Below are 142,802 nucleotides of genomic sequence, written 5' to 3' on the forward strand. Positions count from 1 at the left end.
TCTCAGGGACAAGGGACTTTTATTGGAGAAAGGCAGAACCTTGATGGAATTTTGATTGGCTCACAAATGTATTGACTCTATTCATCGAAACAAAGTAGAAGTCTTCCTTTTTTAGATCGATCTTGAGAAGGCTTATGATCCTATGGATTGGGAGTTCCTTTTTTTATTCTTAAAAAAGATATGGATTGGGAGTACCTAGATCACATCTTTTGGAAAATGGGATTCGACATGACTTGGAGATCCTTGTTCATGATACCTATCTCAACTTCATCCTTCTTGCTCATCAAGAACTCTCTGGTTGGTTACTAAGCAGTAGAGGCCTTGGACAAGGAGACCCACGTTCTATGTTTCTCGTCGTAATTGTGGGGGAAGTTTTAACTTTAATCCTCACCAAGGTGGAGTCAAAAGGATTTTTTGGAAGGGTGAAAATCAGTCCTAACCTTTCATCTATTTCTCATATTCAATATGTTGATGATGTGATTATTTTTGCTAACAAATTGCATGATCTCATTAATATTATAGCTATTTTTAGATGGTTTGAGGCTATTTTAGGGTTAAAGATCAACTATTCAAAAAGCTCTGTCATTGGCATTAATGTGAAAAAATCCAGATCGTCTGAAATGATTGAACCCTTTGGTTGCAAGATGAGGAATCTTTCTATTACTTACCTTGGTCTTCCTTTGGGGATTGACACTCCCTCAACTCATTATATCAATATGTTGATGATGTGATTATTTTTGCTAACAAATTGCATTATCTCATTAATATTATAGCTATTTTTAGATGGTTCGAGGTTATTTTAGAGTTAAAGATCAACTATTTGAAAAGCTCTCTCATAGGCATTAATGTGAAAAAATCCAGATCGTCTGAAATGATGGGGAATCTTTCTATTACTTCCCTTGGTCTTCCTTTGGGGATTGACACTCCCTCAAATCATTATAGTTGGTGGTTGTCGATAGAATTGAAAGGAAACTAGCTTCACGGAAGAAAAAATATTTGTATTTTGGCAGGGAGAATACCTTCCAGTTTATTATGTCTTTATTTAAGATCCCTTCATTGCAAAGAAGATAGAAAAACTTCAGTGCGACTTCCTTTGGCCTGGAAAGGAAATTATATAAGCATTTGATAATTGGGAAGAGGTTAGCAGACCAAAAAAAAGTATGGCGAGCATTGGCAATATTCCAGGAAGAAACTGCTCCCTTCTCGGCAAATGGTTTTGGAGATACAGAGAGGAATCTATATGCTCTGTGTCGTAAGGTTAAGATTTATGGCAGTCACACACCTCCCCATTTATGATCACTAAAAGACTAACTACTAGAATAGGATTTGTTGCATGGCGCTCTACCAGTTTGGATGCAAAAGATTTCTATTGAGTATTAGATTTTCTTTTGGCCAATGTAGTTCTTTTAACTTCAAAGAATTTTGTTGGTTGGGAAACACTCCTCTTTGCAACTAATAATCTAATAATACCTTTCTCTGTATCAGATCTGTAGGAAAAAAATATTGCAGTCTTTGAAATGTAAATGGGTCATTATAAGATTGAATGGAATTAGAATTTGAGCTGTTTCTTCAAGATCGGCAATTTCTCAAGGTTATCTCTAGATTGGATCAGATCTACATCTCGGCTTCTCAAACTGATAAGAGATGCTGGATATGGGAGTCAACAACGTAGCTTTTGCTACGAAGTCTTTCTGTAGATATGTCAACACAAAAGAGATCTAGCCCCCTGTCCTAAAAGAATGGCTTGGAGATCTGCTGCGCCACCTCGGGTGGCTGCTTTTGTTTGGACAATGGTTTCTGGTTTTACTTTATCAGTAGCTGGAAAATCAGTGAAGTTAGAAAGAAAGGTAGATTCATGTGGAACTTTCCTCTGCGGAGACTATGACTTCTGGCTTGGAGATCTGCTGCGCCACCTCGGGTGGCTGCTTTTGTTTGTAGGATGTTTCTGGTTTTACTTTATCAGTAGCTGGAAAATCAGTGAAGTTAAAGAGAAAGGTAGATTCATGTGGAACTTTCCTTTGCGGAGACTATGGAATGAATGTAATGGTTGCAGTTTCGAAGAAATTGAAACAAAGGTAGACAAGTTGTTTCCTAAATAAAATTGGATATTGTGAAGTGGGCGACATCGGAGCATCAAAGCTGGTCCATCTTTCTTTCTTTCATTTTGAATGGAAAAAGCTGTTCCATCTTGGTCACCGATACTCTTAGATGCTGGTATGAAGTTGTTAATGATAAAGGGTCTAAAAATAAATTTGGCCTGATTTGGTCTCCTCTGTTTAACACACTCAAATTTAATTTTGATGGGAGCTCAAAAAAGGGAATCCTGGACTGGCTGGTATCGGTGGTGTGGTTACAAGCCACAGGGTTGAGATCATTAAAACTTTCATTGGCTCCATTGTTGTCTGTGGATTCTAACAAAGCAAAGCTCAAGGTGCTCATAGAAGGTTTGAACATCCTCACAACAACTCAAGGAAACACTTCTCATGTGGAAGGTTTTTGGGTTTGCCTGCACCAATCCTCGAAACCTCAACCTTTCAGGTTTAATAAACATTCCAAACCATCGCGGCAAGGGAGAGAATTGGTTTACTTCTTTTTGCTTTTCATGTGAAAGGTGACTCACTTGTATTCATATCTTGGACCCTTAGCAATTCTATTGGCCAATGGAGATCTCCAACCTATCACGTGCATTTGAGACATCAAAAAGGAAATAATTGTTGATTTTTGCTCACATTTGTCGACCAGCAAATGGGCTTGCTCCAATAGTGATGCGGATGCTCTTGCCAAAGCAGGGATGGAAAGGCAACTCTTGAAAGTGTTTGATTATCTTCCCCCTTGAGTTGAAGCCTTATTTTCTATCTTGTTTTTTCTTTTGCCTCTTCTTGGCTTTCCAAACATCTCGGTCGTGGTTTCTGTATTTTTGTTGTCTTCAATTTAATTTGTTCTCTTTAATTTAATCTTTCTGCCATTAAAAAAAACGAATATGCTCACTGACGGGTTGGCTAAAGCTGGATCTGACTATAATGCTCAGTGCTCTTATGATTTCTGATTCTTATCTTCTTTAGTTTTAGCTTTCTTTTTTTCCTTTGTTCTGTGAGGATCATTTCAACCTTTGCTATAACTTTTGGTTGGATCCTTGGTCCATGTCTCAGTACATTTATTATTTAAACAAAAAGTGGTACCAATGCAACTAATAAAATATCAGAAATTCTTAGACTAAAAAGATATAGAATTACCTCTCTCTCTCTCTCTCTCTCTCTCTCTCTCTCTCTCTCTCTCTCTGTAGCTACAGGTTAATGCTCAGTCATGCAATTTACCATGACAATAATTACATAATTTGATGTTTAATATTTCAGTCGGCTATTTTTGTTTTTAATGATTATGAAGATGGATTCCTCATATCAATTTGGTTATAGCATATCTAGGAAGTGTGATCTTTCAAAATTAATAATGCATCGATGTGATGGATACTGTAGACACCCCATTTTGACCAGACCCAAATTCGTATTGATTGTGCAAAACCCTGTCCAATGAGTGAGTACGTGCCCCAAATTTAACCCCAGCGTAGATTAGGGTCCCGTCCAGATCCTCACAAAATTTCGTCGAGATTTGAACCCATTCACCTAGCCAACGAGCCGAGAGAATGTGCATAGTACAGATGTAGAAAGGGAGGGTGAATCATCTTAAAGGGGGTTGTCCACGGGTAGATTAGAGGGGTCAAATTTATCATTTCGTTTTTGATTAAAAAATAAAAATAAAAAATTTGAGAAGGAGAAATCTCAGATCTGAATCTGAGATTTTCAGGGATTAAGAAGAGGAGGAGAAGGATTTGCAGAAAAAGGGAGGGTGCTTCTCCTCCGGCAATGGTGCCGGAGATCCGATCGGCCGGCCACCTCCTCCGACGGCTAGCCACCACCCACTGCCCGTCTCCATTTTCACCCCCAAACCCATCTTCTTCTCCATCTACCCCATTCTCAAAGTCCGACCATCCTTCTTCCACCACCGACCCTCACCTCTGTAAACCTCTTTTATCTCCTCCACCGCCATCATCAGCACCACCACCACCATCGAAAACCCCCAATACCCATTTCAATTTCTCCTCTGCAAAACCCAAACCCCTCTTCGAACCCATCTCATTTTCTACCCAAAATCCCTATTCGAAACCCACCACCACCCATTTTCTTCTTCTTTTCCACCTCCGGTCATCTCCCTCATCTTCTCCGGTCGTGCCAACCTCCACCCTCCTCCTCCATCTCTCCATAACCCACCTCAACCACCTCCACAGCCACCTCCACTACCCCTCTATTTTCATCATCCATTTTCACTATCACCTCCCCCATTAAAACCCATCTTCCATTTTCTCCGGTAGCTCCCGCCGGAATCCGGCAAACCCTATTCCATCCAAACCCATCTCCAAATCCCATTATCCCCAACCCATATCTCATCTTCTCCGAGAAGCCCACCCAAATTCCGACCACCATCTTCAATCTCTAAACACCACTCCCATCATTTTCACCATTTTTCCCTTTTTCCAAACCCTCCTCCATTGCAATCTCCACCTCCAAGACCTCTCCATCATTTCTGCTGCCCCATCACCCATCTCATCCACATCTAGCAAGACCCAAACCCAACTCCGGTTACTTTCTCCGGTCGGATTCTCACCGGAATCCGACCATACACCATTGTCTTCACCAACAGCAGCCACACCCTCCATTTCTCCTTCTTGCAAACCCATTTCAATCGTGACCCCTCTGTTTTTCCAGCAAGCCATTCTTTCTTCAGAGATTTCCTGCAATTTTCAGGCATTAATTCCGATCATTGTTGACCTGTTAGAAAAAGAGTTCAGATCAGATTTTCATGTGCACGAGGTTTGGTGTTTTGACGACAATATGGTCTATTTGATTTTTATCTTTGAAGAGAATTCATGTTCTGATGGTGGTATGATCTATTTAATTTTCAGTGATAAATGAACAATTTGCTTGAGTTTTTTTTTAGTGTTGAAATGATCATATGCCTGTAAACTGTTTGGTTAAATGCCCATAGGAAGATTTCTGCATTCCTCCTTGCTTTCGCCTATAGGATTCATCCAATGCTCTTAGGAAATTGATTTCAGTACAGTTATGTCTCCATCACTATATGTATGCTCAGCTCTGTCTTTATGCTCACAGGTATATGTTTGGTTTTCATGTTCGTATGTGTGTTCAGCTCTTCCATTAGCAATCCAGTCCATGTTCTGTGTTATAAGTTCAGCTCATATATGTACAAGTCAGTCCCAGCTTCATCACAATTCTGTCAATCGTTTGGCCCCTGTTTGAGGCGCAAATCTGTCCCAGAGTTTAGCCCCGGTTTTATGCACATTACCCCATAACAGCCCCTGTTTTATCCCATAACAGCCCCTGTTATTACCCCAATTCAGTCCCATTTTTAAGCACGAATCGGCCCCCGTTTTGTGCAGATTCTGTCCACCAAATCTGCCCTTGTTTGTGCATGAGTTCAGCCCTCTAATCAGCCCCTATTTTGCATAATTGCTGTCCTACATGCATAACTGCTGTCCTACACTATATGTCTGCTGTCCAGCAATCCATAACTGCTGTCCCAGTTTCGCAAAAGTTCAGTTCAAGATTCAGCTCCCTGTTTTGCACATTCAGCCCATGATTCCGTCATATATTTTTACACATTTCAGCTCATGGTTTAGTCCTAGTTTCGGCAATTCAGTTTGATGTAATGCAAGGACGGTTCAATCTCTTGTTGTTTAGTCCATGTTCTCTGCTATGGAATCAGCCCGGTTACTTGTAATTCAGCCTATGAAATCAGTCTCTGTCTAGCACAAAAATTTACTCCATAGAGATTGTATGAGTACATCATGGATGAGTAATAGTATCACTAAGATGTATGTGGATGTGTACTTGTTTGCATGCATGTAAACGTGAGCTTGTGACTATGTGTTTGAATGAGAATGTATGTGAGAAGATATATATGCGCATGTCTATAAATAGATGTATGTGTTTGAATGTGTATGTGTGTTCTCATAGGTATAGTGATCTTTAGTTTTGAATTTTTCATTTTTCGATCTCAAATGCTCAAAACTTTTAAAAGCAAACATCATCAATCTTGTAGATCTCGTCAAGCCGGTCAGTTCGACATATGGCGGCCCAAATTTGGCCAAAAGACGAGAGAGTTATGCTCGTTTAAAGTTTAGTCCATAATGATATTTTTGTTCCAAGTGTTTTAGAAATTATCGTGTCGAGTAATTTTTGGGCTGCTTCTGATCGGAATTGTTCAAAACTGTCAACTGGAAAAATGTTTGTTATAATGTTTCCTAAAACTGTCTTATTGAGCAAATGTTTTCATAAATGCTTTTTAATATGTAAAAAACGACTTGCAAGCTTCAGTTTTTTCTGAAAAAAATGTCATTTCTGCAACAGCAGCTTGCTGGCCATTTTTAGGCTATTCCAGATCTGTTTCGTCCGAAGCCATACAAAGAAAAAATGTTCTTCACAAGATTTTCTAATACTTTGTCCTTGAGTGAATTTTTCCAGAAGCGATCTTTTAAGTGTCAAAACTGAGCCCTAACTTTCAGTTAAAACACTAATATGTCTTTTAATGGCGATGGATCGGAAGACCACTTCTGGCCAGATCCGAACGAACTGATCAACTGAGAGAATGTCATTCATGCTGAGATCTACAATTTTGATTGGTAGAGTTTTTGATGGTTCTGATGTTTGAGGGGTCCAAAAGTCAGTGCAAAGTTGCATTTTTCACACTATATGTCATAATTGTGCTATTTCTTGAAAATCATGGACAATATGAGCTCTATTCAATTTTAATGAGTGTTTGGGATGTTTTGAGCTTGCTAGCAAGTCACAAATCATATATTGAATCATTCCCATGATTTGTTTGGCATTTTTGACCATTTTTGGTGAAAATTACATGTTAGGTGAAAATTTTACCTTTTCTATTTTTTTAGATTGTTTTGAGCCTATATTGATTCTAATGCTTGTATCAGGGCGATGAAGGCGATAGCCCAAGCCCATCTTTAGGGGACTCGCTCAATCTAAGTAGCGCTCCCCTCTCTTGTTTAGTAGGCCTACTCAACCTTTTAGATATGCCCACTGTTACGCACTACAATTTGTATAAATTAGAATTATCATAATCTTTTGATTTCTTTTTTATATATATTCTTCTCTTGTACTAATCTTTGAGTTAGGTTTTGAAGATGATAATAAATGGACTGCTCAGGTGAGACTCTCTTAAGGTTCATACACTTGTCTTTTATTTAAATAAATTGTTTTAGGAAAGAAGGAGATCAGATGACTACTCTATTCGATATTATCGACATGAGTACTGTCTGATCTCAAGGCGGGCATAGAAATATTATCCTGTGTATTTGTGATATCAGATGATTACTTTAGCATCATCTGATTTCACCCCCATATTGGGGCAGTGGTACTTGTGGTTGGGCATAGAAGTGTTTAATGTTGTTTCTTGCTTTATTAGGCTATCCAGCGGCTGGTCTGGACTAATTAATATTGTTTATCATTTTATGATTGCTACATGTTATGCATTCTTTAGTTATAGATCTTACTTTACGGATATTTGATTTGTTTTTATAATAATTGAATGGAAATTTGAGTTTACTTGGTAACCTTTTTCTTCTCTCTTTGGATAGACTAGCGCAGTCTTTTAGACTTCTTTAGATAATAGAACCTGTACTAAGAGACATACTCCGTCTTGTTAGGTAATCCTCCTTTGAAGGCAGGCCTCATTTGTAGAATCCTCTCTGAGGTTGTACTTCAGTTTGTTCCTTTGTTAATTAGAGACCAATTTGGTCAATTAGTTGTCTTAGCCTTGCTTCCCCCTTTGCAAGGGCAATGATAAGGTTGCTTAGAGCCCATCTTTGTGTGTTTGGTAGACCCGTCCGGTCTCATTCTCTCGTTAATCCTCTTTGTGTGCTTTTTGATTTTGGGAGAACACCCTACTCGGCTTGGCTTCATACCCCTACCCTTATGGGTATTGGGTTGCACATTTGTTGCACCCTGAGGGCTAGGTAGCTGTCCGGCCCGGTTAGGTGTTTTACCTTTGCCAAATATACACAAAGTCTCTTATTTCCTTTTAGACCCTCCCGGTCTCATTCCCTTGCTAAACCTCCTCTTAGTGCGCCGTTTGGTTTTGGAAGAACACCCTACTCGGCTTGGCTTCATACCCCTACCCTTATGGGTATTGGGTTGCATATTTGTTGCACCCTGAGGGCTAGGTAGCTGTCCGGCCCGGCTGGATGTTTTTTACCTTTGCCAAATATGCACAAGGTCTCTTATTCCTTTTGCTTGTGAGCTTCTCCTTATTCGATAGTTCATTCGCATAGGAGTTAGCTCTTGATTAGAGAGTCTTTGACTCATTCATCCTTTAGATGGTGTTATTAGAGAGTCTTTGACTCATTTGCCTTTTAGGTGGTGTTATAGGAGAGTCTTTGACTCATTTGTCTTTAATGTAGTGTTATTAGAGAGTCTTTGACTCATTTATCCTTTAATTAGCATTAGTGGAGTCTTTGACTCATGTTTCTTTCTCTTTTAGAAAGTCTTTGAATCGTTTATCCTTTAGTTGGTGTTAGTGAAGTCTTTGACTCGTGTTCCTTTTCTCTTAGAGAGTCTTTGACTCATTTATCCTGTAGTCGGTGTTTTTGGAGTCTTTGACTCGTGTTTCCATCTCTTAGAGAGTCTTTGACTCGTATATCCTTTAGTTGTTGTCAGTGGAGTCTTTGACTCGTGTTTTCTTCTCTCTTAGAGAGTCTTTGAATCGTGTTTCCGTTTCTTTTAGAGAGTCTTTGACTCATTCGTCCTTTGGATGATTTTGCTGGAGAGTCTTTGACTCGCTCGTCCTTTAGATAGTGTTATTAGAGAGTCTTTGACTTTGTTGTCTTTATTGATCTTGCCAGGAGTCTTTGACTCATTTATCTTCTTTAGTAATTTTTATTAGAGAGTCTTTGACTCATTCGTCCTTTGAGTGGTATTATTAGAGAGTCTTTGACCTATTCGTCATTTTAGTAGTTTTTTTAGAAAGTCTTTGACTCTTTTGTCTTTCTTAGCGGTGTTATTAGAGAGTCTTTGACTCATTTGTCCTTTTAGGAATGTTATTAGAGAATCTTTGATTCGTTTACCTTTGCTTTTGATAGTGTTATTTGTTTAGGGGTTTCCCCTATTTGCCCTAGGGTTTGGCCCTAGGGTTTTGCTTTGTATATTCCCTTAGGTCTTTGACCAAAAGGGTGAAAACTCTTTAAACTTCAAAAACATTGGAAAAAGTTAGTTTTAAAATCCAAAGTTAGTTTTAAAATCCAAAAACATTTGAAAACTTTAAAAATGTCAAAAACATTTGAAAAGCATCAAAAACCTTAAATCTTTTGGATTGTTAGGTAGTATTACGAGAGTTCGTTTCGAACTACGTTGGCTTGATCCTTTTCCGAGGTACGTAGTGCAGCTTGGGATTTACATCCCAAGTCCAGCCAAACTTTTTTGTAAATAAACGTTTTAAACCTTCTTCAAAAACCTTTAAAATCTTGTTTTCAAAAGATCTTCCTCTAGAGTTAGGAGTTTCTCCTAGATAGAGAGTTTTAGAGTTAGGGTTTTTCTTTTGATAGGTTGTTTGTTTGTTTGTTTGATGTGTGCTTGTTTTAGAGTTAGGGGTCTGTCCTAGAGTTATAGGAGCGCCTCCGTCCGGTCAGTCGGCGATCCACATCGCCGAATGATGACTAGAATATGATACGCTAGTCCACCTTTGGTTTTCCTTAGGAAATACAGCCTAGTTACACATAGGTTGTAGGAATCACCTACATTAGCTTAGGGCTAATCTGCATTTAGTTAAGGCATATAGGGTGTCCTAAAATCCACAATTCACTGAAATCTAAATAATCGTACAAGAAACTTTAATAACTAGTCCGGTCTTTTAGATCGAGTCTAGGATAGAGGTCTAGATGTCTTAGGCATCCTAGCTTAGAATAGGCGCGAAGAACTACGTTGCCTTGATTCTCGTGGAGGCGGGGATACGTAGGCTTCTTTGGATGAATACCAGACCATCCGAGGACTCGGGCTAATAGTCTTAGGATTTTGTTTAATTATTGTATGTTTTGATGTGTTTTCTTACTTTCTAGTGTTGGTCATATACCTTTTAGCTATAACTTGCATGTGTTTGCACATCAGAACTTAGACACCCATTAGGCATGTCACTCATAACCTAGCTATGCTTAGGTGACACATTCTTTCATTTTATTTTATACGTGTTTATTATTTTTATCCTCAGGAAATGCATGCTTAGGTAGACGACTCCTGAGGATTGTTCCCATTTCACATGATTTTTACCCAAACTTCTTTGGAGTTAATAATAAATGGCATAAGAGACCAAGTGCTTGCACTCGGACGAATTGGGGGTGCTCTCAGACCTTCCCCATTCGTAACCAGGCACGAACCCATATATATTTCTGGTTATCCATTGCACAGAGGATTTGATTTTAGGGTTCCATGGCATATCCATGGATGGCGACTCTGAGTTTATTTCAGGTATGTCTTGGTTTCGGGCCTTGGCTCCGGATCGAGACATATCTCTTTCTTTTTATATCGCCACTCGTGCTATGCTATGAGGGTGGCATCCGTTTTGAGAGTTCCTTGGTAGAGCTCTCCACACACGTGGATGATCCAGATGGTGTTAGGGACCCGCGTCCCTCGGCACCATCCTCGGATCGGGGTCCACAGTACATCATACATAAATGTTGGAATGACTTTGCTCGGCTTCACAGGGTGTGGTCCGAGTTTGCTTTATACTGACTTGGGTATGTTCTACAAGTTGGGACTTGATGCAAATGTTACCCTACAATGGTTAAAAATTATCAAACAAAATATTAACTAATGCATAAAAGGCCATTTGCGTTGGCTTAAAAATCATACTAAATGGACCATTTTGAAAGTTGAAACCATCTGTCGTGTACCAAGTGCAAACTGATTTAGTGAATTAATTACCTAGTTTAGGCTATTTCACTACAATGTAATGGGTGTAGACCATGTTGGATCATACTGAGATGCTGATGCAGACCCTATAACTGCTTTTTAGATCCACACATTGTAGTTACCTCAATATATTTCATGAAACTGTTTATTATAAATAGATTATGCGTTGGAGATTTTACCCAACTACTCTTTGATTTTGATATATTTTTTTATCTTTTATATGAATTGAAATGTTAAAATTGTATGCTGTATTTTATTTAGTTCTTTTTTGTTGTTTTATTTATCATAGTGCACATGGATTTGGTAGCTCGTCCCAGTCCTATTCAGAAATCGTGAGGTCTTTTATATTTCTCCTTGCCACTGCATCTATCATATGTATAATGATTGATAGATCTTGGTGGAAAAGAAAGGCTTTTGAGCCATATTATAATATATCCTTGGTTTCATCTGATCCTCTTCTCTTTGATTTTGATTTTTTGATTGGTTACTGTCAATGTTCAGTTGTTTCAGTTGCCCTAGTGAAGTAGTTGAAATGAAAATCTCCATAACCTCTTAATATGTTTTATCTTACCCTATTATGCTTTTCCTTCTTGTTTCTGCTCTTCGCATCAAATATGCACTCATTGACGGGGAAATTGTTGCTGCAGATACGAGGATGAGCCTCCGGAACCAGAGATTGAGGTGTGATCTCTCTCTCTCTCTCTCTCTCTCTTAAATACCTTCTTGATGGGTTATCCTCTTATTGGATGTAACTGAAATGTTAAAATATCAATTGGATTATTTGTAGGAGGGAGCAGAAGAGGATGTGGAAAATAATAATGAAGAGATCCCTGACGCTTTTGTAGGCACCGAAGCTGAGGAACAAGAGGGTAAACAACCAGAAGAAAAGCCTCGAAAGAAAGACGTCAAAATACATGACTAAGTATGAGCGTGCAAGAATCTTGGGTACACGTGCTCTACATATCAGGTTGGCTCACGAGCTTGAAGTCATCTTAAAAGTTTGTTCTTAATGACTTAATTGGAGCAACCTGTTTATAACCCACTCCATACCTTGGTTGAGCACAGCATGAATGCTCCTGTGATGGTTGAATTGGAAGGCGAAACCGACCCACTTGAGGTAAGCTGTTTCCTAACTTCTAATGATGACAGAAACTTGCTTTTATCTTATTTCTTCTAGAGGGAGCTGCTATTGGCAACACCCTGTTGTTTCTAACGGGGTCCCATTTTCCCAATTTTAGACTACCGACCTCGTTCCATTCTTTTTGGCTGTGGATAGAATTTTTCATGAAAATGATGGCATGCTAATGGAAATAACCGGGGGGAGCCAATACCAACTCCCTTAAAATTGTTCGTAAACATCATTGGATTATAACTGCCTGGTTCGGTCAAAAAGTTAAGAGGACTGAAAAGGGAGTCAATCTCACACCACGCTTTATAAATAAGTCAGCATTTGTTCTCTTAGGCCCTGTTCGTCTTAGAATGTCCTAGTCCAATAATCGGTTTGGGGTCCACAATCAGTTGTCACAATCTGAAATGAACAGGGGGGCCTTAATATCATGAAATCTTGGAGTGAAAATGGCATGACACTTGCCCATTGCTGACTTTCCCTCGCAATTCTTTCATGGAAAGATTTTCAACTTTCTATTATCTCCTACATCAGTACAAACATATCATTTGCTGCAATGACTTTTGGATCATGTTTTCAAAGAAAGAAAGGCAAAATTTTGTTTCTCCAGAAATGACAAAGGGTTATGCATCATATTTCATGAATTATCTTGTGATTTTAGATTGCTATGAAAGATCTTCGTGAGCGCAAGATACCATTCACCATCCATCGGTTCCTTCCTGATAAAAGGTGAGATTGTTTCCAACTACGCTCATCTTTCCATTTCCATCCATGTCAGTGTTCGAAAACTGATAGCCTTCGAAATGTTACAGTTGGGAGGACTGGGGAGTTGATGAGCTGATAGTAGAGGACTCCTGGAAGAGGCAAGCGGGAGGTGACTGATGATGCTTCAATCTCTTTCTTTTCCTGACAAATTGGTATGAACAAGCTTGAACCTTTAAAAAACTTTGTTTATGGTCACGTTTCATAGAGTTGGGCTGGTAACTATTTGCATCTATAATGTCATCGTATAAGGTCTGTACAAAGATATCGAGTCTTGTTTCATACACTGTGTCATGCATTGTCGAAGTGACTAATGGAACAAAGGTCTTACAAACTATGGATATTTAAGTCAGTATGTGGACGATTTGAACAAGGCTTTTTTGTTTTCTAATCATCTGGGTGTATAGTGATTTACTGGGTTGATGTGGATTCTTCAACAGAGAGGCAATCGTGTGTTCCTAAGGTTGGGTTTTGAAAACTGATTGTGTATCCAAAACTGATTATTGGACTCAAAATCCAAAACAAACACAACGGAAGGGTTAGGTTAGAAGGGCTTCTTGGTCTCTTGTTGAATCTTGACATGGTCCATTTGCAAGCAATCGTGTGATCCTAACGTTGGGTTTTGAGAACTGATTGAGGACCCAAAACTGATTATTGGACTCAAAATCGAAAACAAACATGACAGAACTGATTGAGTTTTGATATATCGGTTAATATGTCAGATTTATGGCAGATATTGGCCGATAAGCCTTTTGCGAATAAAGAGATTTTTATATGGTGTGAGCACATGAAGTCCGTAGTCCGGTATTTTTTAAATAGTACTGTGGGTCCTGACTTCATAGGACGATCCAAACCGTTCACTTGTTGAGCCTCAACTTCTGTAGGCTGTATCCCATAAACCCTCTCCCTAGGATGATTCTGACCCTCGGATCTACAGATATAGGATCATCCTAGGGAGATGGTTTATGGAGTACAGCGTACTGAAGTTGTGGCCCAACAAGTGAAATGTTTGGATCGTCCTATTAAGTCGGGAGCCGCAGTACTTTTTGAAAACTACTGGACTTCACAGATGCACATTTCATATAAAACATCACCAGTAAAAATTTATACTTCACATTGGCCATGTCTAATCAACACCGAGATACTCCAAAAAATATCCGATATCTTATACAAATAGTCATTAGTCGTTAGAACTTGATTACTAGCATAATGGGGTTGATTTTATATGAAAAGCTCACCTTTTTCATTTAACCAAGGTTGGTGTCTTATTTTAAAGTAGGTTTTGCACTTAATCCAAAACTAATTTATTTAATGAAGCGAGAATGTGAGAATATGAATCACCTGAATCGATTCCTGTCAAAAAAATCATGCTTTCTATTGCTCAAAATGTAGGATTTGAAGAAAAGTCGGATTTGCCAAATGCGTCCCTTCTTTTCTTTTCTTTTTTTTATTCTTTTTTTTTTTTTGAAATGGTGATGATTTATTAATTATAAAAATGTAGGTACACAACTGAGTGCATAAGGAGAACAAGAAGGAAGGAATCAAATTACAAAGAAAAATTTCCGAACAATGGGTGGTCTACTCCAGCTCGGGCAAGCCTATCCGCCTCCTTATTAGCCGACCTTCCAGTATGCATGCTGAAATGGAACCAAGAGAAGACCGTCCACAGAATCGAAGATCTCGTCCAACAACTCTTAAAATCTACATGGGGGAGTGTGTTTCCCATCTAACCACTTAATTACGTTAAGGGCATCACCCTCTATAATAATGTTATCCGAGGCTCCTCTAGCCAAGAGTCTGAAGCCTTGGAGAGCAGCCCTCGCATCTGTTTCGTTGGAATCCTTGATGCCAATAGGTCCGAGTATACCCACTTGCGTCCCTTCTTACTTTTTTATAATTAATCTCAGCCCTTCATGTAAAGTGCAACAACCACTTCCCTCTCATCAATTGCGCCAACTCCAACCACAGTACTGTATCCTTCAAAAGGGAAGAAATTATATGGTGGCCGACCATGAAATCACAAGGGCAGAGAGAGAAAACCTGCTACATTGATTTTAGATCCATAAAAGTAAAAAAGGGGGGCTTTTGATGGATTTAAAATAAAGAGAGGGGGTGTTTTCTCTCTCCTACCTTAACATGTAATGGTCGGCCACCATATAATTTCTCTCAAAAAGGATTCTTTTTAAAGAGAAATTATATGCTGTGTGGGTGGACCCACTTCAGAGGATGATTGAAACAGTTCATTTGTTGAACGGGCAGGATCTTCCAATAGAAAGTTGTGACCCAACAAATTAACGGTTTGAATCATCCTTTGAAGTGGGCCCACTGTACTTTCGGAAAAATACTAGATTTCATGCGGACACACCATATAAAATCTCCTTTTTTTTTAAAGATATAATAGGTACAAGTACAAGGAGAAATGCGATAGTTTCTTAGAGAAATGAGTTCTTGATGCCTATTAACCTCATATGTTTTATCGCTTTTATGTGAGCTGATAAGCACAACAGCCTTCAGTATAAGGGACAACTCAATAGCCAACTTGACTTTGCGCTGTGTCGCAACCTTTAGCTTTGCTCCCACCTTTCCTTACCAAAAAGGAGAGGAAGGACCCACCATTGATGGCTCTATTAACTCCAAACATTGCATTTACATTGTGAAATACTAATATCCTTCGCCCAATCCGAACTCAAGATTAGATGTCTGCGGCGAGTATCCGTCCGAAAATCTACGCTAATCAAGAACGCGGGTGATGCTGATTTTGTTATTGGGAGAAAGATATTATCATTTGCTTTCTTAATTTCAATTAATTTTATAATCTCCACCAGTTTCTCGCTTGCTCTTTTAAATTTCTCGGTCTCCCCCATGATCACGGACTTCTGATTGTATGATGAACATTAATCGCGAACATAATCGTATTAGGAAAGTATATTATTATTAAGATCTGATTCATTATCAATTATAAACTTGTTAATTGAAATCCATCCAAATTGCTCTAATTAAAATCGTAATCGACCAACTAATGATTCAACCAACTCTTTCTCTCTCCTGCGGCGTGGTTGGATAGGCGAAATTAGGATATGTGGTGCTGACTTGGATCCACGTTTGGGGACGTGGATTTTTGGTGAGTATTATCATGTCGCTTCTAGTCCCACATTATTCCAAAAGTCTTCGATCCTATCCATGTGGGATGAAACCAAAAACAGCAATTTTTAATTGCCCAAGAATGAAGGTTTGGATATAGAGAAGAACCAAGAAAGAGCACATAGCCACCCCTCAAATGAATTAAATGAATAAGACAAAACTATGTTCAAAAGTGAAATTGCACTAACTTATCTTGTCTCTTACTATTTAATGAGCTGTTAAAGGTTGTTAGAATTCCAAAAAAGCTCTTGAAGAGCTGTCGAAGTTTGATAGAATTCCCAAAAAAAGCTCTTGGAAGCCGGTTAAAAAGGAAAAGACAAGGTGAGTCAGTGCTATTATTAAAATATGATAATGCCAACTAAGGAGCCTATATATACATTGTCTAGCAATTTTGCAGCCCCACTGTCTCATGGGAGAAGTGTCACCTCGTATGAACCCCATATGAATTAAATAGATAAGACGAATTAAGCTATATTAGATGGTTCTTGAGCTCTTCTCTCTTGAAAAGTGAAGCTGTGAAACCGTTTTTTATGAAATTTCCTAGGCATTGCCCTTTATAATGTAATGTTGGGAAAATTATTAAAAAAATGCAAAGTTTTAGTTATATTGTAAATGAAGGGTAGACATTTCAATTTTATAAAAAATGTTGTCAAGTGAGAGAATATGGCTTTTAGGACAAATATATCCCCCTGCTTTTTCCTACCGCTCTAATCCCTAAGCTATTTTCACCTACCTACTTCACCTTTTTATTTCTTCTTCCCCAACCCATCCAACGTGAAAAACAGCCATTGCAGTCATTGCCATCCTTTGCAAGCTCCAATCTCATTGTATTTTGAAAAAAAAATAACATTACTTGTCACAAATTTGAACTTGGGTGATAAACATAGCTCCAAGTAGGTCCATACTCCTCTACTTGAATAGGGTTTACATCTCCTTTTCATGTTTTCATGTTATTTGTGCTTTGGTTTATTTTCATAGTCTCTACCAACTTCTTTGTTTGGTTATTACCATGTTTATCTCTCTCTCTCTCTCTCTCTCTCTCTCTCTCTCTCTCTCTCTCTCTCTCTCTCTCTCTGTAGAGAGAAGTCTAAATGAACATCATATGTATACTTGGACTCTTGGAGCCATTACTTAGGCCTCGGAATAACAATTTAGTGGTTCCGATGAGGTTAAATAGTGGTTCCAAGACTGTAAATTATGGTTCCAAAGTGGTTGGTACATTGTAATACTACTTTATTGGTTGTCAAAGTGATCATGATTGTATCATTGGTGCTTTAAACATCTTGGAACCATTACGTAGGCCTCGGAACTCTAATTTAGTGATTCCTAGAGGTTACATAGTGGTTCCAAGAGTGTAAATTATGGTTCCAAGAGTCCAAGTAGTGGTTGTACATTATAATAGTATTTTAGTTGTTGTAAAAGTGATCGTGATTGTATCATTGGTGTTTTAAACATATTGAAACCATTATGTAGGCTTCGGAACCAAAATTTAGTGGTTCTGAGATGTTACATAGTAGTTCCAAGACTGTAAATTATGGTTCCAAGAGTCAAAATAGTGGTTGGTATATTGTAATAATATTTTAGTAGTTGTAAAAGTGATCAGTACTATATAATTGGTGTTTTAAACAGATTGGAACCATTACGTAGGCCTCAGAACCACAATTTAGTTGTTCCGAGAGGTTACATAGTGGTCCCAAGAGTGTAAATTATGGTTCCAAGAGTCCAATTAGTGTTTGGTACATTTTGATACTATTTTATTGGTTGTAAAAGTGATCATGATTGTTTAAACATATTGGAACCATTATGTAGGCCTCAGAACCACAATTTAGTGGTTCCGAGAGGTTACATAGTGGTTCCAAGAGTGTAAATTATGGTGCCAAGAGTCCAAGTAGTAGTTGGTACATTGTAATAGTATTTTAGTGGTTGTAAAAGTGATCATGATTGTATCATTGGTGTTTTAAACATATTAGAACCATTATGTAGGCCACAGAACCACAATTTAGTGGGTTCTGAGAGGTTACATAGTGGTTCCAAGACTGTAAATTATGGTTCCAAAGTGGTTGTTACATTGTAATACTATTTTATTGGTTGTTAAAGTGATCATGACTGTATAATTGGTGTTTTAAACGTCTTGAAACCATTATGTAGGCCTCGGAATCACAACATAGTGGTTCTGAGAGGTTACATAGTGGTTCGAAGAGTGTAAATTATGGTTCCAAGAGTGAATGTGGTGGTTCCTACATTGTAATAATGATAATGAGTGTATCATTGTTGTCTTAAACATCTTGGAACCATTATGTATGCTTTGGAACCATAATTTACTCATTCTGAGGGGTTAAATAGTGGTTCCATGAGTGTAAAGTATGGTTTCAAGAGTGCAAGTAGTGGTGCCTACATTATAATAGTATTGTATTGGTTGTAAAATTGATCGTGAGTGTATCATTGGTGTTTTAAATATCTTAGACCGATTACGTAGGCCTCGGAACCACAATTTAGTGGTTCCGAGAGGTTACACAGTAGTTCTAAGAGTGTACATATGGTTCCAAGAGTGAATGTGGTGGTTCTTACATTGTAATAGTGATCATGAGTGTATCATTGCTATCTTAAACATCTTGGAACCATTATGTATGCCTCGGAACCATAATTTAATGGTTCTAGGGCTTAAATAGTGGTTTCATGAGTGTAAAGTATGGTTTCAAGAGTGCAAGTAGTGGTTCCTACATCGTAATAGTATTGTATTCGTTGTAAAATTGATCATGAGTGTATCATTGGTGTTTTAAACATCTTAGAACCATTATGTAGGCCTCAGAACCACAATTTAGTGGTTCCGAGAGGTTCAATAGTGGTTCTAACATTCTAAAGTGGTTCTAACATTGTAAATGGTGGGCCCATCTTTGAACAACGTAAGCCCCGCCCATACCACACCATAGGATAATCCAAACCGTTCATTTGATGGGCCATAAACGTAAATAGATTGCGTCCGAAAATATAATTTTCATAGGCTGATCCTAGCCCTCCGATCTAAATAGAAACTACATCTTATGCAATCTCTATAGATTGTAGGGTTATGATCATCCTATGGAAATGATTTTTGGGGCGCAACCTATTTACATTGTGGCCCATCAAATGAATGGTTTGGATCATCCTATGGAGTTGGTCGTACAGTAACATTAAGGCCCGTCCACAACATAGGGTGATCCAAGCCGTCCATGGTTTGGATAATCCTATAGAGTTGGTCGTACAATAACATTAAGGCCCAATTTAGGCCCCACGCATATTTTTTTAAATGAAGTGTACCATCCAGACTATAGGATGATCCTAGCCGTCCATTTGATGGGCCATAACGTAAATGGCTTGTGCCCCAAAAATCATTTGCATATGATGATCACAGCCCTCCAATCTATATAGGTTTCCATAATAAGCAATTTCTCTTTATATCTGAGGGATAGGATCATCATATGGAAATAGTTTTTTGGGACACAACCTATTTACAGTGTGGCCTATGAAATGGACCGCTTGGATCATCCTATGGTTTGGACTGTACACTGTCATAGTGGGGGGTTGGATTTGGGCACCAATGGGGAGAATTTTAGGGGCCCATCAACTGTTCCTGTTGTGGAGAGAGAGAGAGAGAGAGAGAGAGAGAGGGCCTAAAGGTGGGAAACGTGCACTAACATGATTCAAGGGGGGTGGGGACACACTACGTCATCAACAGAGGGGGGAAGTAAAAGAAGGGTTTGAAGAGGGGTAAGAGGAAAGGGCTTTTTTTAATAATATAAAAGGGTGGTTTCATCCATTCCACTCTCTGACTGTACATGTAACATGACAGCCTCTTTTTCATGAATTTGAAATGTCACAATTTCACTAAAACTCTGCATTTTTTTTAATAATTTTCCCTATAATTTTTAATGGATGACAGTAATCGAAGCAGCTTTTTAATCTTTCTTGTGGCCGGTTATTTTTATTTTATTTTCTGGACGGGGACTCCGTAAAAAAAAAATTAAAAAAAATGGACAGTAGAAGAAAAGGGAAAAGTAAAGTGAAAGGCTGGCCCTTTCGAAAGTTAAAAATATTAAAGAGAAGCCAAACAGTGTGGATCTTTATACATTTATTTCGGTGGGAACACTTTAACGTGATTAAGAATCTTATGCTAAGGGTGATAGTCACAGTTGTAGAGCACCTTATCAGAGTTTACGGAAAGAAAAAATGATAGAATGAAGGGTGCCCTTGCAAAAATCAGCTTCTAGGAAGCCCTATTGGTTAATTTCTGCATAGTGTGGTACTGAAAAAAGTAGAAGGCGCCTAAAAAAGTGAAAACCGTGTTGAATTTGCAGAAATCAACCAATAGGGATGCTCTTGAAGCTGATTTTTGCAAGGTGCCCTTCATTCTATCATTCCTCCTATGGGCAATATGTTAATCTCACTCTAAATTGAGGAGAAATTGGATGAGAGAGCAGCCACGAGGGAAGAATTACATGAATAAGACAAAATATGTTGAAAAGTGAGCCTATGTGGCTGCTCTCCCATGCAACAGCCAGTCCTGAAATGCCTTCTGCTATGGTCCCAACAAATCGCTGTCTACTATTTCCAAAGTACTAACAAGATAAAATTTTGCAGAGTTGGTTACTTAAGAAAACTTTTATATATCGCCCACAGTGCTTGTGCAGCCCACAATGAAGCGGGCCCATATGAATAGATGATCTAATCCCTTCATGTTTTGATCTTTCATAGATAGGCTGAACCGCTGAGGCAAAAGTGAGGACCGTAGGATGATAATAAAACTTCGATTTTTAGGTCTTTTTTTAGAGCACGGCCATGAAAACTCCTCAAATCAAAAGGTTTATCATCATAACAGCCCTCATTTTTTTTTTTCAAGACGGGATACTTACGAAGGGGCCTAAAGATGAATGGTTTAGATCATCCATTCATATGGGCCCCTGAGGCCTTGTGGGGTGGATGCGGCGTGAATCGTATAAAAAAAAACTCTGCCCAAAAAATGACCTTCTAATTTAAGCTTAAATGTGAAACCTTGTATATGGAGATATTTAATTTAACCTTAGCTATTTAATTTAATCACAATATTGTCCCCTCTTTAGTAAGATAGCTGCAGAGTGGAGGCACGTGTAATGCATATGAGTGAGAGAGAGAGAGAAAGAGAGGCGCCGGGGTAAACTTAGTTGGCTGTTATAGTTCATTTGGTTCCACTCCATTTATTTTAGGATCAATTACCAATGGGGGACAAAAATTAGGTGGAATAATCAACAGACCCTTGCTTTTCAGAAATTATCAACGAGGGACAAAAGAGGTCTTGTCATTAAAAGCTGGACGAAAATGCCTTTTTCTTAAGCAACACGTTTTGCTTTTCCACTTTTCCCTCTTATCTCTTTTTTTTTTACTTTTTCATTTTCAACTTTGTTTTTTTTACCTTACCAGTCATCTTCTTTATCATTTAGCCACCATTGGAGGCGGGAAAACTTGAAAATTTGAAACATGAGTTCATTCTCTCATCTCTCTCTCTCAATATCTAGGTTTTGTTTTTCATTTGTTTTAGGGTTTTGCATTTCTCCTTCTCCCTTTCAATGGAGGATGAGGAAGATTGAATCGTATGGTAGAAAGAAAAAAACATGAAAATGAACGAGTGGAAAAAAACAGGAAGTAAAAACATGATCATAAGGAACTTGATAAGCCCATTCGAAATTTGGTAACCCCATTTTGATACTCGATAACCCCAACTCCAGAGACTTGAAAACCCCCTTCCAAAACTCCAGTACTCTTGAGCAATTTTAAGGGACTTGATAAGCCCATTCATAAATTGGTAACCCCATTTTGATACTAGATAACCCAAATCCCAAATACTTGAAAACCCTCTTCCAAAACTCTAGTACCCTCGGCCAATTTTTAGAGACCTGATAAGCCCATTCGGAAATTGGTAACCCCATTTTGATCCTTGATAACCCCAATCCTAAAGACTTGAAAACCCCCTTCCAAAACTCTAGTACCCTCGGCCAATTTTCAAGGACTTGATAAGTCCATTCAGAAATTAGTAACCCCATTTTTTATACTAGATAACCTTAATCCCAGAGACTTGAAAACCCCCTTCCAAAACTCTAGTACCGTTGGCCAATTTTTAGAGACTTGATCACCCCATTCGGAAATTGGTTGCCCCATTTTTTATACTAGATAACCCCAAGCCTAGAGACTTGAAAACCCTCTTCCAAAACTCCAGTACCCTCGGCCAATTTTCAAGTACTTGATAAATCCATTCGAAAATTGGTAACCCTACTTTTGAGAGTTACTAACCCCTTCCAGAGAGTTGATAAACCTCTTCTGCTACAAAACCCCCTACCTGTAGCAACTCTTCTAATGACATTATAATTATGCTCATGATAGAAATAACAAAAGAAATGGATGTTGTTTTCATTAAATGTGCTTCATGTATTACATCCCAATTTGTGTATTACAAAAAAAAAATTTAATTAAATCAAAAAATGTGTAGCCATTCATTCATGTATTACATCAACTTTTTGTTATACAACCACTTGTCTTCCAAAAAAGTGAGTGAAGCCATCCATGCATTATCTCCAGAACTCACCCTAACAAACAAATCGCTTAAACCCTAAATAAGATAAATCAGAAATAAATGAATGAAAAATAGTGCAAAACCCTAAAAACAAAACCTAAATACAAAGAGATAGATGGTAAGAACTCTACATTCAAGTTTTCAAGATTTACCAACAACAATTGTGGCTGAACAAGGAGGAAGATGACTAGTAGGGTAAAAAATCAAAAATGTGATAATGGATAAGTAAAAGAAGAGGGAAGAAGGAGAAAACAAGGTCAAAACGTGTTCTAAATGCCAACGAGTATTTTCGTCCAGCTCTTACTGACAAGACCTCTTTTGTCCCCCGTTGATAATTTTTAAAAAGAATGGGTTCCGTTGATAATTTTACCTAATGTTTGTCCCCCATCGGTAATTGGTCCTTTATTTCATGGAAAATGATATATTCGTCCCTTCTTTACACTCGGGAGTAGTAATAAATACAATGAGGGGCTGTCCCAAGTAAGAAGGGTCAAATGTATCACTGCCCTTTTGAGAATTATCAGAACCTTACACTAGAGGGGGCTGTCCCAAGTAAAACGACTATAATCAACTTGTCATGTCCCTTCATACTGTTGGACCCCAAAACAAATCATATTAGCATAGATCTGACAGAGGCTGTCTACCCAGTCACCTTACAATCTAACGGATGAGATGTCCCCCGACACTGTTATACAAGATCAGCCCTTGATTTTCTTAGTCCAATGCGATGTCCCTTCCTCATAGGATCAACTGAGTTAGGATCAAGAGTCAAGATCAACTCACTTGCACATGTACCTACATAGCTAGTTACTTTACTTCTTAAACTTACGGATGAGACACATCTTCATGCTGTTAATACAAGATCAACGGTCCGATAACTCACCCAGATGTCCCCATCATGGATTAGATTGATGTAACAGTCAATAGAAATATAGTCAATTTTTACAACCAAAGGGCAGTTCCTGATTATCCCCCTTTTGAAACCAATGGAGATACCAACATACAAAGAATTGTCAACGGGGGACACAATTTTGAAAAATTGTTAAAGAGGGTTGATAACCCCCTCTTGAATAACTCCCTTTTGGATGGTTCATAACCCTTATTTCGTCCCTCTCTAACAATTTTTTAAAAGTGTGCACCCCGTTGACAATTTTCGTATTTTGATTTACCCCATTGGCAATTTTTCCCATATCGTTTTTTAATGTTGGCTTGGATGCGAAACCAGGAATTTATTACACACTCCAGCTTTGAAACCTCTTGTATGTGTCTCTTTCTTCGTCTCTCATGAAGAAAATACAGCTTCAGCTTGGAGATCTGTGTCCGTTCACAAGAATGAAAAGGAGAAACCCTCTCCAACCAGCTTTTCTCTTCTGCTTTCAATGTCTCTTTCTCCCTTCAAAACCTTGAAATTTGAAAGGAATTAGTGTTAGGGTTCAGTAGTTTCAAGATCGCTAGGGTTAGGGTTTTTGTTTTCATGGGGGCTGGATTTTCTGGATTTGTTTCAGAAGAAGGAGATGTGGCTTCTCTTTTGAAACCTGGACTCGGAGACATACCTGAAGGTTGTATAGCTTCAGTTCTTCTTCATCTAGATCCGCCCGATATCTGCAAATTGGCGAGATTGAATCGAACTTTTCGAGGCGCGGCTTCGGCAGATTGTGTTTGGGAATCGAAACTTCCGGGGAATTATCAGTACCTTGTTGAGAAATTGTTCGATGAAATTCCTTCTGATTTCAGCAGGAAAGAGATTTATGCGTGGCTCTGTAGGCCGAATCCCTTTGATGGAGGCACCAAGGTCTGATCCCTCTCCTCTTCGATACATTGATTTTATAATCCTGGATTTTAGAAGCTAAAACCTAGATTTTTTGGGCTAAAATATTGATTTTACTAGACTGAGTGGTAACACAGCTTATTTACGCATTCAAAATAAATGTTTTAGGATTTACAATCTAGGTTTTAGCTTGTAAAATCAAGGATTTTAGAATATTGGATTGCAAAATCCTTGTAACCAAAAGGCCAGTTAGGGTTGGTAGGTTGGATAAAAATCCCTTCTTTCAATTTTATTGAAGAAACTGGAATAGGAAGAGGATTTATGTGGGTTTCTTAATCGTAAGTTGCTAAATTGGGCTTCTTCTTCTTCTTTTTTATATTTCTGTAGGAGGCTTGGCTGGAGAAGAGTACAGGTGGAATTTGCTTGTCAATGTCTTCAAAGGCGTTATCCATAACGGGGATTGATGACAGGAGATATTGGAATTACATTCCGACCGAGGAATCTAGGTACCTCTTTTTTTTTGGCTTCAAGTTATTGAATTATCCTTGGAGATGGAAAAAGACGGTTTTGAAATATATGATTATACATGCCTTTGTGATTATGAAATCCAAGTTTTTGCATGTTTAGTTGCCGAAAACCGCCAAGCCAGATTTAATTTGTATTGTGTTTTCTCTGCTCCTCTGGTTATCTGGTTGGACTCTTTGCACGATCATGAGCGATAACTTGAACTTTGTTATTAGTTGATTTTGATATGTTTGGGTTGGGTGTCTGTTTTTGCAAGTTTTTTACCTGGCTTATTATGTACCACTTTACAATATCATGAATCTGCTTTCAATTCCATTAATGGGTTTTGATCAGGAAATCACAGCTCGGTTTTATGGTCCTGTATCTTGATTGGGTTCCCTTTTGTCTTGACAAAGTGAAATGTTAAATCCAGGTTTCAGGAAGCCTTGCAAAATTTGAATCTTTTTTATGTGGGTCTTTGTTCCAGAAAATCCTGCGATAGCTAGAAGCCACATTGTTTGGCATGCATGTGGTTCTATCCCGAAAATTTTCTAGAGGGAGGAGGTTGGGTTTTCAGCCACCCTTCCTTTGGGTCGCACCAAATCTCTAATCTTCTAAAAGATTCAACAAAGCGCATTGCAAGGCCTTGTGTTCCAGGGTTGTATTTATTTTCTGCTCCATTTGTGGCTTTTGCATTATTGGTAGGTTGGCTTTCTAGAGGTGTATCCCTTTTCCGTATGTAATTCCTGTTCTGTTCAGTCTGTTAGAGCTTCTCTAGCATGGTAAAGTTGGGTTTTTAATCAATTCTTTGAAACCCTCTTCTTCTTCTTTTTTGAACTAGAAGTGCTTGAAAGTTTTGCACTTGGTAAGGGCAAATAGGCTATTTTTTTGTGAATGTAATAAAATTATCAACTTTTAAAAGGTTCGAGAGGTAAAGAAATTAGCCATGTTCTCTCGAAGGAATTTATTTTCCAGTGATTTACTTTCAAGTTTCAAAAGGATAAGGGTCGTTGAAGGCTGTGTTATCTAGTCTAGCATGCATTTGTAATGTGCTCTAACACCGATACAAAATGTCTTACACAGATTTTATAAACACTGGTTATAACATACACACTAGAAGCTTTAAAGATGAAATAGAAGTCGGTAACTATGGAACGCTAGGAATAAACGTTCCTAATTTTGGTTTACCATGTAATAAATACTATATAGCCGACCTCAACTAGTTTGGGACAAAGGCTTAGTTGAGTTGAGTTGATGTAATAGATACTAAATCATATACAGAAAATTTGACAATGCATAATGTTAGCCTTATTTGTTCTATGGTAATATGAAGTACATAGGCTATAACTCGTCACATTTAGAGTTTTCTATATGAGTACTAGACTCACACCCACCACGTCCAACCGGCTTTTACAGTATTTCAACAAAAAGGTTTATGATGATATTGTGATAATCACATGGTGTGTAATAAAGTACAGTGAATATATAATGCACATGTCAAATGGATTTTTGATGCGCAAGCATAGTAGTTGTAGAGTAATAGATCATACGATTTGGTTAGCTTATGCTCAAAATTGAATATGGACTGTCTTGTCTAAAGACCTGGGTTAACCTAGTTTGTAAGCTGTGGCATTATGGTCTAGTACGTTTCGTAGTGTATTATTCATTGAGGCTCCGTTTCTTTCGACGTAAAATAGGCATAAAACAAATTTTACACCCATTTTCCACTAAAAACGTGGGCATAAAATTTGTTTTACACCCATTTTACGTCGAAAGAAACAGAGCCTGAGCATATTATATTGTTTTAGACCTTCTAATTAGAAAAAAATAAAAGATACTTTAAGACATGCAGCTTTGCCGTGACTCTTTTTTTTGGAATAGTGAATACTTTATTAAACCAAAGAAAGCCCCAAGACCGAGGTGGTATAAAGGAGCAGTACAAAAGGAACATGACAGAAAAGTTAAAAAGAAAAATAAGAGAATGCAGAGAAGCCCAATGCTAGGACAACCACCACGGACACTACACTCTCAAGGTGGTAAGTGGTCTAAGAATAGTATCTCCTCTCTAGCGACTCCCGGTCTTGCTAAAGCATCAACATCCATGTTAGCTGATCGTCAGGCGTGTCAGATCTCTGTATCAAGTCCCTTAAAAGAATTCCAGATCTCCTCTATGGCATTAGCTAGTCGCTCAGGGTAGTTCCTCTCGTCTCTCAACCATCTTTCCACATTGAGGGTATCTCCCTCAATGATTATATATTGAATTTGATCCCGAATAGTGAATTAAACTCCCCTGAGGGGTGCCATAACCTCTGCCTCGATCGCTCCCTTTTCTCCAATTGGACCCGTAAAAGCTCATGGAACCTCTCTATCCACATTTCTCGACAGTTCCCTTATCCCTGTTGGGCCTGAATTACCAAAACTCGAACCATCGATGTTCGGCTTCAACCTCCCGGATCTAGGGTCAGAGCCCGTCAAGTGATCACTGCTCCACCTAATCTCCTCCCAAAACCTATGGAATGATGTCACCGAAATTCTCCTAAACATATGGAGAATCAATGTCCATCGAACATGATTGAGAAGATTCGTCTCTGAATACTTCGCACGCCTTTAGATGTGCATTTGAAAACGCTCATGTTCCTTTTCATCCATAAGAGCCACAATGTTCCTTTTCATCATTTGAAAATGCTCGCGTTCATGAAAGTCATGTCGCTTTCTTTGTGCTATTTTTCTCACATGTCTTAACATGTAGCTATTGATAAGATCAAGGTTACTATTGCTCAAAAACAAATAAAGTTGAAGTAAGGGTTATTTATGTAAAGTTTCAACTGTCTTGCCTGTAGATTCCGTACAGTTGCCTATCTCCAACAAATTTGGTGGTTTGAGGTGGGTGGAGAGCTTGAGTTTCACTTTCCGGTTGGGACTTATAGCCTCTTCTTCAGGCTTCAGCTAGGCCGGGCTTCCAAGAGACTCGGCCGTCGGATCTGTAATCCCGAACACATCCATGGATGGGACATAAAGCCCGTGCGCTTTCAGCTATCAACTTCAGATGGTCAGCATGCTTTGTCCCAGTGTTATTTGGACGAACCCGGAAACTGGATCAATTACCATGTTGGCGACTTCGTTGTCGAGAACTCCAATACATCAACGAAGGTCAAGTTCTCAATGACCCAGATTGATTGCACTCACACCAAAGGAGGTCTTTGTGTGGATTCTGTGTTTATATATCCCAGTGAATTTAGAGAGAAGAGGAAGGGTTTTTGAGTTGCAGCCAAGGGTTTTTTATTGCACTCACACCAAAGGAGGTCTTTGTGTGGATTCTGTATTTATATACCCCAGTGGATTTAGAGGGAAGAGGAAGGGTTTTTGAATTGCAGCTAAGGGTTTGCATTGCACTCCACGCCAAAGGAGGTCTTTGCGTGGATTCTGTATTTATATATCCAGTGGATTTAGAGAGAAGAGGAAGAGTTTTTGAGTTGCAGCCAAGGGCATTGTATACATAGAGATATCTATATATTTTCCCTTTTGTATTATTTTGAAAAACAGGTGTGTAAAATGTAAATACTGGTATGCTCTCTATGGCATTGCCAAAGAAGGTCTTTGTGTGGATTCTGTGCTTATATATCCCAGTGAATTTAGAGAGAAGAGGAGGGTTTTTGAGTTGCAGCCAAAGGCATTGCATGCATAGAGATATCTCTATATATCCTCCCTTTTGTGTTCTTTTGAAAACATGAGGTGTGTAAAATGTTAGTACAGGTGTGCTTTAAGTGGCATTGCCAAAGGCCTTTTGAAGCCAAAGGGGACTGTATGCAAGGTGAGTGTAAAATTTAAATACAGGTATGCTTTCCACAGTATTGTCAAAGGCCATTTGAATGATTCATCCTTATGGTGTGATATTACTGAAATTTTGTTCATTTTCTTTTCAAAAGCATTGGGTTTACCTTAAGATTTTCAATTTGTAAACAAAACAAAGCTAATTTACAGCTATAAACTAGCCTACACCTCTTTCTTCTTCAAGTGCTCGTCGTGGTTCCTGTGAAATCTCAACTATTGATCACAAAGCTCCCAGATTTGTAACCCTCTTCTCTAAGACTCCTAGGGTCCTACCCGTACCAAACAAAGACGATAATACTATTTTTAACATGGATTTGTTTTGTACACCATTTATTTGTAGATCTTATTTTCTGGGATATTTAATCTTTTTTTTTAGCTTGAGACATTTTCTACCCTTCATTTTTGCTTGACATTTTCTTGGTGGGCAGTGATAAATGACTCCCAAATATCTTAAATCGACTCCCTATGCGTCTGTTCTCTCCTCTGGGTTAGAGAGAGAAAGAGGAGAGAGATAGACACATGGGGGTCGATTTAAGATATATGGGAGTCGATTTATCACTCCCCTTCTTGGCGTCAAACACATTTTCTTAACTAAGAATTTCACAAAATGGTATGGGTGCCAATATAAAAAGTAGGGGTTACAAATATCATCTAATAGATGAGAGCATGAAAATTTTGGGCGAAATCATATGTTGTGGCGCCCTTTCTCCCAAAAGGATGATGAGCAGGAGAATTTGGGGAGATATTATATGTTGTGCGCCCCTTGTGTTCTAAAGAAAAATAAGGATGGTCCAAAGTAGAGGTCAGTAATACTTGTTCAATTACCCAAACCATTTATTGATCAGTCTCCATTATCCACTTTATTGATTAGTCTCCATTGTGGATAAGCAATGCCTGAAAAAGCCTTTTCATTGGAGGAGGCTTTAAAGTTGGGATATCTAAAATGAGAGAATTTATATGATGGTGGCCGTGAAAACACGTGAAGCCTTAAAAAAAAAAAAAGTAGGTACGGCCCACTTTTTTCAATGATCCAAACCGTTCATCTGTTTGGGCACAATGTAAACATCATATAAATTCTCTCTAAAATGATTGCCACTTCTGTATTTCCGTTTCCAATAAAGAGTGTGGTACCCCTACGGTCAAGGTGGCAATTAGGGCGTGTCGGCCCGCGGCACGGCACGATTGCTACAGTGATGTGGGCTGTGCCGGGCTAGGTTTGCCGGCCCGCCGGCACGAACCGGCACGGCCCGCGGCACGGCACGGCACGGCATGGCCCACTGGCGATTTTGCCTTTGTGTTTTTTTGTGTTTTTTTTTTAAAATTTTGTGTTTTCTCAAAAAAAACCCCTTAAAGTTAGAAAAAACAGCTAGTGAGGGCGGGATTTTCGGAAATTACATTGGGTAATTTCTTGTGTTCCAAAAATAACATTCTCAACAACTATATTTGGGGGGATACTTTAGGGATTACACATGTTTTTACTAAAATAAACCCCAACAACTATATTTGGGAATACTTTAGGGATTACACATGTTTTTACTAAAATAACCCCCCCAACAACTATATTTGGGGGGTACATTAGTGATTTTACTTGTTTTTACCAAAATAACCCCCCTAACAACTATATTTGAAGGTACTTTAGGGATTACACATGTTTTTACCAAAATAACCCCTCAACAACTATATTTTGGGGGTATTTTAGTAACTCATTATATTACAAGTCTTATAAATATCACTCTCCCTCAATTCATTTCTCACCCTCAATTACTCTCTTATTACTTTCTTATTACTCTTCCTTTCATATTACTCTCTCTAATCTTCTCTCTAATTACATCAAATTCTCTTATTACATCCAATTCTCTTATTACATCCAATTCTCTAATCGAGGTGCTTAACAACTTGCGGTAATTAGTATTCAAGAAGGCGCTTAACAACTCCGTGGGCGATTCAAGCAAAGTTGAGGTATTTAGAATTTATTTTTTAAAATTTACTTATAGCCCATCTTTGTAATTTTTTTTAAATGGCCGGTTCAAGTGACCACTATTTTCAACCAAATGAAATTATGGGAAATGATGAATTACTGGAGGCTTGTGTAGAACCTTGGAATGATGATACATATACTCCAGAATACGAATATCAAATTGCTCATGAACCTACCAAAGGACCTTGTAGTACTAGTGGGAGTCAAGCTCCTAATACTAAAACGTCTAGAGGTACGATTTCACAAGTATGAAAGTTTTTTACCATTGAAGAAAAAAAGGATTCTAAGGGAGCTTTAGAACAAAGGGCTATTTGTTAATTATGTTTAAAAGATTTTAGTTGTAAAAGTAAAGGTGAAACAGGGCACTTGGCAAGGCACTCCACTGTTTGTAGTACAAAGCAAGGGTCATTAGACCCTAAACAAACCCAATTAAGCCTCACTTCTAGTTCATTAGGAACTTTTTCTTATTCTCAAGATAGGAATAGGAGAGAACTGGCATCATACATCATACAAGATGAGCAACTATTTATTATGGCCGAAAGTAAAAGATTTGAAAAATATATTCAAAAAGCTCTAAATCCTGCTTTTAAAAAAGTGACTAGAAATACTATAAAACCAGATTCTTTTAAATTATTTATTGAAAGCAAATAACAATTGATTTCAAGTTTTGAAAATTTTAATGGAAAAATTGCACTTACTTCCGATATTTGGACTAGTAAACAAAATCAAGGCTATATTTGTGTAACATGACATTATATTAATTCGAACTGGATGTTAGAAAAAAGAATACTTAGTTTTACTCAATTAGAATTCCTACATAATGGTCATTCTATATCAAAATCTATATTCTCTACTGTTCACTATTTTAAAATTCAAAATAATTTTTTTTTCTATTAGCTTCGATAATGCTAGTAATAATACTGCATCAATAGGGTTATTAAAATCTCAATTGAAACCTATTTTAAATTGACAACTATTTCATATTAGATGTGCATGCCATATTTTAAATTTAACTGTACAAGATGGTTTATCGGAAATTGCACCACAGATAGAGATTATTAAGAATTGTCTTCAATTTATTCAGTCTTCAGGGCATAGAAGACAAGAATTTAAAGCTTTATGTAAAATTTTAGGAAAAAACTACAAAAAATCCCCTTAGATATTAAAAGTAGGTGGAATTCAACTTATAAAATGTTAAAAGCATCATTTGAGTTCAAAACTATAATTACAACATTTTGCCAAGAACATATGCCTCCACCTTGCAATCATACTATATCTCTAGAATATTGGAATAGTTGTGAAATTATTGCAGATTTATTAGAAGTATTTTTAAATGCAACTAATCTTCTTTCCGGTGTTTACTATCCAACCTCACAATTAATTTTGGGTCAAATATATAAAATTACTATTTGTTTTAAAAACAATAGATCAAGATTGGAAAATGAAAGTCTACTTCATAGAATGAAGGATAAATTTAGAAAATATTTTTAAGAAATTCCTCCTCTATATTTTTTAAGTACAATAATAGACCCAAGGATCAAGTTACAAGGTTTAAAAGTCATTTTAGATGCATGCAATGAAAACGCAGGTATTGGATCTGAGCATAGTATAGATGAGATTATAAATTTATTACATTCTATGTATGCATTTGTGGACCCCGATCTCGAGGACGAATGAGCGAGGGACACTGTGGACCCCGATCCGAGAGGCGAGGCGGGGAGGGACGTGCCCCCACGCGAGTCAGTCTCAGGATCATCCACGTGAATGGAGAGCTCTACCAAGGAACTCTCGAAAGAAGTGCCTCTCACAGCATGAGTGGCGATATAAAAGGTGAGATACCTCTCGATTCGGGGACTAGCCCAGATTCGAGGCGTACCTTAAACAAAGAAGAGTCGCCATCCAAGGAAGTGGGCCAAGGATCCCATACTATGCTCTGTTGCAACGGATAACCAGAGATTATAAAAAGAGGGTTCGTGCCTGGTTACGAATTCGGAAGGTCTGAAGAGTACCTCATCCGCCCAAGTGCAAGCACCTGGTCTCTTATGCCATTTGTTATTGATTTTGAAGAGTTTTGAGCGAAAGTCATATGAAATGGGAACATATATCTCTGAGAAGGCCTGTGGACCCCGATCCGAGAGGCGAGGCGGGGAGGGACGTGCCCCCACGCGAGTCAGTCTCAGGATCATCCACGTGAATGGAGAGCTCTACCAAGGAACTCTCGAAAGAAGTGCCTCTCACAGCATGAGTGGCGATATAAAAGGTGAGATACCTCTCGATTCGGGGACTAGCCCAGATTCGAGGCGTACCTTAAACAAAGAAGAGTCGCCATCCAAGGAAGTGGGCCAAGGATCCCATACTATGCTCTGTTGCAACGGATAACCAGAGATTATAAAAAGAGGGTTCGTGCCTGGTTACGAATTCGGAAGGTCTGAAGAGCACCTCATCCGCCCAAGTGCAAGCACCTGGTCTCTTATGCCATTTGTTATTGATTTTGAAGAGTTTTGAGCGAAAGTCATATGAAATGGGAACATATATCTCTGAGAAGACGTCTACCTAATCATGCATGTCTCAGAGATGAAAATTAAACACATACACAAAATTAATGAAAGATGTGTCACCTAAGCAAAACTAGGTTATAAGTGACATGCCTAATGGGTGTCTAAGTTCTGGTGTGCAAACACATGCATGTTACAGCTAAATGTATAGGATCTGTACATGAAAGTAAGAAAACACAACAAAAACATACAACACAAATCAACTCTATACCTGACTGGACAAAATGAGTCCTAACTCTAATGCGACCTGACTCGGACCAAGATGGCCGTCCATCCCAGCTGCTCTACGTATCCCGGCCTCGGGAAGAATCGGAGTCAACGTAGTTCGATGCCCTATTCTAAACTATTATGCCTAACCATCTAAAACCGCTATCCTAGACTCGATTCCACTAGACTCGACTGATTTTTAAAGCTTTTTTGTACAATTGCTTAAATTCATGTGAGTTGTGAGTTTTAGGACTCTATATGCCCTAATTAATGCAAGTTGGTTAGCCTTAAGCTAATGCAAGTGGGCCCTATATCCTACGTGTAACTAGGCTGTGCAACCTAAGGAAAACCATGGGCTGACTATATGCTTCCTAGTGTAGCCATCGGTTCGACTAAATGTCTAACCGATCGACTCGAGGCCTCCTAACTCTAGGGACACTCACACGACAGGACACACCATATCAACAAATCAGGACAGACTCCTAACTCTAAAACACCCTAAATAGCTAAGACAGACTCCTAACTCTAGGGAAAGATCTTTTTCAAAAAGGTTTTGAAGAATTTTTATATTTTTGGAAAGGTTTGAAATGTTTATTTTTTTTTTTTAAGGTTTGGCTGGACTTGGGATGTGGATCCCAAGCTGCACTACGTACCCTATGGGAAGGGATCAAGCCAACGTAGTTCGGAAACGATTTTCCTAACTACTCCTAAATGACTCAAGATTTTTGAGATTTTTGGATTTTCAGATGTTTTTTATGTTTTCAAATGTTTTTGAAATGTTTTTGACTCAAGGGGGACAAATTCTATCATCATAAGGGGAGGACAGACTCCCGATATCCCGCAAAGGTTGGACAGCATCCTATGCTTTACGGGGGAAAAGAACAGAAACACAGCTCTGCAAGGGTTGGACAGCATCCTATACCTTGCAGGAGCGGATAGAAAAACATGATACGATGAGAGGTAGAATAGAATCCTAACCCCTATGATGATAGGACTGACTCCCTAGACTAAGGACAGATTCCTATGCTAGTGGACTATCAAACTAAGATAAAGCTCACAAATAATAAGGAAAAAGAGACCTTGTGCATATTTGGCAAAGGTAAAACACCCAGCCGGGCCGGACAGCTACCTAGCCCTAGGGTGCAACAAATGTGCAACCCAATACCCATAAGGGTCGGGGTATGATGCCAAGCCGAGTAAGGTGTTCTCCCAAAACCAAAAGACGCACAAAGAGGAGGTCTAGCAAGAAAATGAGACTGGATAAGTCTCTTAGACACAGAGGTAGGATAGAGAAAATTGCTAACGAGACTAGGCAAGTCTCCTAGGCACAGAGATGAGATAGAGAAAAATACTAGCAAGACTGGGCAAGTCTCCTAGGATGGGCTTGGGCTATCACCTTCATCGCCCTCGGCAATGAATGGGTTTTTATAATCTAAGATATCTGAAAGGATGAGAGGTCTCTACCTAAAGAAAGAGGGAATAAGAGGGAAGAGGGTATTACCACTACTGGGTAAGTCCCTCCAATGATGGGCTTGGGCTAACGCCTTCATCGCCCTTTGCAAAGAAAGGGTTACCTAAAGTGTAAAGGCATCTAAAAGATGAGAACTCTCTACCTAAAGAAGACGAGAAAAGAACAGAGAGTACTACCATATCCGGTAAGTCCCTCTAAGAAACTTCATCTTAACATATCCTTGCAAACCCACCAAAGGTAGTAGGACCAAAATTATAAGCGCCAATCTCCAGTTAGCTACCATGGCTATCACAAGTCCTGATGTGATTGTTGCTATATTCTATACCATAAGAGTCAAAGCATCTCCTACAAGGCTTCGCATGGTTGAAGCATCGGCCGATAACCTTGCACTAATTGCCCCACTTGAATTTTCAGGCTCATCGAACCAACTGATTTCTTGGTGCACCACCCTCTCAAATGACAAAGAGTGGATACATTGAATGAGCTTAGCCCCAGCAACTCAAAATAGAAAATGTTGCATTGGCAGTGCAGCCAGAGAAATGGCCCCTACACCCACAAATGTCACTGCCCAAAACCTAGCATCTTTCCGAAGCTCGTGCGGTGGCTCGACTTCTGCATCGCCCAATAAGTTTCAGAACCTCATCGATTAGGATCACGGGTAATGCAACAGCCAACACTAAGAGCCATTCATTCAAGCTGAGAGGAACGATATCAAACACTTGAGCAAGGAATGGAACATAGAGGATCAAGAAATGAAGGCTGAAGGATATAGACATGGCGAGGAGGAGCGCCATGGGCTGACCCAAGGTGGCATCACGAAGAGGCTTGTATCCTCGGAGAGGGCATTGAGGGAGTTGAACATTTCGATGGCGACCAAAACGGAGAGGGAGAGGTTATGGCCTTCACTTTGCCTAAATGGAAATAATCACAGGCATTGCTGTCAAAGGAGAACACTTGAGCCCCAGCAGTGAAGGTAGACACTGTGAAGTTTTCCCAGGTTGGGCATTGTCTCCAATTAGAGAGCTGGGAATATAAGAGACGAGTGTGTGGCCGTCGCTGCTCAAGTCGAAACCCAAGAAGGAACTTTGGGTGTACCATATGATGAAAACTCCCACAGTGACTAGACCTATGTAGATCCCAATAACCAAATAGCGAAATAAAATCCATGGTTCTGATCAAAGAATCATCACTTCTTCGAGGGGGGTCTTCACTATATCATTGTCTGGAGGGTTGAATCCCAAAGCTGTTGCAGGTAGGCCGTTGGTAACCAGATTGACCCACAGAAGCTGAACGGGTATCACCCCTTCAAGAATACCTACAGCTGCTGTTAGAAATATACAGGCAACTTCACCAATATTTGGGGAGATCATGTTGGATTTGTTAGACCAAACAAATTTTACTATCAACAGTGATTATAAACAAACCAAATGTAGATCCAAACTAACCAAATCAGCAAGAACTACACATTAAGCATGAATTAGAGAGGAGGAAAAAGAAGTACCTGAGTTGTTAGTGATATTGCGAAAGAACTGAATCAATCGAGAGTTGCAGGTACTCACTAGATCATTAGGCTGGCCTTCAGATGTATATCGCAAAGTTGATAGTAGTGAACGGATATTTCCTTCTTTTCCATTTGACCATTGTCGTATCTTAGCTTCTGAAATTTGAATTTCTTCTTGATGTTGATCAATTCGTGGGAGTTCTCTCTGGTCCACAGATATATGTTCCACCATGCAGTTCTCTAGGGGATCTTCACAGTTAGGTTCCTCTTGATGCTTTTTCCACCAAATTGCTGATTACTTCTCCTTTTAAATACTACCGGATATGAAATGAAGGATGGATCAACATCTGGCAATGAAACAATTACATCTCTGTTTTTGTCATAGGACCCGTCAGTGCAATTATAAGTAGTGTGATGTAATATATTCCAGGCATCTTGCATTGCTGGAACAGAACTTCCATAACGTCTCGTTGGGTATTGATCTATCCACATCTTCACATCAATTTTGTTGTGCTGAAATGCCATTTCAGACATTAGATCATAAACAACAGGATTCTGCTCAATTCCTTCCATAGACATCCCCACACCAACCATGGTTGAATTTTCACTTGTACGGGCTTCGATAGGTCCAGATGCAATTGAATCTAAAATCCCATACATCTCAATGTTTCCAGCAAAATTGTGCAGCATACACCAGATGTAAGGAACACCATAGAACTGCTCAGAACTCCACCAGATAGGTTTCACTTCTGCAAATAGATCGAGGACAACCAGCCTCCCTCTGGGAACAGAATGCAAAAGTGCCTTCATCTGTGGTGGCCTCCAAAACGGATCATACGAGAACAACCACCCCTGCATTAGCCAGACAGCATCATCATCACCACTTTGCATTGCCCTATATACTGCTGCACCTAATGAGTTGATGTAGTCCGGGTTGTCTACAGGGGGAGTATTCTCATCAAAAGTATCGCAATTGTATATGTGAGCACTCCTTCCATATTCTTTCATTTGTTGCTCAATAAATGCTTCCCCAATTTCAACAAACAAGGGATCAGTTGCATCCAAAAGATAAGTGCAGCGCCACCTTGAGTCGCCACCAACAGTAAACCAATTTCCTAAGCGTGTTAGTTTTGCTGATGGAAATCTAGAATGTAGTGCTGCAGGTACATTTCCAGAAAACGCACTGGAGACATTCCAAATTCATACATTCTAGCAAGAATTTTCTTCTGTAAAATTAGTTGTTGATCAAACCAACTTTGTGGCAGTGGACCACCCCATCCATGCAAATTTTCCATACGTGACCATGCAAGAAATGCAGGACCTCCAAAGAAATCATCCAAATCTGAACCGCTAACATTATACATCTGGAAAACCTTTTGCCATATTGCCTCTTGAGTAGTAAATGCTAGAGGCAAATTGATACCTTGAAGAGCCATCCAATCGATTTCCTTCTCCCATCTTTCCCAATCCCACCATGCAAATGAATAGCTAGATGTGACAGCATTCTGGTAGTAGTTCCAAGGAACAGGTCTTTGAATCAAAACTCCATCAGCTTGAATACGGGAAAGGGATCCAGGGTTAGGAACTGAAGAGAGTTGTACACCACCAGTTCGATCCCATGATATATGTGCCTGACTCCAATACTTCAAATACCAGTGAAGACCAGTAGAAAGCTCTACACCGCTCACCTCTTCGATTAAAATCTCTGGAGCCCCTTGTATACCAATAGAGGGATGGTTGTTAATCATAAAGCAAGATTTTCCACCACAGGTCTCACTAGAGATGATCTTGAAGTCGAAGCACGACAAATGAGAGGGAAGGAGCCTGCGGAGAAAGCCTCGAGCAGCGGCTTCTTGGACCGATGGAGAAGCTCTTTCTCGATCCTGGATCTCGATAAGACGAGACAAGTGAGAAAATTCGATTGCAGAGGAATGAGGAATAAAAGAGACATAGCAGAGGAGGAAAAGGAAGAAGAAGAAGGACGATGTGCGAAATGCAGAGAACATGGCTGCTGAAAGGAGAGGTGAGGTGTGAGGGAAATCCTCTGCACCAAAGATTAGAGATAGGGTCTAAGGACGAAATTGTTCAAATTAGTGTAGAAACAGTTGAGAAATGTCGTGATTTCCACAGATTTGAAGAGGTTGAGCATTTGAAATCCGAATCGGGAGGTTGAAACCTTCCAAAAGCTCAAAATCTAACGAAAATGGGGGAATTTCTTGTCTCTAGAACCCTAATTTTCTTCTTTTCTGCAACTCCTCCATCAGCGTCTGAAATCAAAACTCCCTCTCTCTCTCTCTCTCTCTCTCTCTCTCTCTCTCTCTCTCTCTCTCTCTCTCTCCCTCTACAGATTTGAGAAACTTAAACTTCTGATCGATCGGAGCTCCGACAATCCTGCCGGAGGAGTCGATCGGAGAAGAAGAAGAAAGGAAAGTAACCAAAATTAATCAGAATCCAGTTGAAATTCGATCGGAGATGACACCGATTTCACCGGAAAGATAGGGTTTGGGCGCAGATCTACTCTCTCTCTCTCTCAAATCCCCAGAGCTTCTCTCTCTAGAATTTGGGGAACGAGATCTCCTCGCTCTCTCCCTCTGAAACGAAATTTTTTTCTTTTTTTTTTAGCCTTCGATCCTTTATAAAGGGAAATGAGATATTAATGCTCCCCCCTCTTTGACTTGGGACAACCCCCTCTAATGCATTTCATAGTCAATTTTGCTCTTAAGGTAGTCCAAGCAAAAACAGGGGTTCCAAAAAGAAATGACATATAATCTGCCCCTTATATCTTCCATGGACAGCCCATTTTGAGGTGATTCATCCCCCTCCTACGGTTTACGCTATGGTCTTCTCGCGGCTCGTTCGCTAAGCAAACGCACTCCGATTTCGACGAAATTTTATGGGGACCCAGCTGGGACCTTAAACTAGCCTAGGGTGAAGTTTGGAGCCCTACCCCGTTGATTTGATGGGATTTTTCATGAAAATGGGAGGTTTAGGGCACGGTCAAAATGGGGTGTCTACAGACACGAGGTCCCCCGTCAATCCTCTAAGATCTCCACAATGTGAAGGAGAGCTCTACCAAGGAACTCTCGAAATGATGCCACTCACAGCATGGGTGGCGATGTAAATGAGATACCTCTCGATTCAAGGACCAGCTCGGAACCAAGATGTACCTATAACAAAGAAGAGTCGTCATCCAAGGAAGTAGGCCCTGGATCCCGGCGAAGATGGTGGCTCCCCTTTCCTCTTCTCCCTCTCTCTCTCTCTCTCTCTCTCTCTCTCTCTCTCTGTCTGTTATGCTCTTGGTGGCTGCCCCTATGCGGCTCCCCTGTTGGGAGAAGCCAACATCAAGAAGCCCATCTCTTCCTCCCTCCTTTTTTTACAAATCCTAATTCGGTCACTCTTTTATGAAAGAGAAATGATATATTTTGCCCCATTTTCCTCCTGGACAGCCCCCCTGGTATGTAATTTTCCATTCTTGTTTGTTGTATAGAGGGTGGTTTGAGGTGAGAAAGGGCCCTAAAGACACAAGCTATATATTTGCTCCCATTTTTCTTTCCTTGAACAACACCCTTCTAGTATAATTTACACCACTTTCTCTTTCACTTAAACAAATGACACTAGCACAATCCAGTTTTGATTTTTTTTGCACAAACTCAGCTTGTCTGCTTGTCCATTTTTTGCCCATTTCTTATGTAATTTTGCGAGAGGATTCTGGAGAACACTAACAATATTTTGGGTAACATTCTGCGCTCAAGCAGACAAGGTGGGTTAGTGAAAATATCAAAATAAGGTTGTACAAATTAAGCCTCAGGACTCGGGAACTCAAACAAGGGGGTCAACGCCAAAACTTTGGGATATTTTATAAATTTTGGAAAACAAAGATTGGAGGGACTGGGGTTCGGAATTATGGCTCAATCTTGGGATGTTCAGGGTTCAACTTTAGGTTTTTCAATCTAAGAGTCAGGCTTCGGACATTAGGAATTGGCTTCGGGACCTCACTTGATTTCGGAATTTTACTCGACCTTTGGGATTGGTTCGAATTTGGGGGAAATTGGAGGTCAGGTCAAAATGGGGTGTCTACAGCATTGTATGAGACAGAACATGGACATAGAAGACCGAGTTCTTCACAAAACTCCAACCTAGAAATAACCCACTTTGGTCACTAATAAATCAAAAAAGACCTAGAAATAGTGCTAGTACATCTTCTGATGAGCTATCATTATATCTAGAAAATGATTATTCAAGCTACCTTAATCCTGATGAATGAGAGAGTTTTGATGTTTTGACATGGTGAAAAGAACATGAAAAAAGTTATACAGTACTATCCGCCATGGCACGTGATCTACTAACCGTCACGGTGTCCACAGTAGCATCGGAGTATGCTTTTAGTGCAAGTAACAGGGTTTTAGATGACACACGGAACAGAATGTCACCAAAAATAGTAGAGGTATGCGTGTGTCTCAAGGACTGGTTGGATGCAGATGATAGAGCACAAGACAGAAGAGAAGATGACTCAACCGACTCACCTGAAGAAATATGAGGATTCAAATTTTTAAGTCGTTAATTTCTACTTGTACTTCACAATGTATTTGTACTTCATTTTTTTTCTTTTTTTTTCTTGTATGGTGGTGGGTTAGAGGCAAGGTTCTATGTCCTCCTCTAATAATTTTCTATATTAATAAAATTTTAAGGTGCCGCCCGGGTTCCTGGATAAATATTCCGGGCACAATCGATCTTTGTTTTTAAATTACTTTCATAAATGACATGCAAATTTTTCTAATTTTTTCAACAAGTGCATTCTCGGAAGTCCGAGAACACACTTGTTTGAAAAAAAAATAACCGTTACGTACCGAAACGTGCCGGCACGGCACGACCCGTGACGAAATTGTGCCGTGCCGGCACGGCCCAAGGGCCACGCTGGGCCAACAATTTTCGCGACCCGTTTGCCACCCTGACCCTACGGTATCAAGGGTGGTACCCCTACGGTATTGTTGTGAGGCCTTACACCATATAAAAACTCAAACAGAAAATGGACACTGGGTTCACTTATTTGGATGATCTAATCAATCATTCATTAGTCCTCATATATGGCTCATGCCCAAAAACTCTTTTTCCTTTCGGGATTTGCTAGCGTAATTCGCAGAAGGCATTTTGCAGATGGGCTGTTGCATGTGAGAGCAGCCACATTGGCTCACTTTTCAACAGATTTTGTCTTTATTCATGAGGTGGGTGCTCTCACATGCAACAGCCCATCCGTGAAATGCCCTTTGTGATGGACGCTAACAAATCCCTTTTCATAGACTGTCATTATTTTAATTTTCTGAGCGGTCCATTTCACACTAGGTAAGGTTAAAATGAGAAGATTTTGGGGCTATGGCTTATCTACATCAGGAAGAAACAAATGAACGGTTTAGATAATTTAAATAGGTGGGTCCCACAAATTTTCCGTACAAAATACACACATAGCCACCTTATAATTTCTAATGTAAAATGATGGTTAAAAAATGTAAGAAAACAATTGTACAAAAGTCTCAACAAATCAAAGGTTAGGATTGCCTTGTGGATGAGATTTTCAATATGTAACCCATGAATTATGGGGCCTAGGACATAAATGGCTAGGATCACCAGACACCTATGGACCCACCTCTACTTTTGCTTCCTCATCATTTTGGAAAGAAACTGAGGGTATTTGTGTCATTTTAACTTTGAGGGTATGTTCAGTTGCGCCCTTGAAACGGAAAAGAAACGGAAAAGGGAGGCCTTTTCCGTGGAAACGAGCTTAAATGGTCGTTTTGTTGGCGAGAGACGGAAAGCGCTAGGATTTTGCACGTCTCACGTGGAGAATCCCACTTATCTCGCGTGGCAAGGCCATTTCCGCCGTTTCAAATCCGTGAAATTTAGTCGGATTTCATTTTCCTTTCCGAGACTTCCGTCTAAGTTGCGCCCAAATCTAACGAAGCTGTGACTAGATAAGTCCAAGGCTTGTGCAAGTGTAACTGCTTAGCTTAGCTTAGATAAGTCCAAAGCTGTGAGTATAGATAGGTCCAAAGTGCGTAGCTTTCATGGCCATTAAATGAATGTTGCCATCTATTTTTGTCTTTTCTGATCCCATCCCTCATCTCCAAACAGTTTCTGTGAGTAGATAAGTCCACGGCTTGTGCATGTGTAACTTGGGGATTTGGTTAGCAACCTGGCAATTGCATGTCTCTGATGGCTGCCACTTGTATAATTGTATAAAGTTGAATCGAATGCAATAAAGAGCCTCAAGTGTCTCTTTTGATGTTAACAAATTAAATGAGTTCCACTAATATCTTGAATAACAAGAACCGACTCCAAATAGATAGATGCCCAGAGATGAACATTAGAGTGGAAATCAGGATTGTGCTCAAACGACCAACATAGCCTCTTTAATTGCATTAGCATGGTTTGTTAAACAATTTGGATACAAGGTTCACAACTCCATAGCTATAGTATTTGGAATCCACAGTTCTACATACTTGCTATAGAGAATGATTTCGAGTACTCCAAGCACAGGCAAACTTTTGGATTTGGGAATTATTTTTACCAAGCCATGTGTAGAAGACCAGCTGCCACTTACATTTTGTTGAAGACCAGTTGTCACTTGTGAAGCTTGTGAACATATTCCCATAACAAGCTCCTTTTGCATACTGTTGAGGTTGGAAATCCTTCAAGGAGGTAGAGGAAATCCATAACAAGATCGACTTCTTTAGGAGGTAGAGGAAATCTGCTTCCTTAGTTTTTTTGAGTATTTATTTCTGTTAGTGGACTATTTGGTAGGGCTTAGGGGACGTAACTTGCTTTATATTTGGTAAAGAACATATTCTGTGCTATTTCTTTTCCGTTTCCTGGCAACTGAATGCACATTCCTGCTGTTTCTTTTCTGTTTCCTGGTAAGTGAATGCGCACTCATACTGCTTTCTTAGCAGTTTCTTTTCCTTTCCATTTCTTTCTACCATGTCATTTTCTTTTCTTTTCCGTTTCCTTCACGCAACTGAACAGGCCCTGAGAGATTTTTATTCGGAAGAAAGCAACCACAGGCATGTGGTGTCGTGGCAACTCGCCAACGAATGCACAATTACAACAGAAGGAAGCAAAACGACAAAATAAGGGGGTGTCTTATGTCAATACTCTCTTCTTAATCTTCTTTCTTCATTTCTTGTACTTCTCTCCGAATGTAATGTCGCCTGTCGGTGCTACTCATAATCGATTTATCGATCGATCGATAGCTTCCTTCGCCCAATTGTTTTTCTTGTCTTAGGGTTCTTCGACGTTTCCAGATATTTTCTCTTTTTGCCCTCACGAGGTACCTTTTTTCTTCCATTTTATCGATTTTTGGGGCTTTTTCTCATTCGCTCGGATCTTATTGTGCAAAAGCTTCCTTTTTTTTTTATGTGGATATAATCATGTGGATATTTTTCTTACAACAAGAATTTTCTTCTGTCTTTCTTCAGATTCTTTCTTTCTTTTTTCTTTTCTTTTTTCAAATTCAGTCTGTTAATGATGTTGTGATGCGATAGGGCTTAGGAAGAAACATCGATCTCGTTGTACTGGATTTGTTTACTTATTTACCATATTTTTCTTTTCTGAAGTTAGCAGTTTTTGTTTGGGAGATGATTTTTTAACCTCCCTGTAGGATTATGCGCCCCCCTCTTCACGTGAATTGTGGCAGACTTTAACGCTTTTTGACGTCAAATTACGTGAAAAGGGGGCGCATAATCCTCGGGGGGGGGGGGGAGTGAAAAAATCATCGAACCTTTTGTTTTTGTTGATATTGATTTGGGAAGAAATGGCCATTAGTTTTTGAGTGGCAAGAAATGGAGGGTGATTTATTGGAGTGGCTTGGATGTGACATGTCGATCAAAGTTCTTATGTATTTGGACCATCCTTCTGATATAGGGCGTGTTAGTTGCCTCTCGCGCTCCTGGCGCCAATTTGGTGAGATTCTTTTTCCTTTTCCCCCTTTGAAGATATGTTTAATCCCATGATGATAGTTTGGTTGAGCATAAATTTGCATTTGTCTTTCCTTATAAAAATGTTAGTCTATGGGACTTGAAAGCGCTTACTTTGTATTGGATCATGTTATCTCTCTTTGCCTTTGGGGGAATTCTTACTTGTTGGATGATTTCAGTGATAAGCTTTTTAAGTGGGGTTTAGTCGTGCAGGATTTTAAAGGTCTTGTGAACTCTCACAAATTGTATGTGACAGTCATGGACTAGGATTTCTGATGTGCAGAGTCTAGGATGTCAGGAATTTTTGCAAACTTTAACAGGAAATGAAATACCACCAACATAATTAAAAGAAGTTCCCGAAAAAGAATGAAAAAGCACAAGAAATCACTAAAATGAACCCAACAAAATAAAAGCACCATCCAGATATCAGCAGAAAAGAAAACCCCACCAGCACCTACGGATCTCCTACAGGTAATATTTTTCTCTCTGCAATTTTTCTTAATCCTTCTGTTGCTGATTCGTGTTAGAAAATCACAATAAAATCAAAACTCAGAGAAGAACCCAACTCACGCCACCCCTTAGAAATCCAAGAACTGAAACCCTAGCCTCACCGGACAAAAGAACCTGACGGCCCTCACATATGAAGAAACAAGAACTGAAGGAAAGAAAATGCTTGGAGAAGGTATGTGTTTAATAAACCCTATCCATGGAGAGAGAGAGAGAGAGAGAGAGAGAGAGAGAGAGAGAGAGAGAGAGAGAGAGACCTTTTTGGTTGTTCGTGACTGTGAGGAGAAATGCCCAACGACCTAGATGGGAAGACGAGGGCTGCGATTTGAGAGAGGCAGATTGGGTCGGGGGCTGGATTTAGAGTTCCATAATATTGGGTCCATGGCATTCTCTACGTTAAATAACACCCATAGCATGTGACTATGTCTTAAGGCATCATTGGATGCATATTTGTTCCTCCTCCTGACTGTACCTGAGCTTAATTTTAGAACACTCTCTAAATAGTTATGATAGTGTTTTTTTTTTTATTGACATTGACATTCCATACATTTAAGCGCTAACCCAACCCTCCCTTCCATCATCATGCCCATAACTTATTCATCGTGAAAAAATTGTTTACCGAGTCTTTCTTTTGCCATCTCTGAAAGGTTCTTTCCAGCAAGTTGGCTTTTGTCATCCGCTTGCAAAAGTAAATTTGTCTCTTTAAACTAAATGAGTTTACTTTTAAGCTGTTGATATGATATCTAAAGCGTGTTGTGAATCTCAATCTTGCTTTGCTGATGTTTGATGAGAGTTGTTTTTAATTCTCATTTAGGATAAGGTGGTTTAATCATTCCACTGACCTGTGACCATAAATTGGAATGGAGATACTGTCAGATATGTGCTTATAGAGTCCACTATGATTCTCAAGTGTTTGTATAACCTCAAAGTATGCAATTATGATATGCATGATCCTTCGCGACGTTGCTATTTTTTTTTTCCTTTCTTTTTTTCTTTTTTTGGATGAAGGGGGTGTTCTAGTTGTTCATTTTAAATGTTCTTATGTCTACTTGATAATTTATTAATGAGAAAAAGTTAGAGACATATTTTAGGTAGTATTTTTCAGGTTCATGTTTAGCATTTATTGATGCCGGTGACCATTTTGGGGCCCTTCTTTTGGCTTTTTTAAAACCTTGTTTCACATTTCAAAAATGAATCAAGATGGATAAAAGAACTCCTTTTATCTTCTGAAAACCTTATTACTAATTTATCATCATTGATATGAGTATGTGCTACTGTCTTGCATAATCTTTATGTAAATGATGAATTTACTTTTAGTGCGGGACTGTGGGAGTTATGTGCTGTGTTCCTAGATGAGATACTGAAATTCTTTTTTTTTTGGGAATGGCGAGATTCTGAAATTGGTTTAAAATGTTTTGCAGTGATTGCAAATGGTTTTTGTAAGAAGCTGTGCATCAAAAAGTTTCCGGAAACAGAGTGTTTCACACATGTTACTGAACCAAGTAATTCTATGGAGCCTGTAGAAGTTGGAACTAGTAATTATTTAGAATGGGAAATTCTGGAAAGAGAACACAGAGTGTATGCCCATTTAGCTCGAGCTCTCACATCCCCTGTGAAAATGAAGGATTGTATTGAATATTCCATGGGTGCCTCCAGCACCGATAATTATCCAGACGAGGATATTGACAACACACTGGATCCAAGTGATAGGGTGGGTAGAACACCTTCTTATTGGTCAAGTAAAGGAGAAGAGGATCCTGAGGTGCCTGAGGCACTATATTATAGATTGACTTCAACGTTATGTATTGTTGATGAAATCAAAATACAGCCATTCCAAGGTTATATTTTCAGTATACACGTTTACCTGATTCTATTATTTCCTTGGTGGTTTTGCTATTCCTTGGTATTTTATATATTACAATTAGAAAAATTATATGTTCTTTTTTTCCAGCATTTTTTCAGGATGGGAATCCTATATATTCAGCACAGGCTGTGCGATTTAAGATGGGTCATGTAGTGGACATGGCAAGCAACACCATGAATGAGGTCATGGCAGGTCAGAGATCTGTTGATGACACCTTCATCTGGACATATGTCTCACCTAAATTCCCAATGGCACAGGTAAAGTTGCAGTATTGCAACTGGTTTTTTTTTTTTTTGGGGGTATTCATCCCTTTAGCTTATTGAACAACCTTCACAAAACTCCATATCGAGAAAGTAGATCCTTTAAATGAAGGATGTGTTCTGCGTACATAGTCACATGTTATGGATGTTATTTATCTTAGAGCATAGTTTTAAAACTCCCCTGCGTCCGCGTCGACTCCCTTTTACCTTGGCCACGTTGCGCATTGCGTCGATCCTCCTTCCGCGTTTTGCCCTACTGAGTCAATAAAAACTCCTTTGGCTCTCCCGAATTATGACCACGTCCAGGGGTGAAGCCACATATAGCGTGGGGGTGGCCATGCCCACCACGACCACGACCACGACCACCTACACCCACACCCACACCCACACCCACATACACAATGACTTGCAAAATCCCTTTTATACACTGCAACAAAAAGGGTTTTAATGGCGTCCACTAACGCCGCTAAAAAGCAGAAATACATTTACCGGCGTTCATTAATATCTGTAATAGTAAGTGGCCCCGCAATGACCAATCCAAGCAAAGTGTAAATTAGTCCCCCCAGTGTAAATTCCTGGCTCCGCCCCTGGCCATGTCAACTGAGTACTCGACCGCACCGTGCTGAATCGACTAGGATTTTCTTCGGCCACGTTCCACATTGCATCCGTGTTTTTAAACACTGATTTATACAATAAAAGGGTAAAAAGGAAATAACTTGTAGACTCGTTATCTTTATTTCGTGTTAGAAAAACAGCTGTTCTCAGTTAATGAGCAAACTGCAAAATGACATAAATCAATTCAGAACCTTATGGTATTTGTTTCATTCCATTGGGACTGGGGAAAAATCCATTTCTACCAAAAAGCTTTCAAGATGCCCTTTCAACATAAATATTAAACTATTAAGGCTAAAGGTGGGCATTTTCTGACTCATTCACTGGTATATTTTGATAGTGTTATCCTCCATTTTCATTCTTCACATTATAACGTTACATGAAGACACACATAGACATTCGTTGCTCCATGAATTAGGTTTAAAAAAGAGATGTTGTGCATGTTAATTAATAGTCAAAAAGCCTGTGTGTTGTATTGTTTTTTTTTTCCAAATATTTCAAGATTTTGCAGTCTCTTTTGAATGTTTGTGAAGTATGATCATGCGAATATAATCTAAGTATATTTTTTAACTGAGGATAACAGATCAATAGTTACAAGAAGCATACATGGGAGAGAATGGAGATTGGGATGAGTGCTTGTTTGTACAAATCATTAGTGTATGTTTTTATTGTAGACTATCCTATGGGGACATTGGCCCTAGATAAGATTGTAGAGAATATTTATGGATAGATCATAGTTTCACATGGGTGGGATGAGTACTGAAATTCAAGGTCGTGGGCCTCGTATCTTTACTTGTGTCATCTTTATTATTGTTTTTTTTTAAGGGTAAAATATTTGTAGTAGCTGTAACATATGTTACATTGTAGCTAATTTGTTGAATTATTATGAGCTTAGTGTTTCCTATATTATTATCAAAGGTGGTCATGCCTCTCCAATTGTTGGTAACAAAACTAGGAAATTTCTCCACAAAAGGTATGAAGCTGAAGCTGTAGGTAAAATATGGTTTATTTTGCTTTTGTGGCCTTTATTAGTTATTGTATCATGAATATTTCAAGATGTTTGATGTCTCATGCATGACCTAAAGAGATGTAGATAAACTCTACCTGAGATTTTGGAAGTCTGACTGTCAATTACGTATTGTGAAGAAGTCTTTGAAGTTCCTTATGGGAGCAGTTTCTCCTAGATGACCACTAAGGGAGGTCAGGTCATGGATCAGAAGAATTTACAAGATGGTAATTTCAGCTCTCATGAGAATGCTACAAGGTGATCAGTCCTTTATTCTTACTGTCGCAAGTAGAGGTGGGAGATGTCCTCAAAATCAAGCAAGTTTCTTTACGGAGGCCTTTCACGAGGATGATAAGTGGTTTGCATGTGTACTAATAAAAAAAAGTGGTTTGCATATTAGAGGATCTTGTTTAAAGTATATTGTCGACGTTTCTACAACATTCCCCTGCATGCATGAAGCATAAAACTTTGTCTTGTTTGGGAAGTGTTTGAGGTTAGTGATAGAGATCGACCAGAGTTCCCTTGGTGTTGATGATTTAAAGTTTATGAGTTTGAAAGTTGAATCTAGATTATTGTTTCGGACTCCAACTTTGATTGAGTGTGTTGGCCTGGTCAAGCCAGTTTGCCGGCCATTTAGCTACACAAGCATGGTGGGGATGGGTGTGCCAAGTTGGAGTTGAAGATTAGGCAGCATCGAGCAAGCCAATTAGCATTGGGAGCAGTTGGGGTTACTGGCTATGACCATAGAAGCACGAAGCGGGTGCAGCGGCGGCCGGGAGGGGGTTGGTTTTGGGGGGGTTCATATAAATCTTTCAAAATTTAAGTACATAAAAAAGTAGTAATGTCTAGCCGTCTTCATTTTTTTTTTGGAGAAGGTAACTTTCATTTCATCAGTAAAAACTTACATATTGACACACGGGACAAGCTGTCCCTGTGACTGTACGAAAAGAAGAAAGCATGTAATCTTATGTAATCCCCGTGTTATTGTTGAAAGCTATTTCCGTATCTGGTCGTCTTGCGCAGGTATCCGCCATTGAATTTGTTGTTCGTCTCCTATGCCTTAATGATGGGAGGAAATCTCGGATAAGGTCTCTAATCTCTTCCATGGTACTTGCTAGTCGCCATGGCCCAGCCCGTTTGCCCCCAGCCCACGCAATAATGTTTGTGGAATCCCCTTCTACTATCAGAGGACCCATGTTATGAGACTTATACCACCTCAGCCCGAAGAGTAAGGATTTTGTCTCAGCCTCATTTGCGTCACACATCCCAACCAGCCCTGAGTAAGTCATGATAATTAACCCATTTGCATCACACAACGCGCCCCCAATTCCGCCCAAGCCTGGATTTCCCAATGAACTTCCATCAAAATTTAACTTATAAAATCCGTCGGGAGGTGCGATCCATCTTGGGGTTATAATATTTGCTACTTTTCTTTCCCGGAATACAACTTGAGCCTTCCGTAAGGTCTGATCTACCGAATAAGGGAGATCCCCCTTGCATTTCGCCCACTGAATAATGGCAATCTTAATGGTAAGGGAGATATATGGAGCTGCCCTAGATTTACCATTGAAAATTCTATTATTTCGTTCCAACCAGATGAACCAAATAACGGCATAGGGTACAGAAAGCCACAACGTTTCTCCTATACATCCGTTGTATGCACATCCCCAACTCTTCACAGTTTCTGATATGCTATTAAATGATACCCAAGTCATTCCACAGAATCTCATTATGTCCATCCAAACTGATGAGGAGTAGGGGCATAATAGTAGCACGTGATCCAGATTCTCCACATACTTTTCACACAAAATGCACCAGCTGGCAAGTTGGACATTCTTGGACTGTAATCTCTCACAAGTATTAATACAGCGATGCGATACTGCCCATGCAAAAGCTGCGACACGAGGTGGAATATATGATTTCCAACAATTCCACAGCGAGTATTTTGGGAAGTTCCTTATCCAGCATCTCAAAAAACGATTTCACAGAGAAAAGCACCTTCCGAATCCGAGGTCCAAATCCAGGCGTCCTTCATATAAGCAGACATATAAATAGAATTCAACGATTCTAGAAGAACCGTGAAACTATCAATCTCATTATGCTTGAGATTTCTTCTCATCCTTATGTCCCAGAAAATCCCGTCTGTTTCAGTGTTACGAATTAGGTAGTTTGATATCTTGGCATTATGATCAAAAGCAATGCTATATAAGATCGGAAAGGAGTCGCACAGGGGCGATTCACCAAGCCATAAATCACACCAGAACCGCACAGAGTCACCGACTCCCACCTTGAATTTGATGTGCTTGCTAAAATGATCCCACACCGAGTGTATCGAACGCCAAGCCCTCGACCCTTTTCGCCCTGATGGTGCCCCGCATACCCAGTCACCCCATCCTCATCCATATTTGTCCCCAATGATAGCATGCCATAAAGCATCCTTCTCTATCCCAAATCTCCATAACCATTTCCCCATTAGCGATTTATTGCGTAATCTGATCTTTCCTATCCCAAGGCCCCCCTTCTTTTTGGAGTGACAGACCGTTTCCCACTTTAGCAGATGTTTCAATCGACTATTCACCTCCTCAGATCCTTCCCAAAGGAAATTACGTTGTAATTTCTCTATCCGAGCCGCCACCTTTGCCGGGATTCTGAACATGGACATATAGTAGACCGGCATGTTAGCCAAAGCTGCTTTAATAAGCGTGATTCTCCCTCCGAACGACAAGTACTTCTTCTTCTTCCAGGTAGCCAATTTTCTCTCAATTCTTTGAATGATAGGATCCCACATTCCTGCTCTTGGAACTCCAAACCCCAGAGGCAACCCCAAATAAGTTATAGGAAAAGAACTTCCAGCGCAGCCCAGAGTCTTTGCGTGTTCCATCGCTGTCTCAGGTGCCATATTTCTTCATGCCTTCTGAAGATTTACCTCTGTGCTTGCTCCAATGAAGTACTTTGAACAATTGGAGGAGCTTGATGCAAGTAAGTTGGTGATGGGGTTACTAATAGAGTAATAGGAGTAGGTTTGGGGCGCCATGAGAGCGGTTTCCATCTCTTCGGGATCGCTCTCCCTAGAAGCTCCTTCCTAAAGAGCGCCGAATCATGGTTCGGAGTCTAGAACGGCACCCTGAGGGAAGATTCCATGCTTCTAAGGGTGTGACACAATGTTGCAATGTAGTGCCAAGCGGGATTGGGTGTGTAGATTAGCATTAGGCATAGTTATCTCTAGTATGATTCTAGAGAACCTTTGGAGGGCAAAGCTGTATGGATGCCCCTACCCGTACCTAGGTGGTTGGGTGGGGGCGGTTATTCAAGTGAGGCAGAGGCTAAAGCCCTCCTCACGGGCCCGAAATTTTTCTCGAATGGACTGGAAGGAAGCCTAATGGTTGAGGGAGATTCATCTTAATTCATCTATTGGGCGCAGGGGCAATCTCCAGGCAGGTGGATATTAGCAAGCATTATCGATGGAATTCTGATTTCACCTATTCCTTCTCCTTTTCTTTCTCTCTTATCTCTCAAAGTGCGACTGAAATCGCGGAATTGTTTGCTTAGTGTGGAGTGAGTAGAGGTGCTCTATGTGGGGAAATCTCTACCTCGTCTTTTTTTAAAACTTAATCTCTACCTCCTTTGTAATCTGTACTCTGCTCTCTCAGCATTCCTTTTCTCTCTGTTTTAATAAACTTTTCCATTCATTAGTGTGTGTGTGTGTGTGTGTGTGTGTGTGTGTGAGAGAGAGAGAGAGAGAGAGAGAGAGAGAGAGAGAGAGAGAGACCACCTCGATTGTTGCAGTCTAATCTTGGTGCGGAGTCTACCATGTGGGACAGCTTTTAGCATCTTGGTATGATTCATGGCAAGGATGACTTGGTGGATTGGAGCATGGCACGATTGAGCCTCGCAGTCTAGGTAGGTTTTTGAGCTGAGCAAAACTTGCAGCCTTGCACATTGGCTCGTGGTATAGTCTAGTGCTCAAGCAACCAAGTCAGAGGATTTGATTTATTAGAGTGCCACTGTAGTGCCTCACATTAAGTGGGCTTTCGATTTGGGTAAGGCCATAGCACTTTGTGGTGGCTTGCTTGTGATGTAAGTGGGTCATGAGGTATAGGCTTAGCGTGGGTATGACAAGGCAATCTATTAGCATGGCAGTTCTCGAGGCTTTGCAGCTCGTAAGAAATTGATTTGGGACATCAAGAGGTGCGACTTGCAGGGCCTTATTGGGCCTTACATCTAATTTGGTTGGCCTTGGCATAAAGTATGCTGGGGTACTGCATGGGGCTATTCTTGAGGAAGAAGTGAAACCGTCACTAAGAATGAAGAGGTGCAAATGGTGCATAGATTCATGATTCCATGTGAGTTGGTGTTGAGCGTACTTGTGGTGGTAGATGTGACTATGGTTGGTTCATCCCTTGGGAGTCTGACACTACCTGAAATTTGAAATTTGGTAGACAGATTTGGAATTCAGTCCACGAGTGGTTTGGAGCGTGTTGCTTTTTGTGATTCCTGCCTCCATCTTGTGGATGAGTACATATCTTGGGGAGAGAAAGATATCATTGAAGGAAGATGGTCAAAGACTGAAAGGAAAAGAAAGCTTCAAGATCGAAACTTCATCACTTCAGTACATAAGATCCTCAATGTATATGTAGGATAATATATGTCATTTGCTTGTGTTTTTAGATAGGCAAATGATCTTCGAGAGGGATCAGTGTGGCATACTGTTTTCCCTTCTTTCCATAAATTTGCCTCCGGAAACTCCTAGCCAGATGCTGCACCTATATGGAAGTACCATTCCACCTGAACAAACAGAAGCTTTTGAGCCTATTACTTCGGTTGTTGAGAACTGGAAGCTGTTTTTTGCCAATAAATATAGGCAAAAAACATATGTATATATATATATATATATATATATATATATATATATATATATATATAGCTACACATATGAGTTAAGTGAAGCTACACATACGTGTAGCTAACTTAGCTACACCGACGGCTTAAAATACAGTGGGCCCACATTATTTGGGTGATCCAAACCATTCATTTGATAGGCCGTCACATTGATAGGGTGTGCCCAAAAAATCAGCTCCATAGGATCATCCCAACCCTTCAAACTGTGAAGGAAAAAATTGATAGATTTTTGAAGGTTTTTACACGTCCAATTTTGCCTCCACAAATCGTAGGGTTGGGATGATCCTATAGAGCTGATTTTTTGGGCACACCTTATCTATGTGAGGGCCCATCAAATGAATGGTTTGCATCACCCAAACAATGTGGGGCCCACTGTATTTTAAGCCGTTGGTGTAGCTAAGTTAGCTACACGTATACACTTTTCTCACACACACACATATATATATATATATATATATATATATATATATATATATATTTTTTTTTTTTTTTTTTTTTTTTTTTTTTTTTTCAGTGGAATGTTGATAATATTTACATAATTTTAATTTCCACTTTATCCAGTTCTTAACTTGATGAATGATTTGCCATCCAACAGAAGAATTGTTTGCAAACATTCAAGCTACCACAGCCAGTTCTCTGCATCGGTGGGGTTGTGCAGATTGAGCTGTTGGGTAGGGTTCAGAGACAAGAAATGGATGGGTTATACTATATATGGTCAGTCCCTCCAGAAACAACAACTTTTGCTTTCATTTTTAAACTTTTATGCTGCTATATTCCTAGAACAAGTATTGCCTTTTCTTGCAATTTGACAGCATCCAATACAGTAGAACTGATCTTTGTTTTTTGCATACAGCATGTGCTATGTTCAAGTCCTCGGGCGGCCACTTTCAGTTGCATTTGATGTACACACAATCAACTTCCCTAGAAAATGTGTCTTGACGTACTCTGCCGATGTCAAAGATTGCAGTTTATCATCTAGAATGGCATCCGAAGAGGAGTGTTCTGGAACCCCTGGTGGATGGCTTGGCTTTGCAGCTAGATTCAGGCAAATCCGACAGATAAGAGCTGGATGGATCTGGGACCGTGCATTTCAAAATACGTGGTTTGGTAATGTAGCTGGTGGTGAAAATAGCGAAGCGGATGACGAGTGAGTTTGTTGTGCCTGAAGCTTTTCGGTTCTTCATTTTTACCACGGCTTCTTATCAATTTTTGGCTGCAGTTTCTGATCAAGTCTAAAACAGTTTGTAATTAGAGGGCAGAACACAGGCAGGAGTTTCTTGATAGAGAATTGCGACTCCCTTTGTTGTTTCTCCTTCCCTCTCTGATAGTCAGGGATTTCAAGTAACAATATGAACTAGACAATTTTAACGAAATAATAGTGTACTAGCATATAGCTTTCCCAATAACATTGGGTGATTTTGGTGTTCTTTAACCTTCAGTCCCTGTTTGGATTGCAGGAATTATTTGGTAAAGTTTGGAAAGGAAAATATTTCTAAAATTTTCAAACTTTTTAAACCCAAGAGAAAAAGATGAGTTGAACCAATCCTATTCAGTTTTTATTTAGAACATTCAATTATGATGATATTCCTCTAAATTAACCATATATATATTGGTGCCCTGAAAAAGTTGTAAATGTTTTTCTTGCAAGCCAAACAGTGCCCAATAAAACTCTATATTTAGCCTCTAGGTTTTTTTCCTCATTAAAACTCTAATCATAAAAGCAGTTCACGTTCGAATGTGCCACCGTGTTCTTGTAAAATTATTTGTATGTAAATAGAGGAGTGGGGCAATAAATTCACGGCATTATCCCCTTTGTTTTTACGAGTAAACACTGGAAACACAATTCCAATGTTCTGAAACGATTAATCCATGTCTCCTATTAATGGTTTTCTGAGAAAAGGCAGGAAAAATAAGTTTGTTGTTGGGTAAATAAGTTCAATCAATGAAAGCCCACTCCATCCACTTCTTATTAACACTGCCCGTCTCCCCTCATTAATGGTCCAACCACCTTCACTGTTGTTATAACACACAATATGCTGGACCCACTTTTGCTCAAGCCACCAAAAGCTTTACACTGAAGAATTTGCACACGATGAATGCTAAGAACTAAGAAGAGATGGCTATTGCAAAAGCTAATACTGAAATTACTATTACTTTTAACTGTCCAACTTGATTGTCTAATAATATAGAGAATACAGTGAGAAATGGCAAACCTCAAAACTGCCAACTCCAATGTCTTGGGCAAAAGCTAAGTATCAGAATATCACAAACAAAGACCAACGGTGGTTTCAAAGCTTCTGTACAGATTACTATTTTAAATATAACCAATTAACAATCCAATCAAGATTTCCAGCCAGATCCCAACTCACCGGCCTCATCGTTGAACATTCCATTTTCTGCAAATTCTTGAGGGAAATCCCGGGCCAGTTCCCCTAAATGAAGATTTTGTGGAATATCTGACCTTGAGTTAAATCCATTGCCATCTGATGAAGCAGAAGTGGTAGGAGCAGCCTTGAAACTGTTGTTCCTGCTAGGGTTCATCATAACTGCACGGGTCCTTGCCGCCAAATACCCCATTCCAGTGGCCCCACCAAAGACATCCTCAGAGGCCTTGGCGTTTGCATTTTGTCCATCAACAGGCTGTTGTTGTAGTCCTCCATTACTATTCATCATCTCTTGCAGAAGCTGCTGAATCACATGCTGTTGTAAATGTTGATTTGCTTGAGATGATTGTTGACTCTGCTTGATTAAGTGCTGCTGCTGATGGAGGGCCGTTAAGCCGTTAATGGATGAATTCTGATGGGGGCTCGTTAGGCCGTTAACGGATGCATTTTGTAGGGATCCTGTAACTGAAGAAACTGGGCCTTGAAATGGCAGAGACTGTGCCTGGTTTGAACCATTAAAGGAACACGAGGCATCCGGGTTTGAATTCTGACGCAGCAAATTCTGGTAATTGCTCAATGATATACTTGTTTGCGTCGTGTTATTTAGGGTTCCACTATTTATGGAGTTACTGTTCATATGGCTTCCTAGACCAGGGTGCATCACCATCATTTTGTTCAGGGTGTTCGGGTCAGCAGGCAGACTGTCAGCATTTACCATCTGCTCCATTTTTGGGATTTGAAGTTTGCCCGCAGCAGCCCGTCGAGGATAATTCTTCAAACTCTCTGCAAATCAGAGAGGCTCAAACATTAATACAAAAACCTGAGATGGGCGTAAACGTGAGCTCATATGTTTTCAGAAATAATGAAGAGATTATTAAGAAATGATACAGGAAACAGGAGTAACTGAGACAGCCTCAATAGGACAATAAAAACGGCGAGGAGAAAAAGCAAAAACAGTATGAGTGGAGGGGTTGGGAAGATTTTTATTAGAGGGGGTGTAGGGTAAGTGGTGGGCTCAAGGAAAGTGATAGGTAGTGGGCTTGGGTATTGGGTCCATGGGAAATGGGTCATAGATTGAGGTGGACATCCCCCGAATCTGGTACCGATGGGATCAGGTAATAAAAGCAGTGATGATCTATGATACACATCAAGTGAAACTAAAAAAAATAAGTCACTCATAACCTAAATTTCACATAAGCCGTCAAAGTCATGCAGTAACATAATAATAACAGTCCATTAAGAAAACAACATACTATCAGTAAGACACTTACCGATTGGTCCAATATTGTGCTCCCGGCTTAAATCAATCAAGTCTTTCATGCTGTTTACAACCTCAGATATCTGTCAATAAACGTAGATCGAAGCTAAAATGTGCAAGGTAACATGAAAATGTAATATTGAGAATGGGTATATTGTGCCACAAAATAATTGGAGAAGGAGAAGGCCTTTGAAGAAAGAAATTTCTATGAATTTTGATAATTTTATTTCAATACTTGGAATATTTTTGTTGGGTTTTAGAAGCTCGTGATTTGGAAGAAGGTGGAGTCGTTTGAAGCTTCCAGCGTTTTTATTTTAAATTGACGAGGTTTAAGTTAGAGTACGAAGGTAGGTTGAACTGGGACCTGTTTATAATTAAAAGCAGTTTAGAGGATACTTTTAGAGGAGAATTGGTTTATTTTAATTGGAAACTCCTCCAACAATTGTTTAAGAATTCTAACTTGTTTAGGACAGTTCTGGAAGAGTTTCAAAATTAGAAAGCATATAGGAAAGGTCTAGGATGTTTGCTTAGAATGAAGAAAAGATGTCTTCTTATATGATATAAGAATCTTTTTTGGGAAGTTCTTGATTGAAATTGAACTTTATCCACGGAGTTTTGTGCTTTTCTTTGTTGTTTTCTCTTTAGGACACCACCCTATCTAACTATTTTTGTCTTTTATAGAGATACATGCTCGATTTGTTTTGTGTTTGAATTTAATTTGAAGTCTGTGATTGTTATTTTATTTCAGCTGCACCATAATTGGTATCGAAGTAAGTTCGATCTTAGGACTTGAATTTAGTGACATGGCTAAAAAAATTTGTGGTTGGGGAAATTTTGATATTGGGCGAGGGAATATCAATCAATATTTTAAAATTGTTAATGCGCAAGATTCAACTCTTGCGACAATGATTGGTTGGGGCCACACCAATGGACGTCGACTGTCATTAAGAGAATTCCACCAATCAATAGGAAGGTATACAACGAGGAACTCAATCCCCAATCCAATTGGGAGGCAATAACTGTATTCAGTTTGTTAGAAATCAGCATGGAGGAATTATCGGTAACCAAAATGAAGATGCAGAAATGGAGGTTGAAGTCTTCAACAGAGAAGAGGTGTTCAACTTCATCTAACATACTAGTACTGAATATCAAGAAAGTTATGAAGAATTGCCAGAAGGCATTCATAACCAGAACCACAATGAGTGTCTAGAAGATAAGGCAACTATTCAAAGTTGTATGGAGAATTTAATTTCGGAGAATATTACAATGGACGTGAGGATCTTCAAGAAAATTTCAACGAGCCAATTTATAAAGAAGACATTGATGAATTCATAGAAGCAGATGAAGACTAGGCCAATAATGGAGGAGTCGCATCATTAATTTTGCACGTCACACTCAATTTAAATAATTATGAACTGCAAGAATCAGAGTTTTGAATGGATTTCTGAAAGAAGATGAGGCTTCTAAAGAATCCTTGAACAAGAATTTCTGAAGTATACATATCGAGAATTTGTGAAGAAAGGTATTGACTTACAATGAACAAAAATTCAATGGGAGGGGTTTCCATAAAATATATATTTGTTCGAATTTTGAAGACAGACTCACAGGGTTTCCAATTCGTTGGAGTGAATTTTATCTACTCTGGAGGAAATTATGCAACGCAAATGCATAGGTCCTTCAAACCAGAAATTGGAGAATGGGATGGATTTTTAAAAAAATTTGTGATTTTGGGTGACAATATTTAAATGTGACATATTTTTATTGAGTTTCAGACGTCCATGTTTTGAAAGAAGACGAGTTTGCTTGAAGCTTCCAGAATCCCTACTACGAATTGAGTAGGATTAAGTTGAAGTTGGAAGGTTGAGAATTATGACTGGTTTATAATTAGAAGCAACTTAATAAAAAAGGTAATAATTTTTTAGGAGATTTATGTTTGTTTTATTTGGAAACTATTTATAATTGCTATCTATTTATAACTGTTTTAGAAATGTACTAAAGTGAGAAAATGTGTAGAAAAGGTCTGAGATGTTAGTTCTCTCTTTGAGACGGCTCCTACCTCACTCTCCTCATCTTTTATTGAGGTACGTGCTTGGTTTGGGTTTGGGTTTGAATTTAAGTTGAAACTTGTGTTTGTTATTCTATTTCTATAGCACCAACAACTAGTATAAAATAATAATGACATACCTGTAAGCACCGGACATATCTTTTGGAAAATCCCAAGTCATTCAACAGTTGTAGATCCAAGCTCCTTGCCAGCTGACGTCCAGCTGTTCCAAACCTAGAGGACCAGGACCAGGACCAGGACCATATCATACAAATCAGGACCATATCACACACACACACACACACACACAGATATATATATATATATATATATATATATATATATATATAGAGAGAGAGAGAGAGAGAGAGAGAGAGAGAGAGAGAGAGAGAGAGAGAGAGAGAGAGCACAAATCCAGTTCATCAATTATTAAGAAAGATTCATACCTGAATGCGAAGAAAATTTCTAAATTATAAATGATCCACACAATTCAAATATGTTATTAAATGAGCCTGACAAGAATTCATGCTGCAAGCAGGAGTTGAATGGGACTGAGGGGTACAACTTGCAGGGAATCAGAATTGGAATTCAACATGGCCTCTTAAAAATAAATGTAACTGTATGTCCAGTGACATAATACAAAAATAAGAAAGGATGCATATACCAATCCATTATTGGAAACAATCCAATTTGATAAAATCATAAAAGCATTGATGGCATATAACACTTTACGGTTCAGCCAATTATACACACCATTATATGTTCTAATATAACTACAACGTGAAGATCCATGTTATATAATCCATGTCAATCAACCAATAATACATCTTCGTGTATATGTGTGGGAGCCGGTTTTTTCCATGTCTACAATATGGAAGAGAATTTTGAATTATTTGTTAATGGCTGAATCGACAGAAGATGTAAAAAAGCTACGACTTCTTTGTGTATATAATATAGAATTTTTAATTATTTGTGAATGGCCGAGTTTTAACTGCAAAAAACATAACGCTAGAACGGAACAACATTTAAAAAGCAAGCCAAAATGCATTCACACGACAAACAACTTTTTTTCACATCAATAATGAAACACATGATAATGGAAATAAATTTGATGTTTAATGACAGCTCCTCCATCCAACACCTTAGGTGAGATTACAATGGATCATTCAGAAATAACAGTGTTTGCTCACTGCAGGATGATACGAGCACCCAACATTTGTGTGAACTCACATATTGCAAATTGTTAAAATGCCTTTCTAGGACACCCTGAATCCACATCAATTATACAGAACACAGTAACAATGCTATACTTGAGACTTATATCATAGCTTTACCAGAAACAATGAGGGGGAATTTCATGGCCTTATGGAAAATAAGCATGTGGGACAGATGTAGTCCATGAGATCATTTGGTTGACTCACATGTTGCAATTTGTTTGTAAATCCTGAGGGGAAACTCCAGTAGATCCACTTTCAGTCACAGCATTGTGGTATTTCTGGGCAACCTGCACCAATTGGCTTACCTGCCAAGGGAAAATAGATTTCTTAGTTACAGTTCTACACTCTAAATAACTAAGACAAGGATGAATCATTCAAGCAGATAGTTATAGTGTTTGAGCTATGCTCAAATAAAAACCAAGCCTAGTTTAGAAGTGTAAAAAACAGAAATTCCATTAGTGTCTTGACTCTCATTGCTTTTGATCTCTGATACGTTACTGATAGCTCGACCAGCAAGTGCGTCGTGCAAATTAGTCCATCAGAGTCATGTATAAATGCCAGAATACAAGACATCTGCACAACAATCCATCTATACTATGCATGAGTTTTTGCCTTTGTTTTTTTTGTGTTTTTTTAAAAAAATCTTGTGTTTTCTCAAAACAAACCCCTTAAAGTTAGAAAAAAGGGCTAGTGAGGGCGGGATTTTCGGAAATTACATTGCGTAATTTCTTGTGTTCCAAAAATACCATTCTCAACAACTATATTTGGGGGGTTACTTTAGGGATTACACATGTTTTTACTAAAATAACCCCCCAACAACTATATTTGGGAGTACTTTAGGGATTACACTTGTTTCTACTAAAATAACCCCCCCAACAACTATATTTGGGGGGTACATTAGTGATTTTACTTGTTTTTACCCAAATAACCCCCCTAACAACTATATTTGAAGGTACTTTAGGGATTACACATGTTTTTACTAAAATAACCCCCCCAACAACTATATTTTGGGGGTATTTTGGTAATTCATTATATTACAAGTCTTATAAATATCACTCCCCCTCACTTCATTTCTCACCCTTAATTACTCTCTTATTACTTTCTTATTACTCTCTCTTTCATATTACTCTCTCTAATCTTCTCTGTAATTACATCAAATTCTCTTATTACATCCAATTCTCTAATCCTTCTCTCTTATTATTCTCTCTAATCCTTCTCTCTATTACGCACTTCGATTAACAATTAAGAAGAAGGAATTAAGGAGGTGCTTAACAACTTGCTGTAATTAGTATTCAAGAAGGGGCTTAACAACTCCGTGGGCGATTCAAGCAAAGTTGAGGTATTTAGAATTTATTTTTTAAAATTTACTTATAGCCCATCTTTGTAATTTTTTTTAAATGGCCGGTTCAAGTGACCACTATTTTCAACCAAATGAAATTATGGGAAATGATGAATTACTGGAGGCTTGTATAGAACCTTGGAATGATGATACATATACTCTAGAATACGAATATCCAATTGCTCATGAACCTATCAAAGGACCTTGTAGTACTAGTGGGAGTCAAGCTCCTAGTACTAAAACGTCTAGAGGTAGGATTTCACAAGTATGGAAGTTCTTTACCATTGAAGAAAAAAAGGATTCTAAGGGAGTTTAGAACAAAGGGCTATTTGTAAATTATGTAAAAAAGATTTTAGTTGTAAGAGTAAAGGTGGAACAGGGCACTTGGCAAGGCACTCCACTGTTTGTAGTGCAAAGCAAGGGTCATTAGACCCTAAACAAACCCAATTTAGCCTCACTTCTAGTTCTTTAGGAACTTTTTCTTATTCTCAAGATAGGAATAGGAGAGAACTGGCATCATACATCATACAAGATGAGCAACCATTTATTATGACCGAAAGTAAAAGATTTGAAAAATATATTCAAAAAGCTCTAAATCCTGCTTTTAAAAAAGTAACTAGAAATACTATAAAATCAAATTCTTTTAAATTATTTATTGAAAGCAAAGAACAATTGATTTCAAGTTTTGAAAATTTTAATGGGAAAATTGCACTTACTTCCGATATTTGGACTAGTAAACAAAATGAAGGCTATATTTGTGTAACATGACATTATATTAATTCGAACTGGATGTTAGAAAAAAGAATACTTAGTTTTACTCAATTAGAATTCCTGCATAATGGTCATTCTATATCAAAATCTATATTCTCTACTGTTCACGATTTTAAAATTCAAAATAAAAATTTTTCTATTAGCTTCGATAATGCTAGTAATAATACTGCATCAATAGGGTTATTAAAATCTCAATTGAAACCTATTTTAAATTGACAACTATTTCATATTAGATGTGCATGCCATATTTTAAATTTAACTGTACAAGATGGTTTATCGAAAATTGCACCACAGATAGAGATTATTAAGAATTGTCTTCAATTTATTCAGTCTTCAGGGCATAGAAGACAAGAATTTAAAGCTTTATGTAAAAATTTTGGAAAAAACTACAAAAAATCCCCTTAGATATTAAAAGTAGGTGGAATTCAACTTATAAAATGTTAAAAGCATCATTTGAGTTCAAAACTATAATTACAACATTTTGCCAAGAACATATGCATCCACCTTGCAATCATACTATATCTCTAGAATATTGGAATAGTGGTGAAATTATTGCAGATTTATTAGAAGTATGTTTAAATGCAACTAATCTTCTTTCCGGTATTTACTATCCAACCTCACAATTAATTTTGGGTCAAATATATAAAATTACTATTTGTTTTAAAAACAATAGATCGAGATTGGGAAATGGAAGTCTACTTCATAGAATGGAGGATAAATTTAGAAAATATTTTTAAGAAATTCCTCCTCTATATTTTTTAAGTACAATAGTAGACCCAGGGATCAAGTTACAAGGTTTAAAGGTCATTTTAGATGCATGCAATGAAAACACATGTATTGGATCTGAGCATAGTATAGATGAGATTACAAATTTATTACATTCTATGTATACATTGTATGAGACAGAACATAGACATAGAAAACCGAGTTCTTTACAAAACTACCAACCTAGAAATAACCCACTTTGGCCACTAATAAATCAAAAAAGACCTAGAAATAGTGCTAGTACATCTTCTGATGAGCTATCATTATATCTGGGAAATGATTATTCAAGCTACCTTAATCCTGATGAATGAGAGAGTTTTGATATTTTGACATGTTGAAAAGAAAATGAAAAAAGTTATCCAGTATTATCCGTCATGGCACGTGATCTACTAACCCCCACGGTGTCTACAGTAGCATCGGTGTCTGCTTTTAGTGCAAGTAACAGGGTTTTAGATGACACACAGAACAAAATGTCACCAAAAACAGTAGAGGTATGCGTGTGCCTCAAGGACTGGTTGGATGCAGATGATACAGCACAAGACAGAAGAGAAGATGACTCAACCGACTCACCTGAAGAAATATGAGGATTCAAATTTTTAAGTCATTAATTTTTACTTGCACTTCACAATGTATTTGTATTTCATTTTTTTTCTTATATGTTGGTGGGTTAGAGGCAAGGTTCTATGTCCTCCTCTAATAATTTTCTATATTAATAAAATTTTAAGGTGCCGCCCGAGTTCCTGGAAAAATATTCCAGACACAATCGATCTTTGTTTTTAAATTACTTTCATAAATGACATGCAAATTTTTCTAATTTTTTCAACAAGTGCATTCTCGGAAGTCCGAGAACTCACTTGTTTGAAAAAAAATAATCCTTGTGGATGAGATTTTCAATATGTAACCCATGAATTATGGGGCCTAGGACATAAATGGCTAGGATCACCAGACACCTATGGACCCACCTCTACTTTTGCTTCCTCATCATTTTGGAAAGAAACTGAGGGTATTTGTGTCATTTTAACTTTGAGAGATTTTTATTCGGAAGAAAGCAACCACAGGCATGTGGTGTCGTGGCAACTCGCCAACGAATGCACAATTACAACAAAAGGAAGCAAAACGACAAAATAAGGGGGTGTCTTATGTCAATACTCTCTTCTTAATCTTCTTTCTTGTACTTCTCTCCGAATGTAATGTCGCCTGTCGGTGCTACTTATAATCGATTTATCGATCGATCGATAGCTTCCTTCTCCCAATTGTTTTTCTTGTCTTAGGGTTCTTCGACGTTTCCAGATATTTTCTCTTTTTGCCCTCACCAGGTACCTTTTTTCTTCCATTTTATCGATTTTTGGGGCTTTTTCTCATTCGCTCGGATCTTATTGTGGAAAAGTTTCCTCTTTTTTTTATGTGGATATAATCATGTGGATATTTTTCTTACAACAAGAATTTTCTTCTGTCTTTCTTCAGATTCTTTTTTTTTTCTTCTTTTTTTTTCAAATTCAGTCTGTTAATGATGTTGTGATGCGATAGAGCTTAGGAAGAAACATCGATCTCGTTTTACTGGATTTGTTTACTTATTTACCATATTTTTCTTTTGTGAAGTTAGCAGTTTTTGTTTGGGAGATGATTTTTTAACCTCCCTGTAGGATTATGCGCCCCCCTTTTCACGTGAATTGTGGCAGACTTTAACGCTTTTTGACCTCAAATTACGTGAAAAGGGGGCGCATAATCCTCGGGGTGGGGAGTGAAAAAATCATCCCCCTTTTTGTTTTTGTTGATATTGATTTGGGAAGAAATGGCCATTAGTTTTTGAGTGGCAAGAAATGGAGGGTGATTTATTGGAGTGGCTTGGATGTGACATGTCGATCAAAGTTCTTATGTATTTGGACCATCCTTCTGATATAGGGCGTGTTAGTTGCCTCTCGCGCTCCTGGCGCCAATTTGGTGAGATTCTTTTTCCTTTTCCCCCTTTGAAGATATGTTTAATCCCATGATGATAGTTTGGTTGAGCATAAATTTGCATTTGTCTTTCCTTATAAAAATGTTAGTCTATGGGACTTGATAGCGCTTACTTTGTATTGGATCATGTTATCTCTCTTTGCCTTTGAGGGAATTCCTACTTGTTGGATGATTTCAGTGATAAGCTTTTTAAGTGGGGTTTAGTCGTGCAGGATTTTTAAGGTCTTGTGAACTCTCACAAATTGTATGTGACAGTCATGGACTAGGATTTCTGATGTGCAGAGTCTAGGATGTCAGGAATTTTTGCAAACTTTAACAGGAACTGAAATACCACCAACATAATTAAAAGAAGTTCCAGAAAAAGAATGAAAAAGCACAAGAAATCACTAAAATGAACCCAACAAAATAAAAGCACCATCCAGAAATCAGCAGAAAAGAAAAGTAGAAAACCCCACCAGCACCTCCGGATCTCCTACAGGTAATATTTTTCTCTCTGCAATTTTTCTTAATCCCTCTGTTGCTGATTCGTGTTAGAAAATCACAATAAAATCAAAACTCAGAGAAGAACCCAACTCACGCCACCCCTTAGAAATCCAAGAACTGAAACCCTAGCCTCACCGGACAAAAGAACCTGACGGCCCTCACATATGAAGAAACAAGAACTGAAGGAAAGAAAATGCTTGGAGAAGGTATGTGTTTAATAAACCCTAACCATGGAGAGAGAGAGAGAGAGAGAGAGAGAGAGAGAGAGACCTTTTTGGTTGTTCGTGACTGTCAGGAGAAATGCCAAACGACCTAGATGGGAAGACGAGGGCTGCGATTTGAGAGAGGCGAGATTGGGTAGGGGGCTGGATTTAGAGTTCCATAATATTGGGTCCATGGCATTCTCTACGTTAAATAACACCCATAGCATGTGACTATGTCTTAATGCATCATTGGATGCATATTTGTTCCTCCTCCTGACCGTACCTGAGCTTAATTTTAGAACACACTCTAAATATTTATGATAGTGTTTTTTTTTATTGACATTGACATTCCATACATTTAAGCGCAAACCCAACCCTCCCTTCCATCATCATGCCCATAACTTATTCATCGTGAAAAAATTGTTTACCGAGTCTTTCTTTTGCCATCTCTGGAAGGTTCTTTCCAGCAAGTTGGCTTTTGTCATCTGCTTGCAAAAGTAAATTGGTCTCTTTAACTAAATGAGTTTACTTCTAAGCTGTTGATATGATATCTAAAGCGTGTTGTGAATCTCAATCTTGCTTTGCTGATGTTTGATGAGAGTTGTTTTTAATTCTCATTTAGGATAAGGTGGTTTAAGCATTCCACTGACCTGTGACCATAAATTGGAATGAAGATACTGTCAGATATGTGCTTAGAGAGTCCACTATGATTCTCAAGTGTTTGTATAACCTCAAAGTATGCAATTATGATATGCATGATCCTTCACGACGTTGCTGTTTTTTTTTTTCCTTTCTTTTTTTTTTTTGGATGAGGGGTGTTCTAGTCGTTCATTTTAAATGTTCTTATGTCTACTTGATAATTTATTAATGAGAAAAAGTTAGAGACCTATTTTAGGTAGTATTTATCAGGTTCAAGTTTAGCATTTATTGATTCCGGTGACCATTTTGGGGCCCTTCTTTTGGCTTTTTTTAAACCTTGTTTTACATTTAAAAAATGAATCAAGATGGATAAAAGAACTCCTTTTATCTTCTGAAAACCTTATTACTAATTTATGATCATTGATATGAGTATGTGCTACTGTCTTGCATGATATTTATGTGACTGATGAATTTACTTAGTGCGGGACTGTGTGAGTTATGTGCTGTGTTCGAGATACTGAAATTTTTTTTTTTTTTTTTTTTTTTGGGAATGGCGAGATTCTGAAATTGGTTTAAAATGTTTTGCAGTGATTGCAAATGGTTTCTGTAAGAAGCTGTGCATCAAAAAGTTTCCGGAAGCAGAGTGTTTCACACATGTTACTGAACCAAGTAATTCTATGGAGCCTGTAGAAGTTGGAACTAGTAATTATTTAGAATGGGAAATTCTGGAAAGAGAACACAGAGTCTATGCCCATTTAGCTCGAGCTCTCACATCCCCTGTGAAAATGAAGGATTGTATTGAATATTCCATGGGTGCCTCCAGCACCGATAATTATCCAGACGAGGGTATTGACAACACACTGGATCCAAGTGATAGGGTGGGTGGAACGCCTTCTTATTGGTCAAGTAAAGGAGAAGAGGATCCTGAGGTGCCTGAGGCACTATATTACAGATTGACTTCAACATTATGTATTGTTGATGAAATCAAAATACAGCCATTCCAAGGTTATTGTCCATATATTTTCAGTATACACGTTTACCTGATTCTATTATTTCCTTGGTGGTTTTGCTATTCCTTGGTATTTTATATATTACAATTAGTAAAATTATATGTTCTTTTTTTCCAGTATTTTTTCAGGATGGGAATCTTATATATTCAGCACAGGCTGTGCGATTTAAGATGGGTCATGTAGTGGACATGGCAAGCAACACCATGAATGAGGTCATGGCAGGTCAGAGATCTGTTGATGACGCCTTCATCTGGACATATGTCTCACCTAAATTCCCAATGGCACAGGTAAAGTTGCAGTATTGCAACTGGTTTTTTTTTTTTGGGTATTCATCCCTTTAGCTTATTGAACAACCTTCACAAAACTCCATATCGAGAATTAGTTCCTTTAAATGAAGGATGTGTTCTGCGTACATAGTCACATGTTATGGATGTTATTTATTGTAGAGCATAGTTTTAAAACTCCCCTGCGTCCGCGTCAACTCCCTTTTACTTTGGCCACGTTGCGCATTGCGTCGATCCTCCTGCCGCGTTTTGCCCTACTGAGTCAATAAAAACTCCTTTGGCTCTCCTGAATTATGACCACGTCCAGGGTCGAAGCCACATATAGCGTGGAGGTGGCCATGACCACCACGACCACGACCACCTACACCCACACCCACACCCACATACACAATGACTTGCAAAATCCCCTTTATACACTGCAACAAAAAGGGTTTTAGGACGTCCACGAGCGCCGCTAAAAAGCAGAAATACATTTACCGGCGTTCATGAATGTCTGTAATAGTAAGTGGCCCCGCAATGACCAATGCAGGCAAAGTGTAAATTAGTCCCCCCAATGTAAATTCTTGGCTCCGCCCCTGGCCATGTCAACTGAGTACTCGACCGAATCGACTAGGATTTTCTTCGGCCACGTTCCACATTGCATCCGTGTTTTTAAACACTGATTTATACAATAAAAGGGTAAAAAGGAAATGGCTTGTAGACTCGTTATCTTTAATTCCTGTTAGAAAAACAGCTGTTCTCAGTTAATGAGCAAACTGCAAAATGACATAAATCAATTCAGAACCATATGGTATTTGTTTCATTCCATTGGGACTGTGGAAAAATCCATTTCTACCAAAAAGCTTTGAAGATGCCCTTTCAACATAAATATTAAACTATTAAGGCTAAATGTAGGCATTTTCTGACTCATTCACTGGTATATTTTGATAGTGTTATCCTCCATTTTCATTCTTCACATTATAACGTTACATGAAGACACACATAGACATTCGTTGCTCCGTGAATTAGGTTTAAAAAAGAGATATTGTGCATGCGAATATAATCTAAGTATATGTTTTAACTGAGGATAACAGATCAATAGTTACGAGAAGCATGCATGGGAGAGAATGGAGATTGGGATGAGTGCTTGTTTGTACAAATCATTAGTGTATGTTTTTATTGTAGACTATCCTATGGGGACATTGGGCCTAGATAAGATTGTAGAGAATAGTTATGGATAGATCATAGTTTCACATGGGTGGGATGAGTACTGAAATTCAAGGTCGTGGGCCTCGTGGCTTTACTTGTGTCATCTTTATTATTGTTTTTTTTAAAGGGTAAAATATTTGTAGTAGCTGTAACATATGTTACATTGTAGCTAATTTGTTGAATTATTATGAGCTTAGTGTTTCCTATATTATTATCAAAGGTGGTCATGCCTCTCCAATTGTTGGTAACAAAACTAGGAAATTTCTCCAACAAAAGGTATGAAGCTGAAGCTGTAGGTAAAATATGGTTTATTTTGCTTTTGTGGCCTTTATTAGTTATTGTATCATGAATATTTCAAGATGTTTGATGTCTCATGCATGACCTAAAGAGATGTAGATAAACTCTACCTGAGATTTTGGAAGTCTGACTGTCAATTACGTATTGTGAAGAAGTCTTTGAAGTTCCTTATGGGAGCAGTTTCTCCTAGATGACCACTATGGGAGGTCAGGTCATGGATCAGAAGAATTTGCAAGATGGTAATTTCAGCTCTCATGAGAATGCTACAAGGTGATCAGTGCTTTATTCTTACTGTCGCAAGTAGAGGTGGGAGATGTCCTCAAAATCAAGCAAGTTTCTTCACGGAGGCCCTTCACGAGGATAATAAGTGGTTTGCGTGTGTGCTAATAAAAAAAAGTGGTTTGCAAATTAGAGGATCTTGTTTAAAGTATATTGTCGATGTTTCTACAACATTCCCCTGCAGGCATGAAGCATAAAACTTTGTCTTGTGTGGGAAGTGTTTGAGGTCAGTGATAGAGATCGACCAGAGTTCCCTTGGTGTTGATGATTTAAAGTTTATGAGTTTGAAAGTTGAATCTGGATTATTGTTTCCGACTCCAACTTTGATTGAGTGTGTTGGCCTGGTCAAGCCAGTTTGCCGGCCATTTAGCTACACAAGCATGGTGGGGATGGGTGTGCCAAGTTGGAGTTGAAGATTAGGCAGCATCAAGCAAGCCAATTAGCATTGGGGGCAGTTGGGGTTATTGGTTGTGACCATAGAAGCACGAAGCGGGTGCAGTGGCGCCCGGGGGGGAGGGTCATATAAATCTTTCAAAATTTAAGTACATAAAAAAGTAGTAATGTCTAACGTCTTCATTTTTTATTTTTTTTGAAAAGGTAACTATTTCATTTCATCAGTAAAATTTACATATTGACACACGGGACAAGCTGTCCCTGTGATTGTACAAAAAGAAGAAAGCATGTAATCTTATGTAATCCCCGTGTTATTGTTGAAAGCTATTTCCGTATCTGGTCGTCTTGCGCCCGCCTTAGCTAAGGTATCCGCCATTGAATTTGTTGTTCGTCTCCTATGCCTTAATGATGGGCGGATATCTCGGATAAGGTCTCTAATCTCTTCCATGGTACTTGCTAGTCGCCATGGCCTAGCCCGTTTGCCCCCAGCCCACGCAATAACGTTTGTGGAATCCCCTTCTACTATCAGAGGACCCATGTTATGAGACTTATACCACATCGGCCCGAAGAGTAAGGATTTTGTCTCAGCCTCATTTGCGTCACACATCCCAACCGGCCCTGAGTAAGTCATGATAATTAACCCATTTGCATCACGCAACGCGCCCCCAATTCCGCCTAAGCCTGGATTTCCCAATGAACTTCCATCAAAATTTAACTTATAAAATCCGTTGGGAGGTGCGATCCATCTTGGGGTTATAATATTTGCTACTTTTCTTTCCCGGAATACAACTTGAGCCTTTCGTAAGGTCTGATCTACCGAATAAGGGAGATCCCCCTTGCATTTCGCCCAGTGAATAATGGCAATCTTAATGGTAAGGGAGATATATGGAGCTGCCCTAGATTTACCATTGAAAATTCTATTATTTCGTTCCAACCAGATGAACCAAATAACGGCATAGGGTACAGAAAGCCACAACGTTTCTCCTATACATTCGTTGTATGCACATCCCCAACTCTTCATAGTTTCTTATATGCTATTAAATGATACCCAAGTCATTCCACAGAATCTCATTATGACCATCCAAACTGATGAGGAGTAGGGGCATAATAGTAGCACGTGATCCAGAGTCTCCACATTCTTTTCAAACAAAATGCACCAGCTGGCAAGTTGGACATTCTTGAACTGTAATCTCTCACAAGTATTAATACAGCGATGCGATACTGCCCATGCAAAAGCTGCGACACGAGGTGGAATATATGATTTCCAACAATTCCACAGCGAGTATTTTGGGAAGTTTCCTCATCCAGCTTCTCAAAAAACGATTGCACAGAGAAAAGCACCTTCCGAATCCGGGGTCCAAATCCAGGCGTCCTTCATATAAGTAGACATATAAATAGAATTCAACGATTCTAGAAGAGCCGTGAAACTATCAATCTCATTATCCTTCGAGATTTCTTCTCATCCTTATGTCCCAGAAAATCCCGTCTGTTTCAGTGTTACGAATTACGTAGTTTGATATCTTGGCATTATGATCAGAAGCAATGCTATATAAGATTGGAAAGGAGTCGCACATGGGCAATTCACCAAGCCATAAATCACACCAGAACCGCACAGAGTCACGGACTCCCACCTTGAATATGATGTGCTTACTAAAATGATCCCACATCGAGTGTATCGAACGCCAAGCCCTCGACCCTTTTCACCCCGATGGTGCCCCACATACCCAGTCACCCCATCCTCATCCATATTTGTCCCCAATGATAGCATGCCATAAAGCATCCTTCTCGGTCCCAAATCTCCATAACCATTTCCCCATTAGCGATTTATTGCGTAATCTGATCTTTCCTATCCCAAGGCCCCCCTTCTTTTTGGAGTGACATACCATTTCCCACTTTAGCAGATGTTTCAATCGACTATTCACCTCCTCAGATCCTTCCCAAAGGAAATCACGTTGTAATTTCTCTATCCGAGCCGCCATCTTTGCCGGGATTCTGAACATGGACATATAGTAGACCGGCATGTTAGCCAAAGTTGCTTTAATAAGCGTGATTCTCCCTCCGAGCGACAAGTACTTCTTCTTCTTCCAGGTAGCCAATTTTCTCTCAATTCTTTGAATGATACGATCCCACATTCCTGCTCTTGGAACTCCAAACCCCAGAGGCAACCCCAAATAAGTTATAGGAAAAGAACTTACAGCGCAGCCGAAAGTCTTTGTGTGTTCCATCGCTGTCTCAGGTGCCATATTTCTTCATGCCTTCTGAAGATTTACCTTTGTGCTTGCTCCAATGAAATACTTTGAACAATTGGAGGAGCTTGATGCGAGTAAGTTGGTGATGGGGTTACTAATAGAGCAATAGGAGTAGGTTTGGGGTGCCATGAGAGCGGTTTCCATCTCTTCGGGATCGCTCTCCCTGGAAGCTCCTTCCTAAGGAACGCCGAATCATGGTTCCGAGTCTGGAACGGCACCCACCCTGAGGGAAGATTCTTGCTTCTAAGGGTGTGACACAATGTTGCAAAGTGCCAATCAGGATTGGGTGTGTAGATTAGCATTAGGCATAGTTATCTCTAGTATGATTCTAGAGAACCTTTGGAGGGCAAAGCTGTATGGATGCCCCTACCCGTACCTAGGTGGTTGGGTGGGGGCGGTTATTCAAGTGAGGCAGAGGCTAAAGCCCTCCTCACGGGCTCGAAATTTTTCTCGAATGGACTGGAAGGAAGCCTAATGGTTGAGGGAGATTCATCTTAATTCATCTATTGGGCGCAGGGGCAATCTCTAGGCAGGTGGATATTAGCAAGCATTATCGATGGAATTCTGATTTCACCTATTCCTTCTCCTTTTCTTTCTCTCATATCTCTCAAAGTGAGAATGAAATCACGGAATTGTTTGCTTAGTGTGGAGTGAGTAGAGAGGTGTTCTATGTGGGGAAATCTCTACCCCCTCTTTTTTTTAAACTTAATCTCTACCTCCTTTGTAATCTGTACTCTGCTCTCTCAGCATTCTTTTTCTCTCTTTTTTAATAAGCTTTTCCATTCATGAGAGAGAGAGATAGAGAGAGAGAGAGAGAGAGAGAGAGAGAGATGAGAGACGAGGACCACCTCGATTGTTGGAGTCTAATCTTGGTGCCGAGTCTACCATGTGGGACAGCTTTGAGCATCTTGGTATGATTCATGGCAAGGTTGACTTGGTGGATTGGAGCATGGCACGATTGAGCCTCGCAGTCTAGGTAGGTTTTTGAGCTGAGCAAAACTTGCAGCCTTGCACATTGGCTCGTGGTATAGTCTAGTGCTCAAGCAACCAAGTCGGAGGATTTGATTTATTAGAGTGCCACTGTAGTGCCTCACATTAAGTGGGCTTTCGATTTGGGTAAGGCCATAGCACTTTGCGTTGGCTTGCTTGTGATGGAAGTGGGTCATGAGGTATAGGCTTAGCGTGGGTATGACAAGGCAATCTATTAGCATGGCAGTTCTCGAGGCTTTGCAGCTCGTAAGAAATTGATTTGGGACATCAAGAGGTGCGACTTGAAGGGCCTTATTGGGCCTTACATCTAATATGGTTGGCCTTGGCATAAAGTATGATGGGGTACTGCATGGGGCTATTGTTGAGGAAGAAGTGAAACCCTCACTAAGAATGAAGTGGTGCAAATGGTGCATAGATTCATGATTCCATGTGAGTTGGTGTTGAGCGTACTTGTGGTGGTAGATGTGACTATGGTTGGTTCATCCCTTGGGAGTCTGACACTACCTGAAATTTGAAGTTTGGTAGACAGATGTGGAATTCAGTCCACGAGTGGTTTGGAGCATGTTGCTTTTTGTGATTCCTGCTTCCATCTTGTGGATGAGTACATATCTTTGGGAGAGAAGTTGAATCTTATGAATAATGACTCTTATGGCATGGCCTCATTAGGAGAAGGAGGGACCAAAAGTTCTTTGAGGATCTACATTACAGGGAAAATCATTTGCGATATCAAAAGCTTAATTGTCAGTTCGGAAGCCTGGAATGAGACAGTTTTGGAGAACTTCAGGTCGAAATCTCTTCAGAAAATGGAAAGATATCATTGAGGGAAGATGGTCAAAGACTGAAAGGAAAAGAAAGCTTCAAGATCGAAACTTCATCACTTCAGTACATAAGATCCTCAATGTATATGTAGGATAATATATGTCATTTGCTTGTGTTTTAGATAGGCAAATGATCTTCGACAGGGATCAGTGTGGGCATACTGTTTTCCCTTCTTTCCATAAATTTGCCTCTGGAAACTCCTAGCCAGATGCTGCACCTATATGGAAGTACCATTCCACCTGAACAAATAGAAGCTTTTGAGCCTATTACTTCCGTTGTTGAGAACTGGAAGCTGTTTTTGCCCTATATATATAGGCAAAAAACATATATATATATATATATATATATATATATAGAGAGAGAGAGAGAGAGAGAGAGAGAGAGAACGGTTCCTACACATATGTGTAGATAAGTTATCTACACACTAGCTTAAAATACAGTGGGGGCCACATTATTTGGGTGATCCAAACCATTCATTTTTAAGGCCCTCACATAGATAGGGTGTCCACAAAAAATCAGATCCATAGGATCATCCTAACCATTCGAACTGTGGAGGCAAAAAATGGACTAATTCGTGAAGGTTTAAAGACATCCATTTTACCTCCACAAATCGTAGGGTTGGGATGATCCTATGGATCTGATTTTTTGTAGACACCCTATCTATGTGAGGGCCTTTAAAATGGATGGCTTGGATCACCCAAACAATGTGGGCCCCCACTGTATTTTAAGCTAGTGTGTAGAGAACTCTCTACACATATGTGTATGAACCGTTTTCTCTCTCTCTCTCTCTCTCTCTCTATATATATATATATATATATATATGAGGAAAATGATTGTGAGCTTGAAGCTCATATAGCTTATATGAGCTTGAGGGCCCAAACACATGTGGGCCCACATTGTTAGGATGATCCAAAGCATTCATTTGAAAGGCCCTTACATAGATAGGGTGGGTACAAAAAATCAGCTCCATAGGATCATCCTAACCCATCCAAAAGTAGAGGGCAAAATAGACAGACACTGTTTGCCACAAATCTGCCCATTTTTGCCCTCCGCTTTTGGAGGGGTTAAGATGATCCAATGGAGCTGATTTTTGGTACACACCCTATCTATGACGGGGCCTTGCAAATGAATGGTTTGGATCACCACAAAAAAAGTGAGACCCATGTGTTTGGGCCCTCAAGCTCATATAAGCTATATGACCTTCAAGCTCACAATCATTTTCCTCATATATATATATATATATATGAGGAAAGTGTTGGTGAGCTTAAGCTCACCAAACTTATGGTAAGCTTAAGCTCACCAAACTTATGGTAAGCTTAAGCGCCCCAATCACATGGGTCCCACATTTTCTGTGGTGATCCAAACCATTCATTTGCAAGGCCCCATCATAGATAGGGTGTGTACCAAAAATCAGCTCCATTGGATCATCTTAACCCCTCCAAAAGCGGAGGGCAAAAATGGGCAGATTTGTGGCAAACGGTGTCTGTCTATTTTGCCCTCTACTTTTGCATGGGTTAGGATGATCCTATGGAGCTGATTTTTTGTACACACCCCATCTATGTAAGGGCCTTTCAAATGAATGCTTTGGATCATCCTAACAAAGTAGGCCCCAATGTGATTGGGCGCTTAAGCTCACCATAAGTTTTATTTATTTTTATTTTTTTTTTTTTTTTTTTCAGTGGAATGTTGATAATATTTACATAATTTTAATTTCCACTTTATCCAGTTCTTAACTTGATGAATGATTTGCCATCCAACAGAAGAATTGTTTGCAAACATTCAAGCTACCACAGCCAGTTCTCTGCATTGGTGGGGTTGTGCAGATTGAGCTGTTGGGTAGGGTTCAGAGACACGAATTGGATGGGTTATACTATATATGGTCAGTCGCTCCAGAAACAACAACTTTTGCTTTCATTTTTAAACTTTTATGCTACTATATTCCTAGAACAAGTATTGCCTTTTCTTGCAATTTGACAGCATCCAATACAGTAGAACTGATCTTTGTTTTTTGCATTCAGCATGTGCCATGTTCAAGTCCTCGGGCGGCCACTTTCAGTTGCATTTGATGTACACACAATCAACTTCCCTAGAAAATGTGTCTTGACGTACTCTGCCGATGTCAAAGATTGCAGTTTATCATCTAGAATGGCATCCGAAGAGGAGTGTTCTGGAACCCCTGGTGGATTGCTTGGCTTTGCAGCTAGATTCAGGCAAATCCGACAGATAAGAGCTGGATGGATCTGGGACCGTGCATTTCAAAATACGTGGTTTGGTAATGTAGCTGGTGGTGAAAATAGCGAATCGGATGACGAGTGAGTTTGTTGTGCCTGAAGCTTTTCGGTTCTTCATTTTTACCACGGCTTCTTATCAATTTTTGCTGCAGTTTCTAATCAAGTCTAAAACAGTTTGTAATTAGAGGACAGAACACAGGCAGGAGTTTCTTGATAGAGAATTGCGACTCGCTTTGTTGTTTCTCCTTCCCTCTCTGATAGTCAGGGATTTCAAGTAACAATATGAACTAGACAATTTTAACGAAATAATAGTGTACTAGCATATAGCTTTCCCAATAACATTGGGTGATTTTGGTGTTCTTTAACCTTCAGTCCCTGTTTGGATTGCAGGAATCATTTGGTAAAGTTTGGAAAAGAAAATATTTCTAAAATTTTCTAACTTTTTAAACCCAAGAAAAAAAGCTATTTGAACCAATCCTATTCAGTTTTTATTTAGAACCTTCAAATTTATGATGATATTCCTCTAAATTAACCATAAATATACGTAGTTGTCGCAGAAAAAGTTGTAAATGTTTTTCTTGCAATCCAAACAGGGCCTAATAAAACTCTATATTTAGCCTCTAGGTTTTTTTCCTCATTAAAACTCTAATCATAAAAGCAGTTCACGTTCGAATGTGCCACCATGTTCTTGTAAAATTATTTGTATGTAAATAGAGGAGTGGGGCAATAAATTCACGGCATTATCCCCTTTGTTTTTACGAGTAAACACTGGAAACACAATTCCAATGTTCTGAAACGATTAATCCATGTCTCCTATTAATGGTTTTCTGAGAAAAGGCAGGAAAAATAAGTTTGTTGTTGGGTAAACAAGTTCAATCAATGAAAGCCCACTCCATCCACTTCTTATTAACACTGCCCGTCTCCCCTCATTGATGGTCCAACCAGCTTCACTATTGTTATAACACACAATATGCTGGACCCACTTTTGCTCAAGCCACCAAAAGCTTTACACTGAAGAATTTGCACACGATGAATGCTAAGAAGTAAGAAGAGATGGCTATTGCAAAAGCTAATACTGAAATTACTATTACTTTTAACTGTCCAACTTGATTGTCTAATAATATAGAGAATACAGTGAGAAATGGCAAACCTCAAAACTGCCAACTCCAATGTCTTGGGCAAAAGCTAAGTATCAGAATATCACAAACAAAGACCAACGGTGGTTTCAAAGCTTCTGTACAGATTACTATTTTAAATATAACCAATTAACAATCCAATCAAGATTTCCAGCCAGATCCCAACTCACCGGCCTCATCGTTGAACATTCCATTTTCTGCAAATTCTTGAGGGAAATCCCGGGCCAGTTCCCCTAAATGAAGATTTTGTGGAATATCTGACCTTGAGTTAAAACCATTGCCATCTGATGAAGCAGAAGTGGTAGGAGCAGCCTTGAAACTGTTGTTCCTGCTAGGGTTCATCATAACTGCACGGGTCCTTGCCGCCAAATACCCCATTCCAGTGGCCCCACCAAAGACATCCTCAGAGGCCTTGGCGTTTGCATTTTGTCCATCAACAGGCTGTTGTTGTAGTCCTCCATTACTATTCATCATCTCTTGCAGAAGCTGCTGAATCACATGCTGTTGTAAATGTTGATTTGCTTGAGATGATTGTTGACTCTGCTTGATTAAGTGCTGCTGCTGATGGGGGGCCGTTAAGCCGTTAATGGATGAATTCTGATGGGGGCTCGTTAGGCCGTTAACGGATGCATTTTGTAGGGATCCTGGTACTGAAGAAACTGGGCCTTGAAATGGCAGAGACTGTGCCTGGTTTGAACCATTAAAGGAACACGAGGCATCCGGGTTTGAATTCTGACGCAGCAAATTCTGGTAATTGCTCAATGATATACTTGTTTGCGTCGTGTTATTTAGGGTTCCACTATTTATGGAGTTACTGTTCATATGGCTTCCTAGACCAGGGTGCATCACCATCATTTTGTTCAGGGTGTTCGGGTCAGCAGGCAGACTGTCAGCATTTACCATCTGCTCCATTTTTGGGATTTGAAGTTTGCCCGCAGCAGCCCGTCGAGGATAATTCTTCAAACTCTCTGCAAATCAGAGAGGCTCAAACATTAATACAAAAACCTGAGATGGGCGTAAACGTGAGCTCATATGTTTTCAGAAATAATGAAGAGATTATTAAGAAATGATACAGGAAACAGGAGTAACTGAGACAGCCTCAATAGGACAATAAAAACGGCGAGGAGAAAAAGCAAAAACAGTATGAGTGGAGGGGTTGGGAAGATTTTTATTAGAGGGGGTGTAGGGTAAGTGGTGGGCTCAAGGAAAGTGATAGGTAGTGGGCTTGGGTATTGGGTCCATGGGAAATGGGTCATAGATTGAGGTGGACATCCCCCGAATCTGGTACCGATGGGATCAGGTAATAAAAGCAGTGATGATCTATGATACACATCAAGTGAAAGTAAAAAAAATAAGTCACTCATAACCTAAATTTCACATAAGCCGTCAAAGTCATGCAGTAACATAATAATAACAGTCCATTAAGAAAACAACATACTATCAGTAAGACACTTACCGATTGGTCCAATATTTTGCTCCCGGCTTAAATCAATCAAGTCTTTCATGCTGTTTACAACCTCAGATATCTGTCAATAAACGTAGATCGAAGCTAAAATGTGCAAGGTAACATGAAAATGTAATATTGAGAATGGGAATATTGTGCCACAAAATAATTGGAGAAGGAGAAGGCCTTTGAAGAAAGAAATTTCTATGAATTTTGATAATTTTATTTCAATACTTGGAATATTTTTGTTGGGTTTTAGAAGCTCGTGATTTGGAAGAAGGTGGAGTCGTTTGAAGCTTCCAGCGTTTTTATTTTAAATTGACGAGGTTTAAGTTAGAGTACGAAGGTAGGTTGAACTGGGACCTGTTTATAATTAAAAGCAGTTTAGAGGATACTTTTAGAGGAGAATTGGTTTATTTTAATTGGAAACTCCTCCAACAATTGTTTCAGAATTCTAACTTGTTTAGGACAGTTCTGGAAGAGTTTCAAAATTAGAAAGCATATAGGAAAGGTCTAGGATGTTTGCTTAGAATGAAGAAAAGAAGTCTTCTTATATGATATAAGAATCTTTTTTGGGAAGTTCTTGATTGAAATTGAACTTTATCCACGGAGATTTGTGCTTTTCTTTGTTGTTTTCTCTTTAGGACACCACCCTATCTAACTATTTTTGTCTTTTATAGAGATACCTGCTTGATTTTTTTCGTGTTTGAATTTAATTTGAAGTCTTTGATTGTCATTTTATTTCAGCTGCACCATAATTGGTATCGAAGTAAGTTCGATCTTAGGACTTGAATTTAGTGACATGGCTAAAAAAAATTGTGGTTGGGGAAATTTTGATATTGCGCGAGGGAATATCAATCAATATTTTAAAATTGTTAATGCGCAAGATTCAACTCTTGCGACAATGATTGCTTGGGGCCACACCAATGGACGTCGACTATCATTAAGAGAATTCCACCAATCAATAGGAAGGTATACAACGTGGAACTCAATCCCCAATCCAATTGGGAGCAATAACTGTATTCAGTTTGTTAGAAATCAGCATGGAGGAATTTTCGGTAACCAAAATGAAGATGCAGAAATGGAGGTTGAAGTCTTCAACAGAGAAGAGGTGTTCAACTTCATCTAACATACTAGTACTGAATATCAAGAAAGTTATGAAGAATTGCCAGAAGGCATTCATAACCAGAACCACAATGAGTGTCTAGAAGATAAGGCAACTATTCAAAGTTGTATGGAGAATTTAATTTCGGAGAATATTACAATGGACGTGAGGATCTTCAAGAAAATTTCAACGAGCCAATTTATAAAGAAGACATTGATGAATCCATAGAAGCAGATGAAGGCTAGGCCAATAATGGAGGAGTCGCATCATTAATTTTGCACGTCACACTCAATTTAAATAATTATGAACTGCAAGAATCAGAGTTTTGAATGGATTTCTGAAAGAAGATGAGGCTTCTAAAGAATCCTTGAACAAGAATTTCTGAAGTATATCGAGAATTTGTGAAGAAAGGTATTGACTTACAATGAACAAAAATTCAATGGGAGGGGTTTCCATAAAATATATATTTGCTCGAATTTTGAAGACAGACTCGCAGGGTTTCCAATTCGTTGGAGTGAATTTTATCTACTCTGGAGGAAATTATGCAACGCAAATGCATAGGTCCTTCAAACCAGAAATTGGAGAATGGGATGGATTTTTAAGAAATTTTGTGATTTTGGGTGACAATATTTAAATGTGACATATTTTTATTGAGTTTCAGACGTCCATGTTTTGAAAGAAGACGAGTTTGTTTGAAGCTTCCAGAATTCCTACTACGAATTGAGTAGGATTAAGTTGAAGTTGGAAGGTTGAGAATTATGACTGGTTTATAATTAGAAGCAACTTAATAAAAAAGGTAATAATTTTTTAGGAGATTTATGTTTGTTTTATTTGGAAACTATTTATAATTGTTATCTATTTATAACTGTTTTAGAAATGTACTAAAGTGAGAAAATGTGTAGAAAAGGTCAGAGATGTTAGTTCTCTCTTTGAGACGGCTCCTACCTCACTCTCCTCATCTTTTATTGAGGTACGTGCTTGGTTTGGGTTTGGGTTTGAATTTAAGTTGAAACTTGTGTTTGTTATTCTATTTCTATAGCACCAACAACTAGTATAAAATAATAATGACGTACCTGTAAGCACCGGACATATCTTTTGGAAAATCCCAAGTCATTCAACAGTTGTAGATCCAAGCTCCTTGCCAGCTGACGTCCAGCTGTTACAAACCTAGAGGACCAGGACCAGGACCATATCATACAAATCAGGACCATATCACACACACACACACACACACACAGTTATATATATATATATATATATATATATATATATATATATATATAGAGAGAGAGAGAGAGAGAGAGAGAGAGAGAGCACAAATCCAGTTCATCAATTATTAAGAAAGATTCATACCTGAATGCGAAGAAAATTTCTAAATTATAAATGATCCACACAATTCAAATATGTTATTAAATGAGCCTGACAAGAATTCATGCTGCAAGCAGGAGTTGAATGGGACTGAGGGGTACAACTTGCAGGGAATCAGAATTGGAATTCAACATGGCCTCTTAAAAATAAATGTAACTGTATGTCCAGTGACATAATACAAAAATAAGAAAGGATGCATATACCAATCCATTATTGGAAACAATCCAATTTGATAAAATCATAAAAGCATTGATGGCATATAACACTTTACGGTTCAGCCAATTATACACACCATTATATGTTCTAATATAACTACAACGTGAAGATCCATGTTATATAATCCATGTCAATCAACCAATAATACATCTTCGTGTATATGTGTGGGAGCCGGTTTTTTCCATGTCTACAATATGGAAGAGAATTTTGAATTATTTGTTAATGGCTGAGTCGACAGAAGATGTAAAAAAGCATCTTTGTGTATATAATATAGAATTTTTAATTATTTGTGAATGGCCGAGTTTTAACTGCAAAAAACATAACGCTAGAGCGGAACAACATTTAAAAAGCAAGCCAAAATGCATTCACACGACAAACAACTTTTTTCCACATCAATAATGAAACACATGATAATGGAAATAAATTTGATGTTTAATGACAGCTCCTCCATCCAACACCTTAGGTGAGATTACAATGGATCATTCAGAAATAACAGTGTTTGCTCACTGCAGGATGATACGAGCACCCAACATTTGTGTGAACTCACATATTGCAAATTGTAAAAATGTTTTTCTAGGACACCATGAATCCACATCAATTACACAGGACACAGTAACAATGCTATACTTGAGACTTATATCATAGCTTTACCAGAAACAATGAGGGGGAATTTCATGGCCTTACGGAAAATAAGCATGTGGGACAGATGTAGTCCATGAGATCATTTGGTTGACTCACATGTTGCAATTTGTTTGTAAATCCTGAGGGGAAACTCCAGTAGATCCACTTTCAGTCACAGCATTGTGGTATTTCTGGGCAACCTGCACCAATTGGCTTACCTGCCAAGAGAAAATAGATTTCTTAGTTACAGTTCTACACTCTAAATAACTAAGACAAGGATGAATCATTCAAGCAGATAGTTATAGTGTTTGAGCTACGCTCAAATAAAAACCAAGCCTAGTTTAGAAGTGTAAAAAACAGAAATTCCATTAGTGTCTTGACTCTCATTGCTTTTGATCTCTGATACGTTACTGATAGCTCGACCAGCGAGTGCGTCGTGCACATTAGTCCATCAGAGTCATGTATAAATGCCAGAATACAAGACATCTGCACAACAATCCATCTATACTATGCATGAGTTTTTATATAGTGTAACTCGTGTAAATGTGAGTGTAAAAAAAATAATAAGCCCCACATTCTTGGGAGATCTAAGCCATTCAAAAGTTGGGCCCCAACATAGATAGCCCGCGCCGAAAAAATATTTTTTTTGAAAGATGAGAGAATTGTATTATAGATCATACGAAACTTGCATAAGATAGGGACCAGGAGTCCCCCTTTGTATTACAACGTATGGGGTCCTAGGAGCTAACCTCCGGGCCCTAGAGTAAAAAGGACAAAAATCAAAAAGGTATTCCTTTTATCATTCCCCTATACATCGAACTTTCGAGAAAATAATAAATATTCTCTATAGTTATTATATACATGCAAATTTTTCTGTAGTTATTATAAATTTATTTATAGCTATTAATACCTTACATTTTCTATTTTAAACTAATAAAAAATATTTCATAAAGCACAGATTTTCGCATGAATAAGTTCATGCATAGCATGTGCTGTTTTCTTCTGTAGATAAATGTAAATGTTCATGCATGCAAAGCATGTGCCGTTTTCTTCCGTAGATAAGGGTACATTTTAATATTTTGGTACATATGCAAAGACGAAGGCACAAAATATTGTACCTGAGGTGCTACTAATCTGCGAGGCAAAAGCTCTTCATGGCGTCGTGCACAGAATTCCCATGACAATATCTGAAGCAAAAAAGAAATGAAAAATTGACAGTGTTACATATTAAACCTACAAAAGTACGAAGAAACAAGGGCATAGCAAATTCACAAGTGACTATAGAAAACTATTTACCTTCAAATCATGGGTGAATATAATACGAAGTTGACCTTCACGAACAACACGAAGTTGCTCATATACGCTCTCTTGAATAGCTTTTCCATACTCCAACATCATTATTCCTGAAGGGAACCTACATTCATGGGGCAAGTCGACAAACAGAAGCTCATCGATGACCCCACTGTCAAATTTGATTTTACTAAGCCTGGGGAGTACTTCAAAAGTAGTCTCTGTCCCCAAAGAAAAGAGGCAAAAAAAAAAAAGATAAACCCATCAGTAAAAATGATCAGTAAAAACTACCATCAAGTGAAATTTTTAACCATTCCAGTACTGATATAGACGGAGAAAGAAAGTTGAAGTTGGACTAGAAGCTAAACATCAATTTGAAAAAGTGACAAGCAGTGAACATCTAACACTGATTTGGGATTTATAAATTCAAAAATGAGAAAAATGAAAATGAAGATAATTCTGAAGCATCAATTTGAAAGAGACAAGCATTGAACATCTAACACTGATTTGGGATTTATAAATTCAAAAAATGAGAAAATGAAAATTAAGACCATTCTATTATTCAAAATAAAGTAAAATTAAGAACATTCTTAAATACATGCCATTCGAAGAAAAAAAAAGAAAAAAAAGACCATTGTGAAATACAAAAAATGGACGGCACGACAACAAAAGCATGGGCACAAGAAAAGCAATCCAACTCAATGTCACAGGCTTGATAGTCAGTCTATGCATGTGCGAAAAACCTTGGATGAGAGATGATGAGGAAGCATCCCTAACCACTACAAAATGTGTGGGTGTCTATATCCTTTAGGGGCCATATTAGCATTAGGTTGTCAATATCAATAGTGGGTATCATTATCAAATTTAGGCCATATTTTCACAAGGGTGTCATTATCAAGTTCAAGTGCTAATATCACATTGGGGCATTACCTTAGATGCACGGAGCGAGGGAGGAGGGGGGGTGTCTAGAAGAGCCTAAGGTTGGGAGTGCCATGGGAGCGCTTTTGTAATATTATTTTATGTCATTCAAAATTCAAGTACATCAAAAGATAGTAATTTCTAACTATCTACATATATTTATCTTTCAAAATTTAAGTACATCAAAAAGTAATAATTTCTAACTATCTTCATTTCCGTCCACTCTTTCCCCGTGCCTTTTGAAGAAGACTTAAAGGGCCTGCTCCAATGAAGTACTTTGAAGAGCTGGAGCAATTTGATGCAAGGAAGTTGGTAACGGTGGGAATTGCTAGAGTAATAGGAGCAGGTGGTGTGTGGATAATGGCGTCATTACTAGGGTTTGACAAGCTCTTTGGTCTCTCCTTCCTAAGAAATGCATAATCGCGGTTTGAGAGCGGGAGCGGCACCCGTGAGGCACGAATCCCGCTTCTAAGGGCATTACTATTGTGGGAGTGCCATTATCAATAATGGTTAGGTCACATAAAAGACGAATGAAATAAGGTGACATCACTTAAGTGAAGGATGGCCCACAAGTAGTTTTCATAATGAGTTTAGAGTAGGTATGAACAGTCCTAATTTACTTATAGTAGGAAGAGTCTATATAACATGAGTTTTATTTCAATGAGTTAATAGTTTAAGTATAATAGGAGTCTTAATTCGACTAGGAGTTGCTTAAAAACAAGAATGATGTCTCTTTTTTTTTTCAATATTTGTATGACATGCATAGCCTATAAATATAAAACGCCCATTGACCCTGAAAATAGTTGAAAATGCAAAAAAAATGATATTTTCTTATGTTGATTTAGTGTGATTCTTTTCCAAAGTGTGATGCTTCATAACCTAAGCTGTGATGCCTACGAGAACCTTGGTACGAATCCACTCACTTTTCTATCCCGATACTTTTTATTTTCCTTATTCTCTCCTTCACTTTCTCCCTCTTTCTTTATTTCTTTTCTCTTATCAATTGTACTGAGCCTTTGCAACCATCGACCATCATTACCAACCCCTTTGTCCCTTACCTCACTCCAACGACCATCTTTCAATATATTGTTAACCTTAGGCTAAAGTTAACCCTTAAATTTTCCTTAGCTTTAAAATATTCAAAACCCTTGCCCATACTGCCATTTGCCATTTACCTTAACTATCATAATCTGGTTGCAAATTTACACAAAGATCGGTTACAGATTTCTTTTGCTGATTTTACCAAGATCTTCTACAGATTTCTAATACATCTTAACCCCATAACTGTTATAAGATTGTTAGCGAAGTTTATTTCAGATCTGTCATAAATTCTGTAGTACATCATTACAAGTTTGTACAAACTTCTAGAACTTTGTAAAACCTGCACCTTAACCAATAACATCACCCTAATTGATCCCATTACCTTTAAATATCATATGACGTGCCTTCCATTACTTACAGTCCAATACCCGATCTGTTACAGTTCATTACGGCTTATCCAGTCCACACCGAAACCTGCAGTTAATTCCCAAGCATCATCTCAAATTACAGACCTTCCTAACATTAAATCAGACCCAAATAGCTCACTTTTTTTTTACCCTATTAACAAATCTGTCCAGACCTGTATCTCCCTTTTATACCTTGCTAAACAGTCCTGAAACCCTATCCTTAAATTTATTTTAGTTTGTTCCCATAAATCCAGCTTATTTTTACCCATCACATCCTGATCAGAAACTAAACCTAGAGGGAGTTGTTTCCAGTTGGTTGCCATGCATCAAATTAGTATTAGAGCTACATATCCAGTCGTCTTCCCTTATCTATCCTACAACTCTACCATCTAAAGGAATAAAAGATTACTTCCATATAAAGATGAACTGCAAAATCGAATTATTAGAATGAAGGGGTTAGAACTATGATCTCAAATAACCTAGCAAGAAATGGAGAACGATACAGAGAAGTAAATTCGGCCGTTTATAGAGTTTAATAATAATGAACTCTGAATCTACTAACCAAATCCCCTTCCAGATTTGGAGCCACAAATATCGCATTGCCATGCATCCTGCAACGAACAAGCAAAAAATAAGTCAGCTATTAATTCCAAAGAACAACATACAAAAATTAAAAAGTGAAAGATTACACACACACATAATGAAATATATACATATACACATATTCAAATGCGTATGTTTTATGTGCCAATAAATCAATTTGTTTACGAATAAAATTGCAAGAACAACTCTAGATGTAAAAGAATGAGCATTAGTAACTCCATGATAGATATGTAATCAATAAACTAACCATAGCTGCCTGAGGGAAAACACCAAGGGCATGATGTCCAACATTATCATATAGCGACAAACACCACCTTTTCTTAGCACGAGGAGAGAAATACTCTGCCACGAACTTCCTCCAGTAGAGAATATTATTGTCCTGGAAAAAGGAAACACAGTTATAGCCATGGTTTTGAATTTCGACCGGGACAAAAATTTAAAACCGAAACCGAAATTTTAACATTTTCAAAGAAATTTCCTCTGAATCCGAATTTTCGACGTGGAAATTTCATTTTCGACTGAGGCCGAAACCGAAACCAAAATTTCAAATCATGGTTATAGCTACTAGAAATAAATCACAAGATGAGATTGCACTCAAACATATAAAATCAGCATAAGTAACCTCATCAAATAAACGGAGCAAAGGACACAACCAAATTTTCTAGAAAAAAAATTGAGCTAAGAAATTAACTCACAGCTGGGCGATTACGCTGATGATATATGTACTGCATAAGCCGTCGAGCACATATGCCACTATCATATGGCCGCTTCATAGAAGATGCCGGTTGCATATTTTGTTGCAGTTGTTGCCTCAGTTGTTGCTGTTGTTGTTGTTGTTGTAACTGTGCCCTCTGAATTTGTGGCATAGACTGCAACATTTGCTGCTGATGCTGATGCCGCTGCATGAGTCTTTGCTGTTGAAGTATGGCTTGTAATTGCGGATTGTGCCCTTGTAGTTGGATAGAGTCCTGTCTCTGCAACAGTTGTTGAATAACCTGTTGCGGCAAAGTATCATCATTTCTTATATCTAGCCTTGGTTTTTTCTGCATTGGGAGTAGTCCATTTGGTTCCTGACTTAACGGGGTAAGGATTTGTGGACTTGTAGTCGAAACATTGCCAGAGAAAGCCCCTTGTTGCTGCTGCCTCTGCTGGATTTGTTGGGAATTCTGGTCTTGATGGGAGCTCTGCTGCACTATAGAAGAACCATCGAAGGCGGGAGAGCCTGAAATGCCCATGTTGTTAGATGAAAACGACATGGGTGATGCTGGTACCCGCCTGTATGATTCAGTATTAATACTAGCGCTCCTCTGCAAACGGGGTTCTCCTGTAAGTGCTGAGTTAGCGTCTGTGACCAATGAGCTGGCACCGACACTAGGCCCTGAGTTTACTGCGCTATTCAAGACCCGGTTCATGTCCCCAGACGCAGGTCCCAGAATTGAGAGCGGGATTCCGTTAACAGAATTAGAAGAGTTTCCAAAAGATGAATTCAATTGGGATTTTACCAGTGCTTGAGCCTGCTCATCTCCTTGGAAAAATATACCAGAAGTAGAAGAAGATTGCACTGGACAATCAGCCACCCGAGGCGGTACCACAGAGGGCACCACCGACTGGTGGCTGGAATCCAAGTAACTCTCTAACGCCAGCCCTAAAAACCCTCTTGATCAAACTCTAAGTTCAGAGAGCAAAACAAAATTCACACGAAAAAACCCAAAAATGAAACCCTAATGATGCCAAATCTGAATTTCCCATACCACCCACAAAAAGAACACCCCTCCCTGCTATTCCAACTACTAAACGAATATATAAGGCCTAATCCATGCATCTCAACAGAAAGACACTCATCCTACAGTGAGAAAAACCAGAATCTCTGAATTCTAGAGTGACAATTTCACTTCAACCATCTATGATCTGTAAAAGAAACTCCTTGTAAGAAATAATGCAGTTTATACTGACAAAAAAATAGCATCTCAACACTCTTAAGTAGCGAAGAAAAGAAAAAGGAAATCAAAACAAAAGCATAGATTGACGGTATCTTGCCTACAATAAAAAAAAACAGAAACCCTAATCTCCCAAAACGGATGGATCACTTTCTTCTACAAGAAGAAAAAACTAAAAACCCTAAAAAATGGATCAAAAGAAACAACAAAGCTTATAACATTAGGGAGCAAAAAAGAAAAGGTAACTTCGAACAAACTACCAAAACCTCATAATCAAACACAGATTACATAAACTAATTTAATAACAAACCCTAAAATCAATCAATTTATACGAACTCGAGATCAAAAAACAGAAAAACAGAGAAAAATCAAACACACAAAAAAGAAGCATTCATATCTTTCAGCTCCTGATTCGATTAAAAAAAAATTGAACCAAAACAGAAGGAACAAAAAAATGGGAATTTATTTTGGATTTAAATACTAACCCTCAAAAGCGACGAACTCTCCCTTTCTCTGAAGCCGCCACAGTTTCTAAGTTTCGACAATCGTTTTTTTTTTTTTTTGTCTTTAATACCTCCCGGGAAATGCAGCGGGAGAGAGAAAGACAGTGACCGTCTATAGCCGGTAAACTTAATTTAAAGGTTACGTGCCGGTGATGTATCCGTACGTGGACACGTGGTTGTGATCACACGGAGGGTAGTACAGCAGCATGTTTCTTGGATTCCGACACGTGGTGAAATTAGATTGGTAAAGGTTGGGGTGTTACGAATGAGAAGATATTGTGCAGGTGACGTTGCCAAATCTGGGCAACGTGAGAGGGAAAGGGAGTGGAAGCGTCGGATTTGCCACGTGGAAGGAGTGAGAACACGGAAAAGGACCACTGCCCGAATGTTTGTTTTTTCTTTTTTTTTCCTCATTTTATCTGGACTGAATTTTGTACAAAATTTCGCTTTGTCCACCCTCACTTGGATTTGTTTATTAAATTCTACATCATCTTATATTTGTGATCCAGACCGTTAATTTCCTGGCTAACATTAGTGGATCTTAACGGGACATCATTTTTTTTCTATGCCCACTGGATTTGGGCTTGTAACATTACATTAGAAACAATTAGATGGCATGATTTCGTTTTCATAAGAGGATTTCTGACCGTTGGATCAGAGGACTTAAGGCGAATTGCTGCTGTAAGGGCCGCCAGTCGAATGTAGGGGTGCAACTCGGGTTGGGTTGGGTTGAGGCCAACTGTAGACCAACCCAAGATAGCATACCCTCAATCCTAATCCAACCTGAGGATGGTCAAACCTAACCCAACCTGCCTCTATCTCTCAACCCTAACCCAACCCATCCTCCCGAAATCGGGTCGTATTAGGTTCAGGCCAAATAGAAAATATTATAATCTGATTGACTGCGCGAACTAGCTTGGCAGAACCTGGAATCCTGCGCTCACAGAAAAAGCGTCAGTGGGTCCGGAGTTGTGGCTCCGAACGGCCACTTCGATACTTAAGTCAGAAATAGGCAATCACAAACAATGGGCGATGAATGGAGGCAGGCCAAATCAAGTTACCATACCAAAGGGGGAGAAGGAGAAGTGACTGAATGCCCTTGCTTGGGTGTGTAGACCCTTTTTTATAGGGAATGAGATCCACGATCTTGGAGATATCAATTAAGCCTTTAATTTAGTCCACGCGGAGCGTGATGGGCGGAGAATAAAATCATGGAGATATGATTTCCGATGATTCTGGGCGGGATGTTTAAATTTTGCATATCACGCCTGGCGTACAACGGTAGTCCGGATTGGTCGCACTATAACGAGATTCTCGTGATTGTGTTTGACTTCTTTTGAGGTTCGTCAAAGAGTGCTGCTTGTGAAGGTCGACGGGATTTAGTCGAATAACGAAGGATGGATTTGAGGGTTGGTACCCTGTGTACCGATTTTGCCCTAACATAACCGAAAGAAAATCAAGATGAAATTAGAGGATACAGGTCGGGTTGCCAAGGCCTCAACCCTAGGCCAATCCGAAATTAAATCCGGTTGGCTTTTCCCAACCCAACATAAACCGACTCTCGAGGATGTGCCAGCCCAACCAAGCGAAAATTAGGTTGAGCCCGACCCAAGTTGCACCCCTAAATGGCTCGGATGGTCCAATTTGGCACACTTGGTAGTTAGTACATAACGTTCACATGGTGGGCCCACCACGAAGGGTAAAGATCAAGCTACCAATAATATGAGGGCCCTCTTGATAATACGAATTCGATCGACTTCAATCATAGATCATAGAGAGAGAGAGAGATGGCGTTAAACCAGTTACCCCTGCTATAGAGAGAGAGAGAGAGAGAGAGAGAGAGATGGCGTTAAACCAGTTACCCCTGCTAGAGAGAGAGAGAGAGAGAGAGATGGCGTTAAACCAGTTACCCCTGCTATAGAGAGAGAGAGAGATGGCGTTAAACCAGTTACCCCTGCTCCTCCATTTCAGCCCCAGCAGAATCAAATCCCCTTCCAATTTACCCTTTTCTATTCCAACTACGAAATCAAACTCTTTCTACATTTTCCATAGCCGTTGCAGAGTAAGAATGAAAAGTATAAGTCTAATATCCATCTCATTGGCTCGTCTCGACGACTCCCAAGAATCCAAAGAGCTCAACCTCTCCGTTCTCCGTTTTACCCTCGGTCAGTTCCGAATAATTACGCTTCTCCCATATCTCCAATAATCTCTCCAACATATTCTTTCTATTTCTGGGTTCAGGAATTCCAGGGTTAGACGAATCTTACTTGCCCAGATGGATTGGCCTCGCTTTTGGATCCTTGTTGCTCGTTAACCATTTTCTGGGTTCGAATTCTGTCACCCCAACTCAGCTCGTGAGTATAGCATTGAGTTCTTGTTGTGTTTGTTTCTGATAATTGATACTTTTTATTGGAATTCTGATAATTAATATAGATATGGGTGTTCTTTGATTTCTTGTTGGTGTTGGTTTTTGGTTAGAGATCGGAGGTTTTGGGTCTTTTTCTGGCGGGTTTTTCTATTAGTCTTCCTTATCTTGGAAAGTTTTTAAAGGTAATGAATTCATTCTCTGTTTTTTTTTTTCCCACTTAACCTTATGTTGAACTCATGCTCTCCATGTGTTTGACAAATTGCCATGTGTTATTACCAACACTTATCCAAACATCATTGTAAGCTGCTTTGTTCTTCCAGTTGCATTGAGTGAGAAGCTAAAAAAGGGCAATTCCATTTTTTATGGAATTTGAAGCCATGTTAATTGGGCTATATATGACCCTGATAGTCCCTTGGTTTGATATTGATATTCCTCTATTTTACACTTATCTCATTGCTGGTGCAATTTCCAACAAGCTATCATCCAACCACAAACTTTTACAATTAAAAAAAAGGGTGACAATATCGAAAGAAGGGGGTATGTATATCACTATATCGTCGATTCAAAAGACAAGATGGGTTGGATTTATGAAGTATTTGGGATTTCAAACTAGCTTATGCCAAGTTTGGTTTGAGAATCTTATCGAGAGAGGTATATCCAGGAAGTGCCACTCAAAGATCCTGCTTGTTTAAATTTAGTACATTCTTTGGTGTGGATTTGGATTTTATTATTGTTACTTTAGGCTTGAGGATCTATGAGTGCAAATTTTGTGAGAGCTTTGGGTCATTTACATTTTTATTTGGAATTTTTTTCAAAGCGCTTTCGCTCGGAATTTAAGTATAGTTTGCCCATTTAGAAACTTCTCTAAGGATGGATACTCACTTGGATTGGTTGGAAAATTTATATCTTCTTTTGAAATAGTAGAATTTTTTTTGTATGTTTTCTTTATAGTTTTCCTCTCTATCTACATTGCAGTGCTCTGATTTTTTACACCATTGTTCTTATGGACCTGTCATTCATATGCCATTAAAGTGCCTTTCCTTTATGGTTATCTTTTGGTGAACTTTACATAGGTATGCCACCTGGTTTTGCCTACTCGAAAAATTGTGAACGGGTCTGTTGCCTCAAGAAGACCATCTATGATTAAGCAGGCCATAGGGCATGGTTTTCAAGATTAAGCAGTGGAGTCTATGGTCATACAAAGGAAGAGTCTTGCTCTTATGCATACCGATTGCATAATTGTCAGTGGTAGCGATCCAAATGGAATCTCAAAGTCAAAGCTTATTTCGAGTCAAAGATTGACATCAAGGATTTTGGAACTTTTAATTATTTCTTGGGGATTGTAACTGCCATGATGAAGAACGGAATAGCTACGAAGCTGAGGACGTATGTATTTGGTTTAAATGAGGTGAAATGTTCAAGAGCACATCATGCTTATTTCCGTAAAATAAGGTGAAGAAATCGAAGCCAAAACCATGGCGAGAAGCTTGTGGGTCAACTGTTATACCTCACTATTATAAGGCTTAACGTTTTCTTGGTTGTTGATATTGCCAGTCAATCAATGCAGTCCCCAAAGAAGCAGCATCTTGAAGGAACAGATATGTCCCTCCATTATATCAAGCTCTGTTGGGAAAGGGGATCTTTTCCGTCCAACACAAAGAAATTAAATATTATGCATTTAGGGGTGTTGATTGGTTCGGGTGTCTTGATGATAGTAAATCAACAACTGAGTTTTGTGTCTACATTGGGTTCATGGAAAAACAAGAGACCATAGTCATCGTCATCACTAATGCAGAGACCAAAAATTGTGAAATAGCATTACCTCATGTAGTGAATTAGAAGCTTCTTTAGAGTGAATTAGAAGGTTTAACTTTAACTATTATAATATGCAACAATGGGTGATATTCAAATCACCACTCATGCACTCACCAGTAACAAAAGGCAAAGTACGTAGAAGATTATTATTGTTACGTGAAGTAGTAATTGATGAGATTTATTACTCTGGAGATCAGGTTGCTGAAATGTTTTCCAAAGCCGCTGAAATAGCATGCTTTAATTTTCTGATAAGCAACGTTGAATTAATATAGGTCCATCCCTTACTTTCTAATAGAGTGTATATTCCGTGAATCCTTCTAAACGGGGGAAGGTATGTGTGTCAAAGTATGTAATATTCCATGTCGGCTGAAGCTTTTGTGACTTTCTTGATAGTTTATTCAATTTTTTTTCTAAATTTTCATAGCATAAATTTACATTTACCTTAGCTTTTGAGTGTTCATTTTTTTTCTGAATTGCATAACATAAATTTACATTTGCCTTAGCTTTTGACTTCTATAGAAGTCACTTATCTAAAAAATATAATATTGGATTATATTACCCTACTATACAATATTGTTAGCTTTTTAAATTATTGAATAACATATCTTGCCAAATCCATGGCTTGTACTTTATTGATTTCACTAAGCACGCTGATTTTTGCTTGTTGAATTTCGAATAGAGAAGTCTCAAACCCTAAATTGGTTATTGTGCTCTCTATTTTCCTTAAGATTCTATTTCATCATAGTAAGTCTTTTTAATTAAATGTACCCATGATCGTAAGGCATTGCATTACTGCAATTTCTGGCCAAGGCAATGGAAATAATTCATAATTAATTCCAAGCTGATACAACAAAGCTATTACTGCCTAGTGGTTACTGAATCAAAGCAGAGCCAGAAAAACTAATTGGAAAAGATAAAAAAACAGAGCCAGAAAGAATAACCACTATTTGGGAATTGAATTGCTGATATTACTACCAATTTCACCATTTTATTGCTGATATTACTATTTGGGAATTGAACTGCTGATATTACTAACGATTTCACCATTTTACTGCTGATATTACTATTTTACCACTATTTTGGAATTGAATTGCTGATATTACTATCGATAAAAAATAAAAGCTTTACAACTCATCTGGTTGCCATTCTGAGATATTCTATATTTTACATGATAAACATTTGATGTTTGGCTGACTGAATCAAATGTTTAACATTATATTAACATTAGTGTTCTAAAATAATTTTCTTTTTGAATTTCCATGACCTAGCCACTTATAAATTCATTTTGTTTCGTTACAACCATATGCCCCTGTTTGATCTGTATCTATAAATTATATTTGAGCTTCCAAGAATGATCACATGTAAACTTGTGCAGGGTACTAATTTGGTGGATCGTTCAACTCTGCCAGAAGGCAACAAGCAGGTATTTGTCATGCAAGAGAATCTCTCAGATACCCAGAAGGAGGATCTGGCTTGGGGATCATATGTTCTATTGCGAAATACGAACACCATGTCAGTGGTAATCTTCTGACTTCCATTTAAACTGAAAAATGGAAATTCAAGGACATGGATTATACTCATGAGACTTTGGTTTCCTGCTAACATTTAATACTGGAAAAGAATACAAAAGTTGTATTCTGAGTTTTAACTAAGCACAGGTTTTTTTGTTTTAGACTAGTCACACTTTTGGAATATAATTAATAATTCGTCGGTTGGTTGTTTTCCTCTTTCAGCTTATGTCAGTTCAAGGTGTGTTATGTGCACGTGGCTACTGGAATGTCCCTGAAGACGCATCAAAAGGTTACATACTTGATTTGTTTAACAAACAGATTCAAGAAATTGGATTTTCTGACCTGAAGGACACACTCTATTTTCCTCAGAGTACAGGTAAAGATCTGTTGGTTCTGTACCATTAGTTTAGGAAAGGAAACAACACCGTGGTAAGAGTATAAAAGTAATAGGGTGATGCTTCTAGTTTTTGGTTGCACAGGTTGATGAAAAACGTTACGTAAATTTTGTACTGAAGTGAGAAGGAATTAGTGAATTACCTTCCTGCATGTGAGCTGCCATGCACATAAAAATAAGCATGAGCGGTTCATCAATTTCGTAGAGCGAGGTAATTTTTCCACTTTGGAAAGTTAAAATATATGTTAAATTTATAGGATATATTGATCAATGATAAAAGTAGGGTTACTAGGTTATTTTCATAAAGTACTAAGTGCTATTCAGAAAGTCACATTTGAATCTACTCCAAAAATTTCAATAGTATTTTTCAATTGAATACAAATGAGAGGTAGTTTGGCACTTTGGCCATTGAGGAGGATGTGGGTCACGGACATTCTTGAAAATTCAGTTTGTGATTTTGTGGAAGTTTGAGTAAATTTATCAAATCCTCTTCTGACAGATTTACTTGTGTTAGCACTTACAACGAAAGACACTTTTCTCTTTTCAAAACTATCTGTTTGGAAATTAAAAAAAAAACTCTGAGGCCAGGCCATATCATGAAATGGGTGCTTAGCTACTTGGATGAATTTGATTTTTAATTTATTTTATCATATTTTTTCTGGTACCACCAACCCAAAACCATACATGCTACTGTCTGAGTGAATTGAACTTGGCATCACGCTGTTTAGACGGTTCTCTTCCCTCTTTTTTGTTATTGGCCATTAATTTCTTAAGCAATTTGGTGTAGTCTGCTAATAATTATTTGAAGTTTTGAACTATTTGTATATATTTGCAGATTCCTTGGTTTTGAAGATACTACCTATGGGGACTCTTTCCCTTCTGGTGCAACCAGTTTTGGGAGCTCCTAATTTGAATGCTGGCGAGGCAAAGAGGAGTGGGGGATTTATCCTGTTAGTATCTAGTGTGACCTACGCATACAGCGAAAGAGACATGGCATGGATAAGAGCAATTGCAAACAAATTTACAGGTATGAATATGCATGCAGAATTCTAACCCGACGAGGCCTTTTTCTTTTAAACATATTTATTCAATCACATGCTTCATTTTTATTTAGAACTTGTTATTTTTCCTTCAACTTTTTTTTTTATGTAAAATGTGCAAGAATTTTGTGGAATATTTCTCGGAAGAAACAGCTTGATAGACTAGTTTTAGAATTTCCCTGTAATTTTAACAACTTGCGGACATATTGGTGGTGTAAAATAATCTAAAATGGCCAGTGTTTTCAAATAGTTTTGACTTTTGTAAAGTTAAAGGATGTGAAACTACCAGTTACTCCAGAGGCCGTTTGGATACGCGGATTTTAGAATCCCGGATTTCTTCAAAATTGTAGCTAAGAGACGAGAAAAAGCGGACCAGTCGTCGTTTTTGACTTGTTTTTGACCTCTCGCCCTTCTTTCCGTCAGCAAGAGAGTAGCAGATCCTCCCATATTTCCAGGTTTTAGAAATCTCAGGATGCATGAGAGATTTTTAAAACCTGAATTTCTCACTTAAAATCCAAGAAACGCTGTCAGGACAGCATACAACAGCTTGATCATGAACCCTCTTTTACACTGTTTTCAAACTAAAAACCTGGATTCTAAAATCCGCGTATCCAAACTGCCCCTAAGCTGTTGGAAAAGGCATTGTTTATCCTTATACTTTTAACACTCCCCTCACTTGCGGCCCCTCTTTTTAGGGTTGACCTACACGTGGCACATGTGACCCCTCTTTTTGGGTTTGGCCATTGCATGCGGTTTTTTGCTATCAAGGAGGTTTGAACTCAGGACCTTTGGCTCTGATACCATGTGAAACTACCAGTTACTCCAAAAGCTTAAGCTGTTGGAGAAGGCGTTATTAAATATTTTATACTTTAACAAAGGAGATCCAGAAAAACAAACGTTCTTTAAAACTTGTCTTTTAGTTATACCCCTTAAATAGGGAATTGATGAAAATCTTAATGGAGAGAAGATTCTGAAGTAATATGAGATTTTGGAAAATTAAATGGTTAGTTAGACAATTCTTTAGTCATTTGAATGTAATTTAAATTCAATAGGTCAAAGATGTTGTAGAAAATAAAGATACATTCTTGGAAAACTCATAATTCTGGAATATCTAAGAAGCAATTAAAGAAAATAAAGTCTTTAGGTGGTTCTGGAAGGGGCCATGGGTAATTTGGAAGAAAAAAGACAATTATAGGATTTGTAACTAAAATTACGAAACAAAGGATGCCTAGGAGTTGGACTAAGATCAGACAAGACTTCGGGTAAAGAACGTAGAACATGTATTGAATTGGGACTATGAAAGAGAATAAGGGTTCGGAAGCCCTGTAAGATAAGTTTTAAGCCTCAACTTGGAAAAGTTAAGGTTATCTTGATTGAGCAAGTAATCCTCAAAAAAAGAAAGGACTAGAGGAAAAGATTTTAAAACAGGAGAATATTTTTAATTTTCACATATACATATCTCCTTTAAAACAGAAGAATCATTGACTGAGTTCCTTTCAAGCATAACTAAGTTTCTGAGTTTCCATAACTGGAAGGAATATTGTTTTTTTCCATAAATGAGTTGGATGCCCATTGTCACCCCAAAGTGCCACAGATATCCAGATTTTGTAATTCCAAAAATTTTATAAACTACAGTTGCCAACGTATGAACTAGCACTCACAAACTATGACCAATCTAAGCATATTGATTTGCAAACTTTCAAAATAAGCCTCTTCTGGTTATTTCTATGAATTTTTCTGGGTGAGGGATGTGAATTAGAAAAACATGGACCTCATAGCCAACAGTGGTCCTATTTTTATTTTTTTATAATAAAAATGTCTTTTATTGATCAATCAAAATAAGTACAGTGAAGTCCTCTGAGGCGGCAACAAGGCGTCACCCAACCATATCACAATTTGTGTACTACACCTTCACATTGCTGCCTGCCTGCTACCCAAATGCGTGGTTATGACTTCAATTTCCAACTTTTCGGCTCCCTCCTTTGTGAGTTTATCCACTTCCTCGTTAGCTGATCTGAGCATGCGAGAAGGTTGGACGGAAACCCGGCAACAATATCAGATCAACTTCCACGGGCCTGCTGCCGATTCCTTAGCGTCTTAGCCCATGATATAACAGTGGCGGTGATATGACTCAAAGGAAGGGTGGGGATGTTGCCACGGAGACAGCTGACCTAGCAAGAGGATTTCCTGAAATCGGGACCACACGCAAGAGCGTTAGACAGAAGAAACAACCCAGCACGTTGAAGGATTACATCTGATTCTGAAAAGAGAATAACAAAGTTAGTTAGAAAAGGCCTTAATAAAGTAGTGGGGATTGATGGGATAGGGCAGAACTTTTATGCCCCGTCTCTCTCCCTCTTTCTTCCCCTTTCTAGGAGGTCACTACCCTCGAAGTAGCTTTATCGCCCCGAATTTCTTCCGTTGATTTCTATAATCTCCGTTACTGTAATTCTCCAGCATAGAGAAATACTATAGAATTTGAGTTCGGTGTTTGATTCTCTTGCAATTTCTGTTCTAATTTCCCTAGAAACCATATCATTGGTGCTTTCATTGACCTTCCGCCATGGCCGACGGTACTCGTCTCCATCAGCTTGATGAATCGGTCAAAATTCTCAACGACTCTGCAGCAATTCATGGCCAGCGCTTGGATTCCATTCAATCGATCATCACCGATCACCAGAAAGCCATGTCTGAACTGGTTTTCCGACTAACGGCGATGGATGGCCGATTGGAACAAGCCCTTTGCCTCACCACCTCCTCTCCGTCACCCGACTTACCGGTACACGCCTCATTGAACTCCCCGAATTCGGGATCTCAGATTAATTCCTCCACTACCTCCATCCAAGCTCGAACCATCCGTCTGGACTTCCCTTACTTTGACGGAATCGATCCCTTGGGATGGATCTTCAAGGCCAAACGTTTCTTTGATTATCACAACACCACCGATGATCAAAGAATCATGATCTCTTCCTTTCACATGGACGGCAAGGCCCTGCAATGGTTCAAATGGATGCACCGCAATGATCAATTTGGTACTTGGCCAACCTTCACACGGGCCCTAGAAATCCGTTTTGGTCCCTCAGAGTTTGAAGATTTTCAGGGCACCCTCGCCAAATTACAACAAACCTCTTCTGTCTCCGATTACCAATCGGAGTTTGAAGCCCTCACAAATCGCACTACGAACATCTCCACTTCTTTTCTCATCAGCTGCTTCATTTCTGGACTTCGGTGGGACATTCGTAACGAAGTTATGGCTTTCAAACCTACATCTATGGCTCAGGCTGTTGGCCTGGCCCGTCTCCATGAATCAAAAATTCTAGCTCCAAACGTTTCCTTCAGCGAACCTTTGGGAATCGAGAACCTCTGTTACCTTTCCCGAAAACCCCTCCCCAATCTCTGATCCGGCCCCCCAACCCCACTATTCCGATCAAACACCTTTCACCTACAGAGATGCAATTACGACGGGAAAAGGGACTCTGTTATAATTGCGATGAGAAATTCGCTCCGGGCCATCGCTGCAAAAATCGTCAGCTCTTTTTGTTAGAATATGACGACGATAGCGTCGATGATGAAACCGAAGAGGTTCTTCCTCTTGCTACAACAACAGATTCGTCATCAGATCCAATTATTCAATCCAAACTCTCATACCATGTCCTGGCGGGCCAAATTTCCCCTACTACACTTCGGTTTACAGGTTACATGCCGGATCTCCGGTCCAAGTTTTGATCGATGGTGGCAGTACACATAATTTTGTGCAAAGCCGGATCGCAAAGCATTTGGGGTTAGTGGTGGAAGCCGGTCCACAGATCACAGTCCTCGTCAGTAATGGTGATCGTCTTTCCAGTGAAGGTGTTATCACACAACTGAAAGTTAAGCTTCTTGATCACCATGTTATTGTTGATTTGTTTGTGCTTCCACTTTTCGGTGCTGATATAGTTCTCGGTGTGCAATGGCTCGCTCAATTAGGCCCTGTTCTATTTGATTACAGTAAACCTTCATTGGAATTCATGGATGGCGATACTTGAGTCCAATTGTGCGGGGAGCATCAACGCCTGTCTTCTCCATTGCAATATAACAGTATGCGTCGCCTTACTCAAACGGATTCCGTCGCAGCCTTTTTCCACATTGAATTCCAGAATCTCTCCACCACTGCCTCTGTTTGTACTGATACTAACCTTCATGAACTTCTTCAATTGTTTGATGACCTGTTTGATGTTCCTCAAGGCTTACCTCCACCCCGAGCTCAGGACCACTACATTCATCTTTTACCTGGCTCCCAACCAGTCAACGTCAAACCGTATCGTTACCCTCATTTTCAAAAGTCTGAAATTGAAAAGCTCGTGGCAGAAATGTTACAGGAAGGAATTATCAGACCTAGCACCAGTCCCTTCTCTTCTCCGGTCCTTCTTGTTAAAAAAAAGGATGAAACATGGGGGTTTTGCGTGGACTACAGAGCTCTCAATGCCATCACTGTCAAAGACCGTTTCCCTATTCCCACGGTGGATGAGCTTTTGGATGAACTCAACGGTGCCCAATTCTTTTCCAAATTGGACCTACGATCAGGTTACCATCAAATTAGAATTCGACCCGAGGATGTTCCTAAAACAACTTACTAGGGAGAAAGTTTCTAATCCAAACAGATCAAAAGAGTCTTAAAGGCCTAACCGATCAAACCATACAAACCCCGGAGCAGCAGCAATGGCTATCCAAACTTTTGGGCTTCAATTTCGAAATTTCCTATAGACCAGGCAAGGACAATGCAGCAGCGGATGCTCTCTCTAGGGCACCCTTTGAACTCCTTGAGCTCTTGGCATATTCCGCACCATCATTTGATTTCGTAGATCAACTACGATTGGAAGTTACTACAAGTCCAGAACTTCAAGCCATTTGCACAGGCTTAGTCACAGAACCTTCAAAGTATGCAGGATACTACTTGAATGATGGGCTTTTGTACTTCAATAGGTGCTTAGTTGTCTCTTCAGACTCACCCCTACGGAACGTGTTCTTCTAAGAATTCCACTCCTCTCCGGTGGGCGGACACGCAGGTTTCTTACGAACCCTTAAGAGATTAGCAGCCAATTTTTACTGGAAGGGAATGCGTGTACAAGTCAAACAGTTTGTCGCTCAATGTCAGGTTTGCCAACAAATTAAATCTCTAATACATCACCAGCCGGATTACTCCAACCTCTCCCCATTCCGGACCAAGTCTGGGAAGATGTTGCCATGGACTTTATAACTGGACTTCCAAATTCCTTCGGAAAAACAGCTATTTTGGTCGCTGTTGACAGACTAACCAAGTATGCCCACTTCTCAGTGTTGCCCAACAATTTTACCAGTCACAAAGTCGCGGAACTCTTTACTACGGACATCACGAAGCTACATGGAGTACCTCGTACTATAGTCAGTGACAGAGACCCCCTTTTTATTAGCAACTTTTGGCAAGAATTATTCAAACTCCAAGGTACTACACTTGCAATGAGCAGTGCTTATCATCCACAAACGGACGGGCAATCTGAAGTCCTCAATCGATGCCTGGAAATGTACTTGCGCAGTTTTGTCCATGATGAACCAAAGCAATGGGTCAAATATTTACACTGGGCAGAGTACTGGTATAACACTTCCTTCCACACAACAGCGGGAATGACTCCTTTTCAAGCTCTATATGGCAGACCCCTTCCTATTCTCTCTAGGTACATTCCTGGATCTTCCCTCGATGAAGCAACGGACCAAACACTCCACACCAGGGACATCATTCTACAGAAACTCAAATTAAATCTCAACCGTGCACAATCACGCATGAAAAATCAAGCAGACAAACATTGGAGCGAAAAAACATTTTGAACCAGGAGATTGGGTCTTTGTTAAACTTCAACCGTATCGCCAGCAATCTGTAGCTTTACGAACCAACCAGAAGCTTGGACGAAGATTCTTGGTCCCTTCAAGGTTTTAGAACCAGTTGGAAATGTTGCTTATAAGCTTAACTTGCCTCCTGAAGCTCGCATTCACGCTGTCTTTCATGTTTCCACTCTCAAAAAATGTATGGGAAACCCTGCAGGCCAAACCATTCCCTTGCCGCTCATTAACCCCGATGGTGCTGCAATTACACATCCAGCTGCTATTCTTAACTACCGACACTTGAAAAGGCAAGATAACTGGATACCTCAAGCCTTGGTACAGTGGGTAGGACTTCCATTAGAAGATGCCTCCTGGGAAGATGCCCGCCAACTACGACAATTGTACCCTCAGTTGAACCTTGAGGACAAGGTTCTTTTGGAAGGGGATGGTAATGATATGACTCAAAGGAACGGTGGGGATGTTGCCACGGAGACAGCTGACCTGGCAAGAGGATTTCCTGAAATAGGGACTACACGCAAGAGCGTTAGACAGAAGAAACAACCAGGCACGTTGAAGGATTACATCTGGTTCTGAAAAGAGAATAACAGAGTTAGTTAGAAAAGGCCTTAATAAAGTAGTGGGGATTGGTGGGATAGGGCAGAACTTTTATGCCTCGTCTCTCTCCCTCTTTCTTCCCCTTTCTAGGAGGTCACTACCCTCGAAGTAGCTTTATCGCCCTGAATTTCTTCCGTTGATTTCTGTAATCTCCATTACTGTAATTCTCCAGCATAGAGAAATACTATAGAATTTGAGTTCAGTGTTTGCTTCTCTTGCAATTTCTGTTCTAATTTCCCTTGAAACCATATCAGGTGGAGTCAACTCCCACTATCGGTGGATAGGATAAATTCAACTTAAACAGCCTTAATCCCCATAAAAGTGCTTTAGCCTCTGCCTCGTTTGAGTCACAAATGGCAATGGAACCCGAAAAGACATCCACCTCCTCCCTTCTGATTCGCGGATCAGCCCTCCTATCTAGTGGGTCTGGGTTTCACTCTAAGAAATGACTGCCATAAGCACATTTTGCTTTCTAAGAAATGACAATAAATCAGTTGCTTCTCTTGAAAATGAACTGAAGAGTGATGAAGTGTTCCACTACCCAGAGTGAAAAAATACAATCTCTTCATTTCTCTTTTGGCGCTGTGTTAAGGGTGCATACATTAAGCTTTACATTGGAGAGGTCGTCTCATGAAGGGAATAATATCATTCACTTAAATTTAAATCATTGGTAAATCATAGCTGGTTCTCAATTTGATTTGTAAAAACCGGATTTTTCTCTCTATAAAACCACACAAAAAATGCAGACTGTTAAATATTTCTGTATCGACGGCATTGTTCACAGGATACATGGGTAGTTCTCTGAATGGCTTCTGAAGTTAAAATTTTCAGTCACAGAAATGATTTCATCATCAGACAAAATTGTCTCTTACTCTCCATGGGTGCGCCCCGAACAGTCTAAATCTGATATTGCTTTACTCAATAGACGAGCTGAGGACTAGCTGGGTTTCTACAAAAACTTCTCCAAGTCGTACATCAAGTTCTGCAAGAAGTTTGTAACTTGGGCAGGTTTGAAGCATATATGTTTGCACATCTGTTATTTCATGTTTGATGGAGTAAACCCGGGATTATTTTTGCATAATTTGATCATATTGTTAGGCTACAAGAAATCAGTTAAATTATCAAGAAATGAATACAAGAATACCTCCCCTGGACCAGAGAAGTGAACGGTTGTACTTGAGGGAACCCTGGAAGGACCAAGCTGTGCAGGCAGGGGCGATGCTAGAAATTTTGCACAAGGGGGGCAAAAATTATAGTAGTTTTTTTTCTATCTTAGGGATGATCGGAAAGGGGAGCATATTAAGTATAAAAAAATATTAAAAAATAAAGGTTTTTTTTTTTCCCAAAAAATTAAGGGGGGCAATTGTCCCCCTTCCCTTTCAAGTGCCATCGGCCATGTGTGCACGCGTACCCCATCCTCACCCAGAGCTTCACCCCTCGCCTTAGCAGACAGGATAACAACATATCTTGTCAATTGTTTTTTGTTTTTCTTTGAATGATATATCTTTTCCAATTGTTGAACTCAAAAAGGCTTTTAAAGTCCTGCTAGAGATGTATTCGTTGCTTGTACTGATTTGATTCTTTATGAATGTAGTACTTACATATTGGGACCTATGAATTTCAGTCATGTTTAACTGATTAGAAAGGTGGTATATCTTGAGAAATTATATGATGCCCGACCATGAGAATGTAAAGGGCGGGCAGAGACAAAACCTGCTGCCTTGGTTCACCAAGGAAAAGTCAGAAAACGGGCTTTCTCTTGGATTAAAAATCAAGGAAGAGATGGTTTTCTCTCTCCACCCTTTATAATCTCACGGTCGGGCATCATATAAGTTCTCATATATCTTATAGCGAAACATTTCTCGATATGAGTTTTTGCTTACCAAAACATTTGTTGAAAGATCTTCTCTGTTGTATATCTGACCGAGATTAGAAAGGTTGTTCGCTATTTGGATTGCATCAGGTGATGGAAGGTCCTGTCAAAAATTAAAAAAAAAATGAGTGAAGTACCTTCGTGCCAAACTGAGCTGTAAAAGAGAAATTATGAACAGTATGTTCAAAATTGAGTATCAAATGCGTTAATGTGTAAAATTTCTCATTTCAAAAAGATGTTCATATGGTAAATGAAATCTTAACTTAAATCTGTTTACAAAATATTTTAGCAAACAATTTGAGCTTGTTCATATTGGAACATTTTTAATTCCCAATGTTCAGCATTATAAGACATAAACAAGGATACCAGTCATGAATGGGATTAATTAAATTGAACCTTTTGCATTTAGATTGCTGGAGCTATTTTTAAGAAGCTAATCGTGGTAACTACCCAATAAATTCCTTACCCTTTACATCAATTTCTCTCCATATGGTGTACTTGTATATTGAAAATCCTACAAATTCTGTCACCTCTGCTTCTCTACTTCAGGTAACACTAACCTTTTGTGAAGGTTTCATCCCCCTTTTTGAAAACTCGTTACTTTTGTAAATAAAACAATTGGGGTGTATACCTCCTTCAAGTTACTCTAAACGGACCTTAATTGTTAGTACTATTTTACCACATTCAAAGGGAAAAGTGAGCATACTCGGTCGAGCAGATAAGCTTATCTACGCAGCCGGCTAAAAACAGTGGGGGTCCTATTTTTTGGGTGATCTGAACCTTTGAAAGATCCTTACCTAGATAGGGTGTCCACAAAAAATCAGTCCCATAGGATCATCTTAACCCATCCAACAATGGAAGGGAAAATGGGCAGATTTGTGGACAAACAGTGGAGGGGATAGGCTTATCTCCTCGACCTAGTACGGTCACTTTTCCGGCATTCTAATCGCTTCATTTGTATACTCTTCACTTGAGAAGTACTCATATAACCTGCTGGTTGAAAGTTTCAAACACCTGAAGTGTTTGAAGCCTTCTTAGTGACTAAATTTTTCATAACCAAATTTTTTTTGTATTTCAACTTACTGATGCATCTGGCCTTGATTCAACAATTTCTACATTACTGTAGTGGAAAGAAGCTGAAATAGCAGCTTGTTGGAGAAGTACAGAAGCTGCTGATAGTGTCGGAGCAACTAGACATCCCTGAACAAAGATTCAAATAAATGATTAAGAACGCTGCTTTGAACTTTATTAAATCCATCAAATTCAGTAATGACATGTTTTCAACGAAAACTTTTACATGAAAAAAAGGAGTGCCAATCATTCGAAAATTTGATTTTCAAGGAAAAAGAGAAAACCTCACCCAATCTCACCATGCTGGCCTTCTCACAGAATGCAGATAGGGCTGTTACTGTATCTAATTTAATCCGAGGAACAGAGACTACACTTGTCATGCCAAACTTGAGACGTGGACAGAACTGTGAGTTAATTATACAGAAGATTTTCAGTGTTGATTATTTAATGCATGCCTTAAATTGTCCCATCTCTATAAGGTAATAACTTGCATCATAAAATTGGAGTTCTAACTTCTGAGAGAGCCAACCAGTTTCACGTTGTCATAAACAGTAGAAGGGTCCGTGAAATCGACAACAACGCCAGTTGCTTTTGACTGTCAAACAGGAAGAACTTCATCAGAAGTTGGTTTGATACATGAAAAACTAGGGCCCTGTTTGTTTTGGATTTGATAAATGAAAACTGGGCCCTGTTTGTTTTGGATTTTGAGGTTCCCAAAATCCAAAACAGATGGGGCCTTAATTTTGAGTCAAATAATCAGTTTTGGGCTCACAATAGGTCCCACAAAATCGAAAACGAAACATTAACAAGAAACAATGGGGAAATCACAACCTGAGATATGGAGCCCAAAATCATGGTAAGGTCATTAATTATAGGTATTTCCAAAGCCTCCTGAATGTTACACACCTAGTCAAAGCAGTAACATCAATAACAGTACCAATAGTCTTCATGTGAACTCAAAACGTTAAGGTAAATAAAGAGAATCTGAACAAAAATTCGAAGAAAAAAAAAATAAAAAGAAAGAGAGACGAAGAAAGAACCATAAAAAGGCGGGATACCATGTAAAGACGGGCTTTTGTTTCACCTCAGTGGTAAAGTTCATTTTTGAGAAATATTTCCTAGTTTCATAATCTATTGTGAGATTGCGAGAAAGACTAAAGGTGCTCTGGGACTCATCATGAGATTCTTCGTCGCGACAACCTATCATTAGTTCCACCTTGACAAAATTGGGTATCTATATATTCTACCACGCTTCCAAATCAGTTGTCCTCAGAGGTCGATTTATTTGATTTGGACTTTTAGTCTACTGATTAGAGGAACCTTTTGCATGGGTGCCGTTAATAAGGGAACTCTCCCTTAAATGTACTCATTCACTTAGAAAAGTTGTCATCACACAATGCATTAGGGACTCTTTGGTGATGCCACCAAAGTGTTCTTACATGATGCGTCTGCAGGAAAATATGAGGGGTAGAAGTACAAGTAAGGCCTTGTAATTCCATGATCTAAACCATCTATCTATTAAGCCTTGTTATGGATGGACCATGCATTTGGATTTCGCTCTGATGACTTGACTTTTTAATTTGTAGATGGTGAGTAAACAAAGAAGCAATGGTTGTTCGTGATTTTGGATTTTCAAAATCTTATATTTTGCCATGTTTTAGTGTTTTTGGAAAATATTTTCTCAATAGCGTTTGGGAAAAAGAAAATGTTTTCTTTGAAAGCTTTGCTATTTACAAAAGGATGTAGAAGTGTATTTGAAAAGATAGTCCCGTACCGAATGAGAGAAGGGCTTATAAAGCATTACACTTCTCTACAACTTGTTTGTTTGGACATTGGGTTGAACCCATGGTTGGACCCGTGAGACGGTGCAACGCACCGTTCGCACACGCGCACGCGGCTCGCGGCGTGGACAATGTGCTATAGGGCTCATAGTGTCGCTTTTTTAGGTGCACTTTGCACTTTGCACTTTGCATGTACGCAACGTCGTGAGGAGCGATTTGAGCCTTTAATTTTTTCAGATTTGATCTGGACCGTTGGATCAAGATGAAGGTGGACCGGTCGGATGGGTGGGCCGAATGGTTCGTAGGCCCATCAAGCTCAGTGCCGAATGGTTCGGTTGGGTTGGGCTTCGACTCAGGCCTAACGGTCGGCCCAGCGGGCCCAGTACTCTAACGGTCAAGGAGTGTGGTCAAATGGGTTGTGTCCTTTCCCCCAACGGTCAAGAGCGCAACGTCGCGAGGAGCGATTGAAGCCTTTAATTTTTTCAGATTTGATCTGGACTGTTGGATCAAGATGAAGGTGGACCGGTCTGATGGGTGGGCCGAATGGTTCGTAGGCCCATAAAGCCCAGTGCCGAATGGTTCGATTCGGTTGGGCTTCGACTCGGGCGTAACGGTCGGCCCAGCGGGCCCAATACTCTAACAGTCAAGGAGTGTGGTCAAATGGGTTGTGTCACTTCCCCCAACGCTCAAGAGCCAAGGGAGTGCGATCCGCACCATAGATGGTTGATCTAAGATGACGGGGTTAGAGAGAGGTTTTACTCAAACCAACAGTCATCTCTAAGATAGATCAGGACCGTTCAATATCAAATAGGTGCGATCTAATGGTCAGATTTCAAACTTCTGGAAATGTGCCATGTAGAAGTGTTTTTCAGGTGGTCTATAAAATGTGCAGAATTCGGTCATTTCATCACAGAAACGAATTGGCAATTCTGACAGACTTTAAACTCTCTTCTACACTCCTATCTGATCCTCAAGTATTTCTACATACTGTTTTGCTTTTTATTTACTGTTCTAGATATTGTTCTTCTGCAGAAACAGTATTTAAAAATTTCTCTAAGGCTTGAAATTTCGGAAGGGCATTTTGGGTTTGATTCCGCTAGTGCGAGGCGTCATCAAGCATTAGTAGGGCTTCCCTACTAGGCTTCATTGTATCTTGGAGGCAATTCGCGGATCCCCTTTGCACACTACTGTTGGAGGCAAATCTTGTCTTAAGGAAAGTGATATCACGCCTTGAAACAACAGTTTCTGTTTTCTATTACCAACAATACCCTCAAACTTATTAACAATGGTCTGGTCTTCACAGTCGGTAAAAAAATTAGAGGGTTGTGTGGTCATCGACAGATGAGGCCAAGTAGTCGTAAAGGGCGGTTGGATTGAATCCTTTGTGATGGAAATATCCTATGGAAGAGGACATGGTGTACTTGGACTTCTATTAAGTCCTCCAATGCCGTTTGTACTCTTGGCCTCCTCAGCCTTTTGGGTTTTGCCCCGCTTCTTACTATAAATTGCATCATTTCAATAAAAGAAATCATGGGGTGTGAGGGGCTGAGGAGGAAGGAGGGAGATATTGAGTGGGCGGGAATAGAGATGTCATAAAAAATCCCTAACTAGTGACAAATAAAATACCTATTTAGGATTGGGTTTTTGTTTTCTTGTTTTTTAGTAGCTTTTTATGCTTCCCTGGCTAGCTCTCACCATCTCCGGCCCAACTCTCACAACTGGCCTGGCCACAAATATTCCATGGAATATTTTGTCATGATGACCAAACATGGCCTAGATGTTTGTTCCACCAAACAAGTAAGCCCCACTTGTAGTTCTCCCCGGTCATATTTCCATGTATAATGCGAGAATTTTGCCACGAACAAATTGGTCATTATTTGAAGAAAAAAAGATTATTTGAAGTTAATATCTTATTTGCAAATGGGTTATTAGGGCAACTTTGGAAGTCATTAACTTAGATATTAGGCTTTTGTAGGTATTCATTTCACATGACATTATATGCAGGTAAGACAATATGGCAGTTAAGGGTGTCAATTTTAGCTCGGGCTTGGAAGCTCGCTCGAGCTCGGCTCGAATCCTTAATGAGCCGAGCTGAGCCAGCTTGCCAGGCTCGTTAAGCTTAACGAGCCGAGTCCGAGCTAGGCCAAGCTCGACTCGGCTCAGCTTGGCTCGGCTCGTTAAGGATTTAATATATTTAAATATATATATTATATATTAATATATACACTAAAAGGGTTGTCTATGGAGTGAAAGGGGGAGGGAAAATATGTCACTTCTTTTTTGGAACCCCATTTGTTACTTGAACCACCCCCTGTGGTGTAAAAAAAGTAGTCAAATTACACTAGATAGGGCTGTCCAGGGAAGATAAGGGGTGTGAATATATGATTGCCCTTAATATAAGCCAAGCTCTGTGAGGCACGCGAGCCTGGCCGAGCCTAGCTCGGGTCGGTTACACCCCTAATGACAGTACTTGTTAAACCACTGTGCCACATGGGTATCATTCCATATGTCCCTATTGCATCACATAAGTCCCTACTGTGTGGTCACCCAAAGTAGATGGAGCTCATTTTCATCCAACTAACTCCCAATTACTGCCATTTACAAAACTATAGATCCTTTTAAATGCCACCAAATTTGGTCTTCATTTTTCATACATGATAATTTTAATTTAGTCTTGTTTCCAATTCTTTTTTTTCGCGAACGGGACATTAAGGGCTTCCTTCGGTAGGACTTCTCATCCTTGGTCTACATTTTTTCGTAACAGATCATTACCAAATGGGACATTAAAGGGCCAATTGTCTCTATTTGCCAATGGGACATTGAAGGGCCAATTGTCTCTATTTGCAAATGGGCCATTAAGGGTCAATTGTCTCTATTTGCAAATGGGCCATTAAGGGCTTGTTAGGCAACACTTCTCTTTCTTTCACTTTCCTAGCAGGGCGAAATGGGTGGAACAGAATCACTCGAAGCTACTCTATTTTGCTTTGAGATTTTAGCTTCTTTTGTCATTCAGAAGACGGGTTTTTAAAACAAGTGAAGCGAGTGGTGTTTGCCGAATGTTATGCTCTCCCTTTTCTCATTCTCTCTATAGAAAAAGTAGTTGCGTAGCATAGCTTAAGGTGTCTTTGGAAGCTATATTCTTTCTAGAAGTATTGCAACGATTATATATAGATAATAATATTTAGGCCTTGTTCATTTTAGATTTTGCCAAAGGAAGAAATTTTTAGCAAACGAGGTCCAAAAAACAAGTAGCCTGAATCAGAGTAGTGGTCTCCAACTTATCATCTACATGCCCTTATTTTTCTTTGGAAAACCATAAAAGATTTGCCACTAGTCACTACTTTCTATAGGACTTTGGTAGGAGTTTATGTACAATATCCGCACGTAGGTGCACATTTTTTGTTAAAAAAAATAAAAAATAAAAATAAAAATAAAATAGGCCCCCCACCTTGTTCGAAGATCCAATCCATTCATTTGTTGGTCTCAGCATAAATAGTCGGTGCCCGAAAAATCATCTTCACAAGATGATCCTTACCCACCGATCTGTATAAAAGCTGCAACAAAAAGAATCCTCTATGGATCGGAGGGTTAGGATAATCCTGTAAAGATAAATTTTGGGGCGCGACCTATTTATGTTGGGCCTAACAAATAAATGGTTTGGATCCTCGAACAGGATGGCCCCAGGATAATTTTTAAAAAAAAAAAAAATGCTAACCTACAATGCCCCCATTGTCTAGAAGCCCTTCACCAAATTAGGTGTGCTGAGTGACCTAATTTAAGTGGGTTTGTTGGTGTAGGTTCTTAAAATTAAACTGGGATAACTAGACTTTCCTCTAATCAAACTGCTAAAAAGCCAAATCAAATAAGAAATTTGTCATCTTCACTTTATGGGCCTGATTTTTATACGGGCAACACCTTTTTAGTATTTATAGTAAGAGAGCATGAATGAAATGAAACGAATAATGATTTAGAGAGATGACCTTCCATCCATCATAGGAAAATGATTTCTCTTATCTCTCTCTAATAATCAATTATAGCCCCCAACCCCCATCCTACTTATTTTAATTAATTTAATGAACACATGAGATAATAATTAATAACACGACGACTGCATATACCCACTGTTTTTAAATCAGTAGGTTACACCGTCTCTTTCCAAATACGTATTCCATCAACGAACGAGTCCCCGCAACCCCATGGTCCAGATTTTGCCACGTCTCCCGATTCTGACTCGTGTAAATCGTTTGTTGGAGTGTCGGTGATCAGGGTTAGGTTAAAGCGGGCAAGTCTCTTTTTGGAAGCGAGGCGACAAAAGCCAAGCGACCTTCCGATGACCGACACGTGTACTTAGTTTTTACCCTAGTTTTTTTTCCCGTCAGTGAAAAAGGAACGTTACAGCTGTATTCTTTTAAAATGTCAAATTTGCCCCTGATTTAAGTAATGGCTAACCTTTAGAAGTAAGTAAAAGCGAAAAGTAAACGAAACAGAAGCTGTTGACGAGAATGGAAACATGTTTGACATGTTCCTTGTGAGTTTTCCGTACTAGATTTTAAAAGACATTTTTTAAAGTAAAACTACGATAGTGCCACTGGTAATAACGGAATAAACACAATAAAGGGACGCGTTTGGTATTCATGTAAAAAGAAGCAACAGATGAGTCAAACGGTTCAGATTAGTAGATTACGTAAGCGTCGGTGAGGAGAGTTTAGGCTTTTACTGTTTAAATAACTCTGGGTGCATGTACGCGGTTAAAGTTAAAAAAAAAAAAAGTAAGAAACTGACACGTGCCAATACAGGAAGAGGGTAGATAAGTGAAAGTTAGAGTAGCGTGTGCGATTTCTTTTTTCCACGATTTTCTTTTTTCCCTGTTTTTGGGTTCTGCCCTCAGAAGCTTCCGGTGGTTTGGTAAGATTGTTCTCGATTTTATTTTATTTTATTTTTATTTTTTTTGCCATTTTTGCAGTGACGGAGGTTAAAAAGAAAGCAAGTTTCGCCTTTGATTTTTTCTTTTTCTTTTTCTGGCGGCTTTTATTTTCTTTCGCTATTTTTTTTCTTTTCTTTTTATTTATTAATTTATATATAAATTGTTATGTCGTCTCAGTTTCTTTCGCTGGCTATTCGTTTTTTTTAATTCTCTTCGTTCTTTCTCTGCTTATTCGATTTTGCAAAGGCTTTAGGTTTTCTGTTGCTCTTCGACTGGTTTTTCGGATCAGTCGAAGGCTCGAATTTGGCTTAAACTCGCTTGAATTAGGTATCTGCATTTGATTTTCTGGATTTTGGAGGTTCGAACCGGTCATTGGTTCGTTCCATACGAAGATCTGAGATTATTTGGTAGAGTTTCGGTCGAATAGATGAACATTGAGGAGATCTGAAGTTTCCTCGGTAAAATTACTGGCAAAGAGAAGAACAGAATTCGTTAGCCGTTCGGCTTTCCTTCTCCAACACGGAAAGATCGCACTTTTTTTCTCTTTGAAGAAAAAATAACACATTTTCCTTCAGTTTAATGCTTGAATCAGAGATTTCTCAGTTATTCTTGTTCTGCATGTGTGAGATGTCAGTGGTGGATTCCTTCGAAGAGATCTGAGTTTTTCTCTTCGGTTCTTGGCTTTCTGTTACTTAGGATCTAAGAAAGAGAAAAAATACACCTCTGTTTTTCTCTTTTTTATTTCAAACGAGAAACAGGAGGAGGTGAGATGATGCGAATGAGGACGAAGACTGCAACAACACCGATGCACAGAAGCTCGGAAAGTGGAAGTAGTGCTGACTCAGATTTGGTTGATTGGGAGCTAAGACCAGGAGGAATGCTGGTACAGAAGCGAAATCCTGATTCAGATGGAGCTTCAATGCCTGCTCCTACAATAAGAGTTAGGGTTAAATACTGTTCATCTCTTCACGAAATTCACATCAGCTCTCAATCCACCTTCGGTAAATTTCCTTTCTTTCTCATTAGAAAATAGTCTGATTTCAGTACAATTTGATGCGAATTCCTAAATGTTGCTCGATTGTTTGGTGATGCAGGGGAATTGAAGAAATTGCTCGAGGCGCAAACAGGATTGCATCCACAAGATCAGAAGTTACTCTTCAAAGAAAAGGAGAGGGACTCGAATGCTTACCTAGACATGGCAGGTGTTAAAGACAAGTCGAAAATCGTTCTGGTTGAAGATCCAACGAGCCAGGAGAGGAGGTATATTGAGATGCGAAAGAACGCGAAGATGGAGAAGGCAGCGAAATCCATCTCGGAAATTAGCTTGGAAGTTGACAAGCTCGCTGGCCAGGTATATTGACAAGGGAAAAATCAAAACAAGGGGAAGAACAGAAGAATTTTGTTAATTAGCCCTAATTGCTTAATTGCTATTGCAGGTTTCTGCTCTTGAATCTGTAATATCCAGAGGAGGGAAGGTTGCTGAGAATAATGTGTTGAATCTGATCGAATTGTTGATGACACAGCTAATCAAATTAGATGGCATTATTGCTGACGGAGATGTCAAATTGCAGAGGAGAATGCAGGTATATTCATCATTCCAATTCATTTATAACTGCTTGGGTATTGCAGCTAACGAAATAGTAGATCTCAGTATTAGAGTCATGGGTCTGAAACCTTGGATCCTGATGTTAATAAATCCCACACCGAAGAAGCTTCCTGAACAGGAATTGTTATCATTTTAGAACTCAATTTCCTTGTACATAATCTCCTCAGTTTCTTTTTGTACAGGTGAAAAGAGTACAGAAGTATGTTGAAACCCTAGATTTGCTTAAGATGCGAAATGCCATGCCGAACAACAATCGGAAAACGCCACCGTCGCCATTGCAACAGCGTTCATCCCCGGTTGTTGTGACTACGAAATGGGAGACCTTCGATTCAACACCAGCCCCATCTACTTCCACTACCCATAAGCTTGATTGGGAGTTTTTTGAGTAAGGCCTTCCTATGTACATCTATTCAGCTCTGTGTGTTTTTGTCTGTGTGTGATTTGTCTCTCTATTTCTGTTTGTCAATCTCTTCTCCATTCTTTTCTGTATTTAGATTTTGAAGGGCTCTTTGCAGTTTATCTCATCAGATCCATCAGAAATAAATGGGTTAATGGTGATGGTGCTTTCCTCATTGCCTAAATGTCAAATCTCAAAAGGAAGAGATATGCATATATTCATTTACTAGAGAAATTAAGATTAGATCTATAGTATATAATCAGGAGAGGGGTGTGGGGGGAGGAAATTGAGGGATGTGTAATACATTTATCTCATTGGAGTTTGGTGTTATTGTTGTTTGCTATAGAATTTTCTTTTATTCTATTTTTGAAGTTTCTGTTGAGGAATAGCAAAAGCACTGTGGGAGATGGGGGATTCCCTGCTTCATGTGGCTCTGGCAAAAGTAATGAGGAATGATTTTCATATTTAAAACCAAAAAGGAATTGGGTAAAAGCCCAAATGCCCAATTATAAGTCGCTGTGATTCTGTGAAATGAGGGTCGACTGGTCGGCGAGAAGGTGATAGGAGTAACAAGTAGATCAATTATTTTTTTTATATCCTTCCAAGCATCTTTTAAAATGCTGGACTGAAATGAAAAAAATGATTGTTTTGAGTCTGATTACACGTTTCAAGCATCTGTGTTGGTCTGTTGATAGTCTCAGGACTTAAAAATGCCACAAATTTAGCCCTTTCTATTGAAACCATGGTGATTCTCCTTCTTGTTTCAAAGAGAGTGAGGGGGAGGTTGGAACGTATGAGAATTTTTTATGGTGTAAGCCCTTATAGTCCCTTAGATTTCTTAAAGTAATGTACGGCATACACGTAGGATGATCCAAACCGTCCATATGATGGGCCATATCATAATTAGGTTGTAACCAAAAAATCATTTCCGTAGGATGATCATAGAGGAAATGCATATTATGGAAGCTGCTATAGATGGGAGGCTTGAAATCATTATAGGTAAATGATTTTTGGGCACAACATATTTATGTTATGGCCCATGGATTGTTTGGATCATCCGATGGTGTAGCCTAGGGGTGTCAACGGATCCACTTTGGATCGGTTCCACCTATGTCATAGTCACGATCCATTCAAATCCCTTATCGGTCAGATCGGATTTGGAGTGTTCTTCAAATCCTACTTCTTGTGTCCTGGTCACGATCCATTTCAAATTAGACCGTCCATCAGAGTGTCCTAGTAGGTCGGTCTTGCAAATTAGCAAAAAATCTTAACTTTTTTCATTTGAAATGAACTCCAAAGCTTCCTCACTTTAGAAAAGAATTAGTCAATATATCTAATAACCACCCATGATTTTGATGAAGAATAGGATTTTATTTGTTGAAAAGAACTCCAATATTCGAGGTTGTATGATGATAAAACCTTCCAGTGACTAATCCTTGTTGAGGGTGAGTGGCAAGTTTACAGAAAGAAAAATCGATTGAGGAAATGAATAGAAAAAGATGTCTAGAAAGGTGGGGAAGTGGAAAGTCAAAAGCTAAGCAATATTTACTTCTTTTTTATGAAAATACCACTCTTTAAGACCTATTAAAAGAAATATTTTTAGGGTATTTTAGTAAAACGGCTTTGGATCGTGTCTTGATAACGACCTGAATTTTTTTGGGTCTTATGTATCATTCTAATGTTCCTAGATCCTGGCTAATAAGGTTATTCGGACTATCCATCGGACCGTCTGGGTCCATTGACACCTTATAGTACTTTTTGAAAAATACCGAACTATAAGGGCTTACACCATATAAAAACTCATTTCTTACAACTGACCTTTTTTTTGGGAGTGAAACTGTGAAGGCAGCGATGCTTGTAAATTTCCGCGTTCCGGAAAAGAAAAAAAGCAATTCTCGACAAGTACAGCTTTTGGCCAGAGAAATGCAGAGCGGGCGGACAAACTGGTTTAAAGAATTCCATTCTCCATTTTTTTAACGGTTTTCGTTCTCATTAATAAAAAAAAATAAGCAGGAAGAGAGAGGTTAGGGAACCTAACCCAAGTGTCATGTGGAATTATGAAATGAATGCTTCTGGTAAGTTCATGTGGCAGATATTTGTCAGTCGGGATTTGCTAGGGAATTTCGGGGAAAGGCATTAGGTGCCTAACTTTTGCATGACGACAGCCACACAAGCTTACGTTTCAGCAAAATTTTGTCTTAATAATTTTATTCATCCGAGGTGGCTGTTCTCTCTTCCAAAAGTCAGCCTGCGAAATGTCTTTCCTCCAAATTCCCTACCAAATCCCCATTCGGGATTTGGCTATGTCACTTTACTTATTAGAGTGGGTTCCTTGATTAAATAAGTGGGCCTGTGATTAAATTCAAGATAATCAATGCTCGCTAGTCTTTGACTAACTTCAATGTAACCTGGTTCTTAGAATTAAAAATCGCAGCCCTTGGGTGGTTGGTGACGAAATTTGATTATTTTTGTAGAGCATTTTATTGATCAAGAATCATTTGTGCTGTGGCGAAGTAGGTTGTGGCAATAAAAAATCATTTCAATTGGATGATCCTAACCCTCAGGGTTGATTCATTTTAGTAGGATGATCCTCATCCTCCGGTCTTAGAGGGACAGGGCTATAAGGAAGCCTCAACTACATTAGGGTGGTGAGGGAGGTGATTTGAGAGAGTGGTGACTAAGGATAGCATCTAATGTAGTTAGAAAACAATGATAAAAAATCTATGTTTAAAATATATATATTTTTTTAGTTTTCCCTTCTTTCCAGCTTCATCCAATGCTCTCCTTACTACAAAATCTCTCTATTTCTCCAACCCCTTTGCCCCTCTCTTACACTAGGTAAACAAGTACTCCATGATTTTTTTAGCGTTTCCTGTCCCCCGATCTCATCACTCACCTTGGGACAACGGTTTCTCTCATTGCCATCAAACCCACGAACTAACCATTTTACTTCTCCCATCCCCATTGTAATGACCCATGTTATTACAGACTTGGTCTCACACCTCCATGCCTTCAGCTGCTCTTGCACCATTTCCCTAGCTCATTAATCATACCAATTTCTTAGAGTAAGTCTGCTAGCTAGGCCCCATTTTTTTCTTATTAACCATGACGTTCTGGATTTTGAGTATCGATTTTGGGTCCAAAACTGATTATTTGGACTCAAAATTACATTACAAACGTGGCCCTAGCTAGTAACCCTAATGCATTTTGGGAGTAAATTATAATCTTCTTTCTTAATGTTAGCTCCTCCTGACCCATTTCCCCATACTGTTGGCCTTTACAGCTGTTCTTTCTGTGAGTATGTCACACATGAAAAGCAATGCCTTGTAGCAAAAACCAACTGGTTGCCGACGAATCTACAAGGCTACGACAAAGTCAAAAGGGTCGAGTCCTACGATGCCCTACCTTGTTCCCATACAATATTTCTTTTCATTTCATCTCTCATCCATCGAGTGGTGAAAACATCCTTAGTTATCCACTTCATTGTCATTGACGTTGTTTAGTCAATGGCTACGCTTATAAGATGATTATAAAGAAGTATCTCCTTTGTGGAGATCATTACAATCAGCGTTAAGAACACCAACTTTCATTTCATCATTTCCATATTAGTTGTGTAAAAAAAGGCCTTTTTATGGACACAAAGTTGGGACCAAGTGAATGACTTTGTAATTATGTCGATAAAAATGTTGCTCTAAGTCATCGTTTTTTCACGTAGGCTCTATCCAAGTCATTTCACGTAGTTTTGTTGTACATGTAAATATTCATGTATGAAAAACAGCAGCCAATTAGCTGTCGACACGTGGCTCCAGGATGGCCCACCACAAATCCAGCGTTGGCCCAGGGGTAATCTGGTAATTACTTAAGAGTAGGTAAACTTAAACCCGTAAGAGGCCGACACCTGTCCTGGGGTAGGTAATCCAACCATCCCAGGTTTCCCTCTATAAAAGGCCTTTCAGGGCTCAGACCGAAGGGTAATAACTCCTTAACCAACACTCTTAAAAACTCCCTCTGCACTCCTGCTCGTACTGACTTGAGTGTCGAAGGGCCTGTCCGGAGTAACGACTCCGGGTTGGTTTTCTGACCTCCTGTGCTCCTGTGCAGGGCTCAACTCCTTCACTTTGGCTCATCGGGTCCTCCGGCTCAGCTCTGACGTCATTGCCGTATCTGTTACCGATTTTTGGCCTAACAGATTGGTGCCATCCGTGGGACCACGAACTAAAAGCTGTTCAAATCCCCTTATAAAATGGCAGGACGGAGGAGCGCTAGGGTACCAACTGCAAGAACTACAAGAGCCGTGCTACCTCGCAGGACTCGAAGCGAGCGAATCGCCTCGCAGGTGGTTGCTCCCTCTGCCACAACAGAGCAGAGCCCAGCTCATTCGGAACATCTCAATCCGACGCCCACTCCGGATATAGTCCAAGCTCTCTTTCAACAGATGACGGCTCTTGTTGGTCAATACCAACACCTACTCCAAGCGCCTCCCCAACATCCTCCGGAAGCTCCGTGACCCGTACAGGAAAGGTCGAATGCCCACGGGGGAGAGTCAGCGCTCCACGATGAAGACCGGACTCACCACTCCACATGACAAGTCCAACACTCCAAAGCCAGGCATGCCCATACAGAGCCTCACCACCGCCGGAGGTCGCGGTCCCGCTCTGTACGAAAGCACAGCCCAGGAAGATCACGCGCCGCAAGAAAAATCCCGTCCTCGTCGTAGGAGTTCGGAAAGCCAATCCGGCTCCGCCGCGAGCCGATCGATGGAGAAAAACAAACCGTTGGACCGAGCAGACAGAAGAGCTGATCTGATGCTACGGAGGATAGAAGAGATAGTCCACCGAATAGAAGAGCTGGCAAAGGATCAGAGCCGGCCTGCTGCGAGGGCGTTCTCAAGTAGAACGCCATTCACCGGTGATGTTATGAACGCCCCGGCGCCCAGGGGGTTTAAAATGCCAACCGTCCCGCAATATGACGGGTGTAGACACCCCATTTTGACAAGGCCTTAAAATCCCCAAAGTCGAATAAAATTTTGAGAAAGTGGGTCCAAATGAGGAGAGAACCTGAGTTTTTACCAATCCATTGTATTCATTAGTTGGTGTAAAACTCCCAAAAGATTGTCATAACCCCAAGGAATGCGCCCGCAAAATTTTGCGGAAATCGAGTGAGAAATTGCAGGCAAGACGAGCTAAATTGGTGTGATTATCAAATCTTAGTTGTGCTGATATCATTTCCCTTATCTAAAGTAGGAGGGGGGTGGTTTATAGAATCAAAGGGTGTGCCCCTACTAACCCTGAATGCAGTAACAAGACTCAAAATATTAGTCCCATTGCTTCCGTAGACACCCCATTTTGACCGGACCCATGTTCATGCTGATTGAGCAAAACCCCGTCCAAAGAGTGGGTGGGCACTCCAGATTTAACCCCAGCATAGATTAGGGTCTCATCAAGGTCTCTGTAAAATTTCATCGAGAACTGAGCCCATTTGCTTAGTGAGCGAGCCGAGAGAAGGTGCGTAGTACAAATCCAAGAGGGGTGAATTATCTGTGATTGAGAATCAACCGAAGCAAGGGGGGTGAATCAGCTCGTCTGGGACGGAGCTGATTCGTGCGCTCATCATTATTTTGTGCGCTTATTAAATCAGGGGTGCCAATATCATCAATATCATTTTGGTATATAATCAGAAATCAAAGAAAATCAAAAGAGCACTGTTCATTTTTTTTTCGTTGAAAAAATTCTGAGAGAGAGAGAGAGGGAGAGAGAAAAAGAGCTTCCATCCTCGTCTTCTCCGGCAGATCCCCGGAGCTCCGGCCAAATCCCACCGTCATCTATTATTTTTCTTCTCTCTCTTCTTCCTCCACCTCCATCGAACCTAAATCTCCATCGGGAATCCCCTTCTCCACCGATCTGTCAACAGGGAGATTTAACCCATTTGATTTTAATTCCGGCTGGGAATCCGAATACCTCCATCACCATCTCTTCTACCTCCGGGCTCCGGTCGATCATCGCACCTTAGATCCAAATTCTCTCTTCAATTTAGTCCGTGAAAAAGAAATCTCAGATCTAAGATTTCAGATCTGAGAAGTGAGGAGAGAAAGGGGGATTTGCAGAGAGGCTTTGAGCAAGATCTGAGAAAGAGAGAGAGAGAGATTTTGTTGTTTTTTTCTCCCTCCGATCGTCTTCTCCGATCAAATCTGTCAGATTCCGGTCGATTTCTGGTAGGATTTTCTCTTCAATCACCTCATTTTCTTCCCTAATCCATTTTTCTTCTTAGCTAACTTTGAGCCGTAGATCCAAGTTTCTTAAATCCTAATTCTGGATCCAAGAGCTTCTAATCATAGCCTAGAAATTTCAAACCTTAGATCTACTCACCTCAGAAATTACAGATCCAAAGTTTTGAAACCCCAACCTTAACCTTCTGATCTCTGTCAAAGCTCTGGTTAATTTGTCATTTTCAATTCCTTCCTCATTCTGCTTTCCATCGTATGAACTCCTTTGTTAAAATTTGAGATCTGTAAAGATTTGAAGCTTAAAATTCAAGATCTAATCACAAGGTGTGAATCGAGGCAGGAGATTGGATCTAATCCGGGAGATCTTACAGTTTTGATTTCAAATTTCAGGTATGATCTTTGGTTCATTATTTTGTGTTCATGTCGCTGTGATTATGCTTAATATTTGTGGTAATTACTTGAGACTTATGGTCATTTTCTTGTTTCGATAATCATAATCTGACCTTTTAATTGAATCTGGTTAATTTCTGCTGAGGAGAGATCATGAAATTATGTATGATGAAGGAAGTCAAATGATTACTCTGCTCTATATTGTGGGTACGGGTATCATTTGATTTCACAGGAGACCCCATGTTGAGGGTTTGTTTGGGTGCATCACTCGATTTTTTTGTTTCTCTGCCCTATATTGTGGGATATTACTGGATGGATATATTTTCACTTTATCCCATGACATCAGGCGTAGAGTAGCTGTTTGTTTGACATTCATCGTCGCGTGTTAAATATGGTGGTTAAAACAAATTTGTGTCAATTATCAGTCTTTTGTGGAGTAAATGTCATCTTAAGTAATTTGCCAATCGAGCGATTTACATCATTTATTTTTCAGCTATATTGAAGATCGTGACGCATGCATTCAAATAAATACCATTGATTTCCAATTCGCGAACATCGGAAATGTTGTTGTGTTCTTCTTGGTCTGTAAAGCTAAGCACATCCATCTGTCTTTACTCATGTGCATGATCTTTTCGAAATATGCCCTGAAAGGTTGCCTTCATCATTTTTCCGGTTGTTACATAGTGTGCCTCAAGCTTCTATCTAATACCTTAATCTCTGCTGTCGTAAGAACCATAGTTATATGTTCCTTTATCAAAGGTACATGGCATTCAAACTGTGAACCCCACAATGGCTGGACATAATAGCATGATTGACTCTTGTTATTCGTTTTGAATTTCTAATAAAAAAAAAATTAAAAAAAAAGAAGAAAAAGAAAGAGATAAAACTTAAAATTTAGGTTATGACTGTTATTTGGTTTTGTGAAGGCTATCAATGATTTTTAAAGATGTTTCAGAATTCCTTGTAAACAGATGACTGAAACAGAATTGATTGAAAAGAATTTCAGAAAATAAGAAATGATGAGATTTTTTTTATTACTTCTATTCTCTTTTATAGTTCTGACTTCTGAGTAATTGAAAATGCTAGTGGAGAAAGGTTTACTGGAAAGGGAAATACTTGAGATTGCAATGTTGGGTCATATGCTTTATGTCGACCTGTTTAAATGAGTTAAGCAGTTTAACAATGTGATGATCCATTATGTAAAGGTTGCTTATTGGGTTCAAGTGATGTATCTGCTATCCTATAGACTTCATACCTTATAGTTGTGATTTTAGTTGAGTTAAAAATCATGTATTTACTGTCCCATAGTTTCTACACTTTATAATTATGATTTCAATTGATTTAAAAGTGCCTATTTGCTGTACTTTGAAGCGTAACTGCTGTTCCTGCAAGTTTATACACCCTTTAGCTTTCATTTATATATATAAATGGACACTATCCCGTTTGAGATATAGCAGCTCTCATCAAGTGAAGGCGCTGATTAGTTGATAGTACTGTTGTTTTATGAAAGGAAATCAGATGACTACTCTATTCGATGTTATCGATATGAGTACTGTTTGATTTCAAGGCGGTTTGTAGAAATATTATATGTGTATGAAATCAGATGATTACTTTGGCATCATCTGATTTCGTTGGACTCTCCGTATTGGGGTTTGTGGTTGGCTTTGAAGTGTTTAATATCATTTTTTTATTTTCATTAGGCTACCCAGCGGTTGGTCTGGGCTAATTAATTTTATTTAAATAAATTGTTTAATAGGAAGAAGGAAGTCAGATGACTACTCTATTCGATATTATCGACATGAGTACTGTCTGATTTCAAGGCGGGATATAGAAATATTATCATGTGTATATGATATCAGATGATTACTTTAGCATCATCTGATTTCATCCCCATATTGGGGTGGTGTTTGTGGTTGGGCATAGAAGTGTTTGATATTGTTTTCTTTTACTTTATTAGGCTATCCAGCGGCTGGTCTGGACTAATTAATGTTGTTTATCATTTTATGATTGCTATAGATTGTGTATTTTTTTATTAAAAATTCTTCTTTGCTTAGCACTTGATTTATTTTTTATAAGAATTGAATGGAAATTTGAGATTGCCTAGTAGCTTTTTTTTGCTCTCTTGGTGGACTAACGCAGTCTTCTAGACTTCTTTAGATACTAGAACCTGTACTAGGAGGCATATTCTGTCTCATTAGGAAATCCTCCTTTGGAGGCAAGCCTCATTTTTAGCTTAACCTCAGGGAGGTTGCTTTGATTTTGATAAATGGTGTACCTTTAGAAGGCATGCTTGGCCTCATTTGTAGAATCCTCTTTGAGATTGCACCTCAATTTGTACCTCTGTTAATTAGAGACCAATTTGGTCAATTAGTTGTCTTAGCCTTGCTTATCCCCCCAGGGCAATGATAAGGTTACTTGGAGCCCATATTTGTGTGTGTTTGGGAGACCCGCCCGGTCTCATTCTCTCGCTAGTTCTCCTCTTTGTGCGTCGTTTGGTTTTGGGAGAACACCCTACTCGGCTTGGCAGCATACCCCTACCCTTATGGGTACTGGGCGCACATTTGTTGCACCCTAGGGCTAGGCAGCTGTCCGGCCCGGCTGGGTGTTTTACCTTTGCCAAATATGCACAGGGTCTCTTTTTCCTTATCACTTGTGAGCTTCTCCTTATTCGATAGTCCATTCGCATAGGAGTCAGCCCTTGATTAGAGAGTCTTTGACTCATTCATCCTTTAGATAGTGTTATTAGAGAGTCTTTGACTCATTCGCCTTTTAGGTGATGTTATAGGAGAGTCTTTGACTCATTTGCCTTTTCGGTGGTGTTGTAGGAGAGTCTTTGACTCATTTGTCTTTCAGGTGTTGTTATTAAAGAGTTTTTGACTCAATCTTTCTCTTATTAGTTTTTCTAGAGAGTCTTTGACTCATTTATCTTTTAGTTGGTAATAGTGGAGTCTTTGACTCATGTTCATTTTCTTTTAGGGAGTCTTTGACTCGTTTATTCTTTAGTTAGTGTTAGTGGAGTCTTTGACTCGTATTTCCATTTCTTTTAGAGAGTCTTTGACTCATTTATCCTTTAGTTGGTGTTCTTTGAGTCTTTGACTCGTATTTCCATTTCTTTTAGAGAGTCCTTGACTCATTTATCCTTTTAGTTGGTATTGTTAGAGTCTTTGACTCATATTCCTTTTCTTTTAGAGAGTCTTTGACTCACTTGTCCTTTGCGGTGTTATTAGAGAGTCTTTGACTCATTTGCTCTTATAATGGTATTATTAGAGCCTAGTTTCCCCTTTTAGCCCTAGGATTTGGCCGTAGGGTGTTGTTTTTTTTGTATTTTCCCTTAGGTCTTTGACCAAAAGGGTGAAAACTCTTTAAAACTTCAAAAACATTGGAAAAGTTTTAAAATCCAAAAACATTGAATATTTTAAAACGCAAAAACATTAGAAATTAAAAACATAAAAAAAAATACTTGAAAAACCTTAAAGAAGTCTAAAGTGTTGAGTGTTTTAGAATTAGCAATTAGGAGAGTTCGTTTCGAACTACGTTGGCTTGATCCTCTTCCGAGGTACGTAGTGCAGCTTGGGATCCATATCCCAAGTCCAGCCAAACTTTTTTGTAAATAAATGTTTTAAACTTTCTTTAAAAACCTTTAAAACTTTCATTTTCAAAAGATCTTCCTCTAGAGTTAGGAGTTTTTCCTAGATAGAGAGTTTTAGAGTTAGGTTGTGTCTTTTGATAGGTTGTTTGTTTGTTTGCTTGTCGTGTGCTTGTTTTAGAGTTAGGGGTCTGTCCTAGAGTTATAGGAGCGCCTCCGTCTGATCAGTCGGCGATCCACATCGCCGAGTGATGACTAGAGCAGGATACGCTAGTCCACCCTTGGTTTTCCTTAGGAAATACAGCCTAGTCACACATAGGTTGTAGGAATCACCTGCATTAGCCTAGGGCTAATTTGCATTTAGTTAGGGCATATAGGGTGTCCTAAAATCCACAATTCACTGGAAGTTAAATAATCGTACAAGAAACTTTAATAACTAGTCCGGTCTTTTAGATCGAGTCTAGGATAGAGGTCTAGGTGTCTTAGGCATCCTAGCTTAGAATAGGCGCGAAGAACTACGTTGCCTTGATTCTCGTGGAGGCGGGGATACGTAGGCTTCTTTGGATGAATACCAGACCATCCGAGGACTCGGGCTAATGTTTTAGAGTCTTAGGATTTATTGTGTTGCGATTATATGTTTTGATGTGTTTTCTTACTTTATCGTACTGATCCTATACCTTTAGCTATAGCTTGCATGTGTTTGCACATCAGAATTTAGACACCCATTAGGCATGTCACTCATAACCTAGCTATGCTTAGGTGACACATCTTTCATTTTATTTTATGTATGCTTATTATTTTATCCTCAGGAAATGCATGCTTAGGTAGACGACTCCTGAGGATTGTTCCCATTTCACATGATTTTTTACCCAAACTTCTTTGGAGTTAATAATAAATGGCATAAGAGACCAAGTGCTTGCACTCGGACGAATCGGGGGTGCTCTCAGACCTTCCCCATTCGTAACCAGGCACGAACCCATATATATTTCTGGTTATCCATTGCACAGAGGATTTGATTTTAGGGTTCCATGGCATGTCCATGGATGGCGACTCTGAGTTTATTTCAGGTATGTCTCGGTTTCGAGCCTTGGCTCCGGATCGAGACATATCTCTTTCTTTTTATATCGCCACTCGTGCTATGCTATGAGGGTGGCATCCGTTTCGAGAGTTCCTTGGTAGAGCTCTCCTTTACACGTGGATGATCCAGAGGATGGTGTTTGGGACCAGTTCCCTCGCCGCCTATCTCGGATCGGGATCCACACTTCCCAAGCATCCCCCCTATCGAGGAACAGAGTAGTTAAAATACATTAGATGGTGGTTGTCCATGGAGGATGGGGGGGAGAAAATTTATCATTTTTCCCTTATATATCTCGATCGAACTAGGGTTTAGGGAGGGATTCATTTTTCCAAAGACGAAAAAAAAGCAGAGAAGAGGGAAATCCACAGCCGCCCACCTTCTTCCACCTCCGGCCGCCCTCCAACCTCCGGCCAAGCCGCCTCCATCTCGGCCTCTTCATCTTCTCTACCCTCTCCTCAAACCCCCATCCACAAACCCCATCTCCATAGATTCCGGCAACTTTGCCGGAATCCGACCCGACGGCCATCCTCTCCGACCACCCCCTCTGCATCTCCTCCCTCTTCCCCTTCTCAGCCCTCTCTTTCACTCACCATTTTCTCGACCACCATAGCCTGCCGGCCGAGCTCCACCACATCAAACCCATTTCATAGCCATCAAACCCATTTCACAGCCGCCCACCTCCACCTCTGCAAACCCGAGCCACCATCAAAACCCATTTCGAAAAACCCCAAAAAAAAAAAACCCAGCCACAACCTTCTTCCACCTCCGGCCACTCCTCCGGCCAAGCCTCCTCCACAGCCGCTCACCTCCACCGACCGCAATCTCCACCTCTGCAAACCCGAGCGACCATCAAAACCCATTTCGAAGAACTCAAAAACCCAACCACTAGCCATCTCCATCATCCGAACCCCATCTCCACCCCTACCTCTGCCATTTCCCAAAACCCATTTTCGAAAAACCCACCACCATTTTCTACCTTCTTCACCTCCATTTACCATCCTCTTCTTCACATCCTCCGCCAAACCCCACCGGAATCCAAATCTATCCCCTGTTTTCTGCAAAACCCACATTAAAACCACCGTCAACCTCCTTCAAAATAAACCACCACCAAACCCACATCCGGCAAGCTACCCATTTCCTCCTCCTCCGGCCGAAATCCGGCAAAGACCAAGCCGCCCACCACCTCCTTCTTCCCCTTCCATTTCTGTAACTTGCGGCCTCATCTCTTCTTCACTCCCATGAGCCACCTCCACCGACACCGCCATATTCATGCCCCCCCCCTCTAACCCATCTCCGACCATACCCTGCCGGAATCCGGCAAACCATTGAATCCGGCCACCACCTCTCGCCTCCACCATTTCCACTTCAACCACCGTCCCTACCACAAGACCCAAACCCATTTCCCTCTTTTCCGAAACCCTCTCCACCATTTTCCTCTCCTTTCACCACGGCAGCTCCAAACCCTCCTCATTTTTCCACCCCTCCATTCATACCCTCAATTTCCCCCAAAAAACCCCTTTTAGTTTCAATCCAATTGAAAAAAAGAAGAAGAAGAGGGGTCATCTCCTTCTTAAAGAGAAAATCTGCAAAGGGAGAAAGGAAAGAAATTTTTTTTTTCAATAAATCTGTGGGGAAAATCCATTTTCTTTTTTTCTCTTCCAGCAAGTTATTTCTTCTCTTGGGATCCTCTACATTGTTTTTTGGTCATCTGTACTTGACATTCACCTGCTTTCATAAGGAGGATCTCATCCGATTTGGAGCTTCAATTCAGCAAAGGTAAAAAACTCATCTTTGAATTTGGTTTATGCACTTCTTTGCCTACAAATGCATATGTTCCTGTGTTTGTGATTTTAATTTTGAGAAGAGGATATCTGCCTGTACCGAAAATCTGCTTGCCAATTGTATGGAAAATCGTTTCTCAACTAGTTTTCGTGTATGAGAGTGGCCATCTGATGCGAATTAAATGCAAATAAAAAAAAATCATCAACCAGAGAAATGATCTATGTGGCTGCCCTCTCATACAAGGATTGGCTGGGAAATGCTCTGATATGAGTAAAAGGGCGTAGTGTAGTGATTTAAGAAAAAAAATGGTTGGGTTCAGTTTATTCATAAGATAGTGCAGTGATGCAAAGGGAATTGATTCACACCGATAGTTTAGAATTTCCAATCTCTTTCTCTTGCTGCAATTGTCAAAAACATGATAAAGAGAAGGGAAATGGTATTAACACTCCAATGCTTTGATTTCAAGCTTTATGAACTTGCTTTTAGTGTTTAAAAGGCTATCAATAGGTTATTATAGTTTCCAAAAAGCTCTTACTAGCTCATTAAATGTTGAGATATTGAAGTGTTAATCTCATTTCCTTGGGTCAGTTATGGGTGTTAAAACAAGGTTATGGTAGTATCATTTTCTTAGATGTGAAGGATTTATATTCGCACTACTCTACATTTTTGGTCATAACACTTGATATTGATGAAATCAGTTTTGATTATAGCTTTGAGTGCGTAATATGAAACTAATAATCTTTACAGAATTGGAAAAAGGTGTCGAAATCTTTGGTCTTTGTTATTAACACCATCATCTCCTTGATTTTGGCATTTCTTCACCTTGATATTTGCAGGCCCCCACCCACCCTTTTAGAGAGACATGCTTTGTCTCGTAGAAAAGCTTACCCTCTGGGAGACAGGCTATGTCTCATGCAGGGAAAGTTATACCCTCTTAAGAGACAAGCTATGTATTGTGTAGAAATGCCTTACCCATTCTAGAGACAGGCTTTGTCTCATTGGCCTTACTTATCCTTTTGTTTTAGGAGACATGTCACGTCTCATTAGAGCCCTTCTCAGAGTCATCAGCATAGGAGTCAGTCCTTCAGTCTTTCAAGAGTCTGTGCTATCATCATAGTGTAGACACCCCATTTTGACAAGGCCCTAAACCCGCATATTCGAATAAAATCCCGAGGTCAGACGGAAAATGAATGAAATTAATCCGAGCAAAAGAGAATGTGGGGCCCGCTTGTGTGGGACCCGTTTGTGTGGGACCCGCCTGTGTGGGACCCGCTTTTGTGGGGCCCGCTTTTGTGGGGCCCGTTTGTGTGGGACCTGCTGATGTGGGGCCCGCTGATGTGGGACCCGCTTGCGTGGGGCCCGCTTGTGTGGGGCCCGCTGTTGTGGGACCCGCTTATGTGGTCAAAGAGAGAATAAGGACGGTCATCATTTTCTTCGTTTTTAAAGTGGGCGTAATGAGTAGTTTTGGTTTTCGTATGGCATCCGATGCCATTTGAAAATTGTTTTCTATTTTTTTATTTATTTTTTTGCAAAATTTAAGGGAATTAGGGGGGACAAGAGGGGGACAAAAGACTCTCATTTTCTCCCCTCATGATGACTCGTCATCATGGGTCTTCTGATCTCTCTCTCTCGCAGAGAAAGAAAGAAAACAAAAAAGAAAAAAAAACGGGTGGGAAAACAGCAAGGGAAAAACCAGAGAGAAAAAAAAAAGAGGAAAAACCAGAGAAAAAGAAAAGGGGAAAAACCAGAGGGGAGAGGGAGAGAGAGGGAGATCTGCAGAGGGGAGAGAGAGAGAGAGAGAGAGAGGAGAGATCTGTAGAGAGAGAGAGGGAGAGAGAGAGAGAGAGAGAGTCTTCTCCTCCGGCAATCCAGCCGGAATCCGGCGAGGCCAAACCCATCTCCGACCGGCCATCCACCGATCACCACCACCTTCTCCGGCATCCTCCCAACCAACCACTGGAGCTCCACCGGCATCCACATCTCCTCCACCCCACCTCCAGCGGGCCCCACCTCCAGCGGATCCCACATCAGCGGGTCCTACATCAGAGGGTCCCACATCAGCGGGCCCCACACAAGCACGACTCTGTCAACACCTTCCTGGATCTCTTGTTCCTCCCATAGCTGGCGTAAGTTAATTTTTTTTATTTTATTTTATAATTATTCATTCTTCGCACTACACGGGTCCCACAGCGGGTCCCACATCAGTAGGTCCTACAGCGGGTCCCACAGCGGGTCCCACATCAGCGGGTCCCACAGCGGGTCCCACAACAGCGGGTCCCAGCGGGTCCCACAACAGCGAGTCCCACAGCGGGTCCCACATCCACGGGTCCCACAGCGGGTCCCACATCAGTAGGTCCCACAGCGGGTCCCACATCAGTAGGTCCCATAGCGGGTCCCACATCAGTGGGTCCCACATCAGTAGGTCCCAGTGGGTCCCGCAGCGGGTCCCACATCAGTGGGTCCCACAGCGGGTCCCGCAGCGGGTCCCACATCAGCGGGTCCCACAGCGGCGGGTCCCACAGCGGGTCCCACATCCGCGGGTCCCACATCCGCGGGTCCCACAGCGGGTCCCACAACGGGTCCCAAAGCGGGTCCCAAAGCGGGTCCCACATCAACGAGTCCTACTATGAATAGTAGTTTTGAATAGTACTTATAAATAGTAATTATGAATAGTAGTTTTGAATAGTACTTATAAATAGTAATTATGAATAGTAGTTTTGAATAGTACCTATAAATAGTAATTATGAATAGTATTTTTGAATAGTAATCTTGTATAGTAATTATAAATAGTAATTATAACAGTCTTCAGCACAGGAGTCAGTCCTTCAGTCAGTCCAGGAGTTTTTCCTATCATCATAGGGGTTAGGATTCTGTCCATCCTCTCATCAAGTCGTGATCTTTACCCGCTCCTGCAAGGTATAGGATGCTGTCCAACCCTTGCCGAGTTATTTTCCTGTTCGTTCCCCCGCAAAGTATAGGATGATGTCCAACCTTTGCGGGATTCCAGAAGTCTCCCTACCCTTATGATGATAGGATTTTATTCTCTGGTGTCAAAAAAACAACAAAAACATTTCAAAAATACTTGAAAACAACAAAAACATTTCAAAAATACTTGAAAACAACAAAAACATTTCAAAAACACTTAAAAATTCAAAAACATCTGAAAAATCAAAAATCTCAAAAAATCTTGAGTCATGTGCAGAGTAGTTAGGAATTCTGTCCGAACTACGGATGGCTTGATCCCTAGCTGAGGGGTACGTAGGCAGCTCAGGCGTGCTGCTGGCACCCTGAGTTCAGTCACCATTTTTACACCATTTCACCATTTTCAGTCACCATTTTTGTAAATATTTCTCACAACTTTCACCATTTTTCATAACTTCAAAACCTCCCAAAAATACAAAAAACTTCAAAACCTTTTCAAAAAGATCTTCCCCTAGAGTTAGGAGTCTGTCCTAGATATTTAGGGTGTTTTAGAGTTAGGAGTCGGTCTTGATTTGTATTGATGTGGTGTGTCCTGTCGTGTGAGTGTCCCTAGAGTTAGGAGGCCTCAAGTCGATCGGTTAGACATTTAGTCGAACCGATGGCTAGACTAGGAAGCATATAGTCAACCCATGGTTTTCCTTAGAATGCACAGCCTAGATACACATAGGATATAGGGCCCACCTGCATTAGCTTAAGGCTAATCAACTTGCATTAGTTAGGGCATATAGAGTCCTAAAAATTACAATCCACTTGAATTTAAGCAATCGCACAAAAAGCTTTAAACATCAGTCGAGTCTAGTGGATCGAGTCTAGGATAGCGGTCCTAGAGTTTTAGGCATCGTAGTTTAGAATAGGGCACCGAACTACGTTGGCTCTGATTCTTCCCGAGGCCGGGATACGTAGTGCAGCTAGGATGGATGGCCATCCTGGTCCGAGTCAAGTATTGCATTAGAGTCTAGGGTTTGTCGTGTCGGGTCGTGTGTCGAGTCGTGTTGTGTTGTGTGTTTTGCTGTGTTTTCTTATTTTTATGTACAGATCTTATACCTTTAGCTGTAACATGCATGTGCTTGTCCACCAGAACTTAGACACCAATTAGGCATGGCACTCATAACCTAGCTATTCTTAGGCGACATATCTTTCATTTCGTTTGTGTGTGCTTCTTATTCATCTCCGAGACATGCATGATTAGCTAGACGTTATCTCGGAGATATTCGTTCCCATTTCGCATGATTTTCGCCCAAAACTCTTCAAAATTAATAATAAATGGCATAAGAGACCAGGTGCTAGCACTTGGGCGAATTGGGGGCGCCTAATCCCTTCCCCATTCGTCATCAGGCACGAACCCTATTTTATATCTCTGGTTATCCGTTGCAACAGAGCACAGCATGGGATCCAGGGCCCACTTCCTTGGATGGCGACTCTTTCTTTGTTCGAGGTGCGTCTCGAATCCGGGCTAGTCCCCGAATCGAGAGGTATCTCACTTTACATCGCCGCTCATGCTGTGAGGGGCACTCTTTCGAGGGTTCCTTGGTGGGGCTCTCCTTCACGTGGATGATCTAGAGACTCGCGCGGGGGCCCGTCCCCTCACGCCCGTCCCGGATCGGGGTCCACAGGCTGGCGACTCTGCTGGGGATTTCTTGGAACATTGCCTAACTCTGTAAAAATGCCATTTTTATTAATTTTGAAGAAATTTGGGTCAAAACCAAGTTAAATGGGAACTTTATCGTTAGAAATCCAGGGGCACCAATTAGGTGCGTAAATAAAACAAGGGATTCACACACTGCACATCATGCATTGTCATATTCTTTATTTCTTTCATTATTTTCATTATTGGCCTCAGGGAATAGATATGACGCGCACCAGATGGGAGCCGTTGTATCTATTTCCGAGCTATGCGCCAGAGCTGCAGCCGTAGACACTGGGTGTGCTGGTGTTCTACAGCAGCCGATGAGCAATGAACATACTCTGTATAATGCTGGGTGTGCTGGCGTTATACATCAAGGGTATGGTCATAAGCATAGTACCCTGCAGAAATGCCTGGGCCCTACTTTCATTTCATTATATTATGTATATATATTAGTTGCTCCCTTTAGAACCATAATTAGGGAACCCTTGCTAGGACACTATATATATGTACTCATATAGGACGAACATATGTTGCTTACACATGTGAAGCCTAGAGTTAGGAGCCTTGTCCAATTTGTAGACTAGGGTAGCTCACCTTGCGTGGCTACAGCGCGGTCCTAGTACACTCATCAGTCTGTCACGAGTCGAGACCTCCTTGGCTCCGCTAGATTAGACTAGGGTTGGTGCCCCTGGTTAGGATGTATATATGTGTACATATTTGTTATTAGATTAGGGTTTACTTCCTAGTTAAGTTTTCCTTCATAATCTAATCAATTATTCCTCTCTCTCCATTCTATGGATTATCATCAGATGCTTGGCTCTTTTAGCCATGATCTATCTCCCATGTGCTTGATCATTTGATTGATCCTGATCAGGTGTACTCCGCATGTCGATTATGAGTCTATCTTGCCATTATCATTATCGGAGTGTGTTCTTGCTGAGAGCCCTGCTTTATCTTGACCATGACGCCATACTCTTCATGTTTAGTTGCTGAGACCCTCCTAGTATAGCCGTTATGCTGCCGATTTTTTTTCAGAACCCTTGAGCGCAATCATTCTCCTTTTGGGTTCGTTGACAACCATGTGCTTACCTTACCACATCTCCTGGTATAGCCGTTATGCTGCCGAATTTTTTTCAAATACCTTAAGTGTGGTCATCATCCTTTTAGGCTTGTTGACGAACCATGTACTTGCCGTACCACATCTTCATGTACAGTTGTTATGCTGTCGGATTTTTATCCAAGGGGAGGATGTGTTTGTGCTACCTTTTGCTTCAACTTGCACATTACATTGTCATGCGATTAATTCTCATTGAGCCTAGTGTTTATGATGTCCATGACAGGAGTCTTAGTGACTCGTCTACCATCAACCCCAAAAAAGCTTTCATCTCTAAACTCGCTTGGTCTAGCCCGCTACCTGGTAGACAGGGATTCCCTCATTCTTCTTGAACTCAAATGCTTCTGAGAACCCTGCACATAACCATGTTGCACCTTCTACACCCACCATGGGAACCACTCTACCCTTTCAACCCTTCATGGATCTCGCCACCTTTACCTGTACCACATCTGGGCTGAAAAATGATTGAAAAAAAAAATTAAAATAAAAATAAATGTCAAAGCTTGAACTCCTTGAAAACATCATACCAGAGAAAGCCTTGCCATTGTCAGGTGCTAAAGAACAATTTGAGAGGCCCTCCCTTCTGAGATTCTAACTCCAGGATTGCTCTCTCCAATCATCATCATCATTAATGAAGGCACGTTGTCCTTGAACTTTCAGCGCCAATCCGTTGCCTCTGATGAAGTGTCACATCTTTGAAATTTGTTTTGAAGTGTGTATACCAACCCTCCTGTCAAAGTTGGTAAGTCTAACCATGTCAATATCAATTCTAACTATGTTGTGTTTATTGGTCTCTCTCATTGTAAGCCAATATCCAATCTTTTGTTGAATTTGATGGAGAGCCTATCGTGGCGCGTCAAGAATCATTGTATGTACTTCAAACATTCAATGCAACGAACATTTGATTCCAGTGTCGTCAGTATTCTTGTATATGTTCACTCTTGGATCTAATGTTAATAAACAAATTAAGACACCCTCCTCGGACGAGGATGCCGATGAAATTCTCCTCGAGATTTGAAAGATGATCAAACGAGAGGAAGAGTGTTGAGCAAAGCCACTTGAAGATGAAATCGATACCGTGGATAGTGTTATCGAAATCCGAAACTCGGGAAATAAGGATTAGCAAAATCTCCTGAAGAGCGCAAAGAGTCGATAAACCTATTTAGAGGGTTCAAGGAAGTGTTGCTTGGTCCTATGAGGATAAATCAGAAGCGTGCCTTAGCACTGTTCAACGTGAGTCACCCTCAGCTTCAGACATCAGGTCGAAAGAGCAAAAATTTCGAATGAAGGATACCCAACATCAAATGCAGTGAATGAAAAATTGAGAGAAGACTTTCGGACAACAAAGTCATGAGCATAGAGCATGAACCCCAAAAAGAATACTTGGGCTATACATTGCGATGGAATTTCAAGTTAAAGCATTCAAGGCGTAGGGGCATTCCCCACATCCAAGCAAAAAAAAAAAAATCGGAATGAACAAAGAAAAAATAGAATCCAGAGAAGAAAGGAGAAGGGAGCATGCCCCGCGTCAACTTCTCAAGAAAGTCAGAATCGCAGGAAGCGGAGTCGATAAGTAGATTGAAAATTTCAAAATCTTCAGCATTCAGAGAAGACCCAGAGTCGTAGAATCCCGAATATCAGTGCAAGATCCTAAAGACAAGGTGGGAATTCAATCAGTCTAGCTTGCACAGTGCAGATGAAGTCTTGCCAGGAAATGCCGCCAGACTCCTAAAAAAAAAAAAAAGTTCAAAGCCATTGAACCTTAGCCATTCAAGAAGCTTGTATGCCAAAACATCAGAAGGCCATCCTTGGACGCCAGAGCCTTAAACGCCAAAAATCCCAAGTTTGAAGAATCCTTTTACAAACACCTTTGAGCCTCAACCGAATCAAACATTCTTTTCAAACACCCGCAAACCAGGGGCATTTCGACCCGAACTACGCGGACCTGATCCCCAACTCTTCGGGGGTACGTAGGCAACCTGATCAACTCAGGTTCGGTCAAATCCTTGGGGATAAAAGCTAAATCGTCCCCTTTTTCAAACTTTTGAAGCTAAAAAGATAAACCATTCATTGTAAACCCAAAACGAACTACGCGGATCTGATCCTCCATTTTTGGGGTACGTAGGTAGTCTGGCAAGACCAGATTCGGTCCAAATCGTTTGAACTTTTGATATCTACCCCTTTTGAACCCGAGCCTACCTATAAAGTTCTTCTGGTGAAACGAGCAAAGGTTCAAGGCAATTGAAAGCAAAAACAGAAAGAAATGAAAGAAAAAAAAAACGATGGAGTCTGAAGACCCGCTAGGCTGAAAACCCGGGAGGGCGGTCTAGGCAAAATTTAGGGTCATTCACCCGCTAAGTTGACAACTGAAAAGTCAGCTTAGGCAAAAGTTAGGGTAGCAGGCCCGCTGGATTGAAAACCCGAAAGGGCGAACCAGGCCAAAGTTAGGGCAAGCGGTCCGTCAGATTGAAAACCTGAAAAGGCAATCTGGTCAATGGCAACGACTTCCAACAAAAAGTGAATCACTGAGGTGGAGAAACAGTCTTCAACCAGGGTAAAATCTCGAAGTCCAAGTTGTGCCAGCAAGCTTACTTTAACATTCTTCTAAACTGGGGGCATTGAAACCGAGCAATCCGAAAGGGATAATAATCATGACATAAACACCGAAAAAGGAGAGTAGTGCCTCTTGACACGGTCTTCGAAATACTCTAAGAGTGACTAAGCCATACCCTTAAAAAATGACACATCAGATCCAAGAGCGAAGTCGAAAGCGAGTCGAGTCCTTCGAGCAATAAGAGTCTTCTTTGATTGAGTCCTTGGAAATCTCTTCCTCCTTCATATTTGTGTTCCCTCTCCTTGCAAAGTCCAAACTGTCAGGTGCTGGAAGAATGGGAGTGTGTCCTCCAAAATGCGAAGAAAATTCAGAGTAAATCCTGGTTTAGGTATCAGAAGGGGCGGGAGACATCTTGTTCAAACCTACCCGAGACCTTAAGCCTCCAAAAGTGAGCCATGCGAAAGAAGAGATTTTCAGACTCAGCCATCATGGTTATTGTCCTATTCTCTCCATACAAAAAAAAAAAAAAAAAAACTTTGCATCCTCAAGCCTTCATGAAACGAAACATCTTTTCTTCAACCATCATTGTCTTGCCTTCTTAAAACTCCTGTCATGGAAACACAATATACTAGGGGCATCTTTTATGACTTGCGTCATAAAAGATGTCAAGCGCACAAAGGCAATCAGTAACAATGTCTCAAGCAAGTAAGGATAAGAGGGGTACAAGCACATCTCAAGCCTAACCTCTAAACTCCTCAGTTGAGTCCTCTCTTCAGAAGAGTCAATTCTCTAAGAAAATCAGTTTCCCAAGCGGAGTCTAGAATTTGCTCGCGCAGCCTTCAATCTCCAGCAGAATTCAGTTCTCTCAGAAGAAATGGTCAATATCCAAATCCCTGCAAGTTATCTGAGTCCAATTCTCAGCAAGGAACTCATACTCCCAATTTCCTCGGCAAGAGGCAATCAGTCTAAAAAAAAAAAAATCATCATTCGAAATCAATCAATTCTCAGCAATATCACTGTCCTTCCAAGGCTCTTCGTGGTTTGTCAGGCAGGCACATCATGGACCCTTGCTCCCTGAATGGCTCTTCGTGATCTGTCCTTTAGGATATATCATGGACCCGCTCTCCATGCTCATTTCATTCATCTCCATTACTTGTTATTCTTGTTGGGCTCTTCGTGGCTTATTGTCATGGACCCCAAATTTCATTCTAGGCTCTTCGTGGCTTATTGCCATGGACCTTAGATTCATTGCGTGGCTCTTCACGGTTTGTTGCCGTGGACCCTCGATTACTTCTTGGCTCTTCATGGTCTACCATTCAGGTATACTACGGACCCATGCTCCCCGATTGGCTCTTCGTGATATGTCCTTCCAGAAATATCATGGACCCACTATTCATAGTCATTCCATTCATATCTTTTACATGTCATTTGTTTCTGCATGTTGGGCTCTTCATGGCTTATTGTCATGGACCCCAAATTCAATATTTGGCTCTTCACGGAGTATTGCCGTGGACCCTTGATTCCTTTCTGCTGGGCTCTTCATGGTTTCTTGCCATGGACCTTAGATTCATTGCGTGGCTCTTCACGGTTTGTTGCCGTGGACCCTCGATTACTTCTTGGCTCTTCATGGTCTACCATTCAGGTATACTACGGACCCATGCTCCCCGATTGGCTCTTCGTGATATGTCCTTCCAGAAATATCATGGACCCACTATTCATAGTCATTCCATTCATATCTTTTACATGTCATTTGTTTCTGCATGTTGGGCTCTTCATGGCTTATTGTCATGGACCCCAAATTCAATGTTTGGCTCTTCACGGAGTATTGCCGTGGACCCTTGATTCCTTTCTGCTGGGCTCTTCATGGTTTCTTGCCATGGACCTTAGATTCATTGCGTGGCTCTTCACGGTTTGTTGCCGTGGACCCTCGATTACTTCTTGGCTCTTCATGGTCTACCATTCAGGTATACTATGGACCCATGCTCCCCGATTGGCTCTTCGTGATATGTCCTTCCAGAAATATCATGGACCCACTATTCATAGTCATTCCATTCATATCTTTTACATGTCATTTGTTTCTGCATGTTGGGCTCTTCATGGCTTATTGTCATGGACCCCAAATTCAATGTTTGGCTCTTCACGGAGTATTGCCGTGGACCCTTGATTCCTTTCTGCTGGGCTCTTCATGGTTTCTTGCCATGGACCTTAGATTCATTGCGTGGCTCTTCACGGTTTGTTGCCGTGGACCCTCGATTACTTCTTGGCTCTTCATGGTCTACCATTCAGGTATACTATGGACCCATGCTCCCCGATTGGCTCTTCGTGATATGTCCTTCCAGAAATATCATGGACCCACTATTCATAGTCATTCCATTCATATCTTTTACATATCATTTGTTTCTGCATGTTGGGCTCTTCATGGCTTATTGTCATGGACCCCAAATTCAATGTTTGGCTCTTCACGGAGTATTGCCGTGGACCCTAAATTCCTTTCTGCTGGGCTCTTCATGGTTTCTTGCCATGGACCCTAGATTCATTGCGTGGCTCTTCACGGCTGGTCACCGTGGACCCTCGATTACTTCTTGGCTCTTCATAGCTTATGGCTATGAACCCTTGATTCTCAGTTTTTCTAATCCATTAATCACTCAATATCTTTCTTGCAAGGTTCTTCGTGGCTTATTACCACGGACCCCAGATTATGGCTTGGCTCTTCGCGGTTTGTTGCCGTGGACCCTCGATTTCTAGTTTCCTAAAAATAAAAAAATATAAATAAATTTCGTTCCGCGAGGCTCTTCGTGGCTTACTACCATGGACCCTCGATTCCCGTTTGCTTGGCTCTTCACGGTTCACCACCGTGGACCCTCGTTTTCTGCAAGGCTCTTCATGGCTTATTACCATGGACCCCTGATCAAAATTTTCATTCAACTGTTGTTCTTCCTTGTCTAATTTGGTGAAAAGCTGGACAACAACTCTCTCTAGTTATTTTGTTGTCAAGTCATGGTCCGTCGTTCCACAGTGTGCCGTCACCCAAGTGCGGAGTCAGGAATACCTGTGTGACCGATGTGTTACTCGAGTGTGACCGATGTGTTACTCGAGTTATTTCTCTGGTGGGAGGCTATCTCACCAATATGTTTTGAATGCTGAGTTATGTGTCCAGCATTTCACCAAATTAATATTAAGTCATGTTGAATGTGAAATTTTAAAACGAAAGTCTCTCTGAGAGCATCTTTGAGAGCATCAAGCCAATAATCAAAATCCTTTTCATTCAAAACCCCTGAGGCATCCCTTCCCTCCAATTCGAGTGAGACCCCTGAGACATCTATTCCCTCCACGAGTTCAATCTTTGTAAAATAAATTTTGGGCCAGTCAAAATGTGTTGTCTGTTCAGCTTTGACATTCGCGCGACAAGCACACTCTGCCAAAGAGGGGCATCTGTAGACACCCCATTTTGACAAGGCCCTAAACCCGCATATTCGAATAAAATCCCGAGGTCAGACGGAAAATGAATGAAATTAATCCGAGCAAAAGAGAATGTGGGGCCCGCTTGTGTGGGACCCGTTTGTGTGGGACCCGCCTGTGTGGGACCCGCTTTTGTGGGGCCCGCTTTTGTGGGGCCCGTTTGTGTGGGACCTGCTGATGTGGGGCCCGCTGATGTGGGACCCGCTTGCGTGGGGCCCGCTTGTGTGGGGCCCGCTGTTGTGGGACCCGCTTATGTGGTCAAAGAGAGAATAAGGACGGTCATCATTTTCTTCGTTTTTAAAGTGGGCGTAATGAGTAGTTTTGGTTTTCGTATGGCATCCGATGCCATTTGAAAATTGTTTTCTATTTTTTTATTTATTTTTTTGCAAAATTTAAGGGAATTAGGGGGGACAAGAGGGGGACAAAAGACTCTCATTTTCTCCCCTCATGATGACTCGTCATCATGGGTCTTCTGATCTCTCTCTCTCGCAGAGAAAGAAAGAAAACAAAAAAGAAAAAAAAACGGGTGGGAAAACAGCAAGGGAAAAACCAGAGAGAAAAAAAAAAGAGGAAAAACCAGAGAAAAAGAAAAGGGGAAAAACCAGAGGGGAGAGGGAGAGAGAGGGAGATCTGCAGAGGGGAGAGAGAGAGAGAGAGAGAGAGGAGAGATCTGTAGAGAGAGAGAGGGAGAGAGAGAGAGAGAGAGAGTCTTCTCCTCCGGCAATCCAGCCGGAATCCGGCGAGGCCAAACCCATCTCCGACCGGCCATCCACCGATCACCACCACCTTCTCCGGCATCCTCCCAACCAACCACTGGAGCTCCACCGGCATCCACATCTCCTCCACCCCACCTCCAGCGGGCCCCACCTCCAGCGGATCCCACATCAGCGGGTCCTACATCAGAGGGTCCCACATCAGCGGGCCCCACACAAGCACGACTCTGTCAACACCTTCCTGGATCTCTTGTTCCTCCCATAGCTGGCGTAAGTTAATTTTTTTTATTTTATTTTATAATTATTCATTCTTCGCACTACACGGGTCCCACAGCGGGTCCCACATCAGTAGGTCCTACAGCGGGTCCCACAGCGGGTCCCACATCAGCGGGTCCCACAGCGGGTCCCACAACAGCGGGTCCCAGCGGGTCCCACAACAGCGGGTCCCAGCGGGTCCCACATCAGCGAGTCCCACAGCGGGTCCCACATCCACGGGTCCCACAGCGGGTCCCACATCAGTAGGTCCCACAGCGGGTCCCACATCAGTAGGTCCCATAGCGGGTCCCACATCAGTGGGTCCCACATCAGTAGGTCCCAGTGGGTCCCGCAGCGGGTCCCACATCAGTGGGTCCCACAGCGGGTCCCGCAGCGGGTCCCACATCAGCGGGTCCCACAGCGGCGGGTCCCACAGCGGGTCCCACATCCGCGGGTCCCACAGCGGGTCCCACAACGGGTCCCAAAGCGGGTCCCAAAGCGGGTCCCACATCAACGAGTCCTACTATGAATAGTAGTTTTGAATAGTACTTATAAATAGTAATTATGAATAGTAGTTTTGAATAGTACTTATAAATAGTAATTATGAATAGTAGTTTTGAATAGTACCTATAAATAGTAATTATGAATAGTATTTTTGAATAGTAATCTTGTATAGTAATTATAAATAGTAATTATAACAGTCTTCAGCACAGGAGTCAGTCCTTCAGTCAGTCCAGGAGTTTTTCCTATCATCATAGGGGTTAGGATTCTGTCCATCCTCTCATCAAGTCGTGATCTTTACCCGCTCCTGCAAGGTATAGGATGCTGTCCAACCCTTGCCGAGTTATTTTCCTGTTCGTTCCCCCGCAAAGTATAGGATGATGTCCAACCTTTGCGGGATTCCAGAAGTCTCCCTACCCTTATGATGATAGGATTTTATTCTCTGGTGTCAAAAAAACAACAAAAACATTTCAAAAATACTTGAAAACAACAAAAACATTTCAAAAATACTTGAAAACAACAAAAACATTTCAAAAACACTTAAAAATTCAAAAACATCTGAAAAATCAAAAATCTCAAAAAATCTTGAGTCATGTGCAGAGTAGTTAGGAATTCTGTCCGAACTACGGATGGCTTGATCCCTAGCTGAGGGGTACGTAGGCAGCTCAGGCGTGCTGCTGGCACCCTGAGTTCAGTCACCATTTTTACACCATTTCACCATTTTCAGTCACCATTTTTGTAAATATTTCTCACAACTTTCACCATTTTTCATAACTTCAAAACCTCCCAAAAATACAAAAAACTTCAAAACCTTTTCAAAAAGATCTTCCCCTAGAGTTAGGAGTCTGTCCTAGATATTTAGGGTGTTTTAGAGTTAGGAGTCGGTCTTGATTTGTATTGATGTGGTGTGTCCTGTCGTGTGAGTGTCCCTAGAGTTAGGAGGCCTCAAGTCGATCGGTTAGACATTTAGTCGAACCGATGGCTAGACTAGGAAGCATATAGTCAACCCATGGTTTTCCTTAGAATGCACAGCCTAGATACACATAGGATATAGGGCCCACCTGCATTAGCTTAAGGCTAATCAACTTGCATTAGTTAGGGCATATAGAGTCCTAAAAATTACAATCCACTTGAATTTAAGCAATCGCACAAAAAGCTTTAAACATCAGTCGAGTCTAGTGGATCGAGTCTAGGATAGCGGTCCTAGAGTTTTAGGCATCGTAGTTTAGAATAGGGCACCGAACTACGTTGGCTCTGATTCTTCCCGAGGCCGGGATACGTAGTGCAGCTAGGATGGATGGCCATCCTGGTCCGAGTCAAGTATTGCATTAGAGTCTAGGGTTTGTCGTGTCGGGTCGTGTGTCGAGTCGTGTTGTGTTGTGTGTTTTGCTGTGTTTTCTTATTTTTATGTACAGATCTTATACCTTTAGCTGTAACATGCATGTGCTTGTCCACCAGAACTTAGACACCAATTAGGCATGGCACTCATAACCTAGCTATTCTTAGGCGACATATCTTTCATTTCGTTTGTGTGTGCTTCTTATTCATCTCCGAGACATGCATGATTAGCTAGACGTTATCTCGGAGATATTCGTTCCCATTTCGCATGATTTTCGCCCAAAACTCTTCAAAATTAATAATAAATGGCATAAGAGACCAGGTGCTAGCACTTGGGCGAATTGGGGGCGCCTAATCCCTTCCCCATTCGTCATCAGGCACGAACCCTATTTTATATCTCTGGTTATCCGTTGCAACAGAGCACAGCATGGGATCCAGGGCCCACTTCCTTGGATGGCGACTCTTTCTTTGTTCGAGGTGTGTCTCGAATCCGGGCTAGTCCCCGAATCGAGAGGTATCTCACTTTACATCGCCGCTCATGCTGTGAGGGGCACTCTTTCGAGGGTTCCTTGGTGGGGCTCTCCTTCACGTGGATGATCTAGAGACTCGCGCGGGGGCCCGTCCCCTCACGCCCGTCCCGGATCGGGGTCCACACATAGGGGTTAGGATTCTGTCCATCCTCTCATCAAGTCACGTGATTTTATCCGCTCCTGCAAGGTATAGGATGATGTCCAACCCTTGCAGAGTCGTGATTCTGTTCATTTCCCCCCGCAAAGCATAGGATGCTGTCCAACCTTTGTGGGATATCTGGAGTCTATCCTACCCTTATGATGATAGGATTCTGTCCTGTTCAGTCAAAAACATCTAAAAACCAAAAATCTGAAAAATCAAGAGTCATTAGGAGTAGTTAGGAAATTCTGGTCCGAACTACGGATGGCTTGATCCCTAGCTGAGGGGTACGTAGGCAGCTCAGGCGTGCAGCTGGCATCCTGAGTCCAGTCACCATTTTTTACACCTTTTTTTACACCATTTTATAAATATTTCTCACCTTTTCG

At 39.8% G+C, this 142,802-nt stretch overlaps 8 protein-coding genes and 3 pseudogenes across 13 annotated transcripts; 6 read left to right on the forward strand and 5 right to left on the reverse strand.

Annotated features, from left to right (window-relative positions):
- The first annotated feature begins 10,758 nt into the window (after positions 1-10,758).
- On the forward strand, positions 10,759-12,996 carry LOC143888780 (DNA-directed RNA polymerases II, IV and V subunit 6A-like; annotated as a pseudogene).
- Positions 12,997-23,813: 10,817 nt separating this feature from the next.
- On the forward strand, positions 23,814-28,511 carry LOC143888137 (F-box protein PP2-A13-like). The gene is made up of 3 exons (XM_077392457.1): positions 23,814-24,389; positions 24,753-24,871; positions 27,710-28,511. Exons 1-3 carry the CDS (start codon positions 24,072-24,074, stop codon positions 28,128-28,130), a joined length of 858 nt encoding a protein of 285 aa, XP_077248572.1. The 5' UTR covers positions 23,814-24,071; the 3' UTR covers positions 28,131-28,511.
- A 6,975-nt stretch (positions 28,512-35,486) lies between these two features.
- On the reverse strand, positions 35,487-36,644 carry LOC143888781 (calcium-transporting ATPase 1, endoplasmic reticulum-type pseudogene; annotated as a pseudogene).
- An 8-nt stretch (positions 36,645-36,652) lies between these two features.
- Positions 36,653-38,441, reverse strand: LOC143888782 (alpha-N-acetylglucosaminidase pseudogene; annotated as a pseudogene).
- A 5,134-nt stretch (positions 38,442-43,575) lies between these two features.
- On the forward strand, positions 43,576-54,933 carry LOC143888138 (F-box protein At4g00755-like). Of its 3 annotated transcripts, none has more exons than XM_077392458.1 (6): positions 43,576-43,733; positions 44,228-44,365; positions 46,308-46,724; positions 46,838-47,007; positions 54,123-54,241; positions 54,381-54,933. In XM_077392458.1, the coding sequence occupies exons 2-6, from the start codon at positions 44,245-44,247 to the stop codon at positions 54,676-54,678; spliced, it is 1,125 nt and encodes a 374-aa protein (XP_077248573.1). In that variant the 5' UTR covers positions 43,576-43,733; positions 44,228-44,244; the 3' UTR covers positions 54,679-54,933. The 3 variants fall into 3 exon arrangements, with proteins under 3 accessions (XP_077248573.1, XP_077248575.1, XP_077248574.1); XM_077392459.1 differs by having other exon boundaries at positions 43,585-43,733; positions 44,327-44,365; XM_077392460.1 differs by lacking the exon at positions 44,228-44,365 and having other exon boundaries at positions 43,584-43,733.
- Positions 54,934-55,648: 715 nt separating this feature from the next.
- Positions 55,649-59,512, reverse strand: LOC143888141 (putative transcriptional regulator SLK2). The gene is made up of 3 exons (XM_077392466.1): positions 59,354-59,512; positions 57,183-57,252; positions 55,649-56,694 (listed from the first exon to the last, which is right to left on the reverse strand). The coding sequence occupies exons 1-3, from the start codon at positions 59,495-59,497 to the stop codon at positions 55,868-55,870; spliced, it is 1,041 nt and encodes a 346-aa protein (XP_077248581.1). The 5' UTR covers positions 59,498-59,512; the 3' UTR covers positions 55,649-55,867.
- A 4,953-nt stretch (positions 59,513-64,465) lies between these two features.
- LOC143888139 (F-box protein At4g00755-like) lies at positions 64,466-76,691 on the forward strand. 3 transcript variants are annotated; one of them, XM_077392462.1, is made up of 6 exons: positions 64,466-64,621; positions 65,109-65,246; positions 67,175-67,591; positions 67,714-67,883; positions 75,856-75,974; positions 76,114-76,691. In XM_077392462.1, the coding sequence occupies exons 2-6, from the start codon at positions 65,126-65,128 to the stop codon at positions 76,409-76,411; spliced, it is 1,125 nt and encodes a 374-aa protein (XP_077248577.1). In that variant the 5' UTR covers positions 64,466-64,621; positions 65,109-65,125; the 3' UTR covers positions 76,412-76,691. The 3 variants fall into 3 exon arrangements, with proteins under 3 accessions (XP_077248577.1, XP_077248579.1, XP_077248578.1); XM_077392463.1 differs by having other exon boundaries at positions 64,520-64,621; positions 65,208-65,246; XM_077392464.1 differs by lacking the exon at positions 65,109-65,246 and having other exon boundaries at positions 64,470-64,621.
- A 693-nt stretch (positions 76,692-77,384) lies between these two features.
- On the reverse strand, positions 77,385-89,001 carry LOC143888140 (putative transcriptional regulator SLK2). Its single transcript, XM_077392465.1, has 10 exons — positions 88,898-89,001; positions 87,171-88,383; positions 86,723-86,854; positions 86,435-86,483; positions 83,513-83,727; positions 83,335-83,403; positions 82,334-82,434; positions 81,085-81,178; positions 78,919-78,988; positions 77,385-78,430 (listed from the first exon to the last, which is right to left on the reverse strand). Exons 2-10 carry the CDS (start codon positions 87,885-87,887, stop codon positions 77,604-77,606), a joined length of 2,274 nt encoding a protein of 757 aa, XP_077248580.1. The 5' UTR covers positions 87,888-88,383; positions 88,898-89,001; the 3' UTR covers positions 77,385-77,603.
- Positions 89,002-90,780: 1,779 nt separating this feature from the next.
- On the forward strand, positions 90,781-103,478 carry HCF208 (chaperone (DUF2930)). 2 transcript variants are annotated; one of them, XM_077392467.1, is made up of 7 exons: positions 90,782-91,080; positions 91,157-91,269; positions 91,394-91,465; positions 94,474-94,617; positions 94,832-94,985; positions 95,839-96,030; positions 103,278-103,469. In XM_077392467.1, the coding sequence occupies exons 1-7, from the start codon at positions 90,849-90,851 to the stop codon at positions 103,307-103,309; spliced, it is 939 nt and encodes a 312-aa protein (XP_077248582.1). In that variant the 5' UTR covers positions 90,782-90,848; the 3' UTR covers positions 103,310-103,469. The 2 variants fall into 2 exon arrangements, with proteins under 2 accessions (XP_077248583.1, XP_077248582.1); XM_077392468.1 differs by lacking the exon at positions 91,394-91,465 and having other exon boundaries at positions 90,781-91,080; positions 103,278-103,478.
- On the reverse strand, positions 103,408-106,644 carry LOC143888783 (dihydrodipicolinate reductase-like protein CRR1, chloroplastic). Its single transcript, XM_077393189.1, has 9 exons — positions 106,522-106,644; positions 106,269-106,343; positions 105,967-106,032; positions 105,737-105,823; positions 105,450-105,566; positions 104,377-104,469; positions 103,881-103,934; positions 103,639-103,694; positions 103,408-103,555 (listed from the first exon to the last, which is right to left on the reverse strand). Exons 1-9 carry the CDS (start codon positions 106,642-106,644, stop codon positions 103,408-103,410), a joined length of 819 nt encoding a protein of 272 aa, XP_077249304.1.
- A 5,481-nt stretch (positions 106,645-112,125) lies between these two features.
- LOC143888143 (BAG family molecular chaperone regulator 1-like) lies at positions 112,126-114,508 on the forward strand. The gene is made up of 5 exons (XM_077392469.1): positions 112,126-113,143; positions 113,237-113,493; positions 113,579-113,725; positions 113,931-114,133; positions 114,243-114,508. Exons 1-5 carry the CDS (start codon positions 112,912-112,914, stop codon positions 114,247-114,249), a joined length of 846 nt encoding a protein of 281 aa, XP_077248584.1. The 5' UTR covers positions 112,126-112,911; the 3' UTR covers positions 114,250-114,508.
- The last annotated feature ends 28,294 nt before the right edge of the window (positions 114,509-142,802 follow it).

This window comes from Tasmannia lanceolata, unplaced genomic scaffold (assembly GCF_043159265.1).
Source record: "Tasmannia lanceolata isolate RefF3 unplaced genomic scaffold, GAP_Taslan_0.1 ptg000012l, whole genome shotgun sequence".
NCBI classification, from domain to species: Eukaryota; Viridiplantae; Streptophyta; class Magnoliopsida; order Canellales; family Winteraceae; genus Tasmannia; species Tasmannia lanceolata.

Bases quoted from the DNA above. Each gene is read 5' to 3' on its own strand.
- LOC143888137 (XM_077392457.1), top strand. From the start codon at position 24,072: ATGGGGGCTGGATTTTCTGGATTTGTTTCAGAAGAAGGAGATGTGGCT. The intron at 24,390-24,752 runs GTCTGATCCCTC...ATATTTCTGTAG, and splicing joins CCTTTGATGGAGGCACCAAG to GAGGCTTGGCTGGAGAAGAG. The intron at 24,872-27,709 runs GTACCTCTTTTT...TCTTGCCTGTAG, and splicing joins ATTCCGACCGAGGAATCTAG to ATTCCGTACAGTTGCCTATC.
- LOC143888138 (XM_077392458.1), top strand. From the start codon at position 44,245: ATGGAGGGTGATTTATTGGAGTGGCTTGGATGTGACATGTCGATCAAA. The intron at 44,366-46,307 runs GTGAGATTCTTT...AATGTTTTGCAG, and splicing joins GCGCTCCTGGCGCCAATTTG to TGATTGCAAATGGTTTTTGT. The intron at 46,725-46,837 runs GTTATATTTTCA...CTTTTTTTCCAG, and splicing joins CAAAATACAGCCATTCCAAG to CATTTTTTCAGGATGGGAAT.
- LOC143888141 (XM_077392466.1), bottom strand. From the start codon at position 59,497: ATGGTCCTGATTTGTATGATATGGTCCTGGTCCTGGTCCTGGTCCTCT. The intron at 57,253-59,353 runs GTATGTCATTAT...GTTTATTGACAG, and splicing joins GATATGTCCGGTGCTTACAG to ATATCTGAGGTTGTAAACAG. The intron at 56,695-57,182 runs GTAAGTGTCTTA...TCTGATTTGCAG, and splicing joins GCACAATATTGGACCAATCG to AGAGTTTGAAGAATTATCCT.
- LOC143888139 (XM_077392462.1), top strand. From the start codon at position 65,126: ATGGAGGGTGATTTATTGGAGTGGCTTGGATGTGACATGTCGATCAAA. The intron at 65,247-67,174 runs GTGAGATTCTTT...AATGTTTTGCAG, and splicing joins GCGCTCCTGGCGCCAATTTG to TGATTGCAAATGGTTTCTGT. The intron at 75,975-76,113 runs GTCAGTCGCTCC...TTTTGCATTCAG, and splicing joins GATGGGTTATACTATATATG to CATGTGCCATGTTCAAGTCC.
- LOC143888140 (XM_077392465.1), bottom strand. From the start codon at position 87,887: ATGAACCGGGTCTTGAATAGCGCAGTAAACTCAGGGCCTAGTGTCGGT. The intron at 83,728-86,434 runs GTTAGTAGATTC...CTTTGGGGACAG, and splicing joins CAAATCTGGAAGGGGATTTG to AGACTACTTTTGAAGTACTC. The intron at 83,404-83,512 runs GTAAATAGTTTT...TTTTTGCTTCAG, and splicing joins TATTCACCCATGATTTGAAG to ATATTGTCATGGGAATTCTG.
- HCF208 (XM_077392467.1), top strand. From the start codon at position 90,849: ATGGCGTTAAACCAGTTACCCCTGCTCCTCCATTTCAGCCCCAGCAGA. The intron at 94,986-95,838 runs GTAAAGATCTGT...ATATATTTGCAG, and splicing joins CTATTTTCCTCAGAGTACAG to ATTCCTTGGTTTTGAAGATA. The intron at 96,031-103,277 runs GTATGAATATGC...CATTGTTCACAG, and splicing joins AATTGCAAACAAATTTACAG to GATACATGGGTAGTTCTCTG.
- LOC143888783 (XM_077393189.1), bottom strand. From the start codon at position 106,644: ATGATAGGTTGTCGCGACGAAGAATCTCATGATGAGTCCCAGAGCACC. The intron at 106,033-106,268 runs GTTGTGATTTCC...CCTGTTTGACAG, and splicing joins TTTTGGGCTCCATATCTCAG to TCAAAAGCAACTGGCGTTGT. The intron at 105,567-105,736 runs GTGAGATTGGGT...ATCTTTGTTCAG, and splicing joins TCTGTGAGAAGGCCAGCATG to GGATGTCTAGTTGCTCCGAC.
- LOC143888143 (XM_077392469.1), top strand. From the start codon at position 112,912: ATGATGCGAATGAGGACGAAGACTGCAACAACACCGATGCACAGAAGC. The intron at 113,144-113,236 runs GTAAATTTCCTT...TTGGTGATGCAG, and splicing joins CAGCTCTCAATCCACCTTCG to GGGAATTGAAGAAATTGCTC. The intron at 113,726-113,930 runs GTATATTCATCA...CTTTTTGTACAG, and splicing joins AATTGCAGAGGAGAATGCAG to GTGAAAAGAGTACAGAAGTA.